The sequence below is a fragment of the Pseudoliparis swirei genome, chromosome 20 (assembly GCF_029220125.1).
Source record: "Pseudoliparis swirei isolate HS2019 ecotype Mariana Trench chromosome 20, NWPU_hadal_v1, whole genome shotgun sequence".
In the NCBI taxonomy this organism is placed as follows: Eukaryota; Metazoa; Chordata; class Actinopteri; order Perciformes; family Liparidae; genus Pseudoliparis; species Pseudoliparis swirei.
In genome coordinates this window covers 12148350-12272862 of record NC_079407.1, presented here as the reverse complement: position 1 = coordinate 12272862, position 124513 = coordinate 12148350, and the positions used below count along the sequence as shown (strand labels likewise).

General features: G+C 43.6%; 1 pseudogene; it reads left to right on the top strand.

Annotated features, from left to right (window-relative positions):
- The first annotated feature begins 37350 nt into the window (after positions 1-37350).
- Positions 37351-115048, top strand: LOC130210761 (RNA-binding protein Nova-1-like; annotated as a pseudogene).
- Positions 115049-124513: the final 9465 nt, after the last annotated feature.

Genomic DNA, 124513 nt, shown 5'->3' with positions numbered 1-124513 from the left:
AGCGGAGGCGTTTACAACCGGCTCGACACGAGAGGTAACCATGGCACCTCTTGTGATATTCAAATGAAGACCTGGTTGATTGGGTGTTCGGAGCCCATATCCTGACCAAATGGGCCAGAGAGGATGTTAATACGAAGTGAATAAACACAAGCCTGGATTCATGTGTGTTAACCTGCCTGTAGATCAATGGTCTTTGATATGATAATGTAATATATGTCTCCCAATATGTTCTGTATCCTGACCCCCGGTTAGAGTGTGTTTGATGTCACTGGCATCGGGAAGTCTCACCAGGTCTGAAAGGATCATAAAGAGGGTACCCTAAGTGCCTGAGAGATAAGAGGAGACACCCGGAGACAGGTCACCGAGGTGACCGAGCTCATCTAAACCAGCTAAGACAACGGTCCCCCTCTTTGATGTGGGACAGAGAGTCTCTCCAGAACCTCTCAGAGAGGGGGGGGGGGGGGAGGAACCCCCCATCAGCACCCCAAAGAGGGACGGATATCCGGTAAAAGTGGGAGGAGTCGAGGGTATAAAGGTGACGAACAGAGGAAATGAGAAGGCTGAAGAAAAAGAGAGTTTTTGAGTTCTTGTCACTTTTGCGTCAGGCTCCCGAGAGGGAACTCACTTATAATTGTACTTTGTTTCTTTCTTCTTTTGAATAAAATACTTGGCTGCCTTGCAGTCTTAAACTTTACATTCGGTTTGTGGACCTACTTTGTTTGTGAGACCTATTTCTTCACCTGTCGACCCACCCGAGGAGACGGAAGGCGGAGACCCGAGAGCGGACCCCGCAGCCTCCGAGGTGAGTCTGCACGGCTACCCCTACTGACCTCAGTCCCCCAGGGACCATTCTGAGCCCTCACTCTCCACTGACATTTTGTACTGACGAGAGAAATCGCTGCAGCTGGTAGACCTCCGGCTCTCGGCCGAGCCGTGGTTGGCTCCGGGACCAAGAGAGGGACTCGTAACACTTGAGTCCTCGTCGCGGAGTTTGTCCTAAGAATAAGAATATTAATAAGTGTCCCGCCAGCCGCTCTACGAGCCTTGTACCCTCGAGCGTGTTTGGGAGGAGACTAGATAATTGAATACCCAGCATTTCTCTCCGCGGAGATCGATCTGACATCATCCGGGGTGCCGCGTGCCGAGAATAACAGCTACCACTGTCTATGTGCACGCATGTCATTCATCAGGCCCGAACGATCGCAGAATCATATAGAGGGAGTTACTGATCTCCGCCTCCCTTCCCCCTTAACTCGGCCGCCCCGCCGAGTTTCCCTTCCCCTCGAGCGCAAGGCGAGGATACCGTGACCGGGCGGTCGTCAGAAGAGAGGCCGGGCATCGTGACCCGTGGACCCGTCCTCTCCAGTGCGACAGGTTAGCAGCGGTGGCAGCGCTGCGCCTGGGCGTCGCCGACGTGCTTTTACGACAGTTTGCTACACGTCTGTCCTTAGAGCACGATTATTTCCCTCAATAAAGTACCCGGTGTGAGCCGGCTCGCACCTCAAACCTTTCCCCCTCCTCTCCATCTCTCCTCTCCCGTCTCGTTCCACCCCCCCCTCCCCGCTCCTCTCCTACCCCGGTTCCCCTACACGAGAAGACTGTGGCGTGACTTTTCTTTCCGTCTCCCACCCGAGGCGACCGAATCGGTTCACCTACGCGTCTCTCTTAACAATTTTCATGAACCGTAAAACACGGGCTTGATAGATTAAGATCAGAGATAATGGGTAAATCAAAGTTAGGTGTGATTATATCTGGATTAAAACACAGATTTGCACTTCAGTGGCTCTTAAATAGCTCTTATTGTGGTACTTTTGTAGTTCGACTATGTTGAGGAAATGTTACTTCCTGTATTCTTGTTGTTCTTAGTTTGTACTCTAGGTTGAAATACACTTATTGTAAGTCGCTTTGGATAAAAGCGTCTGCTAAATGACATGTAATGTAATTATGGTAATTATGTGGGCGGGACTTCCTACTCAGGCCGTGACTATGGTGGGAGTTGTGAGATTGCACTGAGCCGGTTTGTGTCATCTGAGTCAGGTGAGGTGGAGCTGCCTGGACACATCAGAGAAGGCCTCTCAATAAATTCCACAAGATTTATTCTAATAATCCACAACCTCATTATTTGTATCAGGAGGCACTGCTCATTTGAAATACTAATTCACGGTGACTGAATCACACAGCGCCTGCAGGTTCTGGGATGTGGATTAATGAAAAAAGAGGTCAAAGAGAGAATTTTAAATGACAGTCCATAAATCATGCACTCTAAAAAAAAAAAATTTGAGTCAACTTAAAAAAGTGAGGCAACCAGCTGCAAAGCCTTTTTGAGTTCACTCAACTAAAGGCAAATGTGTTGTGTCAACTTATGATAAGAAGTCCACTCAAAGTGATATCTTAAGTTTGTCAAACGTAACATTACTATTCAGACGTACTTATGTATTTAAGTTAACACTACTTAAAATATTGCATTTGATAGTTAAATCTACTCATGTACTTAAGTTCAGAACACTTAAAATATTAAATTGGAGAAACTTTAAATTGTGTGTTCTTGTAGATTAAAAACATACATCAACAGCACTTAACATTTTTTGTTGAGAAATGTTTTGTTGAGAGAACCTACTTTTAACTTTAAATGTTTTGTTACTAAATTTCACTGCCCATTATTTGAGTACACTCAACATTCTTTGCAACGTTGCCTTCATTTAAATTAATTAAAAATGTACACCGTTTTCTTTGGAAAAGTCAACAGTTGAAGAAAACAAACTTCTTCAAACACAAAATGTTTATTAACAATAACTAAACATTTGTTTGCATAACTATATGAATTCCAGGTGTCAACACTTGAACATAGACAGCAGAGGGTCAACATCCTTAAAAATCAAAATGACTGCATAAAGAAAAAAAAAGAAAAAAATCTGTTTTGTGAATCCAAAATCAAGGCCTTGAAACAAGCTTTGGAACATGGTTGTGACACGTGTGTAGCCGTCACGAGTAGGTTCCCCCCCCTTAAAGCACCAATAAGCAACAAGTAGCCAGAGGGATATTCGGTAAGAAGGTTTATTCCGACAGCAGACTGTGTCTCTGCTCTCCACGCTCCTCTCATCTTCTGTCTGTCCAGCTCCTTTATGGAGACAGACTCAGATAACCAACACAGATCGTCATCAGCTGGACTGATTACCAATAGTCCAGCTGATGACAATCAGACACCGTTCTGTGAACCACACCCCCGCTCCACCCACTCTGCAGTATTCCCAGTTCAACTCCTTTCACATAAGATTCCTCCTAGTCTGTATTCTACACAAAAAAAATCTTTTTTTTTCTTCCCATTCTGTAACAATACAATTTAAAAGTCAAAAGACATTTTTATGCAGATTTTAAAACCTAAAATATACCACTTTCATACAAGAGTCACCTCCTACACATTAGTATTATTGTATTTCAATCTTCATAGTCTGTTAAATTAAATAAATAAATTGAGCAAAATACAGGGAAACATTTGCTCTCACGGTACAGGCTCCCTTTAATTCAATAAGTGACAAACCCGGGACTGGAGCAAATCTGCCATTAAACAATGTACAATCTCCGTCCCAATCTAATCCATATCTAAATATAATAAACAAACAATGGTATCAAAACCAATGTATTTTAAACAGGGCTAAAGAAAATATTTTTATATTATTTTATTATTTAAAATATAAGATTAAAGTATATATATGTATTTACAAATATATGTATTTATATATGTATTTGTATATATATATATATAAATATGTGTGTGTGTGTTTACTGACATACATGCGCAGTGGCCTTAGTTACCTCAGCAGATGCCCAAACCACTATATTAAGTTTTCTCAACTTAACATTTTAAGTGGATTCCACTCTTCATTAATGAAATTGACATTTTGAGTTAGTTCAACTTTTTTCAAAGGCATTTGTTGACTCAACTTAAAAAAATGTGTTAGGACAACAAATTTGAAGTTGGGCTTTTTAGAGTGTGTGCTCTGAGACCCCGTTATGAGGGGCCGTGAGGGACATTATTCAGAATACCCTCTCACACACACAACTGAAATGCTCTCACACACACTAGTGAAATGCTCTCACACACACACAAGTGAAATGCTCTCACACACACTTGTGAAATGCTCTCACACACACTACTGAAATGCTCTCACACACACTACTGAAATGCTCTCACACACACTAGTGAAATGCTCTCACACACACTACTGAAAAACTATATGCTCACACACACAACTAAAAATCTCTCACACATACTTGTGAAAAGCTCTCACACACACAGATGATATGAAAAGCTCTCATACACACATATAAAAATTTCACTTGAAACGGAAGGCATTTCACTTGCAACGGAAGGTGCAGTGTTGCCAGGTCCGCGGTTTTCCCGCGCATTGGGCAACTTTTGAAGTGTTGCCGCGGGTTGAATTTTGTGTCCGCTGGTTCGGGTAGACCTATTTTGCATGCAAATTACATGAATTTCTTTCAATAAAAATCCATATTTTAAATGAAATAATTTATTTATACCCAAATCCTACCATAAACTACTTTTAATGCTGGCATACTAAACATTTGGTGTTACTTTGTAGATATTACAATACATTTGACAATGATAGCAATGCTGTTGGACTTTAAAAGCAGTGTATATGGTTTGGCACGGGCATATTTTGAGTTCTGATATTGGGCTGGTTTTTGGGCTGGTTTTATTGGCCATTGGGCTGGTTTTGTCACACAGACCTGGCAACCCTGGGAAGGTGTTTCAGTTGAAACGGAAGGTGATCAACAATGTGCTCAACAGCCCTTAAGCAACGGCGTTACTAAACAACATATTGGCCTCAGCGGAGACAATCAGAACACTGTCGAATGCCTCAACTGTTCGGCAGCAGCCGGTGTTACACCCCTACTGGTTTTCAAACCTACTGGTTTCCCTACGCGTGCCTGCGGTGTGTTCTCTTAACATCTGCAGCGGGGCTCTGTCTCGCTCACCAGATTCGTCACACATTCACAAACATATTGTTGGAGATCTTCAAGCCCCCGTTCATATCCATTTCGGCGATAAGTCACATTTCTTATGTTGCGAACAAGCATCGCTAAACATGTTTCAAAGTGTACATATCCGCTCAAGGTAACCAGTTGTTTCAGATCCCTTCGACTTAATGGATCAATATATAAATTACTTGAGCAGAAACTAATATCTGGTGGCGCAGCGCACAGACTGCATGTCTTTGAGTGCAGTCTCCTTTTGCGTGAAAGAGATCGAAACCAGGTCGGGCGATCTTTTCATTTTTATTTTTTCGAAAATATATTTCTTCATCCGTGGCTGTGATGCTCTGCTCACTTATACAATCGTAATCGCCGAAATGGATATGAACGGTGGCTTGAAGATCTCCAGCAATATATTTGTGAATGTGTGACGAATCTGGTGAGCGAGACAGAGCCCCGCTGCAGATGTTAAGAGAACACACCGCAGGCACGCGGAGGGAAACCAGTAGGTTTGAAAACCAGTAGGCGTGTAACACCGGCTGCTGCCGAACAGTTGAGGCATTAGACAGTGTTCTGATTGTCTCCGCTGAGGCCAATATGTTGTTTAGTAACGCCGTTGCTTAAGGGCTGTTGAGCACATTGTTGATCACCTTCCGTTTCAACTGAAACACCTTCCCAGGGTTGCCAGGTCTGTGTGACAAAACCAGCCCAATGGCCAATAAAACCAGCCCAAAAACCAGCCCAATATCAGAACTCAAAATATGCCCGTGCCAAACCATATACACTGCTTTTAAAGTCCAACAGCATTGCTATCATCAAGAAATGCATAGATGACGTTGTTCCTACCAAGTCGGTTCGGATTTATCCCAACCAGAAACCGTGGATAAATGGCGATGTTCGCGCTGCACTCCGCACGCGTAACACCGCCTTTGACTCCGGGAATATGGCGGAATACAAAAGAGCCCGCTACGACCTCCGTAAGACCATCGGCTCTGCCAAGCGGGAGTTCAGGAACAAGGTGGAGGAGAAGCTCAAGAGCCATGACGTGAGAGGTGTGTGGAAGGGCTACAGACAATCACGGACTTCAGAGGAGAACCAGCGGTGAAGAGAACTCCTCTACCTCCCTCCCAGGCGAGCTAAATACATTCTTCGCTCGGTTCGACGTGAACGGCAGCCCGCCAAGGCAGCGCCGCCGAGGAGACCAGCCTGCTGATCATCTCAGAGGCCGACGTGCGCAGAGCCTTCAAGCGGGTGGACATCCGGAAGGCAGCAGGTCCCGACCACATCCCGGGGCGCCTCAGAGCATGTGCAGACCAGTTGGCAGGAGTCTTCGCAGACATCTTCAACCTCTCCCTGTCCCAGGCTGTTGTTCCTGAGAGCTTCAAGATGTCCACCATTGTGCCTGTCCCCAAACACCCCAAGGTAACCTGCCTGAATGACTGGAGACCCGTAGCCCTCACCTCGATTGTCAGTAAATGCTTCGAGAGGTTGGTCAAGGTCTTCATTTGTTCCATGTTGCCTGCCACGCTAGACCCATGGCAATTTGCATATCGTCAAAACAGATCCACCGACGACGCAATTGCCATGGCACTTCACACCGCCCTTTCCCACCTGGAGGAGGAACTGTTGTGTGCGAATGCTGGTTGTGGACTACAGCTCAGCGTTCAACACTATTGTTCCCGCCAAGCTCGACACCAAGCTCAGAGGTCTAGGCCTGCACTCTACCATGTGCAGCTGGATACTGGACTTCCTGTCGGGCCGCCGCCAGGTGGTGAGGATGGGCGGTACCACCTCAGAGCCGCTGACCCTCAACACGGGAGCCCCTCAGGGATGCGTGTTGAGCCCTCTCCTCTACTCCCTGTACACCCACGACTGCACGGCCATGCACAGCTCCAACGTCATCATCAAGTTTGCTGACGACACAACAGTGTTGGGGCTGATCACCGACGACGACGAGACAGCCTACAGGGAGGAGGTTGGATCACTGGTACAGTGGGGCCAGGAGAACAGCCTCATCCTCAACGTCAAGAAGACCAAGGAGCTGATCGTGGACTACAGGAAGCGGAGAGGAGAGCACACCCCCATCTCCATAGACGGAGTTGCAGTAGAGAGGTCAGCAGCTTCAAGTTCCTCGGCGTGCACATCTCCGAGGACCTCACATGGACCACGCACACCACTCACGTGGTGAAAAGGGCCCAACAACGCCTGTATTTCCTTAGGCGACTGAGGAAATTCAACATGGCCCCCGCATCCTCAGAACATTCTACACCAGTACCATCGAGAGTGTTCTGACAGGTTGCATCACCGTCTGGTACGGGAACTGCACCGCCCTGGAGCGTAGGGCACTACAGAGGGTGGTGCGGTCGGCACAGTACATCGTTGGAGGTGAGCTTCCCTCCATCCTGGACATATACACCAAGCGGTGCGTGGCCAGGGCCAAACGGATGCTGAAAGACAATAACCACCCCGGCCACAAACTGTTCACCCTTCTACCGTCAGGCAGGCGATACCGCAGTATCAAGTGCCGCACAAACAGACTGAGGGACAGCTTCTTCAGTCAGGCCATCAGGCTGCTGAACAAGGACTGAGACCCTCATTAACACTACACACCAGAACATATTCTGTGAATATCTATGGCCATGGTGTATATTTTATTACATTGTTTATATATATATATATTGTATATATATATTGTATGTATATACATATATATATATATATAGTCTCAAAAAAGTGTATATTTTATTACATTGTTTTATATATATATATTGTCATGATGTATATTCTATTACACTGTTTTATATATATATTGTTAATACTTTCTTCTTTTTTGTGTGTGGATATTGTATAGTTTATTCTCATTCTTATTCTTTTTTTAGTCTGCTACTGCTGTCGGGTGTTTTGCACATAAGAATTTCACGAACCGATTATACTTGTATAAAAGGGGATGTGACAATAAAAACTTGAAACTTGAAATCATTGCCAAATGTATTGTAATATCTACAAAGTAACACCAAATGTTTAGTATGCCAGCATTAAAAGCAGTTTATGGTAGGATTTGGGTGTAAATTAATTATTTCATTTAAAATATGGATTTTTATTGAAAGATATTCATGTAATTTGCATGCAAAATAGGTCTACCCGAACCAGCGGACACAAAATTCAACCCGCGGCAACACTTCAAAGTTGCCCAATGCGCGGAAAACCATGACCTGGCAACACTGCACCTTCCGTTGCAAGTGAAATGCCTTCCGTTTCAAGTGAAATGCCTTCCGTTTCAAGTGAAATGCCTTCCGTTTCAAGTGAAATTTTTATATGTGTGTATGAGAGCTTTTCATATCATCTGTGTGTGTGAGAGCTTTTCACTAGTATGTGTGAGAGATTTTCAGTTGTGTGTGTGAGCATATAGTTTTTCAGTAGTGTGTGTGAGAGCATTTCACTAGTGTGTGTGAGAGCATTTCACTAGTGTGTGTGAGAGCATTTCAGTAGTGTGTGTGAGAGCATTTCACTAGTGTGTGTGAGAGCATTTCACAAGTGTGTGTGTGTGAGAGCATTTCACTAGTGTGTGTGAGAGCATTTCAGTAGTGTGTGTGAGAGCATTTCACTAGTGTGTGTGTGTGAGAGCATTTCAGTAGTGTGTGTGAGAGCATTTCAGTTGTGTGTGTGAGAGGGTATTCTGAATAATGTTCCTCACGGCCCCTCATACCCCGTTTCCCAGAGTGACTCTGATCAAGTTTCAGCTGTCAAACACAGTTGCCGGGGTTGTTGAGGAGAGACCGGAGTTCACTTTGGGGCCAAATCAGAGAGCATGAAACGACCAACTGAACTAATATACATCAGCTGCTGGATTCTACATAGGGAAGATTAAACGACTCTTCAGAAAATAAACGTATTTGTTTAATTGCCCGACTTGCCATTCATCACATCATTTCATTGTGCTGAAAATAATGTTTGTGATCATTTGATCATTAATAACATAACAATGTAGCGCGGTTCAAGTGAAGTTTGGATCTGTCGCTATGGAGTGTGGACTGGTAGCTGGAGAGGAACCGAAGCTGCTCTAGGCTTTTATTATTTATCTGCGATACATATGGCCCCCCGTTTGGAACACATCGTGGATTATTTACACACTTTTACCATCAAGTAACAACAGCTAACGGCTAATAGCTAACAGCTAATGTACGGAGCTTGCATTTAGTTACATTATGGTTTACCCAGAATTTAGATATGGATCGTTGATGATCAGTAATTGGTGCCATCTGCACAAAAACGTGATGTGGGGATCTCTCAAAGTTAAATGTGAGTCGAGACCATGATGTGATTCAAACAGTGATTTTTATGATCCACTGCAACACTAACGGCAGCACAGCAGGACAACAATGACAACAATGCATGCCTATGGGTCCTATGTGTGCATTTGAGGTCAACATAATAATAAAGTGAACTAGTTATTTAAAGGTTACCAGTTACCAACGTTATTTACGACAAAGGAGATTAGAAACAACAAATAGTCCTGTGTCTGAAGAGCAGGGTTTTTTTTCTTCAAAGAGTGGCTGCTTCACCAGAAAAGTCCAAAGCTTTGATATAATCTTGCTGATTGCAGCTATTAACAGACCCGTGTCCATGTCAAGGGGAAATTGCTTCAGTGATTTGCAGTATTCCCTCCCAGTATTGAGCGATGAGTTACTAAGAAGCTATCGTCTCAAAGACTCAGGAGCGTGTGTCATGTCCTTTGTGCATGTGTGGGTGTGTTTTTATGTATGCTTTGTAAGGACCAAGAACTGTGTGCAAATATGGAAATGAATAGTCTGTTTGAAATACTGCCCATTACCCGGTGGGTGTGAAACTGTAAGTGTAAGTGTGTGTGTATGTCCTTTAATCGTGTGGAAACCTATGTTCCCATATGCAGGCTCATGGCTGCGTGCATGGTGTGTTTGGATAAGATAGGAGGTGGAGGGAAATGAAACAATGGCTGCTTCTGCTGTCAATTACTGCTCCGAAGTCTGACTCATTCCTGGTGTTGAACCTCCGTCATCGTCTCCTGCACCGCCTCGCTGCCTCCCTGACATCAACCTGAGAGAGAGAGATGCACCTTGTACACGGTGCGGCACAGCAATATAAAGGATAAAGGGTCATACTTTATGATAAATTGTTAATATATATTCTTATTATTTGTTCACAGGAAAAGAAGGATGCAGGTCAAGAGACCAACATTGGGAAGCGTTCTAAAATGATATCAATCAACATAAATAACGTGTCATTATTTTTACAAAGGAGATTTGCAAGCTAAACTAACGTGAACAATGCATTCATTCCTCTGATCTAGATTCTACGGTGGGATGCAGCATGAATAAGAACATTAAGCAACTATTGAAGGAAATCATCTGAAACCAAGTAATATATTTTCATAGAATCCATTTTCTGGCAGGAAGGAGAATATTAGTGTTCTGAAACAGGAAAGTGATGGTGGGCAGTGTGAAGATGAAGAGTGGAGACTTTATTTTTTAAAATCAGGATCAATGATTTCTCAACTGTGTTCGGGATGAGGCCATTTTTATGAATTATTTTTGATCATTTCTTCTGTCACATGGCACAGGGAAGTCTGAGGTACAGAAACACTCGGCAGGACAAACTCCCGTCCCTCCCGTTGTTGAAGTGGGTCCTCCCGTCGTCCCAGATTCTGCGGCACCGCTCGAGGAAGACAGCGGACACCAACACTGGTGTTCTCAAATGTCAGGGTGTCGACTGGCCCTTTGCTTCTCCTTTCAAATACACAGGAGCAATTGATTTAATTGTCACCGACACGGTCGAGCAAACCAAATAAGTTATGATCACAGAATGTGAATAAAGTCAAAGAACACACCTTGGCGGTAGCCTGGATGTCAGAAAGCATGGCGGTCTGGTCGAGAGCCTTCTTCACAGTCGGGTGCAGTGCATGTGCAGTCTGACGGAGCCACAGGCCATCCTATTAACAGCACCATCTGTAACCCTAGTCCGCATTGCTCCGTGAGGGAGCTACGTTTTTCAAGCTTTGGAGGTGGTTGAAGCTGCTACCTCCATCACTTCAGTCTTCTCCTTTGCTTTGGGACCTTTGGCCTCCACCGTGACCTTTAAAGCCCAAAACAACTCGATTGTCAAATGCAATGTGCTTTATCCGTGCACCCGTTTCCGTCTTCTTCTGTTACTTTCTTTTTTCTAATTTGCATAATAAATAAAAGTCCACATGGTAAAATTGTAACGGTATCTATTCTAACACATGTTTGAAATGACTCACTTTGGATGGGTCCAGCTCCATTTCCTTCCTTGTTCTTCATGCAAGGCCCGGTACATCCTCAGCATGGACCGAGTTATTATTGTCACCCTTCTCCAAAAAATATATTATCTGACTGCAGGAGGTCAACACGTCAAAGAAAACCATAACGCGTTCAGTTGTGTTGATGCGTAATGTAAACCAGCACAATTTAGTCACTGCATAAGAATTTAGACAGTTTAAAGATCAGTCATTTAGAAATAAAGGGTCTGTCAGCGGGTCAGCCGGTCAGACCCAGTAGCGTCACTTATCTTGGGTTTACATTCAATATGTCCGACGCCCTCGCCAACCCATGCAGATGTTTCCCGACAGTCTGAGCTGGGGGTCTGTCCCCGGGTCTGGATCCCACTCTGATTGGCTGACCCAAAGAGGAAATAAGAATATGTGCCCTGAAGCGCAAAGCCGGCCCACTTCCTGTTAGCAGATGGTCCCTGTGGTGGTGACAGAGTCCAGTGAGAGTCCAGCTGTGTCAGCTAAGGGTCTGTGAATTTGGGAGAAGTGGGGCAATTAGACACTGGGAAATAGAACAAGACTGGGTCCAAGGTCTCGGAAAATGTGACTTAATGTGATTTAAGATGGTGATTAGGAACCGGAAGGTCCAAACAACGACAGAGGGAAGACAACTGGGATCAAGGATGAGGCTGGAAATGGAAGCAGGTACAGAAGTGTAGGAGTGAGTCAGGTAATGGTGATTGGACAGATATCTATATTGGGATTGAAACTGGGACTGGGAATGGGACTGGGACTAGGACTGGGACTAGGACTGGGACTGAGCCTAAACCTGCAGAATACAAATGGAATAAGATTTGGGATTAAGAATGGGACTGGGTTCAAACTTGGAGCGAGAGAGTGATGCTACAAATAGAATGATTGGAATTAGAGCAGGAATGCAGGACCGAGTCAGGAAGTAGAGGTTTTTAGACTGTGATTGGAATGGGAACTGCATGTTATTGGGGTGGTGAAATGAAAAAGTTTGCTACTCGTCAAGAGAGATATAAATAATCAGCAACTGATCAAATGGGTCTCGTTCAAAGATACGGAGAACTCTGGTGTGTCACTCTTCAATGGAAACATGTTACTGTCCAGAAACACTGCACTGCTAACAATAGAATCTGACAGAGAGATTTATTTAGATATTTTTATAATTGTATAATTATTTATGTTTTTTGTTAATAAAGCATCACGTGCTGTTCTGTGAGACGAGCACATTCCTTTTGGGTTCGTGACACCAATGTAAAACCTGCATGTTCTGAAGTTAGAACAGAAATAAAGGCCTACATTTAGTTTTTTCAGTGAAAAGTGCTTTATTTTATATTACTATACCTGAACAATGTTTTTAAACTATATTATTTTTTCTGCAATACTTTATGTCTCATCCATAAAGACAACATTAGAGCTGGCTTCATGAGTTACAGTTTTTTATTGCAATCTACTTTTTAAATGTAGGTGAACCCTGACAGTGTCATTATGATTTAAAAAACATGATTTATGTTTTTTAGGGACACTGTCTTAACATCCACTGTATGGGCCGGTATTTTCACACTTCTGCCACACAGTTGACCTCCTGTTGTGACATTAACATGTCTGCTTTGAAGAATGGCATATTACAAAGAGTACCTCGGAAAACTTGAAACCGGAGAAGTAAAAACCCATTGACAGATCCAGAAGAGGTCAGAGTTCAGCATCTTGACTGGCTACTGGACCGTAAACTAGTTGCACGATAAGTAACTTTCAAACCAACTCTAAATGCACAATAACTTCAAGATATTCTGAAGTAATGTTGACTAACTCACAGAAAATCATGAATTATATTATTAGTGACTTTTCCTCCCGATGCACATCTTTCAAGCCAATCCTAAACGTTGCACTATGTGTACTCGAGTAGGAACGGAGAAGAACGTCCAAAGTAAACGACATTGGCGGAGAAAACAAACTCAATCATCTGCAAAGCATCTCATCTGTTTACTGTTTACAAACTAAACGTCCCCTCAGACAGATATTTAGAGCTTTTCTGATCGGGGAATCTGTTTCGGTTTATTTTCTGTTTACCATGATCTCATCACTAAGCCAATAACCAATGTACATTTGTGGTTATCTTAGTATTCTGCATTTTCTATCCCTTAGGATTTGAAAATGCCCCCCCCCCTGTCATTGATTTGTGAAACACTATAGAAATACTGCTGATTAAATATATGAAGAACAAAAGATATAGTGATGCAAAAAGCCAAGAGGAAACTGTATTTATACCAATAAATGTAATTTACTATTTAAAAATATGAACATGTAATCCCCCTGTGAGCTGAGCCTCTTTCAGAATTGTGTACTGAGGGAGAAAAGTCAGCTCATTCACAAAAATGCAATGTGAACATTAAATCAGTCCTAGGTGATACTAACTCAAATTACATTTGGCTTTTCAAAATATTACTTGATATGAAACTGTTGAATAGCTAATCCTCTCAATAACAACATCTTACATTCCTGAAGCATTGTTGTTCTCTCTGCTATACTGATGAATACATTTAGCCCCTGCTTTACCTGTCAGTTGTAAAGCAGGGGTATTTTGGATTATAGAAAAATAGAAAATTACTGTTTTCCCTTCAATTATAATAATATTGCACTTCGTGCTTTTATTTCCTCTGCCACTGTGAGATCTTTCTGTGGCACTTTAACCCTCGTAACATATAAAACAAAAAGAGATGCAATTCATCAGGGACAGTGAATATGTTCTCTTGGAAGTCAATAATCGAAGACCTTCAGTCTACGCTTTCAGCGAATGTCTCTTACAGGGACATACATATGGAATAAACCTCCAGCATCTTTATTCTTTTTTTTTTTTAAGGACAAATGTCCTGTCTCTTGCTTTTTGAGAACTGCAGCGCTGCGCAGACATGTACAAGAGCACCATCCAGTGTCTGCAGAGCTGGATAATATTGAGCAGTCACGGCTAGCCAAGTGAGGGCCACGGGGCCACCTTGAGCCACACATCAACAACAAAAAGTATATAAAAAATTATTATTATAATATTTATAATATTTATAAATTATACAAATTGTCAATATTTATGTTTTGGAGATACGGAATATATCCATTAATATTTGTAAAATAGGATATGTGTGCAAAATATATGCTTTTCCTGCCTGTCCTCTCCACCGGTCGGCATGTCTCAGCTGCGCTGGGCCGAATCGTTCTGGCCCAGAAGAGACGGTCCAAGAAGCAGTTTAGATTCTAACTCATGAAAGATATAAATGTGTGATATAAAATTTAGCCAATCAGCGTCCTAAAATTGGTTCAGCTTTGGGCCGAAGTAGTTTGGCCCAAAAGCTGCGCGTTTAGATGTTACACAGGAAGCTGTAGAAACCGGTACATCAAGAAGGTTTGGAAGCTTCTGGAGTGACAGCTTTATAAGTATATCGAGAGAGAAGTAGAGTCATTTTCTCATAGACTTCTATACAATCTGACTTCTTTTTGCAGCCAGAGGAGTCGCCCCCTGCTGGTCAGTAGACAGAATGCACGTTTAAGACCCTTCAGTACTGGCTTCCCAGAAGCGGATGTTGCTTTCTGCTTGAGAACTACCTTTCCAAAGGTGCACCAGATGTTTTTCTCACAAGCCCATCGGGGCAAAGTGGGCTTCTTCGGGAGGTCCAAAAGAAGCCGGTACTAAAACGGACCATTTCAGACAAAGGTACATACAGGATAGACAAGTATATTGAGATGGACAGTATAATAAACACAATGTATTTTATTGTATTTTACATTAAAGCATGCAAACATGTGTTTTAAAAGCCCCAAAATACTAACCTGAAATTGTGCATTATGTGTCACTTTTAATACATCACTTTCAACATTGTATGTGTTTGAAGATTAATACGACTGAAAAATAAACTGATTCTAAACTCGACTTTAATGTCTGTCATAATGGTTAGTTTCTGATATGATCATTTATCAATGTATACATAACTTTTATTTAAAACTCTATTCATTCATTGTGCCCATTTTGAAATTTGAAGTGTGTTAATGTTTTGAAAAACAGAATAATCTAAGTTAGAGTAGATCTGTAATGCAGAAAAAACTATTTTGTGTTGAGTTGCAAGATAATGCGATGACCTCATTGCGTTAGCTTGCAACTTGAGAACCTCATGAAGCTTGAACACTTAAGTGCTCCTCAGCTCGTGAGATGTGACCAGTATTGACACGAGGCCTCCTGTACAGTATCAGCAGCCCGCGGTGGAGGCTGTGTTTACGGGCAGGACTTCTATGTAAGATGATCCCGCTGGCGGCCGGCTGGTTTCCACACCGGAGAAAACCTGCTTCTTTTCCAGACACCTCCTCTGCAAGTCTCACTGCTACATGAAAGACATTCATGTTTCCGGCCAAAGCAGAATGAATTTTCAAGAAGCTGCACACAGCTGCAGTCTATGACAACTCAGGGCCAAGGTAAAGCGTCCATCGAAAACGTGACGCAGAAAGTCGCTCTCATATCCCCGTCCAGTGCAAGACGACTGATGTCAGTGTCGCTGACCAAAGACAGTGATATCAAAAACACAGAAACAGATGTCGGTCAGTCTGCTGCAGCCAGCCGCTCCCCCTCTTCATCAACTGCTCTCCTGGAGGCATGTTTTTTACATGGAAATGTGTCCTACGCTTTCCAATCTCACTGAGAAACCTAGAACTCCTGGCTCCCACAATAATGAATCAAGTGAAACAGTTTGTGTTCCTTGGGCGCTCATGAGAGAGAACTTCATATCTGGAGTGAGCAGGACATAGTTCATCCTTCTTTACCTGCCCCACACACAGATGTTTAAACATTAAGTTTTAGGCCACGTCAAATTACTGCGAGCCTCAATTCTGTGATCAATAAAAACACTACATTAACAGGAGAACAAAGTGTAGATATGCAGAATCCCAGGAATGGTCATGAACATAAGAACATGTGCAGACGCACACGGCCAGCTTTTAAATGAACGCTGTGGATTTATGCAAAAGCTTGTAAACCTGGGATGATGGCTTTTACACCCAGCCCCCCCCACCATGTAAAACATGACCAAAACACACACACACACACACACACACACAAAATGAATTTCAATTCACGTTCAACACTGAATCCTTTGCACATTTGAGATATTGATCAAGAATGTGAATTCCGTCACCTCAACAGGAATGTTTCCTTTTTTGGCACCGATTTGGAATAAGATTGAATTCTTAAATAGCATGCGGCTCCTTCTGTTTGCAGTCTGGCCGTGTTGGTGTCAGTCATACATCTTTGGCATGAGTGAGGTCAGCATCTACAAAAAAAGAAAAAAGAAAAAAAGGAGGAACGCATCATATAGCATCATCTGCTTGTTCAAACCCCACAGAGTGGTCCGGTTCTCCTCTTCTGCATCGACCTTTCTATTGATTTATGGGACGTGACTGAGCTGTTCATGTTCACGGTGTCAGTTTCTTCATTCTTCTGTATTTATTAGCAGCGCTACAGAGCGACCGCACTGTACCAGATGATAACCACAGACTCTGTTGCATGGCAACATCTCATATCTATGAATCTGCATCAAATCCAAAACTAAATTCACATGCCGACTACACTACACTGAAAAGAGTTGAGTCCCTTTTCCTCCTCTCCATGCTGGTCCCTGCAGTGACTCCAATGTAAGAGAGAGAATGAAGAAACATATTTTAATATATTGAAAAGCATCACACTTTAAATGTGCAACACACAAAACATGAATGTCGTACATTCCTTATGGGCATCTGCAAACACACATAATGTCACATGATGCAAATAACTAAGAACATTATACCGGTCACTGTGTAACACACTGTAGGTATAACATTAATACCAGATCCTCAACCTTATTATTGTTGTTATTATTGTTAAAAACCAGATGGAGAAATTAGAAAAAAGAGACAAAACATTTAATAAAATGGTTAATAATGAAACTCAAAAGTCTCATTCACAAAATGCCTATATCAACCCTCCTGGTATGTTGACCGGTTTCAAAGTTTAAAAAAAAGACTATTTGTTTCTTTGTAAATGAGAGACAGTCTTTCTTACTCCCTCCACTATGTTTACACACACAAACACACACACACACACCTACACACACACACACACACACACACACACACACACACACACACACACACACACACACACACACACACACACACACACACACACACACACACACACACACACACACACACACACACACACACACACACACACACACACACACACACACACACACACACACTCTGCTCTCTCTCTCTATGTCTCAAAGACACAGTTAGCAAACTGACCTCATTAACACATCTCACTCCCGGTAATGTCATACATGTTTATAATATATAAACACCTCTTGGTAGAAGCTACACCATCTAAATGTCTTGCGAAATGTTCTAGTCACACCTGTTATTCTGGCCCTGGTCGTCCCGGTGCACGAGGTGCATGGTTCGAGCCCCGCTAGTTGCGTTTCCTGAGTGTGAAGACAGCCCTTTTGATAAATGAGGTCGCTACCTGAACATGACAATCGATTGTGATGCGTTTAAATGTAATACAAATAAACAGGATACTCCAAAGAAAAGATCATAAGTCAAAATGTCTGCTATTTAAAAGGCATATTGATAATACATGTACGTACATGTATTATCTGGTTCCCTTGTTGGTTTCTCTAACTTTATCATTTACATGTTTATTATATTATTATAAAGTTCGATCTATCTATAACATATGCATATCTGTGGATTGCTTCCTGTCGTTGTGATATTTTTGACCTGCCTTCTTTCTTGTTTTGTCTCATTCATTTGTACCGCAGCAGATCTGTAAACGTCCACTTATATGAGATGCAGTTCCTAGCTACACCGGAAGATGGCGACATTACGTTACATGAGCTGACGGAACTACGGTGTACGAGGTGTTTTCAGTGACAACAGAAGATGTGTTGAGTTTCTGTAATCATGTTGCAGCAACAATATAAGCAATTCACTTGTTTTTATGAATAGCTCTCTTCGAAGCGAGGTCAAAACATGCTTTTTGGAGAAAAAAAATGTGTTTCACTGTCTGGGGCCTCTAACAACAGCAAGATCAGCTGATGTCTAAAAGTCTGAAGAGATCATCCCTCCTGTCTTTAACCAATCTCCAAGTTTTCTCCTCAGCAGTGTGTACTGTAAATCTTAGAACAAACAATTGAATTATGAATTTCTGGAAACATTTAACCAAAATAAGGTCCTGATACAAGAGATCCTCAGTTCACAACCCAGTGTTTTCAGTAATCTTCAGTTTCTTTCCAAAAATACACTAATAACACATTTGAAGTTGTTTACAAATGCAGATTGAAATGTTTATTTTATACATGTTGGGTACATAAAGTTTCTGAAACGTTGGGTGTATTGCAGTTTAGTTTGTCCAGATGTTTCATTTGTTTGTGTACTTGTAGTTATTTTGTATGCCATGAAATGTGTCATTGAATTTAATAAGAATGGTTGATTGATGTCCACGGTCGCCTCACAACAGGAGGGATCCGGGTTGCAGCTTAATTTGATGGATGTCTCTGAAATTGCCTGTAGGTGTGAATGTCAATGTGAGCGTGGAAAAGACGCAAGTGAGGTAAACGTGATGCAATTAAGAGAATTGGGATGTCGTGAAATGTCATGAAAAAGTCACGTTGAAGTCATGTCATAAGCCATGTAGTATAAATGTGTCAAAAACCTACTGGAAAAAGTTATATATTACGTCTCGAAATGTCATGAGAAAAGTCATAGTATAATATGTAAAGCAAGGCAAGGCAACTTTATTTGAGTGTAACACAATTAAGGAAATCTATTTAAACATTAAAACAGTTATTAAAACATTAAAAAAGCTAAAACTAGAATAAAAGTTGCAGTGCAGTTTAAGAAATAAAATGCAGGAGTGAAACGCAGAAATTGATAAAGGCAACAGCAAACAGATCTTCAATCTGGATTTAAAGGAGCTTTCAGGGACTGTCATAACAAGTTATATATATAAAAAATCTCAAAAGATTGAACCAAAAAGTATAAACATATGCGAGTATGTGTCAACAAATGCCATGAAAAAGTCATAGTATGAGCAGCTTCGTGAATTATGCTTGCTGCTAACTTAATAACTTTTAGCTATCTACTGGTCAGACGCCACAGGATCTCACTTCCAGGAACTCAGTAACAAACAACTCAAGATTAATTGTATTGTCTTCCCTCCAGGTAGGTTTCATTTGCATCACAGAGTACAAGCAAACCGAGTCACACTAACGTCACAATAGAAACACACACCACTTAGTAGCTTCACTCTGGCCCTGATCTGGGTGACTTATCTGGCCCTAAAGACCTTGAGACCCCCCCGTCCCCCTTGCCTTGCCTCTAGGCTTATGATTCAGGCTCGCCAGCCTTCTCCCCCAATCGTCTTCCTCTGATTCATCGTGACTTGCTGACGTTTCTGACCCGTTAGAAATCCTACACACACACATCTGCTCGTGGCCCTCGAGCTATTCCCTTGAGTATCGTCCCGCTGCCATCACTCAGGCCGCTGGGCCCCCGATGCTGACCAGCCTACTCCCAGGTGAGCAGCGACATGACTGGACAGCGTCCGGATGGCGAGAAAAAACCTTTGTTGGCATTCTTAGTTCACGTTTTGGGACGAGTTGAGCATCAGACCAACTGTAAACCTTAAGATATACATCACACCCCTATACTTCATTCCCTGGTCCCCTCTAAGACCACCATCACTGGAGACTCTCCTTGTTGTTGTCGGGCAGATCTCCCTCCTTACCACCTGGCTCCTGTTTCTCATGAACACAATCAAGCGGTTGTCTCTACAAAGAGTGAACTTCTCTTTACCTGTGATTTATAGGATACAATGATTCATAAGTGCATATACTTAGTACAGGTGATAACTCATTCGTACTGTGAAGACATAATTATACTATTGTATTTCACAAAGTGTCATGAAAGGGTTATAATATAGTATGTCATAAACAGTCATAGTCTGAGAAAGTTATAAAGTGTGTCAATACTTAAACAAGTCAGTTATAGTATGGCATTAGAGTCATAAATAAAACAATTGAAAAGTCAAAGAATTATAGCTTACTACTATTAATAAAAAAAGTTTAGGGTGTCATAAAAAGTAAATTGAAAAAATCACATTCATTATTTGTATATATTATGTTAAAAATTGTCTTAAAATACTGACAGTACAGTCTGTCATAACATGTCATATAAAAGTCAAAGTATAGTAAAGTCTTATTAGTATAGCATGCCAAATTTTTTTAAATAAAAAAGTAATTACCAATTTAAAAGAATTTAGGAAAACGTCATACTTAATATGCTATTACCTTCTATTGTCATCGTTTATTGTCACCCCTACGGCATTTGTCTTTTTTAATGAAATACTATTCTTTGACTTTGTTATGATTTATTGTACCATCTTCATGTGAAATACCACCATGCCTCTTTATAATTTGTATTATAATTTTATTATACTATACTATGACATTTCTATGGCATTGTTATGGAATATTATACAATGGCTGTTTTATCTAATACTATATTATATAATATTCTACTATTACATTTGTATGGAATACTAAACCATTAAATATATAATGTATAATGGGGTAAATTAACAGTATTTATGTGTGTGTATGTATTAGGGTATGCAGGTATGTGCATATATGTTAATATGTGTGCAGGTTTGTGCAAGTCTCCCGTATTTAAAAAATAAATATATATATACTGTATTTATATATATATATTCTTTTACATTTTTTAATTTATTTAGGGTTTTTGTCTGAGTACCTTTGTATATGTACAATGTGTACATATCCTATACTGGTTTGCTTTAGTAACTGTGTTTTATTTAGAAATAGATGGAGACATTCTACAGCTTTTTATTTGTTAACTTTAGAAAGTTGTCATGTTTCGAAAAAAAATAATTCTGTGTAGTCTTTTGTGAATCTAGGATTTTTTCCCCTGAAAATGAATCAATGGTTACGTTTTTACTGCAGTAAAATGTGATAATTTCTGGATTTATTTTTTACTTTTTAATCAAATTGGCCTTATTCATCCAGCGTTGTGTGATCTTGCCACTAGATGGAGGCATATCCATGTGACAACGAACAGAAAGATGACCGTTATGCTTGTGGTGACTCAATGATATCATATACCAGATTTGATTACAGAAGGCGTTGTGTCTGTGCCCTCTACATACCTATTATATTCATAGCCTTTTGCTTAGTGAGAATAATAGGGAGTGTGGAAGGAAAATGTATTGAGGTGTTTAACTGATGAAATGAAAAATGATAAATAAAATGATTATAATTTTCAACGCCTTTGAAATACTTAAGTATGTTTTATCTAATGGGTTATATCTCACACTAGAGTTAAACACTGTGAAAGTATTCAAACATAGCAGTTGAATATCTTTCCCTCATGTTCTGTTCCAGTTAAAAACATATTGATTGAAAGGTGTCCAGGAGGTCTCGGACAAGGTCAGTGACCAGGTACCGGACCCTAACTGACCGCTCGACCAATAGGAATAACAGCCAACAAGCCACGATGGTCCGAGGGGGAGATGTTGTGTATTACATGTCTAAGTTATAGGAGTAAGATTCACAATGATTACATGGAGCTTATTACAGTCGGGTCAAAGGGTCCATCAACAGAGGCCACCTGGACAGCGGTGATGATTCCCAGTCATTAGACTGGGATTAGTGGGAGAATTATGTCAGCTTGCTGTTATTTGCAGAGTTTCTTTTACAGTTAGAGTGGTTGTAAGATGTAACGAGTCAATTACTCATCTGCCGTGACTGCGTGAGCACTGTCTGTTGTTTTTGAAAATAACAGGACCACTTGCAGGACTGTGAGGAAAATAAGTAACATTGGAAGGCTGTAATACAACTTCAAGGATGCCAGCTGCTGGAAAACTACCTGCAAGGAAATGTGTGATTATGTCTCTGGGGGTAGAAATAACAACATCATTCAAAGTGAGAACTGATAGAGGTAAATGTAGACAATAATGGGTTATTTCTTGTGAGCACATACTGGAAAAAGATTGTATCGGATGCATGTGAGTTATGTACCTGCAGAATGTTGTGTATAGTTCAGTGTGAGAAAAAAAGACAGGATGGTAGGATGGTAGCTATGAGAAGAGATAGGAGACACACTAGTATGTTATAAGGGCTTTATTTACATTGAAGCAGGTTTAATATCCACAATTTAACTTATTTTTAAAGTCAACATTTTACTTTTTCTTAACATTTGATGGTATTGTTTTTGAATGACAAAAGCCATTATAAAGCCAATATGTTTCACAATCTGGTGCAGCAGGTAGCAGCACGCACCTTTAACCTTGAAGAAGAAGAAGTAAACTATGTGCAAGAGGCAATGAAGATGCAACGTTGGGTCAGGCCGGTGAAGCAGGAGCACCTCTTGTCATGTGGCCGTCAGTGCAGAGAAGACGACAGGGCAGTGTGGTGGAGAATGTATCACTGGTCTTTCTTCATAATATCAACTGTTATATTAAGAACACATTCATAGTTCAGCTCATCTTGCAGTGGGCGATATCGGATCTTATCATGGTAGTGGCAGGTTGCTTTGTTGTCTTTCTCTGTATCTCTAGGAAAACAGACAGAACCGGTTCACATGGATGCCGTGGGAAGTAGAAAGGAGCAAGAGGGGGATGAGGGATGAGGGTCAAACACTTCATCAATAACTATGACTGTAAAAGACTATGTAGCACTATCTTTTCCGGGTCAGATCTCCTCACCGTTTGTGGGGTGGAGGTCTGGTCATTCAATTGAATTATTCCAAGTGTCTGTTTCATAAATACTTCAAGAAATGTAAGTGTTTCAACATTTGTTTTCTTTAAGGTTAATTTTCATCACAGGCAGCAACCGTTGGGAAGCCTAACTCTGGCTCTGAACCTGTGGGACATTTATTGTGTTCATGATTTCAAACCTGCTTCCCTGTTGGGTTGAAGGCGACTGTTACTAAGTCGATCGACGTATACTTACCTCTGAATGTTTTTACTGGACTTCAAAAGTCCACAGAAAAACAAATGTTTACTAGTATGCACAACAATGTCACTATACACACAAACACACATGCACACACACACACACACACACAAACAGCTATAAAATAAAACATGTTAGTTTGATGTGTACAAACTTAACCCTTGTGTTGCCTTAGGGTCATTTTGACCCGAATCAATATTACACCCTCCCTCCGCTTTAGGATTAATTTGACCCCATTCAATGTTTAATGTCGGTGTTCTTTCGGTAGTCAACAAACAAACATAAAGTGCCTCACACTTAAACTTGGAAAACAATATTAATTCTAATAATTTTCTGGAGGTTTTAATTGCTGGCGTCAAATTGAACCCAAAGGGTAAAATATGTTAGTAAATATAAAGGTAACAGGAGTGTGAAACATTGAATCAGGTCAAAATGACCCAAAGGCGGGGGGAGGGTGTAATATTGATTCGGGTCAAAATGACCCTAAGGCAACACAAGGGTTAAACACGTCTCGGTAGAAGCCAGACCATGTAAATGTCTTGATAAATGTTCTAGTTCGGTGTGGCGTTGCAGCAGCAAGGCTCTGCTGCAACTCCACACTCTGCTGCTGCAACTCCACACCGACTGTTATCCTGCGGGTTTATTAGTTCTTCAAATCTTTAATCAACTTCTTATTCTATTTCTTCCGTACGTATTTTGGACGTTATCTCTGTCACATATAAAGAAATGTAATTCAAGTCACTATAACAATACATTTCCGGTTGAATTACAGAAAGGCAGATGTGACAAAGGCACTCAAATGCAACATTCATCTTATTAGAATGAATTCTAAATTCTCTCCTAAATGTAGGAAGCCGGTTTGGCTCACGTCGCTCCACCGTCACCACTCTGTACAGTGGGGCCATCCAGCCTTCCTCAGCACTGTTTCTTGTGATTAAGGTGAGAAATATTCACACCCTACTCTGATAAATTAAATTTATTTATCCCATCTAATGACGTAACGATGATCTGGATATCCTGCAGCTGCTGCTTCTCTCCTCCTTCCTGTCTGCCTGCAGCGTCATTCAACTCCTGAGGACTTTCAATTCAATTCAGTTTATTTTGTATTTTCCAGAATCACAAATTTGCTTTACAATCTTTACACATATGACATCCCTGTCCCAGGACCTCACATCAGATCACCCAAAAATCTTTTACAGGAAAAAGGGCAAGAAACCTTCACGAGCGCAACAGAGGAGGATCCCAAAACCCAAAAATTATGACTGAACTTCTGCATATAATGATTTCATCACTGCCAGTTGTTTTACGATTTCATAAAGTTTCAAAAAGCTTGTTTTTTTATGTGCATATTGTGTGTAATACATACACACCAATAGTTATGATACACAGTATTGTACTTTCATGGTACGCAGCTTAATGAGTTCTATAGGCGAGATTCAGCTTGTTCTACTGCGTTCATTGTACTAGTTATTCTACTACTTTTATATCACATGTGATAAACCAAGACAATATGATGCAATATTTAACATATAAGTCATACAAATGAGTTCCACCTTGAAGAGGCTTTTGGAAAATGTGTGTAAAGTGAATTTTTTTAGAGAGTGTTTTTGTACAGCTGAAGTACAACTTTAAGACCCATTGTTTGAATAAACTTTATTGGAACTGTCACACAAAACCAGCTGCTGTGTTTACTGAGTTTCATTGTGGCTCTTACATCAGTGAATCCCCTCTGTGAGATCTCTAGAGATCAAACCAAAGCATTCCCACAAGTCTCCCCGGCCTTTATAACAGCGACATGAGTTCTTCAGAGACTCGGCCTGATGGAAGCTTTATCATTAAAGAAAAACAGGCGAGAAGCTGCTGAGTGTTTTTTTTCCACAGCTGATCGGGGACAAGGAACGTGTACTGTGGTTTGGTCCGAACACGTCCTCCCCGAGTCCTGAACCAAACGGCTGAATAGAAGAACCCCTTTGGCACATCTCTCCCTGTGCTAGTCGGGATCCCCGACGCCCCCATTACAGTGTTCATCCTGTGAACACACGCAAAAAGATACATCCATGTTTCGCCATTGGCTGTGTTCTCCGGAGGGCACTCTTCAAATTTTAAATTCCATCCGTCTTCCCTCTATTCCCTCAGCTGTCAACGCTCAGGAAAAGTCATCTGGAAAGGTACTTCGCATGCCGTAAACATTTCTGTCTGAGTGATGCACAGTGTGAAGGAGAACAATAGTCACAGACGTCACAGACACCTCGATCCGTCACCTTAAAGCTGGGCGTTGCCACTGGAGACGAAACCACAGGAGGAGCGTTGCGTTTCACCCGGATTTCCTTTACAGTTGAGAGAGAGAGAATAGCGCGCGCAAAAGAGAGCGGAAAGCGCGCCAGTGTGCAAGCGCGAGACCGAGAGCGACAGCGCGCGAGACCGAGAGCGACAGCGCGCGAGACCGAGAGCGACAGCGCGCGAGACCGAGAGTGACAGCGCGTCAGAGCGAAAGTTCAAGGCGTGGTATTTGATTAAGCGTGGCCTTGATCTCGGAAACCCCCTTCTGAGTCAATATAAGGAGCTTTGATCTGTGAGCCTCACACTCCTTTCCAGTATACTTTTCTGCTTCACAGACAACACTTTGTCATTACAAAGACACTTTGAGAACACAGAAAGCTATAATGAATAACTACAACAGCAAGAAAGGCCAGAATCAGGTGGGGAAGATGCAGGAGTTGATGTCAATCAGCTTTCCTGATGACTATCACCTTCACAAGAGCAGGATGAATACTCAGACAGGGAACAAGAGAGCTCCTAAGGGTGAACAAAAAGGTAAAATGAATAACTACAACAGCAAGAAAGGCCAGCAGAATCAGGTGGGGAGCATGCAGGAGTTGCTGTCAATCACTCATGGCGATCACCTTCACAAGAACAGGATGAGCACTCAGACAGGGAACAAGAGAGCTCCTGATGGTGAACAAGCTACAATGAATAACTACAACAGCAAGAAAGGCTGCAGAATCAGGTTCAATTGGGGAAGATGCAGGAGGACCTTCAATCACCATCCTGAGCGATCACCTTCACAAGAACAGGATGAGCACTCAGACAGAAAACGAGCTCCTGATGGTGAACAAGCCCAGAACCCATGGGAGAAGGCTGCTGCACTGCTGCAGTCAGGTTCAAGAGGCCCCAGAACCCATGGAGGGGAGGAAAGAGGAGTTAAGAGACAACCTCACAGCAAGCGTATTATTAGAAGAAAAAATGTGATATAAAGAGATGAAGTGACGGTTTTAGAAAAGAAGGCCAAACTAAATGAAGCTCTTCAGATGGAGTCTCAGCTCAAGTTTGATGAAGAGATCAGTAAATTAGAGCTTCAACTGTCTTTAAAAAAGGTCACTGAATCTGAGACCGGCCACAAATTAAAGCAGTTGGAGGAGGCCCTTCAGGTGCAAAAGGAGGGTACCATGGAGGCTGAAATTACCCTGGACCTGACCCTTCAGTGGCTAAAGATGAGCCAAGAAGACACAGCATTGAGCCTGGCTAACCAAAAAGAGACGAGCGATCGACTCCAGGCTGCACTGACCGAGGCATTGACTAAATCCAACAGTCAACAGCTTCAAAGGCAAAAAGAAAGGGACCATCTCCTCCAGGCCACGAGCGAAATTAAACGCAGCCTGGAGGAGGCAAGAGTGGTCCAAAAGCCAAAAAAACTCTCTTTGAGGAAAAGATTCCTTCGGTTATTCAGACGGACTGAAGGACAAGAAACACGTTAGAGAAAAAGTCCCAGCCACGACTTTTCTCTACAGATTTTCTTTTTAGGTGTGGAGCACGTTCATTGCTTAAGTTGTTTTTTTCTCCGGTTGATCCCTGTTCCCCATGTACTGTAGGTGTCTCCCAGGTGGAAATACCGACAGTACATCCGGAAGAGAAGGACCTTGAAGAGAAGGAGGCTGATGCACCAGATCAGGTTCAATTGGAGGCCCAAGAACCAAATACAAATGAGATTAGATCAAACCAGTACAACACAGGTGTGGAGCTTGCACATTCCAGACTTCAGTTGGGTTTTTTCTCCGGTTGATCCGGTTCTCACAACATAAAATTTGGTATTTCCATAACAACATTTCAAATAAACCCCTGATCCCTGAGGCTTGTCGGCGCTGGGGCCGACCCCTGTTCCCCGTGTACTGTAGGTATCTCCCAGGTGGAAATACCTACAGTACATCCAGAAGAGAAGAACCTTGAAGAGAAGGAGGCTGCTGCACCAGATCAGGTTCAATTGGAGGCCCAAGAACCAAATACAAATGAGAATAGATCAAACCAGTACAACACAGGTGTGGAGCTTGCACATTCCAGACTTCAGTTGGGTTTTTTCTCCGGTTGATCCGGTTCTCACAACATAAAATTAGGTGTTTCCATCACAACATTTCAATTAAACCCCTGATCCCCGAGGCGCGTCGGCACTGCAGCCGACCCCTGTTCCTCGTGTACTGTAGGTGTCTCCCAGGTGGAAATACCTACAGTACATCCAGAAGAGAAGGACCTTGAAGAGAAGGAGGCTGCTGCACCAGATCAGGTTCAATTGGAGGCCCAAGAACCAAATACAAATGAGAATAGATCAAACCAGTACAACACAGGTGTGGAGCTTGCACGTTCCAGACATCAGTTGGGTTTTTTCTCCGGTTGATCCGGTTCTCGCAACATAAAATTAGGTATTTCCATAACAACATTTCAATTAAACCCCTGCTCCCCGAGGCGCGTCGGCACTGTGGCCGACCACTGTTCCCTGTCGGCGCTGCAGCCGACCCCTGTTCCCCGTGTACTGTAGGTGTCTCCCAGGTGGAAATACCTACAGTACATCCGAAAGAGAAGGACCTTGAAGAGAAGGAGGCTGCTGCACCAGATCAGGTTCAATTGAAGGCCCAATAACCCATGGAGGACCTTAAAGAGGAGTTAGACGACGACCTCAGCAAGCCTAATTTCTCGGAAGAAAATGTGATTCTAAGAGATGAAGTGAAGATTTTAGAAAAGAAGGCCAAACTAAATGAGGCTCTTCAGAAGGAGTCTCAGCTCAAGATTGATGAAGAGATCAGTAAATTAGAGCTTCAACTGTCTCTAAAAAAGGTCACTGAATCTGAGACCGGCCACAAATTAAAGCAGTTGGAGGAGGCCCTTCAGGTGCAAAAGGAGGGTACCATGGAGGCTGAAATTATCCTGGACCTGACCCTTCAGTGGCTATAGATGAGCCAAGAAGACACAGCATTGAGCCTGGCTCACCAAAGAGAGACGAGCGATCGACTCCAGGCTGCACTGACCGAGGCATTGACTAAATCCAACAGTCAACAGCTTCAAATACAAAAAGAAAGGGACCATCTCCTCCAGGCCATGAGCGAAATTAAACGCAGCCTGGAGGAGGCAAGAGTGGTCGAAAAGCCTTAAAAAACTCTCTTTGCGGAAAAGATTCCTTCGGTTCTTCAGACGGACTGAAGGACAAGAAACACGTTCAAGAAAAAGTCCTGGCCACGACTTTTCTCTACAGATTTTGTTTTTAGGTGTGGAGTTAGCCCATCCCATGCTTGAGTTGGGTTTGTTTTTACCACATAAAATTAGGTATTTCCATAACAAAATTTTAAATAAAAATTAGATTAGATTAGATCAAACCAGTACAACACAGGTGTGGAGTTTGCACATCCCATGCTTGAGTTGGGTTTGTTCTTACCACATAAAATTAGGTATTTCCATTAAAAAAAATGCAATAAAAATGTGATTAGATTAGATCAAACCAGGACAACACAGGTGTGGAGTTTGCACATCCCATGCTTGAGTTGGGTTTGTTCTTACCACATAAAATTAGGTATTTCCATTCAAAAAAATTCAATAAAAATTAGATTAGATTAAATTAGATCAAACCAGTACAACACAGGTGTGGAGTTTGCACATCCCATGCTTGAGTTGGGTTTTTTCTCTGGTTAATCCGGTTCTTACAACATAAAATTAGATATTTCCATAACAACATTTTAAATAAAAATTAGATTAGATTAGATCAAACCAGTACAACACAGGTGTGGAGTTTGCACATCCCATGCTTGAGTTGGGTTTGTTCTGACCAAATAAAATTAGGTATTTCCATAACAACATTTTAAATAAAAATTAGATTAGATTAAATTAGATCAAACCAGTACAACACAGGTGTGGAGTTTGCACATCCCATGCTTGAGTTGGGTTTGTTTTTACCACATAAAATTAGGTATTTCCATGAATTTTTTTAAAATGAAAATTAGATTAAATTAGATCAAACCAGTACAACACAGTTGTGGAGTTTGCACATCCCATGCTTGAGTTGGGTTTGTTCTCACCACATAAAATTAGGTATTTCCATTTAAAAAAATTCAATAAAAATTAGATTAGATTAAATTAGATCAAACCAGTACAACACAGGTGTGGAGTTTGCACATCCCATGCTTGAGTTGGGTTTTTTCTCTGGTTAATCCGGTTCTTCCAACATAAAATTAGGTATTTCCATAACAAAATTTTAAATAAAAATTAGATTAGATTAGATCAAACCAGTACAACACAGGTGTGGAGTTTGCACATCCCATGCTTGAGTTGGGTTTGTTCTTACCACATAAAATTAGGTATTTCCATTAAAAAAAATGCAATAAAAATGTGATTAGATTAGATCAAACCAGGACAACACAGGTGTGGAGTTTGCACATCCCATGCTTGAGTTGGGTTTGTTCTTACCACATAAAATTAGGTATTTCCATTCAAAAAAATTCAATAAAAATTAGATTAGATTAAATTAGATCAAACCAGTACAACACAGGTGTGGAGTTTGCACATCCCATGCTTGAGTTGGGTTTTTTCTCTGGTTAATCCGGTTCTTACAACATAAAATTAGGTATTTCCATAACAACATTTTAAATAAAAATTAGATTAGATTAGATCAAACCAGTACAACACAGATGTGGAGTTTGCACATCCCATGCTTGAGTTGGGTTTGTTCTGACCAAATAAAATTAGGTATTTCCATAACAACATTTTAAATAAAAATTAGATTAGATTAAATTAGATCAAACCAGTACAACACAGGTGTGGAGTTTGCACATCCCATGCTTGAGTTGGGTTTGTTTTTACCACATAAAATTAGGTATTTCCATGAATTTAAAAAAAATGAAAATTAGATTAAATTAGATCAAACCAGTACAACACAGTTGTGGAGTTTGCACATCCCATGCTTGAGTTGGGTTTGTTCTGACCACATAAAATTAGGTATTTCCATTTTAAAAAATCAACAAAAATTAGATTAGATTAAATTAGATCAAACCAGTACAACACAGGTGTGGAGTTTGCACATCCCATGCTTGAGTTGGGTTTTTTCTCTGGTTAATCCGGTTCTTCCAACATAAAATTAGGTATTTCCATAACAACATTTTAAATAAAAATTAGATTAGATTAGATCAAACCAGTACAACACAGGTGTTTGCACATCCCATGCTTTAGTTTGGTTTTTTTCTCTGTTTAATCGGTTCTTCCAAACAAAAAATTAGGTATTCCCATAACAACATTTTAAATAAAAATTAGATTAGATTAGATCAAACCAGTACAACACTGGTGTGGAGTTTGCACATCCCATGCTTGAGTTGGGTTTGTTCTGACCAAATAAAATTTGGTATTTCCATAACAACATTTTAAATAAAAATTAGATTAGATTAAATTAGATCAAACCAGTACAACACAGGTGTGGAGTTTGCACATCCCATGCTTGAGTTGGGTTTGTTTTTACCACATAAAATTAGGTATTTCCATGAATTTAAAAAAAATGAAAATTAGATTAAATTAGATCAAACCAGTACAACACAGTTGTGGAGTTTGCACATCCCATGCTTGAGTTGGGTTTGTTCTCACCACATAAAATTAGGTATTTCCATTTTAAAAAATTCAATAAAAATTAGATTAGATTAAATTAGATCAAACCAGTACAACACAGGTGTGGAGTTTGCACATCCCATGCTTGAGTTGGGTTTTTTCTCTGGTTAATCCGGTTCTTCCAACATAAAATTAGGTATTTCCATAACAACATTTTAAATAAAAATTAGATTAGATTAGATCAAACCAGTACAACACAGGTGTGGAGTTTGCACATCCCATGCTTGAGTTGGGTTTTTTCTCTGGTTAATCCGGTTCTTCCAACATAAAATTAGGTATTTCCATAACAACATTTTAAATAAAAATTAGATTAGATTAGATCAAACCAGTACAACACTGGTGTGGAGTTTGCACATCCCATGCTTGAGTTGGGTTTGTTCTGACCAAATAAAATTTGGTATTTCCATAACAACATTTTAAATAAAAATTAGATTAGATTAAATTAGATCAAACCAGTACAACACAGGTGTGGAGTTTGCACATCCCATGCTTGAGTTGGGTTTGTTTTTACCACATAAAATTAGGTATTTCCATGATTTTTTTTAAAATGAAAATTAGATTAAATTAGATCAAACCAGTACAACACAGTTGTGGAGTTTGCACATCCCATGCTTGAGTTGGGTTTGTTCTCACCACATAAAATTAGGTATTTCCATTTTAAAAAATTCAATAAAAATTAGATTAGATTAAATTAGATCAAACCAGTACAACACAGGTGTGGAGTTTGCACATCCCATGCTTGAGTTGGGTTTTTTCTCTGGTTAATCCGGTTCTTCCAACATAAAATTAGGTATTTCCATAACAACATTTTAAATAAAAATTAGATTAGATTAGATCAAACCAGTACAACACTGGTGTGGAGTTTGCACATCCCATGCTTGAGTTGGGTTTGTTCTGACCAAATAAAATTTGGTATTTCCATAACAACATTTTAAATAAAAATTAGATTAGATTAAATTAGATCAAACCAGTACAACACAGGTGTGGAGTTTGCACATCCCATGCTTGAGTTGGGTTTGTTCTGACCAAATAAAATTAGGTATTTCCATAACAACATTTTCAATAAAAATTAGATTAGATTAAATTAGATCAAACCAGTACAACACAGGTGTGGAGTTTGCACATCCCATGCTTGAGTTGGGTTTTTACTCTGGTTGATCCAGTTCTCACAACATAAAATTAGGTATTTAGATAAAAAAATTAGATTAAATTAGAAATTAGAATCTTCTCCGTGAATCGCCACCTTAACGCGGTGGAGGAGTTTGAGAGGCTCAGTGATCCTGGAGCTATGTTGTACGGGGCCCCTGGAAGGGGCTCCCAAGACAAACAGGTCTCAGGGGAGAGTCCAGACTAAGAGCGGTTCAGTTTCAATTTCAATTCAGTACATTTTATATAGCCCAATATCACAAATCCCTGACCTTTGACCTCACCTCATGGTGGTAGTAATTTCACTAAAAACATGAGAGGGTTTCTTAAAGGGGCAATTACCCCATAATGACAGGGTGGACAGCCACTGAAACATGTTCAATATGATTATGAAAATATAGCATGTATGATCAAAATGACTAACTAGTGAGTTGAAATGCTTCAGCAGTCCAACTATTGTTCTTCACTTCTTTAATAAACTTATTATTCTATTTCTTCCATACCTTTTTTGTACTTCATCTAGTCCTTCATAAATTCAGCTATAGAAACTGTTCAAATATTTTTTTTAATCAGCTCCTTCAGGAATCGAGCGGAAAGACTTTTCATATTTCTAACTGTTCAACTGTTCTTATTATAAATATTTTAGGGTTATTATTTTGAATGGGATCAAAATGGAGAAAGTCTTCAACTTTAAAAACTTCTAAGATCTTAATACTTTCAGCTAAAGACACCAATCTAATCTTCAAACTTTGACTAAACCTTCAACTATTACTGTATATTTTCAAATATTTTTTATCTTTTCAAATTTCCAAATGAATAATTTTTTTATGGAATAGAAAATGAAGGGGATCATATGGATGACATCTTAAAATCCACTTCAACTTTTTCAACTTTAAAAGCTTACAATGTCGGCATAGGTTCAGCTAAAGACACAATTCCATCTTTAAAATGTTAACAATATTGTCAGCTATAACTTTATACACACACACACACACACACATACACACACACACACACAGTTAGGAGACCTGTCCTTTTAATTTGTGGAGGTCCAACAGTGACCTGGTAATCTGCAGTATAGTATATACGTCCTAGTCTCCTTGTCCTAGCTCACAGGGGTGTCCTCGCGTTTCTCTGCCTTAATAAAAAAGGGCTATTCCGTACCCCCCCCCCCCCTCGCCCCTTTCTGCTACAACTATATTGTGTAATGTGCATGGACGGATTAAGAAACCACGGGCCCCTGGGCCTGGACGTGTCAAGGGCCCCCCCCCCACACCCGAAAAAAATGCGGAAAAAAAAGTGTAAATTTTTGTGTGTGAAAAAAGACAAAACAATTTTTAAATATACTTTTTTTTAACAACATCGCTAACAAAACAGTCCGTATGGAACAACGATACCGGAGCTGAGCAGACAACATAACGTGAATTATATGACCATGACATGAATGACTTAAGCCTAGCATATACCGGCTATGGCGCATCGTGTCATATCATCATATCAATACAAAGTTAATAACAGCTACTTCACGCAGAGGCTCTGGTTTAGGGGCCCCCTGAGCTCAGGGGCCCCTGGTGCCGGTAGGCTCGTTCGGTAATCCATCCCTCAGTAGGACTATTGGGGCCCTGTTACTGACATGAATGACTTAAGCCCAGCATATACCGGCATACGGCGCATCGTGTCATATCATCATATTCATATCAATACAATGTTAATCACAGCGACGTCACGCGCGGAGGCTCAGGCCCAGGGGCCCCCTGAGCTCATGGGCCCCTGGGCCTGGGCCCGGTAGGCCCGTTGGTTAATCCATCCCTGGTAATGTGTACCAATGATGAGGAACGAGACAATACTTGTCTGAGAAAAAGAGGTAAATTCTAACTGGCCGTGAAACAATAACGGGAGTAATGACGTCGCGCTGCTCTCCCTGCATGTTACCAGCAGGCTGCAGCAAAGCACCAGCAGATCGGTCCATCCTGAATATCCATTGAGTTGCAGTCGGCCTTGGCCCAGTGCGGGAGAACCCCCGGGAAACTGTAGACTAGAGTATGAACCCTGCGGATGACCTCGTTCTGAGAGGAAACTCACTTCCCCAAACCTTTGTCTCTGGGACGTGATGCTCCAGCTGGCTGGCGTCTCCACCTCTTCTTCACTTATTTATTTTATTTTGATTCACCGTGCAAAGCTGGGCAGGAGATTGCAGAACACAAACACCCCTGGAAACCATCTCCCCAACATGTGTTCATGCAGTCCTATAAAAACTAAAGAATGCTGCCGGTGTGCGCGCTTTACTGCTCGTGGGGCTGCTTCACTTTTTCCATGCTGCAGCAGCTTGGACTGGACGGCCTGGCAGTGCTTTTTTTTGAGGGGGGGACCCTCTCATTACGGCCTCCAACATATTTAATGTCCCTGATTCAAATAAAGATATACATATGTGTATATAAATATATGTATATGTCCAGCTGAAAGTGTGCGTGGCTCCCGGTGTCCAGCCCCCGGATAGCTGCCCTTCTATCTGTGGCGCACAATCTGCCTCGGACCGCAGCCATGGGATCCATCTGCCTCCCATTTGCCACGTATTTCCAGAGCTGGAGACGACATGGCTCAGTCACCGGTGCATTTTCTCATGGCGATGTGAAATAGTGTGAGAAGATTTGCTCTGTGTGTGAGAGTGTGTGCGTGTGCGTGCGTGTGCACATGCAGGCAGCACAATGTCACCTTGACTGCGATCCACAGGAGGCGATGAGGGCGCAACGCATCTGTACATATACCTCCAGACAGAGGAGAGAGAGGGGGAGGGAGTAGAAGGTATATGCGTGTCTGTGTGTGTGTGTGTGTGTGTGAGAGAGAGAGAGAGAGAATATGCCAAATGCGTGAGTGTGCGCGTGTGTATTTGTGTGTGTGTGTGTGTGTGTGTGTGTGTGTGTGTGTGTGTGTGTGTGTGTTAGAGAGAGAGGGAGAGGGGGGAGAGAGAGAGAGAGAGAGAGAGAGGACTGAGGCGGGTATAGCTCTCTCTCAGACAGCTCACGGTGCTGGAGGATCCCTCTTCACATTCAGGCGGAGCGAACGCAGAGATGTCAGGCGCAGCACACACAGGTGGGTCACGCAGCAGCGGAGGGGACAGGTGAGACGGGCCGGAGCCGCTCAAAAGAAAAAGGTTTCATTCATGCTTCCTCATACAGGGCTGTTGTTGTTCAGTGTCAATGCTGCAGTGTGCGAAACCAAAATCAAACACGGGATTTTCTTTTTTGGGGGGGGGGGGGGGGGGGTTGCAGGTATAGAGGCTATGCATGCCTGCAGTTGTGGCCATTAGGGTCATCAGTGTTGGTCAGAGGCAAAATAAACGAGGCAAACAACCACAGATACAAAGCACCACAATCATTTGTATTGGATTCTTTTTTTCTTTTTTCTTTTTAATGCTGCAAATGTGTGCTTTTTCCACTTCATTAAAAAAAATCACCAAGTTCATTTCCCATGCTGATTTCTCGTGTTTCAAATTCGAGCCAGAAAAATAACAAAATAAGTACATCAATGTGGGCGAGCTCTCCTCCTTCCCGCAGATGTCCAGGTGAGGTGGAGGCTCCCGCGGCCCGCTCCGGGCAGCGCGCTGCAGCCGCAGAGGACCTCAGAGCCTCCCCTCCTTCAACCGTAATTGCATCGGCTGGAGCGGAGTAAACCACATATTATATGAATACATAAATCCTCTCCTCTTCATCATCATGTGACTCCGCCGGGGCGAATGCATATCTGTGTCCTCTTCGCTCAGCCTCGGCCAATCGTGTCGCGGCTAAAAGGAGCCCCAACTCCCCCTCTCATTTATCTCGCTCTCTCTCTCCCACGACGCATTCGCGTGGCGTGGGAATTTTTATGTTCCGACCTTATTTTGTGAGGCCTGCGGGGTTTAGTGTGTTGTAATTGAGTCGACAGTGTTTATTTACATGGACGCTTGGTGAACGCCGTTATTGCAGGTTGTTGCTTTCTTTAGGATCTCGATTTACTTGACGACGCCTTTGTATGACGTGGGAAATTTGAAAATCCAAGAGTTTTTGGTTTTTAAGTGTGAGCGAGGTTTCACGTTTGAGTTGAGCTGATTCAGCTCAACGAAGACTCTTCAACATGTTATTCATATATTGATTGTGCTTTTCTTTTTCTATCAATGTTAAAGACCACTGGTGAGACGCGAACATCTTTAATATAGATCAACCTTACAAAGACAAAAAGCAAGATAATGCATTTCAGGGAGAAACATTTGAATAAAGTCATTTCACGCTTTATTAGGGGGGCGATGGGGAGGCCAGTTTTACACGGTGCCCCTGAAGGCAGCGCGAGGCCCTGTGACGTCAGCCGCTCCCCTGCGCTCCCTCTCGCAGCCAGTCAGAGAAGGGATGCTCTGAACGCAAAGACTGCAGCATCTTCACCGAGAGAACGAGCAGGAGAAAAAAAAACACACCGTCTCTTTCTACTTTCTCTCACTCTGTGTGTGTGTGTTCCTCCGGACCCTCCTCACGCAGCCCCGTCACCCCTGGGTGTCTTCACAATCGGAGTCTGGACAGGATAAGAAGAAAAGAAAATATAATAGCCCCACCATCGGATTTCATTTTGTTGTTGTTTTGTATTCTGTAAACGCTCCGGCGACCTTTCCCTTCTCTCGTCGGTTGATTCCGCCTCTTGTTTTTGTGTGAGTTGTATTTATTGTCCCGCTGGCTGTTGCGGAGCAGCGCCGCCGTCCTCTGCACTGCCTGACATGAGTACGCTCTTTTCCTTCTGGCTGCAGCGGAATGACACACACACCCGAAGCTTGATGGAAGACTGACGCTCCTGTTTGCACGTTTTGTCCCTTTCTCTCTCTCTCCGATAGCCGAGATCATTCAGCATCTGCAGAGGTTGGGGTTTTTGTTTTGTGGAGGATTTTAATCCCCCCCACCCACCCACCCACCCACCACCACCACCTCCGACTGGATCATCCGCCGCTCCAGCGTTTCTTTCTATTGTGTCCCCTGCGCAGCATCTCTTCACGCAACCGGCGCACCACCGCGGAGAAAACGCGCAGCTAATCCTTCGCCGTCCGCAAGAAACAAGCGTATTTTTTTCTTCTCTCCTCCAATTTCCTCAAATCGCTTTCGCCTTTCACCAAGGACTTCCATCTGTACGGCTACACGCTGCGTATAAATAATAATATAAAACAAACCGGGGATTTAAACGCAAACGCAGCCCAAGCATCCAAGAGCGAGCTCGAAAATGATGGCCGGCGGAGCAGTACAGCAAAACGGGGTTTTCTCAAATCCTCACCATCACAATCAACCACCGCACATGGAGTCCGATCCCCCGGACTCGCGCAAAAGACCCCTGGAGACTCCGACAGAGGCCAGCAGCACCAAACGCACAAACACAGGAGGTAAGAGCACCGGGGTGTTTTTTTTAGGGGGGGGGGGGTGAGGAGCTGTTCTGGTTTTTTTGGTGAATGTGGCTCCGTCCTGAAGCGGGCGGAGAAGGGGAAAGCGGAGCAGGTTGATTCTCGCACACGGCGGTGGTCTCCACGGCTCAGATCCGCGTACGTTTGTTTTCCAAATGCGCAGCGAAGTAAACACAGAGTCGCGTCTCGGTTTATTCTGATGAGCGCTAATTTCCATCGGCATTAAAATAACGATGGACCGCCTCTGTTTTGGTGGAAAGGGAAACAATGAGAACGACTGAGCTGCTGAGTAGGGGGGGGGGATTTGGAGGGAAGTCGTTGATCCCCCCCTCACCCCTCGCTCACATCCCAATTGTTTCAGATCAGCCGAATAGGGTGTTCCTTTATTTAATTGTGTTCATTGCTATACTGATAATTCTTCTTTTTTGCGTCTAACCACGCGCAGCACAGCCGCCGGATCGGGCTGGTGCGCGATCCGCATGCAGCCCCCCCCCCCCCTCCCCTTGCCAACGGATGACCTTGTGATAATCTCACACATCAGCCACCGTCGCCGCTTTTGTGTACAACTACACGTAAACAATAACGGCGACGTGAGAGAGGGGAGGGAGGGGGGGGGGGGCTTAAAATGCGACAGCCTCCCTGTGTCATTGCAGCATCGTCGGTCGGTTGCCAACTATATCTTGTTTTTGCTGCCCTGATTTGAATAACCTGCAGCTGGAAAGTGGGAGATGTATTTCATGTTGTCTTTCTCGCTCTAAATTGTCCAAATCATTGTTGACTTCTCTGGTTGGAGGAGATGTACACGGACATGTCACCATGGTAATCACCTTTTTTTGTTTACATACTGTCATGCGCCAAGCATTCCCCCATTACAACCGCGGCATTACAAACCATCAGTAGAGCCTCTCGTGGCCATGCACACCCTCCATCCCGGACATTCACACCGTTAAAATGTGCTATTTTACAGGCGCGTGCGCAGGAGGGGCGACGACGTGGGAGGTTTTAGGCAGACCCAAACTTTTAGTGCATGCATGGTATAATAATACTATGTGCTTGGAGAAGTCAGAGAGAAGTATGTCTTTAAGACGGAGAACATTATCCAACTTGCAACTTTAATGCAAAGATTGGGCTGATATTTGTCATATTCAATGAATTAAGTGGCATGCTATGCATGTTACTCGATTATTTTCATTAAAAAAATTAGGGGGAAAAAGTCTCCAACCCTATATCCAGAGCCTAATGGGTCACTCAGAATATCCAATGACACACAGATTGATAACAACAACAACAAATAATTAATGTATCCATACAGCCCAAAAAATGCAAAAATCAGAGATTTATTTTGACGAAAAACAATTCGCTTATTGTATCGACAAAGAACATTTTATGTCACCGCAGCTTTCTTTCAATGCAGGTTTGATCAGAGAAGAGCTTCCTTCACATTGAAGGTTGTCAACATGACTGGATGGAGAGGCGAACTATTCACCTATGAGGCGTCTTTTTAATGGCCTGATTCATCATTCCAGCATTGAAACAGCCAACAGAAGTCCCTCACCACGCTCTCCGTGTGATGGGTACTGTGGCGCTCTCAGGTCTTACCGGCAGGGTTTGGGCCTCGGGTTAACGGTGCGCAGTTTAACTCCAGGTCGAATCACTCGGAGCTCGAAGGCTCCTCCTCAGGTTGACCATCCTCCTGTCTGCAGAACAGTCGGACTGGCCCGTCCATTTAGAAAAATGAAAAGGTTGGCATGATGATGATGATGATGATGAGCATGGCCAACGAGGCTTTTACTCAGGCAGAGAGGGGGCAGCCTCCCTCAGCTAGCAGCATCAGCCCGATGACACTTGGTTGAGAGTCCTTCGCCCCTTCAGATAATCAGAAAAGAGCGATAAGCGCTCGGCTGCAGGTCTTTTGTAAAAATCTTTGCACTGACCGTTAATTCAGATTATTTTGTTTGTTTGTTTTAGGCATTCTTTTCCTATATTATAAAGCATAGACGTTATTATTTGTATTCTATAAGATGCTTTAGAGTATGTTTTTTGTGTTCATATCTTTTCTCAAGCTGCGCTCAGGCAGCAGTTTTAAAAGTTCACCACAAAAGTCAGGAGTGCTGATGAGAGATCATAACAATGGTTGTTTCTCTGTATAATTAGCTCACACCAAACAACCCCCCACCCCCACCCCAACCCCCCACCCCTGTGCTTCCTCTCTCTGTAGTGCCCTTCCTGCAGCCCCTATTTGAAACTGAAGGCAATGTATTCCCTCATCAAGACACTGAGACTCATGGTAAGAGAGACTTTGCTTTTGATCTTCTACCTATATATTTCTTAAAAATCTTTTACTTTAACCTTCTTCAATACAGGCCTGGTTCAGCAGTGACAACATGAAACATTGTACATGTCAGGGCGTTCCGATGGTGATCAAATAGGATTTAAAGTAACACCCACATGTGTTCTGCTCCCGGTCCAGGACAATGCTGATACTGTTTATATATTCTGTGTTCTATCAGTTCCATGACATTCATTTTCATGCTTTTTTACACAAACTCAGCATTAACTTTTTTTTGTCACGGTGCCCTTACATTACTGCGCTCCCAGATGAGTTCTGATGTGCTCTGATGACCTTTGACCTCATGCCAGCCATATCATCAACTACATTTGGGTTTCTACGGTCTCCACTGCTTCTGTTTTACATGTTGGTTTGGCGCGTGTGCTCAGAGTGTGCTGTGTGATGGCGTGTTGAGTGGCGCTACATGTGCCCCCCCTCTAATCCAGCAACCCCCAAAACACATTCTTATCTCTGCTGCCCCTCGCCCCGACCCAGCAGGGCTCTCCTCCACATTAAAGGGATTCTGGTTCCTCTCATCGTGCACATATATGATCAGAGATGCTTAATGAGCCCGCTGTTAATATTTGATTTATTTCAGCGGTTTTAAACTTGGATCATTTTCAAAGCCAAATCAGCGGGATTGGCTAGGAGGAGAAAAAGGAAAAATCTTCACGTCGTTCCATAATTAATCTTTAATGAAAACATATATTTAGAGAGTAAAGCATGTCATTTCTTCTTTTGAAGTGTCGGGCGCTGGAGCCAGGACATGAGGTGCAAGGGTGGCAATATATTATGATGATAATATATTTACATTATGGCGTTTCTTGGCCTCAACAAAATCACAAATTTGAGTCTCTTTTTGGTGGAAAAGAAAAGAAAACAAGGATAACATTTTCCAACTGATATTTGTTGAAATTATATTGTATATAGTATAACCGTGGAACAGAAAGGACTCAGATTCATTCAAAAGAAATGCAGCTTGTATAAACCATGAAGGAGTCTTACGTAAGCACGAACAAAAATGAATTGGATGGTGTTTATTTTCTTTTTTTCCTGCAATTTTCATCGTAGGTGGTCAGAAAAATTAACATGCAAGCATGCGGGGGGAGAGGGGAGGAGAGGGGGGAGGAGCCTACAGGTTTAACAGTCAGGGGAAACGTTTGCTGACCTAGACGTGCAGCAGACCTCTCGGTCCTTTCATCACTTTGTGTGACGGTCTCTCCTCTCCCGTCTGCGGGATGTAATACATTCATTAAGCAAATGGATGGACTGGCAAGGAGGCATTGGAGGGAGAAGAGGAGGAGGAGGGGGGGGGGGCCTTGAAATGCCCTTGCCAAGTAACATTGGGGGACTTGCAGGACAATTTCTGTGTGTGTGTGTGTGTGTGTGTGTGTGTGTGTGTGGTCCTTGTGCTTGTGTTCTACGGGGACTTGAGAGCGTATATGCCGGACGCATGCGCCCTGGCTGCACTGTGCGGGACGAGGCCCTTTGTCGCTCGTCTTCTGTTGCTGAGCTGGAACATGTTTTTCATTTCGAGTTAAAACATTACATTCGTACAAACGGAGAGCTGAGCTGCCTTCCCTCGTGTCGATCAGCTGTCGGCAGCAGCCTCACATTTGGCTTTGAGTGTCGACGGCGACGTCTTTCCAGAAGACGTTTTTTACAAAAAACATACAGCGAGTGCTCGATGCCTTGAGGGTTGAGCAGCGAGCGGTTTTGGAGCGCGCGGCTCACCCTCGTGTTTTACCCCCGGAACGCGGCGCTCTCCTCTGCGGACATGCATGGTCCTTCACTCTCCTCTCTTCCTCTCTCATTCTCCTTCATCTTCCTCTTCCTTCTCATCCATACTAATCACGGTCTACTTCAGACCATCACGACTGCACTATCCCCGTCCTCCTTCACCCCCCCCCCCCCATCGCTACTCCCCCACCCCCTTCATCAATCGGCGGCGGCTGCCATTGACGATGCTCGCTTGGCAACCGTTGTCGATCGATTTTCTCCTCCGCTATTGGTGTGTGTGTGTGGGGTGTTGGGTGTGTGGGGTCTCTGCCTCTGGTGGCTACAAAACTCTCCTTCTCCACCCTCTTCCTCTTTTTTTCCTTTTTTTTTTCAACACACTGCGTCAAAGTAAAAAAAAGCAAAGAAGCCATTGTAAAGGGTGGGGTGAAGGCGGCGAGAGGTGGGAATGTTCCCACAAAAGGAGGCGTGCGATTGGTGGAGCGAGACGCCGCTCGCAGCTCAGCTGCTCGCTGATAGGTGAGGAGAGCGGGGCGGCGATGAATATGGATAAGGGAGAGCGATGAAAGGGGCCGATGCAGCGAGGGCGACTGAAGGGGTCCCTCCTCCTCTGAAATAGTCTCAGTACGTGAACAATACACACACACACACACAGACTGGAGGAGGAGAAAGGAGGCGGCTGCTTCAGTTATCTTTGTTAGCATAGCCACCACGTCTGCTTCGATTACGCAGACGCCCTGACGATAGGGATCGCTTCAGTAAGGAGGCGTTTGATTGGCTCTCCCCGAAGATGTTGTTCTGATGAAAAGAGATGGAGGTATCACCCCGTCTGTCACCGACCAGGACTTCGTATCCTATTCCTATTCATATATATATTCATGCTACTACAATTGTTATGGTGACCTGGTCTAAACATCTATTTTCGTTGCATAATTTATTCTGATTTTTGTCTCCAAAAAATATTTTCAAATAACTGGAGCCCACTATTATTTTTAAAGAGTTGTGTTATTTTCCTGATTGAATTGCTCTCTGTTTAAAAAAGAAAAACAAAAACAGCCTCGATAGCATCTTGAGAAAAAAAACCAAGTTCATTTGTGATTCGGTGACACTGATAAGAACATAATGTCGAGGAGATCAACCCCTCACTCCTTTTCTCAACCCTTCCCCAAATGTTTGATTCCTCAAAGAGTCACGAGAATGTTACGGGATGTCGTGTAGCGATTAAGAAAGCAGAGGGCACGCTGAAAGTCACCGCCTGAAATGTCGAATCTGAGCCGAATGAAGGCTGTGGGAAAAGAGAAAAGAGAAAAGAGAAAAGCGGCGGCGCTGCGGAGGCTGAGAAGAGGACGACGAGGATGGAGATATTTCCTCCCGTGAGCTTGGTGCGTTCATGAGTGACGACGGCCATCTTTCCAGATCCGAGACAGCTGGTCGGAGCCTCGCTGTTGGAGAGCTTTACATGCTTGTGTGTGTGCGTGTGTGTGTGTGTGCGTGTGTACGTGTGAATGCTACCCCTCAACAAAAGAGCAGAGTAGAGGACTGGAGGGGGTGTGTTAGACAAAGCATGCCCCCTCCCTTAACTCTCCCTGCTTAGGGGAGATGAATATTTTCCAACTCCCCAGAGCTCACAGCCCCCATACCAGAGCCCCCCTTTCATCAGCCCGGCTGTGTTCACACAGATACACTTCAGACCCCCGTCCCCCTCCCCCTCCTTTAATGCAGGATTCACATGATGTTTCCACACAAAGCTGCACAGAAGATTCTGATCTGGACCGCTCATCTGCATTTGACCTTGGGAATTAAAAATTGCTGATTGGACACATTTAGAGCGGATATTCTGATACATGTCAAAACCCTTTTCAGGGTTTATTCTCACATTTGCGATCTCGTCTAGGCGACAACATATCATCAAGAGAATTTAGATCATCATCAGTTTTATTGTGTTGCGAGTGTCAATTCTAAATAAATGCTTCATATATATATATAGATATATACACAGACTCCATTTACTCATGAAATAGACAAATACCAATCGGGGTTCCTCGATAGTTTAATAACAAATATGTCACTTAAATATAATTAGTACTAAAGATAAAAATTGGAAGCTGGCATATACATATTACATACAAACATATTTCGTTGTCATCGAGAACCGTATTAAATTAGTGTAACATTGTATGTGTTTGCTCCTGCCATGGTACCAAATATATATTAAGCACAAGACGTCAAACCTCCGTAGTTAATGTTTAATAAGTCTCATTTGACCTCTAATCCTTTATTGTGAAGCGCTTTGTGCTGCGTGGCGTCTACGAAAGATGCTCCACAGATAACGTTCATTCGTATTATTGTTCACAATTCAGCATGAACACGCAAAGCCGTGACACAAACAAATAAATGTGAAACAAATGCAAGTCCAACAACTTTTAGAGAACAATTTAATTATTTTTTTGCTTTTAATGTGTACTTAACAAACGAGTCACTGGGAATAGGCTGCATACCAACAGGAACACTTTAAAGACTCAGTTCCTCTATTTCTGCTATGAAGAGGCGACTGGAGGTGTGTTTGTCAGAGTGAAGCTGATGAGTGTAAAACAGAACATGAGAAATTATTTGTGATCTTAAGCGGCCCCCACCCCCCACCCCCAGCTCCGCCCTGCAAGCCTGTGGACACCAGATCCCAGGATTTGAGCCTCCAATCCCCAAGCATGGCGAGCCTATTCTGGGCCTGGCGGGTCCACAGGGGCCTTAGCAACAGATTGGACTGTTTACTCATCCAGATATGTCGTTGTGGAGGACAATTTATTATTAAAATGACCCCCCCAAAAAAAGAAGAAGAAGGATCCCAAATGTGTCCATCTTGACTGCTGGATAAAAGAGACACGCTGTTGTCAAATTTTTATAATGCGTAAAACGAGATGTGTCCGTGTGTTGTTTAAAGCTGTAAAAACATAGACCCCCATCAATGAGTGGGGAACCCTGTACACAGCTGCAGACACAGTCTGTTACCATGAGAACAAAAGTTCAAACACTCCCAAAATTGTCTCCAATTGCTGCATAACGTGGCTGTTTGATTGTCTTTTTTCAGAATGCTAAACAAATTGTTGGACATTATTTCACGGTTAGATAGACGACCCAATATGCTTTGCTTGCAGTATGTCGAGACGCTACATCTTGAACTGATAGCCTGCGCAGTGCCGTGCTGCTCTCTCTTCGACATTCAGGTCATTGTCGTTCCCCACAGTGTCTTGCATCCTTTTAGGAAGCCCTCCAAATGCTCCCTCCTTTGTGACGGCTAAAACATTAAGAGGTAATCAGTAACAATCACCACATCTGTAATTATAGAAGGAATGAAAGTTTACACGCTCATTATGTTGTCAGCGTGAGCCGCTCGCTGCACACAAGAGGCTGAGACGCTGGATCTGTTATTATGCTTCATATCAACAAGTGCCAAAAATAGTAGCAGAGAACAATGAATCTTCCATCATGCTGAGGCATCAGGTCCTCTCAACATGTTATTAATTGGGTTATTTTCAACCAGGAAATGTTGGCATTGTACATCTCTGAAAATCACAGACATGATGAATGTCAGCGTTTATGAAGCAGAAAAGTTTCATAATTGTGTATCAAGCCCACGACACATGGTTGTAGAACATTTTGTTCAGTTTCGGCAGCATAAGTACGAAGTGAAGATTAGAAAAACATCATGGCTTGTGTTCAAATGAAAGAGCATAATGTAACAGCATCGCAACAGAGCAGTGGAACAGCGCAACGTAAGAGTTAAACGTAACATAGTAACCTAACAGAATAACCTAATAGAATAACTTAATCGAGTGATGTAATCTACTAACGTATTTAACGTGTCATAAATAAACAACAAAAGCCTTTTGAGCACTGTACCACTGTCAGTGTGGATTTGTTGCTTTATTCTTGAAAAAACAGACCCCCCCCCCCCCCCCCGACATTTCATCCAAACTCCCATAAGTAGATCACTTTTTATTCAACGTGCTGAGTGGGCGAGTGCTCCATGACCTCTATTGTATTTTGAGGTTAGCATCGACACTTATGCTGCTTATCATGCCTGGTTAGGTTGGCCTGCATGAGTATCACCTGCCCACCTGGGATGTGGGATGACAGACTGAAGGGAGCATCAGGTATAATTACGCATAATTATAATTTGCAACTGTAACAGGTAGAGAAATGAGGCCTGGCTTTTCCGAAACTGTGGTAATAAAATATGGAACCAAACTCTGCTCTATGTGGGCGAGGGGTGGGTGGGATGACATGAGGATGATGGGCAGCATCATTGCACAGCATTAGGGTTTACATTTGTGTGCTCCACAGTGAGGTTGATGAAGTTACAATTGGGACCGAGATGACTCAAATGAGAAAGAAGATTTGCTTGAAGTCTATTTGTCAGTCTCACATTTGGTGGAACACAGTAACAGCATCGCGTCCTTGAGGACGGAGCATACGATTCTGCTCGTGTGTCCGAGATGTTCAAGATGCTCTTTAATGCTGCTCGCCAAGAGCTTTTACTCTATAACCAGAAGGATAGGTAAAAATATGCTCCTAAAAAAGATGCACAGCTCTTTGAGCTCGGACCGTTATGTTTCAGGGGCTTTAAAAAAGAGCTGATGAACCTGAGACAAGAGGAATGCTGATAACGCCTCTCTGTAAACAGGACCATCCAGCACGGAGCAGTGTGGGAGGAAGAGAGGCAGAAAGTGTAGCACTTGGTTTTTTTTTATTGCAAAAAATAAAAATCTATCTTGAAGTTCATATCTCTGAAAATTGAGTCATGGCAGTTATCAAGCTTATTTCCAAAGAGTAATTCAATATGTGTTACATAACCCTGTTAACAAACTCAACACTGGAGATCTGCAGCGCTGTTTCATGATACAGAGGAGTTTATGTTTGCACTTTTTGGGGCATCCTAGCATGTGAAACTGCTATTTTAGAGACATATAGCACAGACGTGCTCCTAAAATATTTTCTGAATGAGAAATAATCGCCGATCTGGATTTATAGCATGCACGTTCACAGGATGTAAGTTATATCATTTTGTTTTCATGTCAGTTTGTTTTAGTATAATTTGAAGTTTGGAAATCTTGTCCGAGGCTTCATTTAGAAATCCATTTTTCACTGTTTGCCATGGCAACACGTGCAAGTGTCACAGATAACCGATATGAGTGATGAGCATGATTAGTCACTTATTACATGCTCTCTTCTAAATGATGAGTCATGTTGTCTAGGTGACGTGGGCTTGTTTATGAGGCATCGGAAACAGTCTGTTTGTGGAGGGGGTGTTTGTCTGTGCGTGTGCGATCGTATCTGTTTTGTGCGTGCAATTCATACACGTGTGTGTGTGTGTGTTTCATATTTACCAATTCCCCTGCCTTATTAATACAGGCTGGTTATAATTAACTAGCCTCTATCTAAAGCGGGTCAGTCCAGGGCTTTGTACTCAAAGTGGGTCACTGCAGCACACTGAGGAGAGGAGGATAAGGAGGAGATAGAACAAGAGGATAGGAGAAGAGAGGAGGATGAGGAGAGGAGGGAGGAGAGAGAACAAGATGAGAGGGAAAGAGAAGAGAGGGAGGTAACAAGGACTGAGAGGAAAGAAAGCAACACAAGAGAAAACAAAAGGAGGATATAAAAGGAAAAGAGGAGGAAAGGAACGAAGCTTAAAAAAGAAATAGAAAGGTAAGAAGGAGAAGACACGACAGTTTTAGGCCTCGACCATGTGACATGTCATCAAGCAAACAGAAGTGCTGCTTTGAGCGTTGTTCATAAGAGAGAGCAGGAACGTAATGGGCACAACGAGCGCCACTTCATTGTTGCAGCTAATTAGACTAAAACGAAAATAAGACAGTATCAAGATAATAGGAAGTTGATGAGGAGCCTGTTCTGAAAACCAAGAAGCGCCTCATCGGGAAACTGCAATCAGGCTGTGTCGTCCCACAGTGCGGCTGGCGTGGGACTCTGAAGCGCTCAAGGCCTAAAAGTTCCATTCAGAACACACGATTTGCAGGAGAAGCACGTCTGCTGCTGGAAGTGGAGCACATTCAACAAATGGCCCTGAATAACAATAGAAAGAGAACTTTCTTCAACCTAAAAGAAGCTGCTTCCAGTCTGTGTATAGTAGCTGTGCACCATTCTGTGACCAATACATTCGACTCGTCCACGCTCCGGATCATTAATCACCTGTCAGGGGGCTCTGCTTCTGAGAAATGCTCGTCGAAACTCTGAAGTCAGAGGACGAAGGAGAGAAGAGAGAAACGAACAGAAGGACGAAGAGTAGGAAGCAGAGAAAGATCATCGTCGCGGAGGCGTTTTATTTTTGGAAACATCCCGTTGCATCTCCAGTTGGTGAGAAGGCCGGAAGGGAAAAGCGTTTCGCGTTAAGCTGGTAGCACATCAGGGAATCCTCAATTAACACACGCTTTTAACGAGCCCGCTTCGGCAACTGTGTGTGTGTGTGTGTGGGGGGTTGTGTTTTTTTGTTGTTGCTCTACATATACGTCCACATCTGAGTTCCCTGCAGTTAGTATTTCATCACTAGCAGGGCAGGGGAGTGTCAGGTTCCCTGTCTGTGTGCTCATGCTTTGACTTGGCTGAACACCCAGAGAGGAGAACAGAGCCCACCCAGTGTGACTGGACCACGGCAAGCCCTCCACGAGGGGCGGAGCCTTTTTCGGTATTTGAAAGAAGAGACTGTCTCTCTTGGGAAACTATTAACAATTAAGACAAGTGTTGTGCAAAATAAATATATTTTTTGCAGTTAAGAGTACAAGAAAGGACACTGGCCCAGACTTACAGTGTCATATGGAATTGGGCTTCGGCTCTAGCGGTTCCTCATTATCTTCATGTCGCACGGAGTTGCAGTCATCAGCGTAAGGGGCTTGAGAGTCGGACGCTGAAACATAACATGACGCCAAATGAGCCTGGAAAAAGTCAGACGTTCGACGCAAGTGAACAAATCGAATAGTTATATTATCGATTCAGAGTGTTTTTAACAATCACGTAGACAAATAATCATAAATGGGAAAATCAAACTCATTACTAAATGATTGTGCGAATCAACCTGAACAGAGGCCCGATGAGCCCGAATAAGAAGCGCGTCTTTAAATAATTACATGTATTTATAGCGAGGCGTCACAAACACCTCCATTCCCCTGAGTGTTAACGGAGTTACGTCTACTCAGAGGCCTCAAACGGTGCGCTCCAAAAAATTAAAGCAGGATATTGTAATGTGTGTATTTTTTACAGTTCGCTGTCTCGCCGACGGAGACCGGCGGTTGTGAGAGAGAGTGTGCCCCTGTAATAATAATCCTATTTTAATCTGCCTCCTGAGGTTCTGTGTCCTGGATTATCAAATATGACAGACGCTGCTGGGGAGGGAAGCAGGGATCCAGTGAATCAGTTCAAAGAGACACAACGCTACACAATCTAATGAAAGGTCTCTTATCGAAGTAAGGAAAATAATAGAACCTACTTTTAATTTTGCTGGCATAAAGGCAAATTAATTTTATGTCATTGTTTCAGCGTGTGATTTTAAATACTAAAATAAAATAGCTACATGGTGATACATTCATATTTTGTCCAATGGGTTTAAAGAGCCAATTCAACAAACATACAAAACATTACGACTGATAGCAACATCTCTCCATACAGATAGTTTGGGTTTGAGATTAAAAATGACATTAAGATATTACATTTTACAATGCAGGTGAAAGGAATTTAGTCTAGCTGTCCAATGCACTGAAGAATAGATACGGTGTCTCTCTCCATTTAAACTTTTATATTGACATGTTTTCTTTGAGAATGTATGCTGAATTACATCCATGCACAACTAGCATTTTCTAGAGAGCGACATGCTACATATCACTGTCTTTTATTTACTTCAGATTGTGGGCAATTCGTCTGGTTTGAAAGCAAACTATCGGTACAAACAGAGGCGTTTCGGTGAAACAGCCCTTCAAAGGAGAAACGCCGAGGGGCCGAGTGCGAGGCGGCGCCACTCTTTTGTCGACCTGCAGCTTGTTGACATCATCGCCATGGCAACAAAGGCTGGTCCGTTGCAGAGTGGGAGGGATTTGTTCCCGTGTACACACTGGTATCTGACGGACCTCTGACACGACGCCTCCACATCTGTTACTGTATGTGCTTCTTCCTGATAAATTACAGAGGGAGGAAGACAGCGGCCGTGGGCTGGGAGGTTCAGGTCGGCAAATTATGAAAATGAAAAGACAAACATGAACTTTAACGTGTTATCAGAGTCAAATTGCATTCCATAAAGATGGAAAGCGCATTTCCCCCCCACGTTTGTTTTAACGTATCACAAATATGTTTCCAGTCATAGTCAGTGGAGTTCGAGTGAGGAGGAGGAAATCAAACCAACACAGGACCCAGGAGTCAAAGGGGACTTATTTTGGGATTTCTTTTTACTTTGATTTTACACAGATTTGAGATATTAAAATGTAATTAATTAATTGCAAAATGCAGGTGAATGGATTTGAGTTCTGCTGCAAAAAAAAGCTAAAAAAACAACTTTGTAGAAGACGAGCCGGATGTCGTCGCCTAGAACCGCCGCGATGTTCGCTCCTTCTTAGTTTGTTTTTAATAAATCAGATGGATCAGCTGTGAAAGTGAAGAAATGGATACAAACATCTGACTCTATGCTCGCCTGCTTCGTGTGTTGTTGAATATCTGCACGTGTTAATAAATGCATGTGTGTGTGTGTTGTGGCAGGAAATTTGGTGTGATGCTTTCGCGAGGCGTCGCATCCGCAAGCGCCGGCCGAATCTGATTTGCTTTGATAAGAAAAGCAACGGGCAGTGTTTTTTTAATCAGCCCCCCCTCAATATACCCCTTCCTCACGCCGAGGCTGTTGATGAGGTACCGAATCCTCGGGGGTCCCGAGACGCCCAAATTAGATGGAGATAACGGGAATCATCAGATTGTTGGAATAATTAGTTGTCAAGGATATCAGTCATCGTCTGACGTGATTGGACGGATTTATGCATCTCGGGGAAGCTTCGGATGGCCGGCTGAGAGGGAGGAACAGTATTCTGCGGCGGCATCTGTTTTGTGTAAAAATTGCAGAAAATGATCACAAACTCAAAAAGACTCTGGAAACAAATGGCGGGCATGAGGGCAACGGTCCACACAGACTGATAATGCACACAAGCGTTTAGCATCATGTTCCTTCTTCAGCTTCATGTGTAGTTAAAAACAACATGAACTGCAGTGGCTCTCTCTCTGACTTCCTGTTTTCCTGTTTTCTGCTGCAGAGGAAGGCGAGTATTTCCTGAAGGTTTTGATTCCCAGCTATGCGGCCGGCTCCATCATCGGCAAGGGAGGTCAGACCATCGTCCAGCTGCAGAAAGAGACCGGAGCCACCATCAAACTGTCCAAATCCAAAGACTTCTACCCGGGTAAGACACCGCAACCACCGCTACTGCTGCATGGACGGATGGATGGATGGATGGATGGAGGAAGAGCTTGTGAAAATAAAGGAAAACTTCATCCTGAGATACTTTTACACTGTTAATTCACTCACTCACTTCATTCTCACGCATATGACATAATTCACAAGACCAAAACAGACAAGCACAAAACACAACAGCACAATAAAAGGAATAATTTTAATGCTATACTATTTATGATTTGCCTATTTGTCCTTAACATACTGGACATGTGAAGTTGGCCAAAATAAAAAAATGTGCCATCAAATATCAAAATCCGGCACATGAAATACAAGATGCAACAACAATGCCTTTTTTTCAACAGAGTTGATGTGTTACAAGGTGGAGTTTTGCTTCATCAGCAGTACAATAAATAAATATATGTACTCTATATTTGAACCATGACAGATGGAGAGATATTGATATTTGATGTCATTGGCGGTTGAATGAGAAACAGTGAAAATAGACAATGAGCAGCGATGAACAAAAAAATAAATAAATGGATGGATCAGTTTTTAATGATGTTAAAACACACATGGACTGACACACACACACACACACAACATTAACAGTAGTTTCTTCTCACATAAGTACTGTTGACGTCCTGCTTGTGAGAGCCTCATTTCAACACCGTGGGATAGATTTATGGATTCATAAAGGCTACGTCGTCCCTGTGTGTGAGTGTGTACTTGTGCATCTATCTTTGAGAGAACCTTTGGAAAAGGGAGGACATCATCACTTCTACAAACACTTGTTTTAGGGATTAGTCTAGGGTTGTGGTAAAGGTTGGGTTCAGGCCTTTAGTTGTGATGGGTAAGGGGCTTTTTTGATTGTGGACCACACACAGAACAATGTTAGGAGTCACGGGCCAAACAATAACACATGTGTAGTTCTTTAAAACATTAACAATGCAAACAAATCTGTGTTTCTACATCAGAAAAACACATGGGCCATAACAAATATGTTGCTATCATAACGACTCAAGAGTCTTCTGCTCTTCAATTAAATTGAAATTATTTAAACAAATGTCAAATCTAATACAGTTCATGCCAACTTCAAATAAGATGCTGTTAATGTGTAAATCTATGAATAAGTAGAGTTTAAAGAGGCAGAATTTGTCAAATGTAATTTTCTGTTCATGGTCTGAGCTTCCACTTCCACAAGATTAGGATGTATTTGTAAACATAAGACGTAAACCTGTAAGTCGAATATTAAGATGCAAAAGACAGAACTGGCAGGAATGGCAGAATATTGCTGTTCAGACAGAAGTAACGACCCTAAATCTAGTTGACATCTTGTGTTTGAACTATGACGTGCAGTGTGCATACAGTGCAAGTTAAAAGGAATAGGTTCGAGCCATATTCTTGTCCATAAAAATACAATTTTAAAAAATCGCCATTTAAAAATAAGCCGCTGTTGGCCAGTGGCCATAGTTAGGGATGTGTGTGTGTGTGTGTGTGTGTGCCCTAAGTTTGCGTTGACAGAGGTTGTGAGTCCTGAGGGACAGAGGGGCATTGACTGGGCTCACATTGCACCTCCCCCCAACACACACACACACACACACATACACACACACACACACACTCACAGATACGCACACACAGTCCAACAGATCAGGATTACAGGATCAGAGGTGAAATTGTATTAATTCTGTCCTGGAGCAGTGAGGTGTGTGTGTGTGTGTGTGTGTGTGTGAGGGGGGGTTGTGTGACATCCTGCTCATACAGGCTGAGTCCTGCTGGGAGTCTCGAGGGTTGCGTTGTTGGTCTGATGTCTGAGCTGTTGAGGAAACGAAATGCTGTGAAACCAAACACGTGACAGCAAAATACATTCGAAAATAATTCTAATCTAAGAAAACTATTTATTTCCCCTGAATACATATATATAATATATGTTTCGCAATAAAAGGCTGCCTCTTGACACCGAGTGATATAACTCACAGAGGTGTTTCACGCATGCCAGGAGGGGAACGCTTTGACCGCAAACGGACAAATTGTGTCCCGAAAAAAACCGTGTCTCTCTGTGGTTCGACTCCTTCCATGCCGCCACTTTGCACAACCTCAAACCACGTGGGGAAACAATCGCGGCGCAGGTTTTTTACTGCCTTCACAGTTCAGCTGTGTGTGCTCAGCGGCAGGTGTCGGAGTGATTCAGTGCGGTGGAAAGTATTTCTACGACCCAAAATCTATTACTACGATGCATTCCTTTCCCCTCTGAAGTAATATTTTCTCGACCTCCCATGTGCTGTCGTAGAGCCTGCGGAGTCTCTGATGTAATCGACCGCCCCTCGAGCCGAATACAGAACGGGGTTTCTCCGGCTCTGCTGCAGGGACTGGCATACGTCTCAGAGCTGTTGCAGAGTTGAGTTGCTCTCTGTGTGACAGCAACACAACTCTGCTGAATACATCTTTTAATGAGGCAATCGTCAATCAGCTATGTCCCATGTTTTTGACACCGGCTCAAAAGTATTACTTTAAGGCTTTGCCTAACACTTTTTTGCTTTAACAACAATAAAAAATACAGACGGAGATTGATTTTTATTAAAATGAATGAAGAGTAGATGTGAATATTTTTCCTGTAGAAGTTTCATTTCCCCGTTCCCTTTGTTCAGCCCCCGGCTGGATGCACGCTCTTTTCCTCCCTTCCTACTTTAACCTCTGTCTTGATCGCCGAGTAACGTGTTTGCTTTTGGAACTCAGCTCTCATCCTCGTTGTCTTGGCCAGTTTGAATGTGTGCATCAGTTCAGTGCTGAGGTCAGCAAAACAAGCGGCCGTTGTTTGACACCGGCACACAAGACTCCCGGAAGCTCTGCCAGCGAGAACAGATGCAAGGTGCAAGAGCCTTCAAGAAACACACACACGCGCACACACACACGCACACACACACGCACACACACAGACGTTAAAGGGACATATGTTTGTTTTTAAAGTGCATTTGGATGTGCACATTAATCCATTGAAAGTTCTCACACTTCCACAGAGGAAGTGCACGTAAATCTACAAAAAAGATGTCAAAGGGACAGAGACAGAGAGAGGAAGGTTGAAAGACAGAAAGAAAAAAGAAAGAGAGGGTTGTATATGGACCTCGGTTTGGAGGACTGAAGAAGCTGTGTGTGCGTGTGTGTGTGTGTGCACAGTTCTTAAGGGCTGAAGGGGGCATCTGTATGCAAATGAGATACGGTTCTTCCTGGGTGACAAATCAAAAGGCCCACCTGCTGCAAGGGCCCGTGTGTGTGTGTGTGTGTGTGTGTTGGGAATAACAGGGCCAGTCTAACGAGAGTAGAGAGTTACTGCTGTGTCTTGGCCAAAGCGTCTCATTCCTCTCCTCTCACTCTTCGGAAGACATTAGTCGCCCTCTTTTCCTCACCGCCCTCCCCCCTCCCACCCCACCTCCCCACACACACACACACACACACACACACAGACACACTGCCATCCCAGCTGTCATGGAAAACCTGGCAGAGGTCATTGAAGTGTTGGGTAATTTTATCTTCACGTCTCTGGAAATATTAGATAACTTGTGAAAAAAATGTTGATTTTGTTGTCACGAGTGTCACTTTTAACTTCTTCCCCCTTTCACAATAAAAGCTTTTGTAAAGGATTAGTTGATGCCCTCTGGTGCAAGGTTTACCTGTCGGCAGACTTTGAAGGCGTCACATGAATAGCCCAGTTAAGGTGACCTTGACCTTTTTTGCCAAAGAAAGTGAGATAATCATTTAAAATTAGAATAAAGCACATATTCTTGAACACTCAACTCTGACAGGGTTTGGCAGCATTGTAAGCGCTGCAGCGTTGGAGGAAGCTGGATGCTGCACGTTAGAAATGTTGAAAGATGAAGATACGGTGAAAACTAAAATCGTAAATATAAATCTTCACTCTTCATAACTCCTTGATTGAAGTTAATGCAACAAGAGAGGAGAGGACCCTTCTAGTAGAAAAGGGAGAAGAAGAAACAATGAGCAGTGGACACAATTAAAACCAAGGTGACAGGATATAAACAGCTGTGAGGTTAAAACCAGCACTTCCATCCTTTTAATTACCAGAAGGCACATTTGATTTATTCATATCTATAAGTATTAACTCCAGATGGAGAAACCATGAAGGAAATGTGTGCAGGTCACCCCTCGACGTTCTTAACCAACATTCCTCACAATATCTCACTGTCCTCCCTCCATCCCTCATGTCCTCTTGTCTCCTTGGCCCTTTTAATTCATGCATCCTTCGATCATCCATCTTGCTCATCAGTCATTTCTGCCCCCCCCCCCCCCCCCCCGTCTCTCCTTCCCTCTGCTTCCTCTCAACCCCCATCTCTCCCTCAATCCCATCTATCTGGAGAATAGTGCAGCAGCAGCACTTAAGCCGACGACCAATTACAGTAACAAGGAGCATCGGTACTGGGGGAGCCAGACAGGCCACCATTCATCCTCACACACACACACACACACACACAGCGCTGTGCGACCCACTATTCACCATTATGGCACAACAGATTGATCACATACCCATACAGTACAAGGCAGTGCCACTTCCAAATATAGCTCCTCTCTGTCTCTCCCTCTTTCTTTCTTTCTTTCTCTCTCTCTCACCCTCTCTCTCTCTCTCTCTCTTCCTTTGTCTTACTTTCTGTGCTGACATGGATTGTATGACATCTGCAAGAGACTGAAACAAAAAACAAATAAACAAACAAAAATCATTTTGGAATAAGGCCTTACAAATTGTGTGTGTGTGTATGCGTGTGTGTGCTTTTGTGTGTGTGTGTGTGTGTGTGTGTGGGTGTGGGTGTGGGTATGAGGGAAGAGAATGCCGCCGCGACAGATATTGTCATTTCCGAGAACAAAAGGAATCATTCCATTCAGACAGTGAGGATGAATATCAGACCGGTGTCAGTGCGTTAATTACAGATTACTGGATTTCAGGATGCGTTTCCTCTTCCTTTTCAGGTTTCTGAGTCTCGGCCGACTCATCAGCTAATTAACTGTAACAGCATTAATTATCTTCACCAGGAGAAAGGTGTCGTCTTTTGATTTTGTTATTGCCAAGATTACGTGACTGTGATTGACGCAGCTCGTTTTGCAGTTTGAACGAAGTGTGTCCTTGTATTCTATATATATGTATATATACACTACCGTTCAAAAGTTTGGGGTCATCCAGACAATTTCGTGTCTTCCATGAAAACTCACTTTTATTTATCAAATGAATTGAAAATTGAATAGAAAATATAGTCAAGACATTGACAAGGTTAGAAATAATGATTAATATTTGAAGTATTAATTTTGTTCTCCAAACTTCAAGCTCAAAGGAAGGCCAGTTGTATGGCTTATATCACCAGCATAACTGTTTTCAGCTGTGCTAACATAATTGCACAAGGGTTTTCTAATCAGACATTAGTCTTCTAAGGCGATTAGCAAACACAATGTACCATTAGAACACTGGAGTGATAGTTGATGGAAATGGGCCTCTATACACCTCTGGAGATATTTCATTAGAAACCAGACGTTTCCACCTAGAATAGTCATTTACCACATTAACAACGTATAGTGTGTATTTTTGATTAATGTTATCTTTATTGAAAAAACAGTGCTTTTCTTTGAAAAATAAAGACATTTCTAAGTGACCCCAAACTTTTGAACGGTAGTGTATATATATATATATATATATTAGTGCTGTGAAAAATAACGCGTTAACTCAGTTAATTAAATTACAGGATTAATTAGGTTTTTTTTTAACGCATATAACGGCGCGCGCACTGGTGAGCAAGTTATGTGCCCCCCTGTGTATAAATGCAGGGCTCTCAAGTGTCTGCGCGCATCGGGACGGAGCAAAAAAAAGTAACTTGCACCCCCCCCCCCCCATGATTAATCCACAGAAACCTGTGATTAACATGATTAAATTTTTTTATCGTTTCACAGCCCTAATATATATATATATATATATACAGTATATATTGTATATGACTGGAGTTACAGAAAATAACAGGAAGGACAAGGGTCCTAGAAACTTTATCAGCACCCAACGATGTGTGTTCATTGGGTCTGAGAACTCAACTCACACGTCCATAGCGCATGGCCAGAGCACCGCTCCGTTGACCTCGCCTCTTCTCACTCTGAACCCAAAGGTTTCCCTCCCAGAGGTTTGTTCATTCATGTAAAATATCTTCACAGTTACTGTTACAGACAGAACTGGCAGAATTACACTCAGGCAATATAGAAGAATACAGTTAATACAATTTAAAGACACCACATTTCTCTTCGACGGTCTGCAGGTGCTGACAAAGTGTTTAATAAAATAAAATCTGAAACACTCACTGATGCTTCAAATATATATATATGTATATAAACAACAACATTCTTGTTCTTTTCACGAGCGCATTTGGGTCGGCGAGCAGCCAGTAAAGATGAAACGATGTGGATCACGGTTTGTGGAGAGAACAAACACGGCCGCCGCCGCCGCTGCCGTCGCACATCAAATATTCATTCACGACACCTGTTTTATAATTAGAATCGACCGGCTTTTACTCCTCGCCGTCGAGATCTTGACCCCCGGTCGGACTCGGTGGCAAAGCCATGAAGACAAACTTAAAGCTGGAGAATGAATTAGTATCGACGGCGCGGACGTTTCCTCGTGCTGTCGTGGTGCAGCTTCACCGCTCTACGGCAGACTGAGGTGGAGGCGAGAGAGTCTTCTGAGGGTGTGACTGATGTGTGAGAGCAGCGATGGAGGCCCTCTCTGCAGCACTGCAGCAAGGTCACACTTTTTTCTTTTTTCAGCAGTTGATGTTGAGCCTAAAACATCTTTTAGCCTGGGGTGACCGGGCCTTCTCAGCCTCCTCAGCAGCTGCACCCCCCCTCTGGAACGCTCTCCCCATCCACATCCGTCAGGCTCCCACCCGACCGTTATTTAAGCCCTCAAAACACACCTCTTCCAACTCGCTTTCACCTGCTAACCCCTTGCCCCCGATACGACCCATACATCTTCTCCAGTTTGCTTTCCTTTCTTTTTGTTACCATATGTCCTGTTTGTTCGTTTTGTCTGCTTTCTTTTGGTTTTGTTCTGTTTGTCTCTTGTCCCCTGTAAAGCGTCTTTGGGTACTTAGAAAAGCGCTATAGAAATCTGAATTAGTATTATTATTATTATTTTGAGGATTCTTCAACCGAGGCCTCCGAGCTGCTCCGTGATTTCATCTAGTTTTACATCTGCCTGTGTGAGAACTCAGGAGTCGCCAGTTCAATTGCACTGCGGGTTCGGAGTCCTCTTCACCTAAAGAGCCCAATTACCTGGTTGGAGGTGTGATTTTTGATTCATCACTATTTATTTCTAATGTTACGTATTTCAGTAAAACCTGGTAAAAAAAAACTAAATAGCAACATCCAGGGGAAAATATAACTTTTTAAATGAATACAAATTTAATGTTATTTTTACATAAACCGAATACGCCCTAATCTTTATAAGTGCAGTTCTTACTCAGGTCAAGTAAACTGGAACCGATCCTCTGAACATCAACAAAACCAGTGAATGTATCAGTGTTTGTGAAATCTTCATAAACTTCACTTAAATACACAAATACAGAAATGCAACAAAGAGATATGAAACAAAGAGACAGCATGTGGAAACACTCCAGGGGAGCGTATCCTTTCCTCTGTGTGGACATTAATATAAATATCTATTTGCGTACACATTCCTGTAGCGGTGACCTCACTGGCGCATTTATAACGCCGATGGTCCCCATCCAACCTGAGTCCGATTGTTAAAGTTCCAGTGCAGCGGAAGTGAGAGCAGCGCTTGCTTATGAACGCCGCCCGGCTGCCTGAACTCCTCACTCAGCCGCCGGTCATCAGCAACTCAGGGCCGGTGGAAAATCTAGTTTCCCTCGATTGAATTGGACCTCAGCCATGTTGTTTTTGCCCCCTTATATCCAAACAAGTCTCTTCCCACATTGCTCTGTTATCTACTATATGGGTCCACAAACGCGTTGTCGAGGTGTGGCTATAGCCACTCGCCCAACGTCTCATTCAATCTGATTTTCTTTTGTAAACCAGATGCAGAAATATTTAAACAAAACAGTTTTACACAAAGGAAGACAAAGATTAGATGTAAAAACACTTTTTGTTTTTATATCTATTTGGCAAACTAACACAAAGCCACAAGATTAATAAACCTGAGAGAATGTTTTTTTTCTCCCTCATGTAATTTCACTGGGACTTTAATCAGACTTCCTGAAGGACGAGGACCACATGCTCCGATTTGACTCGCCCTCACACGGCTGCAGAGGAGACGGAGGCGATTCAGTTTCTCGTTAGCTGAGAGAACACTGAGTCACATGTGAAGAGAATAGATACTCAGTGAGGCTGTGCAGCGAGTTACGTAGTAGAGGCCACAAAGTATGCGGACACTCGAATATCAAACTCATATTCTAATTGTCCAGTAACTTTTGTCGCGCGTCTCAAACTCGACCAGCTCACTCGCTCCCTCAATACACCTCTTTTGCACTTTTTTTTCTCATTTCCTTCTTCCTCTCCGTCCCCTCTGTCTGTCCTCTGTCACGCGGGGACATCGTTTCAGAGCTTTGTCTTTAATCCCAAACCATGATTGCAGTTTTCAGCATTTAAAATCCCTTCTGAACACGCACACACGCACACACACACGCACGTACACACGCACACACACACACACACATCTGTCGCAAAAGGCTGCATGACCTAACATATTAACACACACCTGACACACACACACATATACACACACGCGGTGCCTCCCCAAGCCTGTATGCTGATGTCAGCGCTTTAAGCCTCTTATGCAGCTCTAAGCTCTCAGACTGAGGGATGGAAAACTGTAATGTTACAAATCACACGGTGCACACATACAAATGCAACTATGATGAATTTTCTGTTTGTTAGCCACTTCCTCTCTTCATTAAGCGACGTATTCATTTCAAATGTCTGTTGTTCATCAGCTGTGACGAGATGATTTCGACTAAATCCGATTTCTGCTTTGGTTCCAGTTCTGAATTCGGCAAATTATTGCGTCAAATTGACAGTTGAGGCGTCTGCATTCTGTGCCAGGGCTGATCGGAGCTCAGATAAAAATGTAAACCCCCTCACTGTGTCATGAACAATGCTTGAGTCAGAAAAAAACAGAGTTATCTGATTCATGGAGTCAAAAGGAGATCAAGAACTCAAAAAAACTAAAATAGCCAAAAACCATTCAGTTTGTGTGGCTAGTTCAGAAACATGTGATTCAACAAGCCAATCATGCAGGTTCATCATCATCTACCCCCCCAACCCAACCATGGCTTGTTCTTGTGAGCCAATCAGAGCAGTCTTAATATTTTGCTGAGGTGTCTTAAAGAGACAGGCGCTAAAACGGAGCCTTTCAGACAGAGGGAAAATCCAGGTAGATTACAGTTTTTTTCAGGCGCTACCAAGCGTTTGTCCAACCAGTGGTCACATTTTCAAAACTCTAAACATAATTAGCACAGCATCGGTCTTTTGTGGCCGTACCATTCACACATTTGATGTTGTTTTCAAACAATATGCAGTCAGTGAACACATTTCCACAATGCTTACATTTTCTTAACAGACAAGCTATACCTCCCAACAAAATGATGGATTGTTTTTGTATTATTTACGAATGTTAACACACAACATCCCACAATGGCAAACACAATATTCCAAACCTTAGATACAGTCTAAAAACCTCTTCTGCAATGATATCAGTTCTACAACAATATATCTCAGCTGATAATAAACAAACAATTGATTCCCCATCTCCTCCTGATGGTAGGTAAGTTTGGAATGTTTTTGAGAAATATGTTTTAGCAAGTTTTGGATTAGAATTTAAGTTTTGATTATGACCGGTTGAGATGTTGATCACACAGACACCGCCTACATTGACTAACCGAATGTTGTTCAATCATCTTTTGCAGCCGTTGCCCCAAAACATAGTTTATTTGTAAAAAAAGTTTGGATTAAACTTTTTTAAAGGAACAATAGTTCCCCCCCTTTTTATCTGGGCTTGTTGCCGTTATGTTTTTGTTCAGAATGCTCTTGTGTGTTTCTTGGATATTTTGTTCACTGTAAGCAATACTGTAAAACTGTTTCTGTTCCATCATACTGTAAACAGTATTTATACTGTCCCTCCTGTAGTAAACAGTAAAGGAGAAAAAAACTGATTAGTCTTTTACTGGAATGCTTTTGAATGTGAACATTACATGTGGACATACAGTTCCCAACCAAGAAATGTAGTGTGAAAACAGTGGATTGATTGAATGTTTTGCATGAAAAACTGAAACATAAAAGTCCATGCAGTTTTTGTAATGTCTGCAACAGCCAGTGTTTTGAAACCTGGTGGACTTTGATTGACTGGAAGGAGCTTGTGAAGTGAAAACAAGAGTTATTCTTTGACAGAATAATTTCATTTTGAGTCAGATTTCCAGTGTTTTGGTAAAGTTAGTGTCTGCAGATAAAGATGTGTTCTATTTTGAAATGAAGAGTTAGTATATATTTAACAAAATGTGCTTTTGACAAGAAAATTATCCATTTGGCCAATTGTGCTTTGTAGGTGTGAGTCTGTGTTAAGAGTTGAGAAAAAGTATCTGAAGTATGGGTAAGCGCAGTGGCGGGCCGTGGGCCTGGGGCCTGGGCCTTCAGTGAGGTCCTACACAGTCCCACCCGAATTAATCCACCTCTTATTACTATCATTATGATGCCATGGCTCTAGACCAGGGCTGCTCAATACCTCGATCGCGACCTACCGGTCGATCGCGGCGTAGTATTGGTAGATCGCATGACATAAAAAAAATTTGGCCCGCCCCCGTCATTTTCTCTATAGCACGTCTTTGTTCATTTATTAAACTAAACAGCCGTCTGATGTTGATCGTATCTACACAACAGCATGTCATTTCTCTCGGCTCTCCGTCTCGCGCGCTGCAGAATGCGCGCATCGGGACGGAGAAAAAGAAGAAGAAAAAGTCACTTGCACTCGTTTGTTCACTAAACAGGGCATTGTCGCACCCAAAGCAGTTTCACCGTGATGATAAAGACACATAACTATTCACTGAAAATAAAAGAAAGAAAACAAATAATTTGCAACATAGGCTATTTGCCATTTTATTTTGTGCCAAACATACATACACATTTAATAAAAAATAGAATGCATTGTATGCCTACTCACCAAAGACTGATTATTTGAACACAAAATCCATCCTTCTTTCTTTCCTCAAGAAGACTTCAATGACTCTGTTGTACAGTCTATCAAATTCAGTTTCCTAGTTCTGAGGTTCTGCATTTACCTGCCCATAGGCCCCGCCTCTCAATATTGGTAATCCAATCAAAAGACGTGCAGCACTCCGCCTGCTAGCTGGCTCCTGTGCCGGTTCCGGGGCCTTCTAGAAGGCCTAGAGGAGCCAACTCTAAAGCTGATTGGTTGACACAACATTGTCATTCCCATTCACTTGAAGCTACCAGCGCCCGCAATGTTGATTCTGAAGGCCTAAGGGCAGATTATAGCCCCCTGGCAACACACAATGGCTGAATATGATTGGATAAAAGATCTAACCTGGGGCTGGCAGCAGCGCAACCAAGAGGAACGCTGTGAAATTAAGAGAATAACTCTTACTCTGGGAAATAATTGAATACATATTTGTGGGAAAATATATTTAGAAAAATATATATATTCTGATGATGTTTAGGCCAGCAGAGAAGGCCTTGCTGGCCCTGACGGCCCGCCACTGGGTAAGCGCTTGTTAGCGATTGAAAAAAACTGTAAAAGAGTATGTTTTTTTTAAACATTAAAGCATGTAAACACGTTAGAATACAAAATAAAAAATGACTCGAAAATGGAGAATAAAATGTTTTCAGCAGCAGAATCGTTTTCACTGTTTTTAATTCATGTAGTCGACCTTTAGAGGCCACAGATGAAAACTACCAATTCGGCTTAATCTGGCACATTTAAATCATACTGATGTCACTGAATGTGAATCTTAGAGCTAAATGCGTAGAATGTAGAATAAATGAGCGGAATAAAGGGTGATGATTTTAAATTGTTCAATATTGGCTTTTGTCAGCCAGCAGTCAGAAAGGCTGAGTAATACCTCCGCCCAGTCAGGGTCATGCTGATGGGTGTCATATCGCAGACTGAGTCAGACTGCAGCTGCATCACTTCCATCAATCACCCTCTCAGGCCGCAAAAATGTAAAGTCATTTTGAGGCATTTTTTTGTGAGGTGAAACTTTTATCCACAAGTCATTTGACTCCCATAGTAGCTTTAAAAAAAGAAGCATTTTAAGAGGGAAGTAAGATATTTTCTGGCTGATGTTTTCTGGCGCAAAGAGCAGGCTGCATCGTATGGTTCTAATTTAGCTCTGTGATGATGACATCTTATTTGATAAACGAAATGATCACGCCGGTGCCAACAGAAAATGGCAATCCCACAGACGGGATAGACGTAAGTGCAGGAAGTGAAGCTTTCTCAAAATGACAGACAAGGCGCAGAGTTTCAGCTTAAAACAGGAAGCTGAATGAATGACATAAAAAAACATCGTCGTTGCAAGGCAGATTAACGTGAAACACTGAAATATGAGAACGACGTAACCCGCTCATTCCATGCACAAGGGATGCAACTTAATTAGGTATAATTATTTTTGGTTGGGAAAAGCTTCGGCAATCAAACCCGGGATGTCTTTGTTTGCTGCAGGTCACCAAGAACTTGGAGTGCTCAATTTTAATATCCCATATTGGATGATGTGCTCTGCTTTTAGAAATAGTGAACGACAACCATCAACCTTTTCCCTCAAATAGCACTGTAGTTGAAAAGGTCAAACTGGTTGCTTCCCCCTAAAGTGCCTCTCTGAGTGTGTTTCTGTGTTCTCTGGAGGCTCCGGTGGGAGCTGAACCCTCAACCCGACAGGGTTACTGATGTCCTCCTCCGTGAACTCATGCCGAAGGAGTCTCTCAACCCCATGAGGGCTATTACCTCACTATTTTCTTTTACCAATTTACATGTAATAATGTAGTCCCCCGCAAACTGCAGTTTCAATAATGAACCACAGAGTTGAACTCTCTCGTGACACCTGCTTTTGTGCATTTTTCTTGAAGAGCCCAGCAACAGGTTGCTTGCGTCGTCACAGGAAACGATTTAGGCAACACAAGTGTTTGGTTAGATTTAGGAAAAGATCGTAAAAATTATTGTTTAGGTTTAGGCAATAAACTACTTTTCTAAGTTTCGGAAAATATCTTGAATTAGGAAAAGATCGGTTTAGTTTGAAATACCTGCGAATCCCAAAATAATTTAGGCAACAGAAGTGCTTGGTTAGATTTAGGAAAATATCATGAAATACTTCATACTTTAGGTTCAGGAGAAGATCGTAAAAAAGTAGTGGTTAGGTTTAGAAAAAAATATAGTTAACTAATTCGTTAGCTTTAGACTTCTGGTTTTACATTGGGTCTCGTTGGTGGAAGTCTTTGGACCGGTCCTCCAGGCCACCCACCCCGTGTGGGTTGTTTATGGTCTTTAAACTCTAGTCTTTAAACTCTTACTGGCTCGTGATGACGGGGATTACAGACCAGTTTTAGTTTGTCACAAACTTTTTTCAAAGGTAATTAGCGGCAATTAGCTTGAATCTTGGAGCTCTGGAATCTGAAGTCTAATTTTGTGTCTCAGATCATCGGCAATGCATGTAACATGTCCAATGTCACATGTGACATGTTACACATCGCTCAGTAACATTAAACATGTCCAATGGGGAAGATGTAGAGTGATTGTAGATGCAGAGCAGCTACTTTGCTATATAGACTCTATATAGTGACTCCCCATGCCTGCAGCTCTCGGGCCACACCACTCAGCCCCCCCAGAGCCCGACAGGCGTGGCTAATCCATCTGCACCACATCTGCCACACCGAGAGCCAAGAGCCGAGACAGGGCGACGGGGCGTGTACGCCCACCTGCTTTAAACAAGCTGCATTTCCATTTTGCCGCGACTGCTCACGTTTTAGCAGCTTTGTATTCGGTAGCACTGCAGGATTTGAAAAAGCAGCGATGGCCATTAGGAGGGAAAGAAGTTGGTGATCGATCGGGTTTTCCCTTCAGCTCAGTGCACTAAGTCTCTCTCCATTTGCAGCCTTCATGTTTAGACTTTTAATAAGGGAGTGTTGAGGGTCCCAGCGAGGCCAACCGTAAATAGAACAGCAGGAATATGGCCGGCCTGACCGCAGATCAATGCTGCACCGAGACTTTGTGTGTGTGCGCGTGGCTGTGTGTGTGTTTGTGTCTGCGTGCGCGTATGTCTGTGTGTATGAGTAAGATGGAGAATGTGTGAGAGTGTGAGTATGTGTGTGTTCTTGGGAAGTGGTATAATACAGTCTGTCAGTGAAATACGACTGTCATAAAACCTCTCAAACACTTTCGCTGCCACTCATCACTCCCACAGTGCTCGAACACGCGCACATGCATGCACACGTGCATACGCGCTCATACACCCATACACACACACACACACACTAGTAATCCCCACTGAAAGTCTCAGTGCATGTGTGTCTTCCTGGGATGAGTCTGGATGGTGTTTCCATCTCACGCTGTTCTTCTTCACTTTTTTGTAACACTGTGTTGATCAACTCAGCCATAACAGCTTTTTTATTTCTCATAAGGGAAAATAAATTGCCCGGTGAGAAGCAAAGGATGTGTATTTAGTTTTGTTATTGTTTCATTTAATTTGCAAGAGACCAAAGGAGAAGAGTAGTTAACCTGAACAGACTTGGCCTGTACAAAGACTCTCTGACGGACATGGCGCCTCCAACAGAATAATGGAAAGAAAATTGTTGGCACGCTAACACGTGTGACCACATCATCTTTGAACAGGATATTTGAAACAAAATCAGAGCGTTTCTATGGAAACAAAATTTGCGATATATATTGTATTTTAAGAGCACACAATTCGTTGTTAGCCTACAAACAGAATTCAAAGTATTGTTAGATTGTTGTCTGAACATTGTTATTAAACATCTAGTTGTTGTTGTGGTTGTTGTTGTTATTGTTGTTGTTGTGGTTGTTCTTCTTCTTCGAAAAGTCATTTCCAGCGAGAAGGCCTTCCCGAGATTTTCAATATTTTAATTATAGGATGATTTAGACAATACTTTTATCACTGATATAACAACTTAATTAGGTCTTAATTAGAGTTTGACAATAATCAGAGTAAAGATAATCTGATTTCAGTTCAATCTTTTTGATTTGATTAGTGTTGTTTTTTTCCACACTGTGCAGGTCAAAGGTCATCAGACACAATGACCCGGATGTTAGAAACAAAGGGGACATTGCACGTGCACTGATTGGCCTCTAATCAGGGTTGTTCTGCTTGTAAACATGATTCTGATGAGGAATGTATTTTTGCACCAAATTTTCTGAAAATATGTCAATGTGACTGTGAAAAAAATAATTTCTTACGTTGTGCATTTTCACTTTCTTCAATTTATCCGTGTCTTATGGTGTTTTCCACCTTTTCTTGAATCCATTCTTACGTCTCTCGCCGTTAAGTTAAGTCGAGTAACGACCTGGTTTTCCCTCAAAGTCCATTAATGATGCATGAGCTCTAATCTAATCATCTGACTGAATGACTGCAACATCAATAAGGCCGATAAGTTTAATGTGCACTGAAAATAAGAATTAAACAAACAAACAAAAACATTAAAAGTAAGAGGTTCAGTAAACAAACTAAAGCGCTGCTGATAAGGCAGTTTATGCTTCTTGTTGTTTGTTCCTGCAAGTGTGACAGATTGAAGAGCAGTCAGCACATAGAGGGGAGGGGGCGGAGGAGAAGGAGGAGGAGGAGAGGGGGGATTGGGAAAGCGACCGGGCTAAAGGGAGAGTGGAATAAAAAAGGAGAAAGGAGAGGACAGCAGCAGGAGGAGGAGACGGAGGAGGAGATGGAAGAGGAGGAGGAAGAGGAGGAGCAGTTGAATGTGCAGAGGTTTGAGCTCCGAGGGTTTCCAACTGTCGCAGACAATAGGTGGAGGCGCGGCGCTTTGCGCCACAATAGGCTCTCTGACCCCGGTCATGCTAGTGGGGGTGGGGGGAGAGGGTGTCCCCATCTGCCTCAGAAGAGAGAGAGAGAGAGAGGGAGAGAGAGAGGGAGAGGGTACATATGTCCTCTGCAATCTGTGTGTTAAAAATGTGTCACACAATACTGGAGCCTGCAGCTGTTCTTTGTTACGAGTATTTGCCTCGATTTATTTCTTGCACCTTAAACAGCCAATGCACCAGCTGCAGTTAGCTAGTTAGTTAGTTCGTTAGCTAGTTAAGGCCGTGTGCAGACCCACGTGGAGTGTGACGTCAGCCTCTTCCCTGGTCTCCAAGCTTCCCGAAATGGATGCTGCCAGTTCTGTCGTTTCTCCTCCGGCTTCGCTTCTTCCTCCCTCTCTTCTCTGAAAGTTTAATAAAAGTTATCGAGGCGAGCAAGTCTACCAACGCAAATACGTCCGAAGGAATCCGTTTGAACAAATAAACGTCCACCCTGATCAAATTAAGAAAATATGATGATATAAGAAGAGTGTCAACCATATCAAATAGACGAAGGCTCATTATGTGGAAAGGCCACGTTACCAAAGGAGACACATTGACTGTTGTCCAGCAGCTGCAGTCTAATGGCTTCTGGAATAACACCAACTTCCTTCTATGTCTTTAGCATACCTGATGGCCGCTTAAAATAGTGATAGAAGGTATGTGTCGGGTTATTGATGAGGCCAGTAAATTACAATTTGTTTTGATTTCAGATTACTTCTTTTTTTGGCAACTGAAATACCCTGGGGGGCCCGACGGAGGTTACAGGTTTACCGAAATGCAAACAATGAGAGTATGATTAGAACTACAAAAACTGATATCATTTGAAGAAGATTGATGAGAAACATCTTCAATGAAACACCCCACTGCTGAGTTTAGTGCCCAGATTTAGAAAAACAAGGCCCCGAGGCCTGAGTCTCATCAGCAGACTCTTAACTGATGCATATCTCTCTCTCTCTCTCTCTCTCTTCTCTCTCTCTGCTGTCACCCAGCTACTCGTGTCTGTCAGTTCTCATGACAAAGCTCCTCTGTGTGAGGGGCAAAGGAAGCTCGGCCATCTTCATAAAACATCTTTACCATTTACAGAGACGGCACATACACTGACACACACACACACACACACACACTCACAAACACACACGGCAATTTCAGCTAGTTTGGCTGCACAATATTGCCCTCTCTCTCTCTCCTTTTACCCATAAATAGCAGACATAGCTAGATTTGTCTCTGTGTCACCATGGCGATTCGCTATGCTTTTCCCGACCTGCTATGACGATAGCACAAAGCTGCCTCGGTGTGTGTGTGTGCGTTTGTGTGTGTGTGTGTAATGCAGTATTTGTAGAGGCACAGCACGGCAGTCACCGCACACTCGCCCCCACCCCCATCGGACAAAGCAGAGGATTGTGGAACTGCACACCCGTTGCCTTGGTGATGAGAATCAAAGTGACAGCTCTCCTAGAAGAGGAACACATCCTCCTCCTCCTCCTCCTCCTCCTAGCAGGTGTAAGAGGGCGCCGGTGACTGAGAGACGTCTTTCTTCCCGTCTTGGTTGGCATCCAGGTCTCCTTTCCCTTTCTGTCCTCGAGGCTCGCTGAAGGAAGTGGAGCCGGTAATGGCCTCGCTTAACACCCCAAAACTTGTGTGTGCAGAGGAAGATTGAAGAAAGCTTATTTGGAAGTGCTGCTTCCAGGACATTACAAGAAATGGTTTAAAAATGAAATATCTAAAAATAAAAAAATAGCTACCGGAGGATCACACAGTGACAAGGTTTCAATTCTTCGTGTTAACGCCATGGTGTCAAAACTAATCCGTCGGTTTAATACTTGAAGTGAAATCAAATGCAGTTCTCATCAAACACTCCTACACGTACACACAGACACACACACACACACACACACACACACACACACAGTTACATATGCGTTTCGTCCTGATTGGCCACTTCACAACAATGACACTTAGCATTGGCGGTAGCCATGGCAACATCCCTCTAGTTGCACACAGGGGTCAGATCTGAAAGGTCTAAATCTGCTAATGTCGCTGAGTACCTCTCTCACTCACACACACACACACACACACAAACACACACCCACACATACACTCGCTAACACAGATGTGTGTGTGCTCTTAAAGGAGCAGGTTCCTTCACTATGGAGTCTTGCTTTGTGTAGGAGTGGCATTCCCTTTAAGGAGGAAGAAGGTGAGTGCGGCAAACAAAGAGCCTCATTGATGAGAGAGAGAGAGAGAGAAATGAAGAGAGACAGAGAGAGAAGCAGTTGTGAAATTGCTTTTTTCTTTTCTTTTTTCTCTCGTCTTTACAGACCCCCAATCTCTGGCAAGGGGACAAAGGTAGCCCTCTGGGACCCCGTCAACCCCTCTGTCTCCCATACACAAACACACATACACACATGCACACAAACACACCCCACTCTTACAAAAGAGCTGGTTCCACAGCTGCCCCCCTTCACTTTTATTATTTTTAATCCCCCCGGTGAAAGCTCCCCCACCTCCCTCCCCTGTTTCCCCAACACCCACACCCCCATATAGGGCCCCCTCTCCCCACCCCTCCAGCACGCATGTACACCCACATATGCACCACCGTCATCTCTTCATCCCCAATGATTAATCCCCCCCCCCGTCCCCCCGTCCCCGTCCCCGTCCCGAGGTCCCACAAAGCCGTCAGCTGCCATATCGTCTTTCTGACACACCGGCTGGACTCTCACTTTAATTATGCAGCCCTGAGCCTGATTACTGTGTGTGTGTGTGTGTGTGTGGTTACCAGAGTGCATATAGTTACATGTATTGCACAGATGTAATGATGTGTGTTAATGGTCAAGGGTCAGACAGACAGGATTAAACATCAGTGGTTCGCCTCAGAGAAAGGTGCTGATTGGCTGATAGGGTGCATGACCTCTGACCCAGCAGTGATGACAGGTTGATATTGTACCCTATCTACCATCTGACGGCCTCTTTCTTCCTTTCATTATTGCATTTCCCCCCAGTTTGTTGTTGTTGCTGCCTTTATTCTTTCATTCTGGCTTGCCTTCATTCTTTTTTCAGTTTCAATCAGTTTCAAAGAGTGGTCATGTGCACGAACGTCCACACAGCCCCAATGTCTTAATGATCGCCACAAAAGAAAACAGAGAAATAATTAGGCTGCAAACTGTGCTTGAGCAAACAACAGCTCATTATTTTCAACACAATAACAGCAAGTGACGATCATTTGAAACATCTTTCTTGCACAATTCTTCACGGCGTCTTTTCTAGTCCGTTCACTGCTGAAACGTTTTACCAACAGCCATCAATTATTGAATGCCCCCCCCCCCTTCAATAAACTTGGGCCGCGTTCTGTAAACTCTGCTTTCATCTTCCTCCAGCAGCCGTCTGTTGTTCCCCACGTCGGGCTGTAAATCATACAATCAAGTTCCATATGGTTGTCGTTTATAAAGATGAGGTCACACTTCCCGTCGGGACCCCGCCCTCCACCCTCAATTTCAGACGGGCACTCACGCTCACACACACACACACCCACACACACACCCACACACACAAGCAGACAAAATCACGGCGCACATCAGTGCACATGTGCAAACACGCTCCCGGCTGAGCTGATACTTTGTAGAGAGAGTGGGGCAGAGAGAGAGAGAGAAAGAGTTACAGTTTTTTTCGATTGCTAAACGACAGCGGGCACAACTGGAGTCACATGTGCAAAACTCTAACCACAGTCTGCACTACCAACAGTCACCTGAGCTAAACAGTTCACATCACCTGCAAAACTCATTCCAAGCAACACAACTCTTAACACATGATTCAAATCACGCTCAGTGCAGCCAAACACTATGAACAACCCTCACTGAGAAAACACACACTGTCACTCAGAACACACGGAGAGTAAAAACACGAGCATCAAACACCAATACAGAAAATACTAACTTTTCATCTTTACAGTTTGAACAATTTCAGTGACTTCAAACAAAGTAATATTTTCTTCAAAGAAAAGAGTGACATTCTTTCACATGATTTATTAAATTTTTTAGAACATAACAATTCTTTAAGGTAAATGAAAATTAGCAGTTTGCTTCAATAGTCTGTAGTAATTTACAGAATTACAGGAATGAGAAAAAAAAGGTAGAAACTAAAAGTACATACTGTAATTCAAACAAATAATTGAGGGGCTAATCCTGCCTCTCTCTAGCATCAGGCCACATGTTGTCATCAACATCACATCTCATGTTCTCTCTTGCCACCTGGGGAAGAACCTTCTGGAGGGCCTGATCCATCCTGGCAGTCCTCTGGACTCGTGTCCTCACATCCGGCACGCATGGCTTCCAAAAGAGACATTTGGTCATGTGGGTGGTGACCAAACACTTTTGTTGCACCCTCAACCCTGCCTCTCTCAATGAGAGACCATGGTTCACGACATGGTCTATAAGTGGAGCCCTTATTTCATCTGGAATAACAGCTCTTTGTCTTCCTCCACGCATCCCCCTCTCCCTGCCACCCTTCTCCCTCCACGAACCCGTATTCCTTGTTCCATTTCCAAAATCAGTCTTTCTGAGCTCTACCTATATATACTGTAATATATATATATATATATATATATATATATATATATATGTGTGTGTGTTCACTAACAAGTCTAAAACAAGACACCTGCTTAGCCTTTCAGCTGAAATTGCAATCAGCAGTGTTTGAAAGGCACAAGCTGAACTCTATTCCGTTTTGAATGTGTGGTTCACAGTGTTGACAGCAGTGTGTTAGCATTTGAACAAAGTGCTGTAGATCCTCAGTGTTGTGCAGGTTGTGGTTAAAGTCGTGGGATAAGTGTTAGAGTTTTGAAAACTGTGTTCAAGCAATGAAAAACAAACTAGAGTTTGGTCCACATGAACTGCTGCTGTGCAGACTGTGGTTAGAGTTTTGCACATGTGACTCCAGTTGTGCCCACTGTCGTTTAGCAAACGAAAAAAACTGTAATTAGTGTTTTAGCTGATTGTTAATTGCCACTTACTTCCGACTACTTACACACACTAAGTGAGACATAGAGAGAGAGAGAGATAGAGAGAGCTTCTCCTGCTTCTGTCTCCATCAGTTACTTATCATTTACCTCTGATTACAGACATGTCCATCATGTTTTATCAAATCTGCACACACACATACACACACACACTCACACACACACTCACACACAGACTCGCAGACAGACAGACACACACACACACACACACACACACACTTTCACCATAAATACGGATATGATGACCGCCGCCAGAAGGAATAGCCTCTACTACCCTCTCTCTGAGATTACTGTTGCACGTTAGTGGTTTACGGTGTGTGTATGTGTGTATTCAGCTGTCCAGAGGGCACCATGACCTGGAGGTTTTGTTTTACTGTGTCTGTCCCACTGAGTTTTATGGAACCTGAGAAGTCTGATTTCAAAGTCTCTCTATCCGGGATTCGGAGCGAAGTCTATGATGGCTCTCAGCAGCGTGCCGGCTACACTCAAAGAAATGACTCATTGGATGAACTCAATTAAATTGTTGGCAGGTTTTCCATCCAATAATTATATGCAACTCCAACTCAAATTTAGCACATCAGTGCAATACAATGTAATTAAGTTAGTCCAACTCATTTGAATCAAATACTTCTAAAATAAAATAACGATATTCATTAAATTAAATTAATTTGTGTTTGTCCAACTCAAAATATAAACTAACTAACTAACTAAGAAAATATGCAAACTCCACACAGAAGGAACGCCCCGACTGGGAATTGAACCCACAGACCTTTGGCTTTGAGGCGACAGTGCTAGCCACTACACCACTGCACAGCCCTGAAAATGTCTTCACCTCATGTAAACAACTGATTTTCAGCTGGCGCATGCGCAAAGGGTAGTCCTCAATGAAACACATTTATTTTGAGTTGATATGCACACCATCTATCTAACCTAAATAAATCTAATAAATGAAAGAATTCATACAATTTGTGTTCCACCCATTAAATATAAATATCTATTTTTGTAATTGATTTATTTAAATGTATCAAACAATATTTAAATGTGTCACCTCGAAGAAGGGCTTGAATCGTTTTTGTGAGTGTAACCTAAATAAATCTAATAAATGAAAGTATTCATACATTTTGTGTTACACCCATTCAAAATAAATATCTTCGTTTTGTAATTGATTTATTTAAATGTATCAAACAATATTTAAATGTGTCACCTCTAAGAAGGGCTTGAATCGTTTTTTTGAGTGTAGCAGCTAACGGTGCTAACAGGACAAACACTGGTGACGGAGGTAGACATTATACTCCGCTCTATGTTTCCCGAGCAAATGGTCGTTTGCTGCTCTAATGCTCTGAATATCACATAAAAAGAGAACATTTAAGGGGTATACGCCTACGCCTACGCCTACGCATGTAGGTTTTTCTAGCATAGTCAATAATTAAATGTGGATATTTATTGCCAGTCCAAACTAGCGTTGGTGACGCAAGAGCAAATAAAAGTCCAGAAGCATCTTTTCCCTCGGGCCGTCAGTCTCGCTGGCACTCCACACTTTGGCTCCACACCCTCCTCCTCTCCCGGATCTTGCACTCGTGTTAACTGAGTCTCTCACGGCTTTAAAGTTGGGTCTGCAGCGAGAGCACGAGGCCTTTAACTCAGAGTTATATTTGCTTTTCCTTCACCGATGTGGATTCATGGCACGCTTGAAGAGAAGTGTGCGTTGGAGTGAAAACTCTCTGGAGGTTTCACCAGCAGCGCATGAAGCAATGAGTTCAGGCATAGTTGAGGATGTTTTGGTGTGTGAGGCTGTGCACAGTTTTCACTTTCTCAGGCTACGTGTCCCCACTGTGAGAGCCAGGTCCACCACACACACACACACACACACACACACACTCACACACGTTGTAGACCCAGCTGTAACAAATGTGGACCAGATTGTGTATGATGATGATGTAAAAGACCAGGCATGCTGGTCTCCATGGTTGACTAGCTTTGTTGAGTAAATGTTGTGTGTGTGTGGGTGTGTGTGTGTGTGCGTGTGTGTGCCTGTGTGTGTGTATGTGTGCGTGTGTGTGTGTGTGTGTCTGTGTGTGTCCAGAGGGGTCAAACCCTGAGCCACATGCCATGAGCTGTTAAGCAGCCCTCTTTGGTTCCCAGTCGAATACATCATACGGCGCTGCAGCCAATCACAAACAGGCTTGTGGGGGATTGTTCTTCTTCTCTCTTTCTCTATCAGAGGAAGATAGAGAACAATTTGGGGAGTTATGGGGGAAAATTCAATCTGTTTTGAATAAGTTATGAATCTCTCCTGGCACTTTGAGGTTTGTTGACATATGTAGTGTTTGTGAAGTAGAAGGAAAACAGTGTAATTATGATTAATGTATGAGCACATAAACACGTCAAATACAAATTTCCTCAGATCTGTCAATATACAGCAAAATGCGGCCGGTCGAAATGTTCACAACGGGCCTTCAACACTCAAGGTTGTTGAGTTTGGAAAAGAGAGGAACTATAATGCTTCCTCGAGGGGGAGGTTTCTCCTCATTATCGTTTGGTCCAGTGGCGAGCGGTAGGGCCTCCATTAGCGCGCCGCGTGGCGCATGTGATGTCACGCTGAACGGTACGGGTGAGGGGAGAGCGGATGGCACGGTGGGCCGGGTTCAAACAGCGACGAGTATTCTCATATTACAGCCCTGTTGCTCGGCTGTGTGTGTGTGTGTGTGTGTGTGTGTGGATTTCCAAGTAGCATGAGTCAGAAGGAAAAGGGTGTGTTCAGCTGGGAGAGATACAGAGAGAGAGAGAGATAGAGAAATGAGAGGAAAAGATGATGAGAGATGTGATGGTATTTTCTTCTTCGTTTGCCATGTAAACAAATGAAATGAATGAAATGTGTATGTACTACACTGCCTGGAGACGTGCTGCGGTTTTGTTTGGTTTTGCTGTTGACCTTCAAAGACCACGACTAAATATAACTTCATTTACATTGTGTTATATTTCAAACAGTTGTCTCTTTGACATTGAAGTTTAAATTACACGTGGGGCATCACTGGGCTGTTTCTCAGGACTCAGGACTTATAGGCTTTGTCAGATGTGTATGGTTACGAGGGCTCGGTATCTCCATACTTTATAAGGTATCGACCAATCGGTAGTAACCAAACTTCTTCAGACAAACGATGCCTGCAATCCATTATTAACTTCGCCCAGTTCTAGTATTCGAAGTACTTTCTGCGGGGTTTTGATGGCCCGCCCAAAAGGCTCCCCAAGGCTCCCGATGGAAAGACTCCCATGATCTCAGGGTTATGGAGCTTTGCTCATATTCGGATTGAAAGTCTGGATGCCTTTCCGAGTCAAACTCATTGTGCTCGTTTGTAAAGCTCTTTCAACACAGTCGCGACACATGCCCTTTGGCTCCGCCCGCTGGCATCGGCCTCCAACCGTTGAGAGGGTCTCCGCCTCAGAAATGTTTACGGGACGAAAACTTCAATCCGTAAATGATCTTCAAACTGAGAGACATAGAGGGGAAACTGTCTCTGTGTGTGTGTGTGTGTGTGTGTGTGTGTGTGTGTGTGTGTGTGTGTGTGTGTGTGTGTGAGAGAGGCTGACAGCAGTGTCGGGGCAGCTGACAGGATAAAGGGGCAGTTGTAGTGCTCATGGGGAGCAGAGATGGATTTGGGGGGGATTTGAGGCTATAAGAGGCTGGGGACAAGGAGGCTTAGTCCAGCTGACACTGTCCACATCATACACACACACACACACACACACACACACACACGTTAAAGATAGACTAGAGGTAGTAATCAGGCAGAAATACAAAAATGGCTTGATTTAAAGCCCTGAAAGTACACACACGCACATGAACAAAACACACATGGGGACACAAACACACACACACACAGACAGAAAGGAACTCATGTCGTCACACACACACACACAGAGGTTGGAGGGGAGTGTTTAGATAACTTTGAGACTTTGGGACGCAGTGCAGCATTGGTAGAAGAGTAGAATAAATTGTGTGTGTTTGGGTGTGTGTATGAGTGTGAGTGTGTGTGTGTGTGTGTGTGTTGGGTAAGAAGACAGGTGTGGCCTCATCAAGGCAGTTGTACGACACAAGATACCAACAGGGTAGATAACGCTCGACGGATAAGTATCACAGCTGGAGTGTGTGTGTGTGTGTGTAAAACAAAGGACATCATGCCACACACACACACACACACACACACACACACACACACACACACACACACACACACACACACACACACAGCTGTGCAGAAGGCCAGTGTGGTATCCAGGAAGTTCCCCATGAACTCTTGAACCGTACCTCCATTTGTACCTACTCTGTATCAACATATGAATAATATGCTAATTATATCTAACAAAAACTATTTTTATTATAAGGCCTTTATAACTTAATCGTTAGTTATTTATTCTATTTCTGGCAATAGATCCAGCAAAATCGTTCATTCTAGACCTTTGAACAAGAGCAGAATCAGAATGCTGAAACGAGAGAAAGGAGCTTGGGATCAGAAAGAGACTTTCCCCTTCTGTCACCTCATTATTTAAGTAACGGTCAATCAGTGTGTGTGAGAGAGAGAGAGAGAGAGAGAGAGAGAGGAAAGATAAAGGGTGTGAGTAAAATCAAACAGTGTTAAACTCGTTTGGGTCGACCAAGAATTCACACGAGGTCAAGTTACTATGCCGGCTCTCCGAGGTCACAAACGAGCCATGTGTGTGTGTGTGTGTGTGTGTGTGTGTGTGTGTGTGTGTGTGTGTGTGTGTGTGTGTGCTTGCATGTGTAGAAGACAGATGAGTATGCGGGTGATTAGGTGTGTATATATAGTTGATATACCATGACTTTCTAGACAGGACCGACCTCGTGTGTGCATGTGTGTGTGTGTGTGTGAGAGAGTGTGCGTGTGTGTGTGTGTGTGTGTGAGCGAGTCCATGGGGGAGACCCAATAGAGCATGTTATCCCAGCTGTCCGTCTCCATCACTCCGGTCACTTACTTAATCCACGTCCTGTGTGTCACATGTTGTCATTGTGAAGACCTGCTGAGATACAGAATCCTTATTCTGGAATATAAACAATGGACATAACAGATTCAGAAAGCTTAACTTACTTTGAGACCTTCAGTCTGAGTTTGTTCTCCTACTGCGAAACATTTCTTCTCCCTGTAGTCGTATGAAATGTTCAAACCGTTCCAGATCCTGTTATTTTCCTCTCTAATCTATTTGTCTGCTGTTTTCTACGTGTTGCTGAGGGGAGGTCGGCAGCTTGTATTGGAATGTGACAGCAGGTACAATGGGGAGGGGTGGAGAGAGAGAGAGTGAGAGAGAGAGAGAGAGAGAGAGAGGAGAGGAGAGGAGAGGAGAGGCAGCCATGGTCATCTTTTCAGCTGTTTGCTCTGCATGGGCCGGGTCACTTGGGCAACACTAAATGACGCTACTGCCAGAGAAAGACAAGCAAAGAGAGAGAGAGAGGCTGTGTGTGTGTGTGGGGGGGGGGGGCATTACGGGAAACAGGGGAGGAGACCTGAACAGTGGGAGGATAGTGCAGAGAAATTGTGAGAAAAAGCTGTTTGTTGTTGCAGGCAAGTGATCATCCACTCAGCATGTTCAAAATAATGCATGTATGTGAATGTATGTGAACAGGAAGTTGGAGAACAAAGGAAGTTAGGAAGGGGGGGTTTCAGGTTTTATATGAGTCATAACGCTGATGTTCTGTTTCCCTGTTGTGCCTCTCCTCCTCTCCCTGTCTCCTGTGTTCTTCTCTGTCTCTCTCTGTTAATCCCACCCCTTCCCCTCAGCCCCGCTGTGTCATTACACTGTCTTCCCCCCCATATATTGTGTCATCAGTTTGTTGTGTCATCAGTTTTTTGTTGTGCTGTTGATTGTTGTCATCTCTTTCGTCGTCCTTTCCGTGTTCCTCCTTTCTGGTGTTTGACTGCTGCCCCTGAACCTGGATTCTCTCTTTCCTTCCTTTTTGACCTTTTTTTTTTTTTTTTTTTTTTTGTTGTTTTGTCTTAAAGAGTTTTTTTTTTTTTTTTTTTTTTCCAGTCCCCTCTCTCTGCGCCTAAGCCTCACCCCATCACAAGAACCTGACAGTCATTTACATGCAATACAGACACAATGTTCACCATCTATTTGCCAGAAGTATTGATTGATTTTGGACTTGTTTCGGGAAATGTTGCCCTGAGGCGTGCACATAAAGGGGCTCGGTAACGTTGGAGGCGTGGTGGAGGCTGGAGGAGGTGGAGGCTGGATGGAGAGCAGCAGGACTTTCCCAGAGAGAAAAGCATTACACCACAGCGGAGGAATTCCTGCTTTTCTTCCACTTTCTTTTGTTATTCTTTAGAGAAAATCGCCTTATTCTTCTCACGAACGCTCCGTCACTGCCGGACCTCGGCAGGGGGATAAAGGAGGAGAGGGAGGGGAGGGAAGCAAGGGGAGAGTGAGGGAGCAGAAAGGATGAGGGGGAGAGGCTCACAGGAAACCATGTTTTTACTGTCCCTTAGTAATTTTGAAGAAGAAAAAAACACGAGAAGAGGAGAGCAGAGGGAACGTAGAGAGACGGGAGGAAACAGGAAATGAGGGATAAGATTAATGTTCAACACAACTCTGAGAACACAAGTACCTCTGATAATTCAGGTCATCTTTAGGTATAAAACTAAGGCCCTTACACACATTTTAGAATATATTGTGGTGTATTGTTCGTGGCCGGTTCATTATGGTACTTTTTGAGTTGTTTGCGTAGCTGTATTCTTTTTCTTATTGGCTAATTGTAATAATGTGTGGTACACTTTGAGGTACATTTTGGCAATTTTTTGTGGAATTTCTTAAAGTACTTTATGGGTCTTTGTTGTACTTCAAACACTGCTTGTTGATTGGTGTGTTTTCATACAGTGCATTTATATTGCTTTCAAGGACCCACGCAGAGCAATGTGAGCATTGTTTACAACATGTTATATACATTCTCCCCCCAAGGGCTTGAGACACTTTGTTCTGAAAAGTGAAGCAAATGCTAAAGTGCCTGAAACATTCTCTCTGCCTACCACCAGGGGGCGACTCCTCTGGTTCAGGATGTTCTTAATCTAGTGAATTATTAGCAGTCTAAGCAGAGTATGCTTTAGGGCGGGGCTACCTTCTGATTGACAGGTCGCTTCCACTGTCTTGTATGCTCCGGCACTTTAACGCTCTCAGTGTGTTTTCAGTTCGTGAATTGTTAAAAATGTCTTGTTGTGCTTGGCTCCGTCCCTCGCGTTGTCAAAAAGTACAACAAAACCCAGTGAGTGACGCCAGTCTTAACCACAGTCCATGGTGGAGACGCAGCATGCTTCAGGAATCCTTTTATTGTTCCCGTTTGGTTGTTTTACAGTCGGTTAAAGTCAGTAAGGACCAGTCGGAGCAGCGCTCGTGCCAGCCGGCCACAGAGACTCCGGGGTTTAATGCGTTTTCCTAATCGACCGTGATTGTGTCTGGTGTAAACGCTGTGGAAGCCATGGGGAGTGTGTGTTGCAGCCCTGTAGCACTCGAGGGGGGGGCTCTCTGCCAGGCCATCACATTTTTCTCTTCTTCTTCTTCTTCCTTCCTTCCACCGTCCCTCTCCTCTCCTGTCTGTCTGTCTCCCTGATGATGAAGACTTGGTCGGCTTCAACAGAGAACAGGTCCAAGTTTCCTGACTGCTGCTGATTACATCAGCACATGCAGTCATTCTCTCTCTCTCTCTGTCTTTTGGAATAACAACTCATGACATCACCAACAGCTGCCCCGCTGCATGAAAGAGTGTGTGTTTGTCGTATAATCACAATTGTGTGCGTGTATACGTTTGTGTTACAGTTGAAGGCCAAACTTTGCAGCAGCAGTTCTATCTATCTATATATCTATCTATCTATCTATATATCTATATATCTATATCTGCTCATTAGTCCATAAAGGCTTTTTAATTGAATACTGAGGTCCCGTGCAACCATTCCCATTGTCTTATTGGGGTGTCTGTCAGTCAATAAATCCACACTCTCACTGAAAGAGGCCTAGTGGTCGTCGTCAGCACTTTTTGCCTTACGAGAGGTCATTTTTCGTAAAAGCTGCGGTAAAGTTACTGCAGAGTAAGAGCAGGGCTCAAGCCATGAGAGGTGACAAGTGGCAACAATAAAGCTTAAGAAAATAAATAAACAATTCCAGTCTGAAATGTGTATCTGTGCGTGCCACAGAATGGCTTCTCTGTGGGAAATAAACCCTTTCCAGCTGTAATTAACCAGTGCAGCGGAGAAAGCTCACTGGTTGGGAAAAACACGCCATTGATGCTCCCGCCCCTTTGTTGTTGAGGAGAATGAATCCCGACCCGCATCCTGATAATGGAAAGATGTTGGTTCATCTTGGCAGGAACACCCTTTGGCTCACAGAATATTGGTTGCTAATGAATTTAAATACTCTTGGGTTTCAATTTCAGTATTCGGGAGTATTTTAAACTCAATCTTTTCCCATATTCCCCCTTTCTGAGTAAAAAAAGTTGTGAACACTGAGGAGCGGGCGCCTGACACATCAGGAATCTCCAGCTGACCTTCACCCCGTGGTCCGTGCGTCCTCTCGCTGCGCCGTGGCCCTGTTCGTCGTTTCAAGCACTCTCTAACCCTCCAGATCAACGAGGTGTTGAGCTGCAGCGCTGACAGCCGGCTAATCCAACCCATCTGGTCAAAGGTAGCCAGTTAACCTGAGTTTATCCACAGCCTAAGGAGATCCCTTTAATGGGCTTACATTTAATCACGGTGCTTCCAACCAGCTGGGATTGCGGCCCTGAGAGGTTATTTTAGCTACCAGATGGATTTTACTCGTAGTTATCGCCCCCCTCTCTGTCTGCCTGGATTCAATCACAATCAACTCAGATGTTTTGTGTGTTTCCATCTCATGACCGCATTCCAACTCTCTCTTTCTGCATCTGATTCCAGTTCCACCTGGTGACGTGAACATCTTTCGGTGTAAATAAGTACAAAGACTGGAGTAACACTTTTTCTTTAGAGAGAGAAACACAGAAACATCGTGTCGTTTTCTTCGCGAGGATTCTAAATTCCATGCTGAAAAAAACTTAAAATCAAGACAGAGTTGTCCCCTCTATTTCTCTCAATTCTTCTGGGAGATAGTGTGAAATATTTCCGCCACAAACGCGTGGAAAAGGTGTCTTTGTGTCCCACACAACACCGTCAGGCCTCTCTGTATCTCCTTGTCTCTCTTCCTCCATCTTTTCTGACGTGTTTTTGTTGTGACAGGTCTCTCTCTCTCTCTCTCTCTCTCTCTCTGTGTCCTAGTCCGTCTCCCTTGCCCATCTCGGTTTGTTTCTCTCCTCCCGGTGGCACTCCATTTTGACATGAGCAGACCCTTCGACCAATCTTCCTCCTCCTCCTCCTCTTGCTCCTCCTCCTCCTCCTCCTCCTCCCCCCCTTCCATCCCCCCGCACTTGACACGGTCCGGATGTGACAGAAGTCACGCGAACCCCTCTATCTGTTTCTATCACCTGTCTTCTCTCTCTCTCTCTCTCTCTCTCTCTCTCTATCGCTGCCAGAACAGCGTGAACATGAACATCCTGTACCTGTGAATACACGACCTCCGGCGACGCTGTCATGTTTCGTCTCGTCTCTCTGTCCGCTGCAACAATTTGGCTTTAGTTTTCTTCATATCTTGAGAAGTTGGAGCCTCCCCGGTGACGGAGAACTTCAGGGATCTTTTAAGGTTTCTCAGGAGTCTTTCCTTTTTCTTTCTTTTACAAATTGGTCCCTTTGCGAGAATTCATTTCACAACTTGCTTCACACAATACCCGGTTTTCAGCCAACCAGACTGTTTTATGCATTTTTCTTGGTTGTCTGAGCTGAAAAACAACATTAATAAACCAAGAAGGAATAACTTTTTTCACGGAAACTCTCAGAATTTTTACATCGTGGACTGTAAATAAATACTCCTCTGTGGCCAAGTTGAAAGCTGCAGCTACAAATACCCAATCTGACAAGTGAATGAGCTCACTCAGGGAAGATGATGGATGGATTCTACACATCCACCATTGAGTCATCCATCTCATCATCCTCCATCACCGTCCATCCTGCCCTCCACAGCCACAGCAGCGCGGGCTGCAGAGGCATCAGATCATCCAGGAGAGGGGAGAGAGAGATCTCCGGCCCTCCCTGTCCTTCCCCAGGTCACACTTCCAGGCCACCAAGAAGGAAAGAAGAGATCCTCCCACCCCCCCTCCACCCCACCCTCCCTCCCCCCCGGGGAGGCGGGAGGGGAGGCTCGTCCATCATCTCACACCCACTTTTTCGCCAAAACAACGGTCGTCGGGCTCGTCGGCGGACCCGGGGGACCCCTGGACTGACTGACACTACCACCTCTTCCTCCTCTTCTCTTCCTTCTTCTCCCCTCCTCCTTCTCCTTCCTCCTCCTCCTCCTCCCTCCTCCTCCCTCCCCTCTTCCTCTCCTCCTTCTTCTTCCCTCCTCCACACCGTCTTTAACTACATTTAAACAAAACACACCAACACAACACACACACAAACCATTATACATTATTTTTTGTCGTCGATTGTTGTTTGTTGTTTGTTGTTGTGTCAAAATGCACCACCAAAAAAAAAAAATTCCTCGTTTGTTTGTGAAAACATTCTTTGGCAATAAACCTGTTTCTGATTCTGATTCTGATTCTGATTCTGACATGAGGCTTATTTATTATTTATCAGTTTATTAATTCCTCGTGGAGATATTTACAATGTGTTTTTTTATTATTATCGTTAAACGATCTGGAAAATAATACAATAAATGAGCTTGACAATATTGTAGAAGTCGTTATACAGAGAGAGTTTTAGTTCTCTCCATGACGAGGAACTGGACTTGACAGAGGAACCTTTTCCTGTGTTCCATCCGGGGTTTAATGCCACTGAAATCGACATTCTGGCCAACATCTGACGTATAAAGCTGCTGCGACTCTTCAGGGCCGTGTTATGTGCCGTTATCGTCATCCCAGAGCGGCCACCGCCCCCTCAGCCCAGTGCACCGGAAAAACAGGTCGGCATTGTACGTTACTGCTAACGTCAGAGCAAATGGCGTGCCGTCAAATGGGGTTCCATATAATGAGCGCCGGTTACTGGAAGTGAAATGGTTCAAAGGTCGAGTGCAGTCAGAGTCGACACAAACGTTGGACTCTCGCCCAGGAGGTTGCCGCTGTTGAGGTTGCATCGTCCACGTGGCGTTGTGCGTTCCTGCAAGCGTGACACGAGGCCGACATGAAAAGGCGACGCTCTAGTTATCCCGTGACCTTTCCGTCTGAGAGGATCCCGCGCTGGCTGCGGGTCGCACAGCAGGACAGTGGGTCCCTCTGCTGTCGTGTAATCACTGGAAGACAAGCAATCAGCGCAAAGTTCATCTCTCCTTCTCTGCTCCCCATCTGCATCCTCACATCTGCTTCTGTGTGCGGCCGTGACTCAGAAATCAGAAGCGGCTCGCTTCTCGCTCTGCCTGCTGCCTTTGGTGCCTCTCTGGTCATCAATCAGGGAGGAGGAGGAGGAGGAGGAAGGAGTGAGTCATGCTAGTTAGACTTAAATAAAAACAACTGCCAGGATCCACAGCTCGGATTCCAGTGATGATGATGATAATGATGATGATGATGATGTGTTCTGGTGTTGAACATAGTGCTGTCGGGTCACATGGTCACTGGGAAAAGTGGGAGCCGAAGTCCACCGTCTGCTATGAATTTCAGAGACGCTCGCTTTTCATTTCCGATCCCCGCCATGCTCCGCTAGACGGTCGCGCTCCGGTACCTGAACCTCTCGTGCCGTCCATGCTGGACTCCGCGGGTCAGTCCAGAGTGACACTGGCCAGCTGCCTCGGAGCCCTTTGACTGAACGTCTGCCAGTTTTTTACCGAGGCGCTCTCGACTTAATACATTTTGTTGTTGTGACTCAGTGGACCCGAAAGGTTGCATGAAGACCTTGTTATCTCCTTGTGTTTTCCATATCGTTTACCACCCGAGACTGTTGTGTTTATTCCATTTAAATCCTTATCTTTCTCATAATGTTTCCCCTGCAACGTTCAGCTCCTGAGGTGCATCTCCAATGATCCTCAGCAATAAACTCTGCATTGCTTATATCGTCTTCCTTTCTTTAGAAACGTGTTTTATTATCCGTATTCACTTTATTTGTTGGACAAGAGAGAAACGTTTTGGTTTGGTACGCGTCGAGAAATGTTACAGTAAAGCTGAATGTGACCTTTAACCTGGTGGTTCAAAGTGCAGTGTGCATTTCAGTGGCATCAGGCAGTCGTTGTTTCAAATGCAGTCGGCGTTCCTTTAGTGTTGGTCGCGGTGATCCTTCTTGACGAATCAGGGTGGACAGCGCCGACAGCTTCGCTGGAAAGTTGTGGCATTTTGAAATTAGTTTCACCTCACTCAGTACATCGCTTCAGCAGCTGCAGCACGGCGTGCTCGGGACAAAAAAGCTTTCAAACGTTAAAATGTTTAATGATGATGTTGCAAAAGTCGCAAACAAAGAAACACACACACACACACATGCATGCATGCACACACACACACACACACAGTGATGTCTTGCTCCTCCCTCAGGGATCCAGCTCACGTTTGCATTACCGGGACTGAGAGTGTGTGTTTGCGCTCGCTGCACGATAGAGACGACACATTCTGCCTGAGCCTAGTGCCGTCAGTCACACTTTGTGTTATGTGGACATGAATTGATCTTTAAGTAAATATTCTGCGGTGAAACGAAGTGGGTCTCTGCTGCAGCGGCACGGCCGCACAGCGGTGTTTAACATGATCTCCACAGGCAGAGTGGCCTTTACTCATACAATCACACTTGTCACACACACACACACGGACGCCGACAATTGCGTGTGCACACGATCACGAGCTACACATTGAGACCATCACGCACTCATGCCAAGACAATGGCCTGCTAATCTGTGCCTGTGATTGGACGGGTACAGATTACCCAGAGGGCACCAGCTGTCGGGGGAGAGCTGAAGCCCAGTTTCCTCAGTATCAACACACACACACACACACTGTCGCCCACTAATGCCGAATTAAACGCGGAATGGGGCTGACATTTTCTCCGACGTGGCGTTAGCATGTGGCTCCACCTCAAATCCAAAGCTCTCATGCATTTGTCCGCCTGCGTCACGCTCGCGTGGCCGAGCTGAAGCGCTCAGCTGCTGTCAGAAGAGGCTGCTTGTCTCTGCTGTCAACACACTGTAAAAATAGGGGGTGGGAATTAATATGAGGGCATTTGCTAACAGGCGTCCAGCCTAGCCAGGTACACAAATGTTGCAGATGCCTGGACAGGCTGTGTGTGTTTTTATTTTTAGCCTGTTGTTTTAAGCCCCACCCACTCTCTACTTTTCATTGTCAAGAGGATGTGAGAGAATCCTCAAGTCCACATTTTAGGCCATTAAAAGTATGAGAGATAGCCGATCTTCAATTCAGAATTGTATTTGTATTTGACACCTAGCCTACTGACATTTGACTTCATGTATCCCTGTACGTGGAGCATGTCTCAGTTGGACTCTTCGGTCTGCTTTGAACCGGTCTTGTTGCTGAAGTTTTATTTCTTTTATCAAATTCCAGGCCCCGTTCTTTAATTTGGCTTCATGGAGTCTCTGCCCTTCCACCATGATACAGGCGGACCATCAGTTCCCCCTATACACACATTGCACAGCTTTTATCCCTCTATCCCGCTGCTCCCAGAGCAGCCACAAAGGGCCGAGCCGGGCCAAACCGGGCCAAACCGGGCCAACGATGCAGGCAGAGGGAAGAGACAGGAAACGCGAACTCACATGCTGCTGGGCTGAGATAAAGCCAGATCCCACTAAATACTGGAGTCAGGGAGGGAGAGATGGGTGGATGGGAGGAAGAAGAGGAAATGTGTGTGTGTGTGTATTGGGGGGATGAAGGGAAGTAGAGAGGGAGGAAGGAAACAAGAGAACAAAATGGAAAAGAGAAAGGAGTGCGAGAGAATAAACAAATGCTAAAATGGGGAGCAGGAGTAACAGCCACAGAGAGATTTACTCTGAGCGTGTTATTGAGACACAGAGGACTGAGAGGCTTTGCGTTGGCCTAGATTCTCCTCTGGGTGTCTCTCCGGCTGTCGACGCCGGCCCTCCTCTCTGGACGCGGCACTGACGCACTTATCCTCCTAGAGACCTGCAGGATTTTCAGAAACCGCGAGGTCAGAAACCGCGAGGACGGTGAGACATTTGTCATTGTTTTGGCTGGAGCCGCCAGCTTAAAGGGCTCTTTTCCAGCTGCTCAGGACCACACATGACAGGTGGTTTCTACAAGTCACATTATGTTACTAATCACAGCTCATGGCCTTTCAGTCACTTTGTAGAGTAAAAAATAAGTCAACACCTTTGAAGTTTTTTTTCTTTTACAAGGAAAACAACAATGCGGTCTTTAAGTTTCAAGCATCTGCTCCTTGGTGTAAATACAATGAATGGAAAGTGCTGCCCGCAATGCATATTAAAACATCTCAACCTCTAGAAACTGTGACTGGGATGTGTTAGAATGTCTTTGTTTGAAAAGACTTCGATGAACATCCTCGGACTGAAGCTGTTGCGCTTCTACAGACTTCAGTGTGAACAAATGTCTGACTTCCTACAAGAGCATTACTTCCATCGCTCAGTCTCCAACGTTGTCAACATTGCGTGTCGGGCAGGAAACAGTATCCTGCACGCAGAATCATAAACTAGCTACTTAGGTGTTATGTTTCTAATATTTCCTCTCGGTGAACATTCATCCGAGTCCAGGTTTAATTCCCTTTCATTTGTGTCGTTGACTTCCGCCCGTCTGTTAGGACCAGGGAATGAGTTTCCTGGTTGGACGGCGTCCTGGAAACATGAACTGAATGTTTCTGAGGGAATACTGTATGGTATACAACATGGAAAAATTGTTGTGACTGTTTGCTCGCTAACACTCGGTTGCAGTGACACAAAATGGATGGAAATGTTTCTTGAAATATCCCGCTGTGTGTTTTTTTGTTATTCCTTTGTGAATGTGGTCTTTGGAAGTTTTCTTTTTAACAATCTTCAGTCGGCCTGAGTCACAAAAGGCTGAGAACCCCCGCGGTGCGTTACGTTTTGGGCTCAGTTTGAGTTATTTCTTTTCCTTTTGCTGTTACTATTAGCTGCTGCAGCCAATTATGTGTTGACAAGTAGTTTCATTCTCATTCAACTGCACATTTACATTTTGTTATAAAAGACAGAAGATTCTTAGTTTTCACATCTCAGTCGGGACGGTGTATCCTGCACAACGTCTCCGCCAGCCTGTGGAAACATTTCGGATAAAAGCAGGGCATGCGACCATTCGTCAAAAGTGACACAAATTTGGTGGCGATAAACTTCAACGAAGTGTCTCCGACGAGTACTTGAAACTCATGCACCGACCTGTTTTTTTCCGCAGGAACGACAGAGCGCGTGTGTCTGATCCAGGGCACGGTGGAGGCGCTGAACGGCGTCCACGACTTCATCGCTGAGAAGGTGAGGGAGATGCCTCAGAGCAGCCAGAAGTCAGAGCCGGTCAGCATCATGCAGCCGCAGACCACCGTCAACCCCGACCGAGTCAAACAGGTCAGTCCCACTGTGAGTGAGTGTGTGTGTGTGTGTGTGTGTGTGTGTGTGTGTGTGTGAGTGATGTTTGCGCTGCTTTCGACTCAAGGGGTGAGTGATGAAGAGGAAGTGTTTGCCTTCGGAGCAACAAACCGCACTGTGGTCGAGCTGTGATTTTCTGTGTGAGTGAAACCGAATGAGGCGGAGAGAAAAAAAGAGCATGAAGAAAACGCGATGCAGACATGTAAACAGATGAGGGAGGAATTAGGGTGGGGGTGGTGGCAGAAGTGGGCAGGGGGAGATACAAATGCAAAGAAAATAATAGTAGCAGACGGGAGATAAATAAATAAATAGAGAGAAAGAGAGAGAGAGAGGGAGAGATGACATCCACTCAGACTGGATGCAGCGTGAACATATAAACTCCCCATGTGGCATGAACTGTAGGATGCCACACACACACACACACACACACATACACACCTAAACATCCACCCACCAACTGGGAATAGTTTCCCGCTGAGGGAGGAAGTGTGAGCCTCCTGATCTCTCTCTCTCTCTCTCTCTCTCTTTGTAACAATCGGACTCATTCGCTGCGTACCCGTTGTTGTGTCGTTTTCAGAGTCCACAAAAGGAAACATCTTTTTGTTTTAATTGGATGAACATAACGAAAAACTATGAATATCATATCGTCAAATTTAAATTAAGTCATTTTAAAGTAACTACTATTAATACAATACAAACTTCTGAATAGCTTTCATACTGTTCTTCGATGCCTTTTTACGTTAGCTTCGAGAAGCCCCCCCCCCCGCTGCTGACTGTACAGCCACACGTGAGCGGTGATACCAGCACACGCACACACACACACACACACTTCGCAGAATTGAACGTAAGTGTTTTTTTAAGGCTTAGGCCACAATGAGAAATGTGTATCATTGTGGCGTCCAACGTCCAACATCCAACTAAGTATTGACACGGCCCCAGTAAAGTTTTTTTTTATTTGATGAATGTGGGGCTGGCGGGCAAGAATGTTCACGGGTTTATATCCAAACTCTGCGTGATGCTGTGACTCTGACGCAGAAATCCAAATCCATGCTTGACGATTCAGTTTGTGTGAAGATTGAACAAATTAGCAATAAAGTGTCCACCAGTGAGCTGTAGAAGAAATGGGTGGGGAGTGGCGATGTTCTCTGTTTGTATCGTGAGTGCCGGGGCGCGAGGCTGAGTGACAGTTGAGGAGCAGAGTTTTAGACGAGGAAAGCAGCCGCAGAGAGACAAGCAGGCTAAGAGACGCTGATATTTAGACACTTATAATAGAGGGTGAATCCCCCTGTTGCTCTTCAGGCTATTTATACCACGTCGGAGGGGCGACTAAATGGATTTGTGCTGCAATTTGAAGACACACAGATACACACACACACCCACACACACACACACACACACACACACACACACATACATACATACACAGCGAGAGAGAGAGAACCCCCGAGACCAAAATAACAGATGCCCCGACCTTTCAAAGACAGTTCACGCAGCCGAGCATCGTTCCAACCCAAAGGACTGGACCTTAAGGGGTTTTAGCATGACCCACGCAATCTGGGGAAATATAATTTTTTTTTAATGAAATGATCCACAACTATAGGAGCACGATGTATTTGAGGTAATACACATGTTTGCTCTCAATTGTGGAACAAAAATAATGATCATACTGTGACAGTTTAATAGACTGGGAAATCGTATGATGCAATTTAGGGAAGACATTATGAATGTGAACATATTTAATACACAACCTTAAAAAGTTACTTTTGTGTCTGAATGAAAAGGATTTTGGAAGTTACTTTTGACAATTTAATAGTACGGAATTATGGAAGATATATATATATATATATATATAATTATTCTATAATTCCCTACTATTAATTGTAGTCGCCACAAAGTGTAATTAAAGTACTGTAATGCAAGTAACACTCTCAACACACATGATCAGTCACATTCACATTTAAGGTCAATGGGCTGTGAGTAAGCTGAGAAGTCTCGGTATTTAAAAGCATGGCGGTCATTGTGGAAACACACAAACACAAACTCACTTTGATCTGATGAATGGAACTCTAACACACACACACACACACACACTTACGCGTCGTCATTAACACCACCATACACACAACACGTGTGCCCGTGAAAGATGAACTGGTGATTGTCTGCTATTTTGGGGTTGTGGATAAAATGTCTTCTTCTTCCTCTTGTCGAGAGTGCGGCTGTTGTAGCATGTGGTGTTGGCCTCACTGGTTAACCCCTGGGAAATGGTTGAGAGAGAGAGAGAGAGAGAGAGAGAGAGAGAGAGAGAGAGAGACGTTCGAAAAGGCACTCATGATGTTGAGGAAAAAGACAAAGAGGCCGGGAGGAGGATGGAGAGAGGGCGTGGAGGAAGATGATATAGAGACGGAGGCGAGGACAAAAGAACTGGCGTCCTGGCCCCCGGCCGGCAGCTCAGTTGGTGACCGAGCTGCCGGCCGGCTGCACGCTTCAAGGCCGTATAACAGGACAGCGCAGCAGGAGAGAGGAAGATTTATGGGCTGAATACATTCTTCTACCGGGTCTGATGAGATCTGCCGTGACACTTGGGAGACGATCATTTTATTGAGGCGTTTTATTACTTGGATTAGTCTGGGGACGCTCTCGTAAAAAAACATTGTTGAGAGGGGTGATCAGTGCTCTCACAAAAACTATTTGATGAATGCACAAAATGCTGACAACGGATTTGTTGTGTCTTAAATATATCTTTCTTTTATTTATTGCTGGAAATATTTTTTCACAACAAAAAAATACGGTGTCAAAAGATCATTTTATGAACCCAAATGTTTCCCTGTGGAGGATGCCACAGACCAGGTGCCCAACCAGTGTCTTAAGCTTGTATTGCTTCAAATGGCCATCAGGGGGCGAATCCTCTGGTCAGGTTGTATAGAAGTCTATAGAAAATAACTCTACTCTCTTGATTTATTCCCTCAGTAAACATTGTAAACATGAGTTCATGGTCTCAATCTCTAGTTCTAAGTATTCTTCAATACAACATGATGTTCATTTCTTTTAAATGATAGTCCTAAACTCAAAGCTTCAAAACCGTAGTTTGGCGTCATGTTGACTCCGTCCACTTCCTGTTATATGCATGGAAGAAATGCAGCGCGCAGACATCCGCGATAGTGAGATAAAAGCCGAAGCACTCAGACCTCCCTTCCCTGATGCTCATGTGTAAAGTAGCGTCACCTAACTCACTGCATCAATATTGTATTCATATTGGAAGTAAAACTCTCTCTCTCGTGTGCTATTGTTGCATTATGGTGTTTTGGAAGTGAGTATTATTATTCTGGGGCTATTTCTGGCCCGCGCTGGCCTTTATTCAGACATACACACATGAGCATGGACGCTCGCCGCCTCGAGTCGGGTTGTTTTTCCCAGCCGCTCCCTGCGTCCACTTCCTGCGGGAGAGAGGGGCCATTTCACGGTGAACTTTCACCTCCAGCGCAAACACCTGTTTCCTACTTCCTGTTATTGTCCTGCATGCACAGGAAGTTGGCGGCAAATGTCAGGAAATCTAAGAGTCTTGCTTACTTTGGTGTCAGATGCTGGAGAAGTGGGAGTGTGAGGGAGAAGTAGCTCCGCTTCAGACAAATATTTAGTCAAACAGATAAATTCTGATGAACAATAGAATACAGTTGGAGTTTGAGAGCATTTAATCAAATAAGAATCCTTTACAATCCATTGAGGTTTGTCTCTCAACATAAACATCTCGAAGTAACTTAAGTTATAAATACCAAGCACCCGTCTGTCGCTTGTGTTGAACTGCACTTGTCATCATGGAGTGTTTCGTGAACACCCCTTTACCCAAAAACCACCAACATTGAAATCTGGCTTTTGCCTTCAGTGTAAAAACTGTGTGGAAGCAAGCGCTCGTTTTTTCACCTTTTTTTTTAATGCGATGCAGTGTGATGCTTGTTCAAGTGAAAATGTAGCGATAAAAATCGACAGAGATTTGGATAATTTTCCCAATGTACAGTACATACATTTAATCGGCGCTCCTCAAAGCAGTCAAAAAATAGTAATTGTATCTTTTTGTTTGGCAGAAAACACACTTCGTTGAAAGAAAACAAAACACATCAACACCGTCTTTGTTGGTCTCTCCACTGATCCCACATTCACCAGCTCTGGTTTCAGAGCTTGAAAGAGAAGCTGAATAGATTGTTTTTAAAGGAGTAACCATCAGTCTGTTCTGTGTCGCTGTACTCTCAGGTTTTACCTTTTACAGTACGGCTGCTGCCTTCTTACCTTCTTATGTAACGTTTTTATTTCCCCGTCGGTCCTGTAATTTGCAGTCTCTACCTCACCGCTGAGTCAGCAGAATAGCACACACTCCCTGGGTCTCTCTCGCCCTCTGCGTCTCCTATCTGCTCCACACCGTCGTGATGGAGTGTCTGCATCCCATTATCTCGGCTGTTATTCATATTTTACTGCCCTGCTCCGCACATGTGAGCAGAGGGAGACAATCTGGCTCAGACGTGACGTTTTTCTTTCTCTCTCACATCCTGTCCCTTTTTTCTTTTCCTGTTGCCCTGTTTTGCCTTTGTTGTCTTTATTCAGAACAGAATTCTGACAGCACATTTGGGCTAATGTAGGTTATAAAAACATGTTTTTAAAGAAATAATTGCAGAGCCGGGGAATGGAGGTTATACTCTACCACTCTTTGGTGACCATAAATTACAACCAATATATTGTATTTCGCAGTGTGCATCTCAAGTTAGTGACGTTTTTTACCGATGTCGTGATCCAACTTTACAATAGGAAGCAATGTGATTTTACACGACGCCAATGTTGTGAGATTTCTTTATTGGTAACTTAGCACTTTAATTTCAGGGAATATTTTAATTTTCTACAGCTGGAATCACCATAATATGCTGTTATTCATATTTTTGTGCGGGTGAAATGCACAAGAAACGTGCGGAGCATTAGCCGTGTATGATCAAAAGAGATTTCTGCCACATGGAGAGTGGTTTCAGCCGGAGAGAGGGAGATACAGGAGGAGGAGAGGAGGTCAACACCAAGGACAGCAAGGGAAAGGAAGAGAGGAAACGTTGTATTAGATAGAATGTATTGTTCATGGAGTTCACCACTTATACAACTTTTCATGCTTTTCTAAAAAATAAAAACAATGTTTTATCTAATGCCCTTTGCTCCGTGTTATTAACATCTGCTGGTTCCAATTTTTTTTTTGTCCACTCAAATGGAATTATTTCTCGATGTATTTTTCATCAATTTAAAGTCTGCACTCGTCCCCAAAATGGAGCGGGACATGTTCGGTATACATGGAAACTTTGGGGCCTGTGGGTTTGAGCACGTCTTGGCTGCACACTGCATGTAATGATTGAGCCAGCAGAGGGTCCATCCCGGTAAAGGAAACACACACTCACACTCACACACACAGACACACACACACAAACTCACACACACAGACACACACACACAACTCACACACACACACACACACACACACAATTTCACAGTTCCTCCAAGAAAAGTGACAGTGAGAAGTGGCAGTCGCTCGCTGATGCAATCATTTTCATTTACAAATCAGGGGCACTTTTAGCGACGCAAGCAGTTATAATTTGAAAATATTGAACCACAAACTTTTTTCTTTTTTTTTGCAGTTGAACTTGATTTTGTGTTTTCATCTCCAAGCATGCCATGGCAAGTACACTGTTCTCAGGAGGGGAACAGTCTGACCTGGAGAACATTGCAGGACAACAAGCAGCTCCAACTCTCCCCGGTACACAGAGAATGTCTCGTGTGCGTCGGTCCACGTCTGTATTGTTTGCGTATCGGTGCCGGAAAAAGGAATGTCTCCATAAATCCTGGTAAAGCAGCTGTGTGTGCACATGTTATTACGTGTGGCACGGGCAGCAGTACATCTCGTCAGTGCAGTGTCGTACACACACCATGACGTCATCCAGGGAGGACCAGCAACGGACAAGCATGGAGCCGATGAGCCCAGGTGCTCCAGTGTGTGAACTGGTGCTTGTGGCTTTGTGTGTGTGTGTGTGTGTGTATACTTATATCCAAAGTTAACACGATGTTGCTGTCAGTCATTGTACCCCGGCTCTTCTGTCCTGCAGTTATTTTTAATGAGGTGGCCAGAGGATGAAAGGAGAAAGATGACGAGAGAGACGTAAAAAGAGGGATGACAGGGTGATGGGGGGAGGTAGAGGCGGAAAGAGAGAGAGCGGGAGAGCGAGAGAGTGCGAGAGAGAGAGCGAGAGAGAGCGAGAGAGAGGAGACTAAGCCTGTGGATCAGGAGGAGGCAAATTAAGCTAAAGTCCCCTGCTTAAGACATCAAAGTTCAAACTCCTGCAGCCTCAGCAGTTGTTCGCTGTTCTCAACTCATGTGTGTTTGTAAATGTGTACATGTACATCTCAGATTGTTTCTGTGTGTGTGTGTGTGTGTGTTTGTGTGCATTGTTTAGCTTAATTGCAAATGTGTACATTTCTTTGTGTGTTTGCATCTTTGCATCTTTGTGTCTGTTTGCGTGTGTGTGTGTGAATGTGTTTGCGTGCGTGTGTTTATGTGTGTGTTTGTTGGCCTCCAATGACAACGATAACAGACGACCTTGTGATCTGAAGGAAACGCAACACACCCTTTGAACAAGGACACGACTCGTCATCACCTCTATGACAGCTCTGAGATATATAGAGACAGAGGAAGGAAGGAAGGAAGGAAGGAAAGAAAGAAGGAAGGAAGAAAGGAAAGAAGGAAGGAAGGAAGGACAGATGATGGTGTGATGAGAGATGGGGAAAGAGAAAAAAAAAGAGAGTTAAAGGCAAAAAGAAGAGAGAGAGAGAGAGGAGTTTCAATTTTCATTAAGCTGTTATGGGATTTATTTTTCAGTACCAGAGTTTATTCAAATGTACGACTATTCTTAATTTCTTAGTATATGGAACAGATTACAAACATGGGATGAAACCGGAGGTTGAGCTGCATTGAGCTATTTATTTTCTAAAATATTCTAATAAAAAAATACTACAACCCTAAACTTGTTTACTCCTGTTAGCTGATATTTAAAACTAGTCTGAAGGTAAAAAAGCTTCTAGAGAAAACTCTTGAGTGTTTACCAATAAAATGAACGGTTCATCATGTCGAGCACCATCAATTATTCAACTAATTCATTGCGGTTGCTGTTTCATCACACAACGTCTTCACCGGGGAATCATTTCCAGCTTCTTCGTCGGCTCTCCCAAGGTTTTATTATTATTTCATATTATATTAGTAAACAGAAAGGAGCGACGCAAGAGAGTCAGCGGGCTGGAGCTGTGTGTTAATATGTCTGCACCTCGAGGTTAAGCCCTGACAGACTACTGCATCACACTGTGTGAGTGAGTGAGTATGAGTGTGTGTGTGTGTGTGTGTGTGTCTGTGTGTGTGTCTGTGTGTCGGCATGGTTGTTTACAGTTTGCGTGTTTCCTCGTTTGTTAAATTAGATATTGTTCTCTCAGATTTCCACGCTTCGGTGACCTCAGTACCCCGTTAGCTTATCACTACTACATCATTTTATAGATTTTTATTGATTGTATAATTTATATGAATAAATTGTTAAGAAATATTTTTTTTAAATAAAAAAATCCATTGTTTTAAAAAGCAAAATAGAAAAAAATACAGAATTGAAAGTTTGTCTTTTGCTCTATTTTCTGTACAGACAAATGCGACGGGAGGTAGAGCGAGAGACGTTTTATATTTCTATAGGAAACATCGAGTCAGAATCCATTGAGCCGGGCGGCGGCGCAAAATGGAGCTGTTAAGATGACGTCGAGGAATTATTAATTGTGCGGTCTTAAAGTATGAGGGTTTATTGGACAACAGAGATTCTGCGTTGTCTGCTGAGTGCAGAGAGGAAGGTCACAGAAGTAGATGAGCAGAGGAAGTACACTTTCACTATACACACAGCAAAGACACGGCGCCACGCCTCAAACTTGAATCACGGCTCCGACAGGTTAAAGGAGGAATTTGGGCACCTGCAGAGTCATTTAGATCTCCTGCCACACGCAAGGACATGGCAGGTGGGCCTCGTCAGGTCATAACGAGCACGGCCGACAGCGAGGGCCAGCTGTACGCTAACGAGCCGCGGGCCTAAAAGATTCATGAGCCTGGGTTTCACAACACGGACACTGACATTTTGACAGGTTTGGCATTAATAAGCCGCCAACAGTTGAACCCCTGAACTTGTTCCAAACTGTGCCCCCCCCCAATCCAATCGCACCGCTTTGACATCGATTACCAGCTCAGCCGCCGTATCCCTGCTGAAGTCGACACTTCCCGCTCCCCCGCTCCTTTGCAGCGTTTGCTGTGAGTGCGTTCATGAACAGGAGATCGGCTTCGGCCCCCCGACCTCAACCCCCCGGCATCTGCAGCAACAGGGCGTTCTAGTCAGCAGCTGGATGGATGCCAAACTTTGCTCTCCTCTCCTCTGTACAAAAGTTTCTCAAAAAAATCAGAAAGCTCTTCAAGAGGAGCGATAAAGTAGGATGAAACAAAAAAGATGAAAACATTTCGGGGAAAAAGACAGCAGAGAAGCTGAAAAGGAAAGATGGAAACATGAAAGAGCCGTTACTGCAGGAGCGATATCTGTCACATGATCTTCTCCTGTGCGCCATGAAAGGTAATAGAGGATTGTGGGTAGGTGGGAGGCTGGCTGGCTAAGACGGCCATTAGAGCGAGCGAAACCAAAGGCGTCAGCTGAATAACAGCAGGGCGAAGATGCTGATTTTCTGTAATAAAAAGCACTTTAGATTGTGCGGTTGCATGTGTGTGGGAGTGTGTGGGTGTATCTGTGTGTGTGTGTTTGACCTTGTACAAAGAGGTTTATAAGCTTTTAAAATCTGCACAAAAAACATTACATGAAATGGAATGAGAGAGAAGCGACAATATGGAGGATACCAAATTGGAGGAGGAGGAGATGAAAAAAGGAGAAGCTCATTAGTAGAGAATCAGTTTGGATTTAAAGACGGCGGGTCATTAGGGCCGGGAGGAATCAGCCATCACTGTACGCCATGTTTATCCTCCCACCAACACTCTGTGTGTGTGTGTGAGAAGGCTTCAGTGCCGGGGATGAAAGGGTTCATGGGTTGAAAAAAAAAGGGTCTCGATCGCTCTCGCTCCCTCTTTCTCCCTCTCTCTCCCTCGCTGCTTCTCACTTATTTATTTTATCTCTCACCTTCATGTTTTACCCCCTGCCGCCCGCTGGTCTCCTTTCGCTTCGGAAAATACAGGAAATCCGCCTGAAAATATTGTTAATCCCACGGAGCGACTTGCCGGTGCCTCACACGGGTTCAGATAAATCTCCCACCTGCGACTCGAATGCCGCAGGACAGCGTCTTCTGGTTTTATAAGTCGCTCGTATCGGGTGTTTTTCTTCGTGTAAAGTCACGGAGCGGGACAAATGGTTCAGCTTCAAACTACAGCAAACCGGGAGAGGGAGGACCGAGAGGAAGGGTGAGACAGGGAGGCAGTTGGAATGGCCTTCGGGTTCTCTTCTACTGTGAGTCCAATGGATCCGTCTCTCCGTTGCACTTCCTTTGTTTCTCTCTGTGTGGAAGAACAGAACGCACACAGAACGCAGTCCTCTTTCCTCTCAGATCTCCCTCGCTTTCTCTCCTACTCTCTCCCTTTCTCTCTGTCTCTTTCATTCTATCGTCTCTTTTCTTTGTCAAGGCCAAGTTCTGTTCCTCTTGCCCTCCCTTCCTCCTCTTCCTGCGGCCCACTCTCTCATTTCATCTGCTCCCGCTTGAGAATATTCTACGTTCAGGCGGACAGCTGATACAGCGGCGGCGGTTTGCTCTCGTTTTGCGTTCGCACCTAAAGAGCGAAGTGGCGAAGTGTCAATGGGGCTTTGGTTCCTGGTTCTTGGTCCTGGGTTCACTCGGTACCTCGGACCGCCATCGGACCTCCAGACATAAGAGGGTGGAAATATGTAGAGGTTAAGGGTCAACTTCAGTTTAGGCTAGCCCGCAGTCTCTTGTGTTTCTTTCAGCCAATTGAGAAACAGTTCACCTTTCACTTCCACCCAAAATGGTGTCAACTCATTGTGACGATGCAGCGCGTGGAACCATTACATCAATATTAAAACGTATTTTGGAAATGAAAAAGTAAATCTGTTTGCGTTTTTTTGACTTAATTCCAGACCACCGGGCGAAATGAACCCTTAATCATGTTGCCATAATTAATCGATTCAACATTTTTCCTCAAGGACATTAAAAGGTTTGGGTTTTATGTAATTGTAAATTATTACTATTCCCCAATAAATTAATTGGGAGGAAAACAATTAACACATTAATCAATGATTAAAAGTGTGTGTGTGTGTGTGTGTGTGTGTGTGTGTATGTGTGTATGTGTGTGTGTGTGTGTGTGTGTCATCGCCTCACTCCTTTTTACTACCCTTTGAATGCTGGAGCTGTGTTTCCATGGCAACAGTGACCCCTAGGAGTCAATGTTTTTTTTTAACACAAATAGCCTCTTTAGAATTCCTCCCTCCATCCCTCTCTCTCTCTTCCTCTCTCTCCCTCCCCTCCCCCTCTTTTCTCTCTCCCTCCCACTCTATGTACCTCTCTCTACCTCTTCATCAGCTGCCCTCTCATCTCTTTCTCTCCATTATGTGTTCAGGTGGTTGAAAACGCAGTGCGCTCCATGATGTCGTGTGTCTATCTCAGATCTCTCTCCTTCAAGACCTCGTCACACTGCTGAAACACACACACACACACACACACACAAACTCTCTCCCTCTCTGTATGCAAACATGGTTCAGTCGCTCTATCCCTCTGCGTCTTTTCTTTGACTCTTTTAGTCTGCCGTCCTTCAGGGGAACAGCCTTGAAAAGCCGTTCCTGACCAAGTCCCTTTTCACGCTGACCTTGCCTTCATAGTTGGCACTTGAGCGTAACGGCGTGCGTGTGCACCGCTTCACCATGTTCTGCGCTATAACAGGGAGATTTCTCACGACCAATTTACCCATTGCACGTTGATTCTTGTTCATTTTCATATTGTTGAATTAATTTAATTTGGAGGGCTTGTTTAATCGGAACATCACTGGGTTGACCTTTTTTATTTTTTATTGTCGAGGCTGCATTCGTAGCCAGAACTACGGGGGCAATAAAGCGCATTCATTCATGCCACAGATGTAATTGATGTAATCATGAACCAGTAAGAGTGATGGGGAGTTAAGAGAGAGAGTGGACGGGTCCAACAAACCACAAACAGCGATCTTTCAGTCGGGTAACGGCACTTCCGTAGTTATTTGAACCAAATTACAATTTTTATTTAACAGAAGTACGTACGTTTATTTCCTAATCCTAAGTATTTCACAATCTTCTCCTAAACTTAAATAAGTATTTTCCAATCTTTTCCTAAATCTAATTAAGTATTTTTCTATCTTTTCCTGAACTTAACAAAGTATTTTTCTATATGCGAGTTGTTTGCTCTCAGAAGACAGAAGTATATTTTCAATTAAAAGTATTGAGTAGAAACTGAAATTGTCATAGAAAAACGCACGAAAAATGATAAGTAACTTTTCATAAGACATCGTACGAACCGCGTATGAGGATACGTTGCTTTTGTGTCCCTCTTTGTGAAACATAGACGTAGTGAGACACATTGGAGGACTCTGTAACACTGACGTCATGCTTCTTCTTCTCCTTCAGTAGGTTAATGTAATTGTCCGATCAATAATGGAACACATGTTTGAATTTTATCTCTCTGTTCCCGTAGTTCCATGTGATACACAGGGGCTCGTTTATACTTCTGAACTATTGCTGGGTTATAATAAAACAGCTGATGGAAAGCAATAACCAAATCTTTTTCTTTTGTCTTTTTCTTCAACCTCCCACCAGTCCAAGCTGATCGTACCCAACAGCACGGCGGGGCTGATCATCGGCAAAGGTGGCGCGACAGTCAAGGCGGTGATGGAGCAGTCTGGGGCGTGGGTGCAGCTATCCCAAAAGCCCGAGGGCATCAACTTGCAGGAGCGTGTGGTCACCATCAGCGGTGAGCCGGAGCAGAATCGCAAAGCCGTGGAGATCATTGTCCAGAAGATCCAGGAAGACCCGCAGAGCTCCTCCTGCCTCAATATCTCCTACTCCAACATCACAGGGCCCGTCGCCAACTCCAACCCCACCGGCTCCCCGTACGCCAACTCGACCGAGGTCATGCCGTCCGCGGCGGCTGCCGCGGCAGCCACGGCTTCCTCTCTGCTCGGCCAGGCCAGCCTGGCCGGGTGAAACCTTCCGTCAGCTATGTCCAGCTTCTCAGGCAACGACCTGCTGACGATCACCTCCGCCCTCAACACCCTGGCCAACTACGGCTACAACACCAACTCCCTGGGCTTAGGGCTGAATCCCGCTGCAGCCTCAGGTGTGTTAGCCGCTGTAGCGGCCAATGCTAACCCGGCAGCAGCCGCCGCTGCTAATTTGTTAGCATCCTACGCCAGCGATGCATCAGGCAGCTTACCTCACCCAGCCAGTCTCGGAGGCTTCACCCTGGGATCCTGGCCGCGCTACAGGGGTCAACAACGGCTACTTAAGCGCTGCGTCACCCCTTGTGGCGTCATCTCTAATGGCCTCAGAGAAGCTTGGAGAAGGAGCAAAGGAAGTGGTTGAGATCGCCGTGCGGAAAACCTGGTAGGAGCCATCTTGGGGAAAGGAGGAAGACGCTAGTGGAGTACCAGGAGCTGACCGGCGCCAGGATCCAGATCTCCAAGAAAGGCGAGTTCATCCTGGAACTCGGAACAGGAAGGTGACCATCACGGGTTCCCAGGCCGCCACGCAGGCTGCACAGTACCTGATCAGCCAGCGAATCACCTATGAGCAGGGGGTACGTGCCACCAACCCACAGAAGGTGGGCTACACGCTGATCTTGTTCTTACTTATGGCGTTGACATTGAGCATTTGAACGTCTTCCCACAGAATCCTCTTCTGTCAGACCACAACCTCATAACTTTTGAATTTATACTACCGGAGTGTACTCCGTTAGTCAAAAGTTTCTACACTAGATGTCTAACTGATAGTGCTGTAGCTAAATTTAAAGCGATTCCTTCTGTATTTGATTCGATACCACGCCTCAATATAACAGAGGACTCCTGGTCTAACTTTAGTCCGTCCCAGATTGATCATCTTGTTGACAGTGCCATAGGCTCTCTGAGAATGACACTGGACTCGATAGCCCCTCTGAAGAAGAAGACAGTGAGGAAGAGGAGGTTTGCTCCCTGGTATAACCCTCAGACCCGCAAACTGAAGCAAACGTCACGAAAGCTTGAACGCATATGAATCTCGAAGAATCCCGCTTAGTTTGGCGAGATAGTCTTAAAACATATAAGAAGGCCCTCCGTAATGCCAGAGCAGCCTATTACTCATCAATAATAGAAAAAAATAAAACAACCCCAGGTTTCTCTTCAGCACTGTAGCCAGGCTGACAGAGAGTCACAGCTCTGTGGAGCCGAGCATTCCTATAAACCTTAGTGGTAATGACTTTATGAACTTCTTTAATGAAAAGATTTTAACTATTAGGGACAAGATTAATAATCTCTTGCCCATAACCAGTGCCAATCTGTTCTCAAGTGGAATGGCCTTGGAAACCGCTGTATGCCCTGGTGTATATTTGGAGGGAGTTTCTCCTATCAACCGTGACCAATTATTTTCAACGGTTTCTACTTCGAACACGCCTACCTGTCTCTTGGACCCCATGCCGACGAGGCTGCTTAAAGACGTTTTGCCTTTACTTGGCGGCTCTCATTAGATATTATCAATGTGTCTCTGCTAACAGGCCACGTACCACACTCCTTCAAGGTGGCTGTTATTAAACCTCTCCTGAAGAAGCCCACTCTGGATCCAGAGGTATTGGCTAACTACAGACCGATCTCTAACCTCCTTCCTCTCCAAGATCCTTGAGAAAGTGGTCGCAAATCAGTTGTGCGACTTTCTACATCATAATAGTTTATTTGAGAAATTTCAATCAGGATTTAGAAAACACCACAGCACCGAGACGGCACTGGTGAAAATTACAAATGACCTCTGAATGGCAGCAGATAAAGGACTCCTCTCTGTCCTGGTCTTGTTAGACCTTAGTGCTGCATTCGACACCATTGACCATGACATCCTGTTACAGAGACTGGAGCAGTCGATTGGCATTTCAGGCACGGCACTAATTTGGTTTAAATCCTATTTATCAGATCGATCTCAGTTTGTATTTGTAAACGATGACGCCGATAACCACCAACGTTAATCACGGAGTTCCACAAGGTTCTGTGCTTGGACCAATTTTATTTACCTTATACATGCTTCCTTTGGGCAATATTATCAGGAAACACTCCATAAACTTTCATTGTTATGCAGATGACACTCAACTATATTTATCGATAAAACCAGAGGAGAGCAACCAACTCTGTAAAATTCAAGCATGTCTTAAAGACATAAAAACATGGATGACCTGCAACTTCTTGATGTTAAACTCAGACAAAACCCAAGTAATTTTAATCGGCCCTGAGCACCTCAGAGATCAATTATCTGGTGATGTGGATTCTGTAGACGGCATTGCCCTGGCATCCAACACCACTGTAAAGAATCTTGGTGTTATCTTTGATCGGGACTTGTCCTTTAACTCCCACGTAAAGCAAATCTCAAGGACTGCATTCTTTCATCTACGTAATATTTCAAAAATCAGGCACATCTTGTCTCAAAAAGATGCAGAAAAATTGGTTCACGCGTTCTTTCTTTCGAGACTGGATTACTGCAACTCCTTATTAGCAGGCTGCTCTAATAAATCTCTTAGGTCCCTCCAGTTGATCCAGAATGCTGCAGCTCGTGTTCTCACTAAAACTAAGAAAAGGGATCACATCACTCCTGCACTAGCTGCTCTGCACTGGCTCCCAGTAAAATCAAGAATCACTTTTAAAATTCTTCTCTTAACCTACAAAGCCTTGATTGGTGATGCTCCATCATATCTTAAGGAGCTTGTCGTACCATATTGCCCCACTAGAGAGCTACGCTCACTAAATGCGGGACTACTTATAGTTCCTAGAGTCTTAAAAAGTAGAATGGGAGCCAGAGCCTTTAGTTATCAAGCTCCTCTTTATGGAACCAGCTTCCAATTTCAGTCCAGGAGGCAGACACAGTCACCTCGTTTAAGAGTAGACTTAAGACCTTCCTCTTTGACAGAGCTTATAGTTAGGGCTGAATCAGGTTTGCCCTGGTCCAGCCCCTTGATATGCTGCTATAGGCTTATAGCTGCCGGGGGACGTTTTAGGATGCACTGAGTACCTATCTCCTCTTTTTCTCTCCTTAAGGATGAATTTTCATCTCTCAATCACACGCTACTAACTCTCCTTTCTACCCGGAAGTCCTTTTGACTTTACGTCTCATGGGGTCATCGGCCCCTATGAGACGGCATAGATCCTATCTGCCTGATGGATCGTCTGGGTCGTGGAATTCCTGCTCATGACTACGCCACTGTCCTGTTGAGACTCCGCCCACTCCTCCTCCCCACCGCCATCTGCCTGATGGATCGTGGAGGTCTCCATCGTGGAATATGCCTACTATGAACTATTCATACACTCTGTCATATTCATTGAATGTATTTTAACTCTAAATCTGTCCTTCTGTACACATTACATCTATTGCATCTGTCCATCCTAGGAGAGGATCCTCCTCTGTTGCTCTCTCCAGGTTTCTTCCTTTTTTCCCCTGAAGGGTTATTTGGGAGTTTTTCCTGGTCCGATGTGAGGTTTTGGGGCAGGGATGTCTATGTGTACAGATTGTAAAGCACTCCGAGACAAATTTGTAATTTGTGAAATTGGGCTATACAAATAAACTGAATTGAATTGAATTGAATTAAAAGTGTGTGTGTGTGTGTGTGTGTGTGTGTGTGTGTGTGTGTGTGTGTGTGTGTGTGTGTGTGTGTGTGTGTGTGTGTGTGTGTGTCATCGCCTCACTCATTTTTACTACCCTTTGAATTCTGGAGCTGTGTTTCCATGGCAACAGTGACCCCTAGGAGTCAATGTTTTTTTTTTTACACAAATAGCCTCTTTAGAATTCCTCCCTCCATCCCTCTCTCTCTTTTCCTCTCTCTCCCTCCCCTCCCCCCTCCCCTCTTTTTCTCTCTCTCTCCCTCCCACTCTATGTACCTCTCTCTACCTCTTCATCAGCTGCCCTCTCATCTCTTTCTCTCCATTATGTGTTCAGGTGGTTGAAAACGCAGTGCGCTCCATGATGTCGTGTGTCTATCTCAGATCTCTCTCCTTCAAGACCTCGTCACACTGCTGAAACACACACACACACACACAAACTCTCTCCCTCTCTGTATGCAAACATGGTTCAGTCGCTCTATCCCTCTGCGTCTTTTCTTTGACTCTTTTAGTCTCCCGTCCTTCAGGGGAACAGCCTTGAAAAGCCGTTCCTGACCAAGTCCCTTTTCACGCTGACCTTGCCTTCATAGTTGGCACTTGAGCGTAACGGCGTGCGTGTGCACCGCTTCACCATGTTCTGCGCTATAACAGGGAGATTTCTCACGACCAATTTACCCATTGCACGTTGATTCTTGTTCATTTTCATATTGTTGAATTAATTTAATTTGGAGGGCTTGTTTAATCGGAACATCACTGGGTTGACCTTTTTTATTTTTTATTGTCGAGGCTGCATTCGTAGCCAGAACTACGGGGGCAATAAAGCGCATTCATTCATGCCACAGATGTAATTGATGTAATCATGAACCAGTAAGAGTGATGGGGGAGTTAAGAGAGAGAGTGGACGGGTCCAACAAACCACAAACAGCGATCTTTCAGTCGGGTAACGGCACTTCCGTAGTTATTTGAACCAAATTACAATTTTTATTTAACAGAAGTACGTACGTTTATTTCCTAATCCTAAGTATTTCACAATCTTCTCCTAAACTTAAATAAGTATTTTCCAATCTTTTCCTAAATCTAATTAAGTATTTTTCTATCTTTTCCTGAACTTAACAAAGTATTTTTCTATATGCGAGTTGTTTGCTGTCAGAAGACAGAAGTATATTTTCAATTAAAAGTATTGAGTAGAAACTGAAATTGTCATAGGAAAACGCACGAAAAATGATAAGTAACTTTTCATAAGACATCGTACGAACCGCGTATGAGGATACGTTGCTTTTGTGTCCCTCTTTGTGAAACATAGACGTAGTGAGACACATTGGAGGACTCTGTAACACTGACGTCATGCTTCTTCTTCTCCTTCAGTAGGTTAATGTAATTGTCCGATCAATAATGGAACACATGTTTGAATTTTATCTCTGTTCCGTAGTTCCATGTGATACACAGGGGCTCGTTTATACTTCTGAACTATTGCTGGGTTATAATAAAACAGCTGATGGAAAGCAATAACCAAATCTTTTTCTTTTGTCTTTTTCTTCAACCTCCCACCAGTCCAAGCTGATCGTACCCAACAGCACGGCGGGGCTGATCATCGGCAAAGGTGGCGCGACAGTCAAGGCGGTGATGGAGCAGTCTGGGGCGTGGGTGCAGCTATCCCAAAAGCCCGAGGGCATCAACTTGCAGGAGCGTGTGGTCACCATCAGCGGTGAGCCGGAGCAAAATCGCAAAGCCGTGGAGATCATTGTCCAGAAGATCCAGGAAGACCCGCAGAGCTCCTCCTGCCTCAATATCTCCTACTCCAACATCACAGGGCCCGTCGCCAACTCCAACCCCACCGGCTCCCCGTACGCCAACTCGACCGAGGTCATGCCGTCCGCGGCGGCTGCCGCGGCAGCCACGGCTTCCTCTCTGCTCGGCCAGGCCAGCCTGGCCGGGGTGGGGGCCTTCCCGTCAGCTATGTCCAGCTTCTCAGGCAACGACCTGCTGACGATCACCTCCGCCCTCAACACCCTGGCCAACTACGGCTACAACACCAACTCCCTGGGCTTAGGGCTGAATCCCGCTGCAGCCTCAGGTGTGTTAGCCGCTGTAGCGGCCAATGCTAACCCGGCAGCAGCCGCCGCTGCTAATTTGTTAGCATCCTACGCCAGCGATGCATCAGGCAGCTTACCTCACCCAGCCAGTCTCGGAGGCTTCACCCTGGGATCCCTGGCCGCCGCTACAGGGGTCAACAACGGCTACTTAAGCGCTGCGTCACCCCTTGTGGCGTCATCTCTAATGGCCTCAGAGAAGCTTGGAGAAGGAGCAAAGGAAGTGGTTGAGATCGCCGTGCCGGAAAACCTGGTAGGAGCCATCTTGGGGAAAGGAGGGAAGACGCTAGTGGAGTACCAGGAGCTGACCGGCGCCAGGATCCAGATCTCCAAGAAAGGCGAGTTCATCCCTGGAACTCGGAACAGGAAGGTGACCATCACGGGTTCCCAGGCCGCCACGCAGGCTGCACAGTACCTGATCAGCCAGCGAATCACCTATGAGCAGGGGGTACGTGCCACCAACCCACAGAAGGTGGGCTAAACCAGACAGCCAATGAGAAACGAGGAGGAAAAGTGGAAAAAAATAAAAGAGTGGGGGCTTGGGGGAGGAGTATAAAAATAAGTGAGAATGAGAATGGAAAAAAGGAGAGGAGAGCAAGAATGTCAGAAGGAATCGTCCGCGCTGTTTTCTTCTGCGTGTTTTCAGTATTCTCTATTTAAAAAAAAGATATTTTGACGCGGAGCAAAAATGTGCTGAGAAGACGAGGAGAGAGAGGAGCGAGTTATCACGCTGAAAAACCAAGAAAAAATGGTGTAACATGTAAATAAGGTTTTATTACTTAATGTCTTGACCTTTTGGGGATTTTTTTATTGTTTGGTTTCATTGTTTTATTTGTTTGGTTTCGTAAATTAAGCTGTCTTTTTGTTCGTTTGTGTATTGTGTGGACAAAGCTGAATGCCATGTAGACAGGCCGACTGCCTGAGAGGCTACAGGAAGTGGGGCAGGGAGGGAGGGGCATGGGTGCGGAGGGGGGTGCTTGCATTTACAGGGTACATCCCTCCAGCCCCCCCTCCCCGCACCCCCAACCCTAAATCCCTGATAGAAACCACCCTTACCTCTCCCTCCCCCTGCAGCCCACACCCGTCCCCCTCCCGTCCGGCTTTTGTTTTCCTTCTAGTTTTGATTTGCCCCTTGCCCCGCCCCCTCCCAAAGCCTCTCTCACTACTTGCCCTCCCCTCCCCTCTCTCCTTCCCCCCTCCGTTTTACAAGGGTTTTTTATAATGAGCAAGACTGCAAACTTAAGCCCGGTGTGTGAGGGAAGAAACGTCCTCGGACCCCCCTCCGACCCCTCTTATTCGCCTCCTCCCAGCCTATGATCTCACCTCCCCCCTCCTCCCCCTCTCTCTGGGAGATGGAGGAAGGGGCAAAGCTAAATCAGGGAAGGGTGTGGGACGGAGGGGCGAGAATCAGCTGGGCGTTACTTCATTTGCACACCACCCCCTGTGCACCCTGTGTTGTATCCCACAAGCAGTGCAGGGGCCCTACACCCCCCCCCCCCCACACACACACATGCACGCGAACACACACACACACCTAACGCAGCCCTAGTGTTTGAGATGGCGAGGCGCACGCTGATGACCTCACGTAGTGCGAAACCGACGAGAGTGATACTGTGCAAGCTGCGGCAAACACACGGGATCCACGCCATATGTTTGCAGTCTGCTGTGAGAATTCTGATCACGAGATTGTCATGATTTATTAGGAATCATCGCCATCGTCATTATTTATTAATGAATTCACCCAGAAAGAGAAAAACAGCTCAGTCCTTTTTTATTGTTCCCTTCTTTTCTTTTCTTTTTTATCTGTGAATTCAGGTTGACATGAATGTAAATGAGACTATTTTTTTATTTTAATCTTTAGGTTTAATTTAAGTGGTTTGAAGATAAATAGTAATGTTACATAGTGTAATATATGTCTTATTTAAGTCCAGTAAGCCGCCCCAGGCGTTAATATCAGTGAATTATATACAGTCAAATAGCAGGAACAGGGAATGCACACACACACACGCACTGAAACAAAACACTAAGATGACATGTTTGGTGCACACTGCAGTACGACCTCTAGGTCAGCAAAAGAATACCTGAAAACTACTCACTCCACAGGCGTGTGACAGTTTTTGCCTACAGTGTCACCGAGATGAGACTCGGGCGAGCCGCTCAGCCTGTGGTGTGCCCCAAAAGCATTTCGACTAGAACAAGCCAGAGCAAGACTCACAACATACAACTACTGAGAAAACACTGAAACCTGTCGTTGCTCGTGCGGGGGTCCGTCTCACGAGTAGAGTTGCTCCTTTAGGACAGCGTGCATATCAGTCATGGAGATAAATAGCCTTACTGATCTTCGCCCTCGTCAAACAACCGTCCGACTGCCGGCGAGGCAAAATGCAGACACGAGAGTATTTCAACACACGTTCAGGGATTTGAGCTCATTCCCGCCTCTGGCAAACCGCAAGTCTCCCACGGCAACAGGTGTGTCAACCACTGTAGACCCAGGAGGCTGCTGAAGATGCTGTCTGTTATTTGATTGTTTTAATTTTGTATTTTGTGTCGTGTTATTATTTGGTTTTTTTATTTGTGGGAGTTTTTTTTACAATCGGAGTACACTGAATTGTTTGTCTTAATGCACTGTGAAGCGAGAGAGCGGTTCTCTCTGCCCACGAGGTCAGGGACGTGTGCTGTAGATGGCATCGCGATCGGATGGTGTTTTTTTGTGCATTGGGGGCGGGGGGGACAAAACACATATATGAAATATATGTAGAATGCATATGAAGAACTTGTACGTTATATCTGAAGGGGAAGAGACTAGGTCGATGAAGAGGATATCAATCGATTGAGTTGATGAGTCGAGATCTATTAGAGTCCACTTGTTGTTCCAGAAGAGCCTTTTTGTAATCAGAGGGTGGGATGTTGGGAGTGTTAGGAGTCCAGCAGCAGATTAAAGAGACTGGAAAAAATTATATAAAATTCACTTTTCTATCGCAGCTGTGTCTTTTTCATAAGCAGTTGGAATTGGTCATGCACTGTACGTCCCAGCGGGCGAATCCCTGGATACGTATTAAAGTATAGGAGCAGAAGTGTGACAGAAATGTAAAAAGATGACAAGTATTGAGGAGGGGGTGTATTTTATTTATTGACCTAAACAGCCCCGGTGAGGGTAGGGAACTCCTCTTAAGATGAAGGAAAAACAAACCTTTTTTAAAAAACAAATCCGACACAAAGTCCTCCACGCTATCGAACGTGTCACTCTCTGTTGGAGCGCCAGTGAGGGTTTATCTCCGCAGCTTGGTAAGGAGGCTTCTTTACTCCCATCTAACACCATCCACACTCTCCTCACCTCCCCCTGTCCCCCTCACCCGTCCTCCCAGTCCTCCAGCGCACTCCCATCCCGACACCGCCTGTACCTCCGACCACATCGCTCCATGGGTGTCTATGTCTGGTGTGACGATCAAACGCACGTCTGCTGAGGAAAAGAAATGCCGTGGATCAATTTTCGCTTCTCTTTAGCTCCTCGGGGGGGCGGGAGGGGCTAGGCGGGGGCGGCCAACAGGAAAACGACCATGCCTGCAGAGGAAGTCGTCGAATACCTTAAAAACATACACATATCGTGAGGGAATACCTTGTCATTGACAGGGGGGTTTGACTGGATTCATGTTTGATATTTTGTGGATAAGAACCTCATAAGATAGTAGTTGTCGTACGTAGATGGAGTGTGCTTTGGTTCCACTGTAGAAGTGCGTTGTGCTGGAGGCAGTTTGTTTGGCACTGAAACCAGGAATTTGCAGACTGCTCTGAGAACCTTTCCTGACCTTTAATAGACTGAACACATTTTCAGTCGTAGCTAAATTGAACCACAGATGATTCCACCATTCGCAGCACAGCGCATTCGCAGTGGAACAAACTGCATTGGAGTTCCTGCTGTAGGTGTCAGTGGAGTTGATTAGTTCTGGATGTGTTTCTTCTTCATCTCATTAATCAAACCTCGGTTTGTCTTTTAAACAGCGTCCAATCTCTTTAGTCGTCTCGATGTTCGGGGACGGAGATCAAATGTGATCGAGTACTGGAAGCAATACATGTAGTGGCATGTCGTCCTGTCCTTTATCCTCTGTCTGCCATTGGAGCTTTGGATTTAGACGTTGAATAGGTTTACACGAGTAATCTTCATTTTTGTTGAATTTGTGGGAAAATGCTGCTATTTAATAATTACTGATGTACTAAAAATACTTGGTGAAAACATATCGAAATCTGTCCTTTAGCTGGAGAGGCTAGTCTCAAGCGGCAGTGTAATACAAGCTCTGTTATAAGCTGACGATAAGGTAATAATAGTGTCATTCTAACCTGAACAAGTTAAACCTGTGCCAAACTAGATCTGTAAATGTGTCGATTTAAACCCCCTTAGATAAGAGGAGACATACTTTTATATTAAGAAAATGTGAAAAGTGCCAAATGAACCATATTTATGATTTACACAGGGGAAGAGTCGTCCATGTGATCGTTTTTAAGTCAGTAACGGCGTTTGTTTAAGCCGTCTCAGTTCCTGCTACAAGAGGAGGGACCGCAACGTTAGCAGAGGTGTTCAGCCAGTCCTCCGGGAACCACATTTCCCAGGATGCAACAGCACTGCGACTCTGAGGCTAGACAAATCAACATAGCGATAGGTTAGCATAATTCCGCTCAACAAATTTAATAAAATGTGACTTGATAGCATTCTTAAATACAGCCTTTTATAATAACGATGAAAATGTATTTTGTGGAAATAGATGTTATCTTTTTTGCACGTCTATATTGCATGATATCGAAGTGAAACGTGGACAAAAGAGAAACAAAAAATAACAAAAAGAAGTGGGAAAAAAATTCATTTGGCAGTGTGCATCATTCAGTTTTTCGCCAAATCTCTGCATGCCGATAAGGGTAGATCATTTTGATATTGTTTTACACGCGTTCAAATGTTTGTTGTCTGAGTCCCGGTCACGACGGAGTAGTTTTTCGTTAAGTTGTCATTCTTGACGGGAACGAATATAAACTCTCCAACAAACCTAACAAAGACTATGTTGCTACTAGCCGAGCGAGCTTGTGCTGAAAAGTTTTCAGTTGCTGCCGAACCTTAGACAGAAAAAAATAAAAAAATGTCATTTCAAAGTAAGACTCAGATTGTCCATGAATGTACTCACCTCTGCATAAGTTTGCATATCACTCCTCTGACCATTGACGTGCAGTAGAGGCTTACGTGTGTTCTAGTGTGTATATTTGTGTGCATATTAACATTACTAACCCTCGACGCGCTCACGTCGAGTTCTCAGTATGTTGTCTTTCCTTTTTTTAATATCACCCCCTACCCACCTTCTGCTCTCTGAGCTCTGGCTTGTCTTTGCATTGATATGCACCTTATTCGCCTCAAATATGACATGGAGCATCTGCAACCCCCATCCCGTGTATTCCAACAGGAGAGATTTGTAAAAGAGAGTGTGTGAGGCAAAGGCGAGGTGAATCCCCCCCCCCCCCCCCCCAAAAAACCTCTCGGTCTCCCTTGGGTGCCTCGTTGCAGAGTTTGGGACAGATTGTGCTTTCACTCCCTTATTATGCAATTCAAGGCTCTGATCTCAGGGAGAGAAACAGCGCTGAACATTACCAGTGTGTTTTCTCTCTTTCTTTTTTCCAAACTCAGTTCAATTATAGGCTTTTATTGGCTTTAATGTAAAAAAAAAAAAGAGAGATTCTGCCAAAGTCCGTCCCCTCTCTCTCTCTCTCTTGCTCTCTCTCTCTCTCAATCCTTAATATGCAACCAGTATTTCCAGTGTGGTCATGTTTTGTATCCAGACAGATGTTGTCATGGGAGATGGCCCGCTTCCTACAAAACTCCCCCTAAAAAAAATGAAAAAAAGTTAAATAAACCCCATTCCTGCTCCATGTTTGCACTAAACTCTCTGCTGTTACTGTGCATGGCAGGCCGAGCCGAGGGTGGGGGGTCGGGTGGTGTGCGAGTCTACTGTAGATGTGTATCCTTACTGTTAGGTGTTCTTATCCAGCGGTCTATTTAGACATGCAAGCTCCTCTCCCTCTCTCTCTCTCTCTCCCTCTCTCCCTCTCTCTCTCTCTTACTGCTCCGTGCTCGTGGTTGTCTTGTGTGTGCAACGTATAGCCGGCTAGTCATTATGGTTTCTTCCTTTCTGTTGATCTTGTGATGTGTCGAGGAATGCAAACTTAATTTCCACCTGCTCGCCAGGTGACCTCATCGCTTCTCAGTGGGTGTGGCTCTCCGACATCGTCCTCCGATTTATTTTGTCGATTGACCCTCCACCTCCACCTCCAACGCCACCTCCACAAACTCAAACCCACTCTCACCCACACCCACCACTGACCTCCTCAGACATATTATGGGACCCCGCTCCTCCCCCTTTTCCACCCCCACCTCCCCCCACCCGATTCAGGCCCCATCGAAGCACCAGCAACCGTAGACTGCATTTGTCATATCACTGTTTTTCTGTTAACTTCTTCTCGTTCGCTGTTGATTTTTTCAAATTGTTTTCCCCTGGTTTCTTTATTTGTACTGTATGCTCTGTCTAACCTAGACCAGTTTTTTTTTTTACAAAAATGCCATTTTCTGTGTGTAGCCTGTTTACCCCCTCCCAAACACACATACACACACACACACATACACACACACACACACACACACACACACACACATACACTCTCTCTTCCATGCCCTCTTTTTTGCACTTTCACTGCCCACTCCTCCTCCTTCAGCCCGAACATACACACACTTTCCTCCTCCTGCCTCCCTGAGTCTCTTCTCTCGAGTGCCAAAATATAACAGAGAGGGGAAAAAACAACAAAACAACAACAACAACTACCATTCCAAGCGTTTCTTTGAGTTGTTCTTGTGTGTCGGACATCCATCCTTGGAAGCACCCATGAAGCCAGCATGCTCCGCCCTCATAACATGATGTCGCTCATGACGCCTCAACTGAACAGCACCTTTTGCCCCCCACCACCACCACCACCACTCCTCCTCCTCCTCCTCCTCCTCCTCACCACCCCCCACAGAGCTAAACCCGACAAGGATTAACCCCTCTGCAGGTTGTCTACCTACCTCCTGCCCCGCCTCTCAACCTACCTAAAAAACACCACTCATGCCAGCTGCTTTCCTAATTCTGTCATCTCTTCAGCCTGTGGGACTCCATTGATTGTGTGCCATAGTGTTGGGGGCACCTTTCACTCTCCTCACCTCTCCCCCCTTTCTACCCCTCCCCAACGCTCACCCTCACCTCTCTCTCTCTCTCTCTCTCTCTATCCCCCCCCCCCCCTGCTCTCGCTCTAGCTCCATTTGATTTTTCTCGATGGGAAAGATAAAAAAAAACTCCATTTTCTAATGATGATTTTTTTGTTGTTGTTTAACATTCAAACCACGCACGCCGACACACGCCCCGCCCCTCTCCACCTCCTGTGCGCGGTGGTGCGGGGAGCGTTACCGCACCGCCAGCTGCGCAGCCATCCTCTGTCTTCTTGAACTTTTTTGAACTTTCACCCCCTCATGAACTTTATTGACCTTCCGCCTCCTCCTATACCCCCACCCACCCCCACCTCTGTGTTCATCCAACTGTTTTGGACGATAACTCTCCATTCCATCCCCAAAACCTCTCTCTGAGACTGTGCAATGCTCGCTGATACGATTGGATTTTTTGGGGGGTTTGTTTAATTGTTTGTTGCTCATCATCGGGGACAATTCTCTGAGATATAAGTCGAAAAATGAACAAAAAAAGAAATAAAACATACGAAAAGAAAAAAAGGAAATGATGACAAACAAAAGGAAGAAGAAGAAGAAAAAACACTAAAGAAGTGTTTCTCCACAATTTCTTTCTCTCTCTCATTGTAAATATTTTGTCAGATTTTTTTGCCGAGCTGTAAAGGGAGAAGTGTTGAGCAGAAAGGGGCCGGCAGCATAAAGAGGGCCGAGTGGACGTGGAAGACGATCATCACACTCCTCATCCTCTGTATCCGATAGTTAGGGCTGCCTGTATAATCGGCTATGCTAGTTCTACTGTGTTAACCTGTGCTGTTGTTATTAGTCTTGATTTACCTCCTGTATTCGCTGTTTAGTGTCCATGTTGGCGAGCAAACTCTTTAGATACCTGTGCTCGCCGAACAATGATGACTAGCCTTGAGAAGTAGCCCCAAGCCATTCTCAACGCAGGGCTGTTTTGTTGTGCATTTGTTGGTGTTTTCCTAACAGTGAGTTGTAGTGGCGCTCATATCTTTTTACATCGAGACATAGTTGTTGAAAATTATTGGTCGTGTTAGATACATATCATCGTGGGGAAAAAAAACGTCTCGACACGGCTCCTCCATGTTTGTGAAACAAAAAAAGAAAAAGAAAAAAGATACGCCAGGGAGGTAAATAGAACAAAACAATTATAATAAAGCTCCTCCCGGGCTGCAAAACGAGGAAGCTGAGCTGATAACTTTTGTGCAATACAGTCCTAGTTTACATAATTTAGAATGGTAGTTAAGAGAGGATAACCTCAGCAGGTGCCACTCAACCATCCCATTGCCTGCAGAACTAAAACTCGGGTCATATCTCCATATTTCCGCCAGTGCATCCGAGACATCTTTGAAAGTATTAAAGTGACCTGCCTGAGATTAGACTCCACCATTTCATCGCATCGCTCTGAGCTCCACTCTTGATTTATGCTGCCTGCCCCCATTGCCCTGAAAACACCACATGAGCTATTTATTTCTCAGACTATTATTATTATCATACTATTAATAAATAACAATGAGAAAAAAGGGAACGACTGGAAAAGGTGAATTAATATTAGTATTTGTTTATTTGTTCTTTTTTTAGTATTTTAGTGGTTGCTTTTAACAACATTCATTAACTGACTTAAAGAGTATTGAATATTTAATGTAATTGTAGCATTGTGTTTGTAAAGAGAAAAAAAACCTTAGTGAGTTGTGTTTCTTGACTTGTGGATTACCAGTGAAGTGGGCAATCTAGTGCTAATATATATGAGGTCTTTTTTTTAAGGATTCTTATTTTGCGACAGCAACAGCAGTCATTATAAATGTTCATTTTAGCATCACCTGTCTTCCGTTGTCTTATTCTTCACCTTCCACCACACTCTGCATCATCACAGTAACACATCGCAAGTCTGGGGGTGGGCAAGAGTGACTGTGTGTGTGTGTTTTGTGTGTGTGTTTTGTTTGTGTGTGTATGTGTGTGTGTTTGTCATAAATGCATGTGTAAATGTAAGTTAACAAACCTGTGTGTTTATTTATATGTGTCTATGCAAACTGTTAAATGTCGGTGTGTGTGTGTGTGTGTGTGTTTGTGTTTTTGTATGGGTGTGTCTGCTCAGTTATGTATGAGTACATGCCTGTTTGTGTGTGTGTGCATGTGTGTGTGTGTGTGCTGGATATGTGCGGGCAGGGTTCAGGGTGGGTGTTCTGTCCAGTGTCCACCAACAAAAGCTAAAACCGGTCAGGCCTCCATACCTCCTGATGGAACCTCCTGACGTTATAGCTGCAAACCCTCATCCTGTGATCTGACTCAACTCGACTGTTCATAACCCCCCTTCAGTCACCTGATCAAACCAAATCAACCAATCACTGTCCACCACTACCGCCTTCCCTCCTGCGCCATCCTTTTTGCTGCACACCACGTCAGCCCCATGTGATGTTCTCCATCGATAACATACTGTCACAATCTACTGTTACATGCCGACAGCTCTGGGGATAAATACTCGTCTAGACTGGACCTCCAAGTGCTCACAATGTGAGACCCTCTTGGATTAGTATTTACTCATTTGAGATCATTAAGTGTTTGCAAATGAAACAATGCGTTCCTTGAGTTGCTCTAAAATATTTTTAAAAACAAGTATAACTCAAGGGGTGCATCACTAACTCCAACTAAAGTTGAGTTTGTTTGCAATGTGGATGAACTGGCCCTTTAATCTGCACAAAGTGCACTGGTTCTGTATTTGCTCATTGTTTGAAGCCATTTTAAAGCCACTTATTTTTCTCCAGAGCTGCATATTACATTCTACTGTCCATACTACTATATGTGCCACATACTACCTTACCAGGTCAGAATTCACCTTAACCTGTCTCCATGCCAACCACTGAGGGGCCAGTTGCACTGCAACCTGCTCCCGCCACAACAAACCAACCTACCAACCAACCATGTTCCTCAACCACGAAGGCCACGCCCACCTGGCTATGATCGTTCCATAGAAGAAGAAATAGAGAAAGAGAGTGGATAGGAAGGAGGGATGGCGGATGAAAGAGACGTAGTTGTGATTCTCAGGGTGTCTTATATTGATCTACTGTTCAGTCTGCTCTGCAGTCTCTCACTGTTGTCCTGTTGCCCTGAACTGAGCCCAAAGACGATCATGTCCTTGCATGACAAATTCCTTGTACAACTGATTGACTACTGACCAATTCCTCTTGATCAGTTGATTGATAGTATTGATTGACCAATTCTCTCTCGCTACATAGCCCGCCAGGTGAATGAACTAGGCACTGTAACTAATGTTTACAACCCAAATGAGACCAACAACGCTGTTGAAAGAATGTCTAGGACTTTTAAAAAAAGGAAAAAAAGAATGGAGACAAAACTCTGAAGAGTACTTATTTCTAAATGATGGAACTTTTCGCTTACTTTCTATGTGACATGAGGTAATGTAATTTTTGTTCAATCATTGCATGTGACTATTTTGATTTGCAATGAAACTGTTAGAATGGATGGTACATTTGTGACGTCAGTGCAACAATGAGACGCCGACGCTAGGAATCAATGTCGGTGCCTCACAACAGTGTTTTCATGTTCCCCGTGAGGAGTGCTCATGGACCAATGAATGCTAAATGTGTGACCATACAAAGCTGTTTTGTTTATTTGTACATGGTTATGGGTCAAATAAACCATTGAAGCAAATTAACATCTTTAGTCTTAAGGAGTAAGCCCTCACGCATTTGTTTGTAGAGTCAGTACCCAGAGTGGTACTTTGGGTATTGTAGTAGATGCAGTGTTACGAGGTAAGTTTCCGCAGTAAGAGTTGATTCAACATGGCACCTGGTAATGTGCTTCCATTCAGATATTTTGAGCTTTTATATGGCTTGACGTAGTCGGGTCAACGCGTTAGGGAAGGTGAAGAAGGAAAAACAATCGGGGTTTGATCCGTTTTCAAACATCGGCATCCTCCCTGAGACAGCAGCATCACAATTTAAGAAGGGGTGGGGTTCCACTCTCTGACATATCCATCTACCCACAATCCTCCTGTGCACCAGAGTCATCCGATCAACCAACACCTGCACCCCCGCATCCACCATGATTCCACAATCCAGCTCCTGTGACCTCAGGCCAAATCGTCTCAGCCCTCTCCATGCCATCGGCTAAGCGGCTAGTGGCTTTTTTGAAGCTGTTGTTGCAAAGCCCCCTGGGAAACGGAGTCACAATTCACAGCATGGTCCGACCAACTCTCTTGTCACTCCTCCCACACACCTATCTCCATATGCCACTAAAGAAGTTCCTCCGGCTTCCAGCAAGAAGGTCAAGACGTTCTGTGGTGTTTTTCTAGGCTGTATGATGAAGTGATACACAATGATACACACTCCTACAAAGTTTGACCACTGCTAACAAGCAAACACATACGGGTCCTTCAGGCAGATAAAAGTAGCTTGAACATAATAAAACTACATTTTGAGTCAGCCCATGTATACTACAAACTACAAATATATGCTAAACTCTAGCTGAACAATTATGTCTGTCTCCAAGAAACATTTCTCTGTCAACATCTTCATAGGCGTGAAGATGCAGGAACAAAAACTGAACAATTGTCAAAAGATTGTCTGCAGGGATGCACCTGGGTGTGGTGACGAATGTTAATGTGCCTTAGATCAGCTCTCAAAGGTGCCGTGACTTTGTGTCAGAACCACAAAGGCCTCTGAGGATACATGAGGTAAGTTGCTCAGAGTGGTTTCAGAACTGACAGTGAAAGAGGTGACATGTTTTTTTTTCTTGTTTTTTTCCCATAGAAACATGATTGCAAGACCTGGATCCATGTACAGCTAGAAACAATTGTCCAGCGTGTTATGCAGGGTGAGATTATATCTAAAACTGTGCTACTGCAAGAGAGTAAAACTCAGATAATCGAATCATCAAATACTGTAGCAGAATAAAGTCAAGGAAAGCAAGATAGCGCCTCGCTCCAGTGCTCCAGCGCTGTCCATTGAGAAAATATACTGTTTCTATGTATTCAATATAGTTCCTGCTTAAAAAAAGTGCTGATAAATCAATGCTTAATATAAAAGCTAAATGAGATACAGGTTTTCAAAATGGATTAAACCGTTTCATGACATTCATTCAGTAATTTGAAGAGTATTTCCTCATTAACCACAGGCCGTCTCATCCATCTTGTAATTCAGATTTATTTCAACATAATCTACATCGTAATTGGGGTTATCTATTAATTGGGTTTCAGTGTATTTCAGTCACTGTTGACCTACTTAAAGCCTGTATAGACTCAGCAGCTGTGTGAGTCACAAAGGAGCCAATGTTACAGCGACTGTGATAAACTGGCTGCGCTCCTGTAGGCGTCGGCACCCAACATACAGATCACAGACTCGGAATCCGGGGCGCTGCGCTGACGCTCAAACGGCGGCTGTCGTCGCTCAGCCGCTGCAATTAGTGACTCAAAGTGACTCAATTAATAATGAGAAATCAAACTCTTTTTAAGACGTCCCTTAACTAACACTAGCTGGTGCTATCCGTCTTTGTAACCTGCAGCACTTCTCGTCTTAGAGGCTGGATATTGATCCCCCCGCCCCACACCGCATCTGTCACTTTCTTTCACATGCTCCCTCGTTCATGTGAACTCCAAGAATAGATCCCAGTAAACCCGAAAGGAGACGTTCACAAGAGTTCCCAGGTTGCTCATGTGAAGTCCTGGTGGAAGTAGGAATGAAGACAAATGGCCATGGCTGAAAAGAGAACTTCACATGACGGCCTATGTTTCGCTGACGGTACCGAGCCTTCGCAGGAGTTGCTGTAGTTCTTATAGTTTTCCCATAGGATTACAAAGCTGTGGCCTTGTTTCTGAGGATTCATGTTGACATTCACAGTGGAGCCTTTTTTGTAAGTAGGCCAGTACCAAATAATTACAGGTGTCCACCTGCAGCTTCAGGCCCTGATCAGACAATTCTACTATTCAAAGCATCCAGTTCTTGGTCTGTGTTATGCCGAGTTCACACTACTCAACTTTAGCCTTGATTTGACAAATCCTCGTTGCATCTAGCATGCTAAATATCTGGATCCGCCGGGAATTTTGTCGAGTTGCGAAAGCTAATGAAAGTGCCTCGCCTGTGTGATGCAATCAGGCGGCAACCTTCAGTTCTGTCGATGAAAGTCAATGCGAACGTGTCCTAAAACGTACACAACTACGCTACGGCCGTGTTGCTTGTCGTCTGTGATTTTTGGGACAGAACTTAGTTTGTTGACCTCATCGGGGATTCCGGTTGAAAGATCTTGTCGTGCGACTTTAGTGTGAAAACCACAATGACTTCACAAGACTCCCAGTTAGCAAGTTGTGTATTGAACTTGGCATGAGGCAAAAGCTAGCGCTCGTTAGCATCGAGTGGTTGCTTAAATACAAAAAAGAAGCCGCGAACTGCAAAAAATCCTCCGTCGCGTTCAGCTCGGTCTGATGAGGCCCTCGAAGGTATCTGGACCAAACCAAAGCCTTCAACAAGCAAACAAAGACAGACCGTACTTACAGCGCAGATACTGCAAAAAGGCAGGGCGCAGCATTAAAGACGCATCGATGCATCGTGAACCCACGAGCTATGCAGGCACGAGGGGTGGGTATGACGCACGCGGAACTTAGAGAGCCTAAGAGCGAATTATTGATGCTGTGGAACCATAAATACCGTCTGTCTCTCTGCCTGCTGCCTCGCCGTCCCTCGAGGAGACACGGTTTACAACCGGCATGCAAGGTTTGAGAGGGCTCTGCGACATTAACAAGAGAAATGTCCGCATCCCCTCTAAACCGCTGATGTTTATCATAAAATGTGCCACGTTATCAACCCTTCTGAGTATTCATGGTTCCTTGTTGGAAGAGCGAGAATGCAACATTTGTGTTTTTAATAGCAGAGATGAGAGTAAAGACAGTTCAATGTATGCTTCCGTCGCTCACAACGGAGGGAGGGATCCCGATCTTCGAGTGCAATCACGTCTTCACTTGATCTTTCGATACCGAGTACTTGCTGGTTGGATGAGTGAGGTTTTATCACAAGGGGGAGGAGTCTCCCACACCGCTGCAGCACTCCAGCAAATGAGCTGAGGCCACGCGGTAGGCAATCAATGGACTAAACAGCACTGGACGGGTCGATGTCACCAATGGCAACATTAAGATACTGTCAAGCTAATTCACGATGGGGAGGTCTATGCCATACATTGCGTCACCGAGATACAAGTAAAGCTCCAGTGTGCTCTGTATTAGGAAGAAATTATGTTGCTTTGCTAAATTATTTATCTACAAAACAGATATTTGATATAGGGGCAAATCTGTATCGCATTTTCAAAAAGATGATGTGTCGTTCATCTAATTTTGGGATAAGCTCCTTCCAATGTGTATATCACTTTATAACACGCCTCTCTTTCTCCTTCTACAGCAGCACTGTCATTGACTAATTACATGATTCGAGAATGTTTTCTTTACATGTGAACTGTGCACTGTGAATAGGGTAACACATACCTCATGGATATCACCATGAACCTCCTGCAGTTGATTGTTATTATTATTATTCTGAAATGTTATGTTTGAATATGAAAATAATAATTATCTTATTTAATATGTGCTAATTTGCATACATTTCCACAACCGAAATCAGAACATTGGATGAAGCCAATTCTTTTGACATCAACGTTTTTTATGGAATTGAATATCTCTTTGTATCACACCATAATTCATAAAATACTATCAACAGCCATAATAAAATCGATTCTGACAATATTTTTAGGAAAATAAATTATAAATCCAGGTATGACGGATAAGTGAGCAAAGGCCTCTTTAAAAACCTCCAGAATACAGAGGATTGAAAGCGTTAAGTTTGATGGATGTAAGCGCTACTAAAGTGGAGATTTATAACTAATTTAGAGAAAACAACCTTTAAAGATATGTTTTGTAAAATGACATTTTTAAGACAGGTAAATAAGGTTAGCTAAATAGATATCACCATGAAACCTCCCTCATCTATTACTTACATTTCAATATGCAAACAAGGTATGAGCTAATTATAACTTTTTATCAATTTGAGAGAAATTTACAGATGAGAATTAAATCAAATCTAAATAAATATCATAAATGTCCAAACGTTGGGTGTTTTCTTTCCACTAGTCTAAAAGTGGACATGTTACAGAGACAAAATAGCCCCAAATCTCAAATTAACCAGTGCATAAAAAATCAATGTGTTTTGCCCGTAGTTTGTCCTTTCCTCTCAAAATAAAAACCAGCTCACTGAGACGAAACTCCATCCCCAAAGTTCACAACAATCCAAAATTGCCAAATTATGGCTACCACTCACCACTCCCTGTGAATCTCTGTCTTTGTTCATCCGACAGCCTCCTCTCTGAGTGGTGAAGGTCGGCCAGCATGAACAGCAGATGTTCTGATTCTAAAAAAAAATACATAATCACAAAATTCTTGGTAATGTGCACGCTGAAGCACGCCTCCTAATTGAATCCACAGTAGGAAGGGAGGTTTCACACCTCTTTTCAAAAGGGCTTTATTTAAACAATTCAATCTGAAACGTGCCATTATCTGCTTTACTATAGCATTGCCTTAATGCCCTGCGGAGAGAAATATTAGAACAATGCTTCACAATGTGTCGCATGCTCTCAAAAAACGGCTCTTCTCCACCGACACACTAAATGTTTGTTTGTTTGTTTTGAGAGGTTCCTCTCCTCGGCGGGGCTTTACTTTAACTCAGCTCCGAGAAAACATTGTTGTTTTTGTGAAAAGACATATTTAGTACCAGCAAAGATGAACACATTTCAGAAGCAGTTGCAATAATAAAAAGTGCCGAATAAAAACAGAAAAAAACGCAGAGCAGCTGTAAGCCAAACTCCCGTCGCTGCAAAGAAAGCTTTTTTTTTTAATGTAATATATTTTATATGAAATTCTTACATGGATTCTCTCACAGTATGATAATATATTGGCTTTTAAAAAATGCATATCATTTCTATGATACTTAAAATTAAAAAGAATATTTTTTGGCAACTCAAAAACAATTTGTAACAACAGAGCGGGAATTTAAAAAGAACTAACGCTCAAAGGGGAGTGGGTATGTATCTTTACAATCTGCAGATTTTAACAACAAAAACAAGTGTTATTGAGCCAAAAGTGATCTTAAGATGGTTGTGTTAAAAGGGATTAAAAATCCCTGCAGTCCATAATCCAAATTTTGTGTTTCGGTCTCCCAGCAGTGACACGTGTTCCTGCAATGAAACCTCAAATATCGACCTCGAAGGTGAAGCACACACACGTTGATGCACTGCATGTGTAAGAGAAATAACTAGAGCCCTCACAGACCTCTAGTCCCACAGAGCCACTGGCCCTTAATATTCATTTATCTGTAAATACTTTCATCCTTAATGTTTCTTTGATTTACAGAACGCCAGTCAGCTGAGCTAAATAACGAACAATGATTGTACTTTTCTATGCTGCCTGTTCCGCTGGGATAATATTTCTAACTCAAACGTACAGCTCTTTGACATTAATGTAGATATAAGACATATTTGAGATTCATTGATTGTTTATTGTATGTAAAAAAACAACAACAAAAAGAATAATACGTTAACCGTGCGTTCTATTAACTGCATTGCAAAGGCTGTGATTTTAAAAAGCACTGTAGGGTGTACAGTGATTGCTTTTTACATTTGACGGTACATAATATGTTCTGCAATCATGCAGGTGCTGTTCTAATTCTTTTCTTTTCTTTCTGGAGCCTGTATGCTTTAATAAATATGTTTTTCTACGGTACAAAGGGGAAGCGTACGCAGTGCTTGATTGGTCTAACTGGTGTTGCTATGAGAGTCGGAAAAAAACCGCAAACAAGTTCTGCTCCCTTCTTTGGCTGGTGTCTGTTTTTATTCACAAAGAACATGAACATACTGTTTACTTACTGTAACCGTCTCTTATTTCAGATGATAAAGCTCTTTTCTACTCGTACTCTCAGATGTCTGCCTTGTGTCTTGTGATGTTTTCAGGGAAGAACGAGGAGCTTGTTGCACTGAAGGTAAGATGCACCTGGAGGAACGCTGGAAGATCCACATTTAAAATGTATTGGACGATTTAGCATTGTTACATTAACTGTGATGATCTTCACAGCTCTAGAGAAAGTACCATAACCGGGATCATATAAATTTGTTCATGTTTTAACAGTGATATAAAAAATACTTCTCTGGCTCACACAATGTTTCTAAAACACTCAAACATGCATCTTTTTGATTCACTGAATTCACCGGTAGATATACAATGTGAATAAGAAAGAGCGCAGCATCCAGAGCTGCTGTGTGGGCTGATAAGGACAGATTAGCATAATGTCGATATATAGGAGGCTTCGGTCGATGCTCTTGTAAGCATACGAATGTAAACTGTGTGAAGATAGTGAAGACAGATTGGTAACACATCCAGAAAGATTTTTCCATCTCGATATTTAGAGTCATTCCGGGTTCACGTTGAAAACATTCAAAGTGAGTGCAGGTGCAACGTTCCAGTTAGCACCAAATTTTTCTAGATTATTTGTTAAATGGCGAAATGATGAGAGCTCGTTCATCAATTAATGTGGTTTCCAGTTCATCAGTAGTGGTACAGCAATCAAATAGTGTCTGTTGTGAAGTATAAGATAGATGTATTGCTTTAATGCTCTCCATGAGCTGGGGAACCTAATATAGGTTTCAACTGTTACAAGATAGTTCCTAACGATGAGTCACAGAAGATGATCCTCTACATTTGTTTCACATTTACATATTTAGAAGACAGACTTTTCCCACTGCGACCTGCTGCATCTAAAACTAGCAGACAGCTTGTTTTAGATAAGAATTCTCAAAGTCCCCGACACACAACTTTGAATATGTGCTTCCCCATCATATGGATGCAATGTGGAAGGAAGCCCATAGAGACGGTATTACAATGATAATGTTTGTAACACATACCGTATGTATGAGTTATAATCTGGGCCTGAGTCTGTCTGCCTGTCTGTGTGCCTGTCTATCTATCTGCCTGCCTGTCTGTCTGGCTATCTTTCTACCTGTCTGCCTGTCTATCTGCCTGCCTGTCTGTCTGTCTATCTGCCTATCTGCCTGTTTATCTGTTTGCCTGTCTGTGTGCCTGCCTGTCTGTCTGCCTGTCTGTCTGCCTGTCTATCTGCCTATCTGCCTGTTTATCTGTTTGCCTGTCTGTCTGTGTTGCCTGCCTGTCTGTCTGTCTGCCTGTCTGTCTGCCTGCCTGTCTGTCTGTGTGCCCTGTGTTCACGGTGAACTCTGCTTCGCT